The sequence below is a fragment of the Lonchura striata genome, chromosome 6, assembly GCF_046129695.1.
Source record: "Lonchura striata isolate bLonStr1 chromosome 6, bLonStr1.mat, whole genome shotgun sequence".
Taxonomy (NCBI): domain Eukaryota; kingdom Metazoa; phylum Chordata; class Aves; order Passeriformes; family Estrildidae; genus Lonchura; species Lonchura striata.
In genome coordinates, this window is record NC_134608.1 from 40,972,508 (window position 1) to 41,116,686 (window position 144,179).

Below are 144,179 nucleotides of genomic sequence, written 5' to 3' on the forward strand. Positions count from 1 at the left end.
ACTCAACAAAACCAGTCCTACTCGTGACAAAGCCTTCTCTTGGGGGATGTTTCTTTTAAGAGAGTCTCACTGACTCAAAGATGACCAGCTGGTCCTCTAAGAATCAAGACAACCTGCAGCACTCCAGAATGACACATCTAAGTAATGCTTGAGATGGGAGGATCAGCTGAGCCTGCCACACAACATCCAGTAGCTCCGGAGAAGAGGAGCTCGTGTTTTTCTGAATAGCCAGGCAACTTCTTCCAAAGCATTTTCACTCTTTCAGTGCTGATACAGACTATTACACTTGGCCTATTCCCTGTTTCATAGGTTGTTTTTAATTTGGGTTGCTACTATTCATAACCTCTGACATTACAACTGTTTCTCACTCCAATTCATAATCAGCAATAATTTCAGTTCCAACCACCTCCCCCCCAGTATGTTCTAAAAAGACATCAGACAATGTGTAGGAGGGAGAGGTACAGCAAGGAGGGGAAACGTGTTGCCTAGTCATACAGAAGAACAACAAGGGTAGGAACATTACTGACCAAATCCGTCCAAATCTGGGGTTTCCTAAATTGGTACCCAGAAAAGCTAATGGCAGCTACTGCAAATTGTAGGAAGCAAAAGCATCACAATACAGCAACAGAACTAATTAGCATCTTCAGCTATACCATACTATTCTTAGGGAGAGGTTGTGCATTTGTTGTTTGCTTTTAACCTTTTTCCTGTGAGAGGGAAAGAGGGAGGGTTATAGGATGGGGAAAGAAGGTTGTCAGCTGCATCAGAAAACTTTTCTGATGGCCATTTTCTATAATAGTTGATGCAATGCATCCACATGTGATCTCAGTCTCCACTGCATTTTAAAACCTTGTTTGAATATAATCCTATGGTCACACTGGATGCCAATATAGTATTTCAGTGTTTCCTTTTTTTTGTATGGCATCAGTGCAGTCCTGACCAGTATAACTAAGGCATCAACAGTGAATCAAATCCAACCATTTATGGATAGAAATGTCTTGATTCTTTTCCTGTACCATTTTCCCTCAAAAACCCCTGCATGTCAGGAGCTTTAAAGGCTATCAGTGAGGATGCTGAGGATTTTAAGGATGCTATCTGTGAAAAAATGGAGACTTTTTTCCCATTTGTACTTAATTCCTGGATATGCTCTGAAAACAACTGAGAAAACCCCATCTTTTTGGAGAAGAGAGGATTTTGCCATTTACCTATGGTTGTGTCATCCTTAAATCAGACTACTTTGGTGATATGTTAAGCAGAGCAGGCAATGTGAAATGAGTTACCAATTCTCATTATTAGAAACCGTATTGAAGTTTAGTTTGTCAAAGGTATCCCAACAGTCAATGGAAAGGAACAGGCAATTTATCACACTCTACAACAGGGAGGTCAGATCACCCTCTCAAGAAAATTTTTCCTATTTATGAGCCTAGGAAACCACCTTAGCTTATTTTGAAATAATTTAAATGGAAGGAGATGCATGTACTTTCTAAATAGGTACCTTACCCTGTAGAGAATCCCACCTTTGCTCTTAAAAATTCAGTGGCCTTCATTTTAGCATGCTGCCTAACTTGTTTTCTGTTCATAGGATCAGCATAATTAATTTTAATTGACTAACATTTAAACACAGTCAAAACACTGAAACCCACCACTTCTTGGCATTTATCCAGAAGGGTTGAAGGCATGGAGATGAAAGTGTTCCTTCTCCAAGGGCAGAACCCAGCATTCCCCAGCAGATCACCAGGGGGTGAAAAGACACACACTGTTGCTAGCATTAGGCCAAGTCTATGCTCCCAAGTAGATCTTTTTACTTCCCTGCTTCAGCTGTGCACATCCAGGAACTACCTAAATTTCAGAAAATATAGTTAAGAGGGAAGCATAGGCTATTTTATAACTGGCTGTATGGCAGAGAGCCCGTAGTAGCCAAGTAGCAAATGAACATCTGTACATACAAATTTTATGGGACTAAGGCAGTACACGTTTAAGTACTTACCCAAGATTCAGGAGAAAAACTCCATCATCAGACTACTGCAGTTTTCAAGAACCACTTCTAATGGGCAAATTCTCTGAAAATGCAAAGATAGCAAGAACAGCAATGTCCTGCTACCAATTTACAGTATGGCCACACACAAACTTAGTGTTCCTACATTTTGCTTTATGTCTGTGTACAGTGCATCTTGCTGTATTTCTTGAATAAATCAGTAAACACTGCAGAAAGCAAGACATAAGCTGGTGTATTAATTACCAGTTTCACATGCCCACCAATATTGCCTATGAGTATAATCCTTGCTGATCCAGAAAAAGTCTATTTTAATTCCATCTTTGTCAAAGCCATGGATCAGTGCTCCACATATTGATGCTTTTAGGTTCTTGAGCACCAGCCTTGCTCTTCACTTAAATCCCAGCAGCAGTGAGACAGATGCAGTAGAAGAGTTCACCACATGGCAACTACTCAATTTGACCATGTGATACATTAGGAAACCAAGTTGTAAGGTACATGCTCCGTACCAAGCTAAGTTTTTATATACTACATTTTAAAACTAATAAATGAAATGGAAGATTTACCAAATGTATTTAAGTGACTCCCAACTATTTATCAACCACTATAAAAGTAAAGCAGGCCAGAAAACGAAACTGAATAAAAGCAGCTGCTCTGCACATTAATTCAAGGAAAAGCCTTTGCTCTTTTTTCCTACATCAAATGAAAATTCTTTCCATTTACTTGCACCTGCCTTTTTATTTTCCCCTCCCACAGCTCTGTATCAGAAATCTCTGTAATTCATTATCCCAGTCCATGATCCTAGTGGTGGTATTAGACCTTTCATGAAGTGATCTTCCTCTTGGAGTTTCTAAAGAGATACAGCTATGCCTGTCTCCAGCCAACAACTGTTCAGCCTTCCAGTAGCCTTGGGAAGAGCATCAAATCTGACATGCTGTTGACTCTGTTGACAAAAATTTGACAGGTTTGCACACTCTTAATAAAAATCTACCCAACAGTAGCACTTGCTCATACCTCTGCCAGGATTCCTAGATAAATGGAAATTACTTGCAATAAAACAGAGGTAAAATCTGCATTAGAACTGCTCATCTTCAGTCATATATAAAAATATTCAGGGATTCTTTCATGAAGTAGTAAGTTCCAGTATTATAAAAAGTACACTGATACCACAGTTTCTACCACTACCATACTTATTCTTAATTTGCATCAATGAGACAGGAAAAATACTGGAGAAAAACCACCCAGTAACTTCATAAGCATTGTTAGTTCTTTAAAAAGAATAACAAAAAAACACGTTTAACACTAGAAGCTGCAGAGTGGGTTATAGGACAGCTGAGTTAGTTAACTTTTCCTTATTTCCTTCTGCCACAAACAGAATCAGACACAGAGGGGCAAGGAATTTTCCAAGGGTATGCATGAAATCATTGGCTGATCAGGATTGTCAAAGGCTTTCCTGGCTCCCAGCTCAGTTTGCTCCCAAGGAAAGGCTGTAGCTCCTCCAGATGAACCTGGACTCTTGCAAGTGGCGCATGACATACACAGTACAGGAGTTGTTCATAAACAATTTATTTTATTTCAAGTATGTGCCCTTTTTGATTCTGGAGAATAACGTCCTCCACCAACCAAAGACAAAACTGATTTGGAAATCTTCCACCTGACTTTTTTGCTGTTGATATCTTGACACCATGTCCCTCCTCCTCCTTGGCAGCTGAAAGTATGGCTCGGGGTGAGCATAAACTTGCACCTTATTCCAAAATGGCTAGAAATACAGTGAACAAAGAATTAGTAAATCAACCACTCAGGGAGGCAGAGGGCTATGAATATACAGACAAATATAAAACATCTTACTGAGACTTCAACCAATTTTTTTTTTTCTCTGCAAGTATGACTAAAAACTACTTTGACTTTAGGGTCCTGCTGTTACCTCCTCTTGATTCCCCAACAGAAATGAAGAATTCCAAAAATGCTTCATGTTTCTCATGTTTTTTAATAAATATTTAAAAGTCTGTTCCTCTCCTTCCAAAAAAGCAGGTAATATGGTATGGAGTGAACAAGACTGGACAAAGCATGAGTTTCACATGGATGAATTGCTGATTATCTCTTCTTACTATTTGGTATGGTTGTGTGCTTTGCATTTCCAATGGCTTAGATTATAAGACATGAAGCAAGTTATTTTGGATGCTGATGCCAATCTGAGCATTATGGAAAAACTAACAGTGCCTAGGTCCTGTTACAGGTGGTCATGGACTGATGGAAGTTTCTTGGTTTAATATTTACACGGATGTTTTAAAATTATGGTCTCTGAAATATATTTTCCAAAGATGCTGCTCTATTTGACAAAAACAAATAAAAGAACCCTTGATCCAAATCCCAACTCTTTTAACAGTCTTGTTAAAAAATTCAATTCATCAATTTATCTTAGCACACTTAAGAGCAGAATAGAGAATAATGACATTTTTAAAAAAGAGAAAGATGATGATCTCTAAGGAGACCGTCGCTCTTTTTTCAGAAGTAAATGACACTGAATGGTGCGGATTCGGTTCTTTGCTGGGGCAAACTCCGGCTGAAGCTTTAGTGTTGACTCATACCATTTCATGGCCTTTTCAAACTCCTCCTGAGAAGAAAGAAACCAGAGTGCAAAGAGTCATATTCTGATAAACAGTGAACACATTTTCTATGCCTTTCCCATCCCAACCAGTTGTGCAGCATGATGTGCACAAAAGTAACAAAAGTTTGTTACAAAAGTAACAAAACCAATCCTTGCGATTTAGGATTTTTTTTCCTTCTCCCACAAATAACCGATATTTTCTTGGGCTAATGAGTCAGTTCTGCATAATCCATGGAAAGGAGTTGAGTTATTGCTGAGAATTATTGACCAATGTTCTCACGTTTTCTTTTCAATAGTACACCTCTATATTCTTGCTTTGAAAGTAATGTCTAAAACAGATTTCAGTCAGAATTTGAGTAAATCAAAGCTTTAAAATCATGGACAATGCAAAACCATCACATTTTCTGAAAAACTAACATCTTTAGAAACAACCTGAAATTTCTTTTTAAAAGATTACTCAATAGAAAGAGTAAACTTGAACAAAAACCCCCCAAAACTTAAAAAGCATACAATAGCTAGACAATTTCAATTGATAAACTGGAGTCCAGGCTGATAGTTAGAAGCATTCATGTGGAAATAGCATCTACTTTTGTGTAGCTGAAATCTCATTACCTATGCCACCCTGCTTTTTTATTAACTAGGAAAGCATGCCAACATCCGATAGAGTATTAGAGGAAAAATGAGAGGAGAAAAGACCCAAAACATTCTGGGACTTTCAGTCAGTTTTGTAACTTATTTTATTCTCTTAAGTTCCTTGTCTCAGTAACTTTAGTTATGCAGCAGAGATAATATGAATTTCTGTCCCTATCATAAAGACTAAGTAGATCCAGGTGAGTTGTAAATCTTTATTTTTTAAAAAGGTGTATTTTAATAGCGTATATAGACAGTATAAAGAAATTTGAGTTCAACCTGCAAATTATGTTGGGCATTAATAATCCAGATATTGAAAATGAACTTCCCTTGTGTTTGTTCACCACAACTGCGAGTTGCGTTTTACTTATTATTCCAAGCTTAGCTCTTCAAGATAGAGACCAAATTAATCATTAATTTTCCAGAATTATAAAAATATCCTGTATTTAGATGGGTGGACAATCCAAATTACCAATTGTTTGCTACTGTCTTTACAAAGCTTTGCCCACAGCATTCTTAAGCCAGCTTATAAAAATGTTGGCCTTAAAGTACTAAATGGGAATTAGAGGTAAAATAGGTAATAGAAGTTTTTTCTTTGTAAAGGTACTACTTCTTGATGATCATACCTAATTTCTTGACTGTTGCTCCTTCCAAATTATTTGTGAGAATAAGACTTTTACATACATGTAAACAGTGTCCCAAAGACAGCCATACCTGGGCAGCAGCACACTCACCATTGCTACATAGACATTTGCCAGTGTGAAATGATTAACCACGAAGTGCGGCGCAATTTCCACGGCCATGGTGGCCACAATAATGGCATCATTCCAGAGTCTGGCGTTGTGGAAGATGTTTGCTAGGCTTATTAGTGGTACATCCTGGAGGAGAAGAGCAAGCAACAGTTTCTTTCCATTGCAATTGTCTCAGGATCAGCAAGACAAACAGAAGAATCCACCACCAAACTGCACTCATCTGGTTCCTACCCACTTCCCTTTCTTTTGATGTTGAGAATAATGACCAAGACCTATTTTAATACAAATCTGCATTTGAGCCTTTGTGTTTATAAACGGAAAAACCTCACATCCACATTTACTCACAATAGTGACAAACATTACTCTTGAACAGAAAAAACAACTCAACAACTAACTCACTTAAGTGAATGTCCATTTAGTTTTTAGGAGCTCTTAGACTATTTTTCTCCCCAAAGATGAGGTGCACTCTTTAGAGACAAGAGAAGCTGTTTTGTTTGAATACCCTCCTTCAGGTCTTGTATAAAAGGAAAGGGAATATGAACAAAGGGGACAGCAGGGAAGAAATCATGGTCTAACCATTAGTGCAACAGAGGCATCATTTTTTGTCCTGCCTCTGCCACAGAGTTATTCTGATGCTGAGTAATAGCTATAAATAAAATTTTCTCAGCTAGACTCTGATAGTATGTTCTTTATTTACTGGATTTTCAGACTGTTACCTTGTCTGACTGAAAAAACTGTAGAGCCCTGGCAGCCACAACAGACTCTCTGTGAGCTGGGCCTCAAACCTTCAAAGCACAAAATACAGCTTAGTACCAAGGCTTAGGTGCCTTCAACAGGACAATAATAAGTTCTGTATGTATGTGATCCCTGATTCCTTGACTTTCATATGTCAAGGAATACCTGTTCTGGACAAGTTATTCATGTTTGCAAAGCAGATATTATGGAAGTCAGAATTACAAGAGAAGTTCATAGGAAAATTAATTACCTTTTATTTGTATGAGAAAAGCCAAGAGAAAGTAGCCAAAGTGAATAAAAGCAAAGAGGAGGATAAACCAAAATACACAAAATAGCTTTTAATTCAGTGCTAACTCTAAGTAAAAGTTGCTGCTCTATCCTGAAAAACAAGATCCGGAATTTTCTCTGGAGGCAGCTTCAATATGGAGGACAAAAGGCAGAAATTCGGAGAGTCATGCCATCTCAAGCAACATTTTATCATACTTCTAGAAAAAAAGCACTACTTCACTACAATCTTGTCAAACTGTAGTTTGCAATTCATAGTCTGACCCTTACAAATCACACAGCTAAGGACTCCTTTCCTGAGGAACCGATTACATGGAAAGATAGGAAAATAAGGAAAAGCTGGGTGTGTCAGCTCTTGGTTCCAATCTTGCTTTAAATGGATAATGCAAATAAATAGAATTATAGGAAACATACCAAGGATGGGGAGTGGGGATGTACATTTCTTAGTTGAGGCATTTCTGCTATTAATGGCTAAATCCTCCTAATAATATCCTGAAAGTGTGACTTACTTTGTCTTGCAATTTTCTGAGGAAGGTTGAAGACCAAGATGCCAGTGGAGTTTACATTTTTTTAGGCTGCACAATTTGTTGCCCAGGTCAAAAAGAAAAATCTACTATGTTGAGTAAGGAGCCTATACTGCATTTATCAGTTTGCTAGGGGGAGCTTGGTGTTCAAGAGCAGAATTACAATGCTCAGCACAGCACCTGGCAAGGTGAAGGGTACAGAGCCAACTGAAACACTAAAGAGAAGACGGTGTCCAAGTACTGCCTTTTTTTTTTTTTGAGCAAGGAACTGCTGCACAAAGTCAAGGACTAATGTACAACTGAGATTCATAGCCCAAATGCTTAAGATTCAAGCACTTAAGTAATTCCTTTAGATAATCTCCTACCACCCTCTCTAAAAGCACAACCAGAAGACATACTCCCTTCTCTAAAAGCATAACCAGGAAACATACTCCCACATCTTAGGTTAGAAGACTTGTCCAGATGAAGGCTGATGAAGACTAAAAGTCCTAAATAACAGGAGGAAATTCAAGTCTGGGATGCCCAGAGGAGGTGTCACACCCACTGAACTGCAGGAAATTCCACTGAACTTTTTTTGCAGTTATCTTAAGAGACAGTCCATACTATGAAAATCTTGGTGAAAATCTTGGTTTCACCTCAACTAGCTAGTATCTAATATATTACAAACACCTGATATATAGTGTTGGCCTTAACAGTAGTCTGTGAAAGCTCTGCTGTGATAAGCAAAGCATTCTTTCACCTGAGCAGTGGGCACACACACACACACACATGTACACACCTTCATGTGATGGGGTGCATAGTGCAATGCTTGCCGTAAACAATCAATTGCCTTCTTTCCTTGGCCTTTCACCCTCCAGTAAAGAGCTGCCATGCTAGACAGGACCCACGAAGTCTGATTCTGGCAAAAGAAGAACACAAAAAGCTGCCATGTAAACACTGGTAGTGAACACTCTTCCTACTTTTCACTCTTCCAATGTATTTGATATACTGAGGTAGAGGATGTTACTTTAAAAGAGCATTAAACTATTTCAAAGCAGCAAAAAGTTTCTGACAACATATATGCAACAGCAAGGTAAATGAGACTGCCAAATGAAACAAATTCCAAGTGCAACATCATTTCCTTAGGAACAGAACAGCAGTTAAATAGCTTTCAACAACAGCAACAGTTTCAGCAGCCACAACAGCTTCTAACCAGCTCTCTGATGCTGAGCATCTATATGTGCACACACATTACCCAACATGAAGGAAAAAAACTTAGCTAAATGAGCTGATTGGACCTGTAGGCTCCCTGCAGCCACTGGAAAGAGAAAGGATGCCCTGGGATGCAGCTCAGTCCAGAAGCCTGCCAAAGCCCAGCCTCTATCTGGCTGATTCCCAAGCCCTGTGTTACAAAGGAAAATACTGAGAATTCTGTTTCTAATCTCCGTACTAAATATTCAGCTTATTTGGATAGGTCTTGGTGTCTGCAGGGGAAACCAGCACGTAAGTGAAAAAGCTAGTATACCTCTAAAGTGAAAAGAAACTAACTCTTGTAATGTGAGGATAAGAGTAATGTCTTTACTTTCAGCGTATGGACAAAGCTATATTTGTAATAATTTCAAAGTACAGCAAGTACCTCTGACAGCTTTTGGTCCAAGAAGCTAGAGTACCAAACTATTTTAATTGAGCCCTCTTTTCCATAGTAGTTTGGGATATTGTTCCTACTAGTTGTAAATACAGAACAGCAATCCCTGACATTCCTGTCTGCTTTGTGGATCCTGTGAAAATTATGTCCCTAATCCTCTCATCCTAGGGTTCACAGCTGAAGTCCTTTAGCTAGGAAGCTTGGACTGGGGAGAACAGGAAGTGCAGGCTTGCATATGGCACCACACCTCTGCTTGAACCCACCTGACACTTCAGGCCAACACTGCACCAGGCAGAAGCAGCAGGCTGAAATGACAGGAAGCCCCTTTGAGCTGTCTGACAGCAGCATGCCAGGAGTGTTACTGGAGAGGGGAGACATGACTTAACTCCACTCTCCATAAGCTACAGGTCAATGTAGCATAAAGAGAAAGAAGAGGGCTGAGAACTGTTGAAATAGTTTAATAAATCAATAACCAGCAATGCTGCTCACTACAGGGCAGGAAACACTGGGACATCTGACAAGCTTAGGTTTCAGCAGAGAGATACGGAAGACACTTGATGGTATAAGCATAGGATATACCTCAACAAAATACCTGTGAGGGCATTACAGATGCTAAATAGACACAAATCCTTAGTCCAAGTGCTAATACGTTCCTTGAGCAGGATTTCAGACAAAACTATTTTGACACCGGACTGGCCATTATGCCAGTCATGAGCAGTAAGCCCAGACTTCTCATCTTCTCCTTTACACATACCTTTTCCAAAGCTTTGGCTATTCGAGTACCAACTTGTTCTAGTGACTGTGGTGGGTAGTGGTCTTTGCCAAGATTCTGTAGGACCTGTGAAAGAGGACGTAAAAGTGCTTAGATGCTAGAACCTGGTAAGAGATGTCCCTGTGCTTGTTGGCTGCTTTTTTGCCTGGTGTTTTACAAATGCTGTAACCTGCTTCAATCTAAACACCACTGCCTATCCTGAGTTGATACTATCTGTATCACACAGTGCTGTAACTCCATGGCCCTGAATACTAAGAGTATGCTGAGTATGCTGAGTTGGATTTACCTTCACTAATTCATCCACAAAGAGCTATAAATACAGAGACACTAATGGCGTTTTAGGATTTCCCTCAGGGCAGACCGTAGATGGCTGGGAAAACATTCTGGTAAAATTTCATGCTGCACTGTTCTTACAGTTTTATCCAGGCATTCACTCACTGAAAGTCACCTCTGGAGACAAGGCATTGAGCTAAATGCACCTTGAATCTGCCACAGTATGGCCACTTCTGTGTGATGGCCTTTGGCTCTGGCATACCTCTTTCAGCTGACTTTCTCCAGTGTAATGCAGGCTGGCCCGACTAGAGACACCTTGCAGGTGGTCCAAAGTATGCATACTGGCTGGGAGGTTTGGGTTACAAAGGGGCTCCATGGCTGGTTCCTGCAGCTGTGTGGCAAAATCAATGTGTTCTGTAATGCTACAAATGTCATAAAACAAGTCAAATTAGTTAAGAGAACAGAAGAGTCATTAGAAAGCTCTCTAGTGAAAGTAAACTGCCCAGAACCTGGCAGAATCTCATTTGAGTAGCTCAAGAAGCAAGAGAAACTGCATCTTTCATCTGCACTTGCACTTTTCAAGTCTAACTGATTAAATTCCACATGATATTTTCAAACTTAGAAATCCTGGAAGCTCTTCCTAACATAAAATCTTACATACACTGAAGACCATGTTTACATACACTGGAGACCATGTTACTGTCCTGCTTTGTGTAAGTAACTTAGGGCTCATATCCAGGATACTCACTCAATGTTTTTAGCAGAAACAGCAAGCCACGTGCTGGCTACAGTTGTAAGCTCTACCCTGCGGAGTTTCAGGCATTCATCAGGACTTGGCCAGCCAAGGCTACGGTAGTCACGCCTTTTTCCTTGAGAAAGTAAAACAAAAATAGAAGAAACTTTCTGAAAGGAGAAAGACATTCTACTTCAGTACAATGACTCTTAAAATACTTTATGCCAGTGGATACATCCCCTACATTATAAAACTCACTGTCTTGCAGAGATATTTCTTTAAGAACATTCCTGAATCTAAATGGACTGAATGGGACTGACTGGTAGCACGCACAGACAGAACCAGATTGTGCACAAGGCAGATCAGGAGATGAAGTTTCAAACCTGTTTCATTACACTTTTTCCAAAGCTACAGATTAAGAACAATTGCCAATCTCATTTACAGGTAATGTTGCGACTTAAATGTCCTTAAACCAAATTAGTGAGCCATCATTAATGTTCCACAGCTACAGCTAAAAACTAATAAAAGTTGACTGGTCTGTCTGTTGACAGTTCCAGGCAAAAAATACTGCCAATACTGTTCAATGAGTATTGTCCAAGACAGTCAGTGGAAAGCTTCCTGAAACTATTTAACAATTACACTTTAGCTCTCCCATTTTCAGAGAAGCAAAGCAAGGCAGGGAAAGGTTAAATAACTTGCTTTATGTTAACTGACAGATCACTGAGAGAAACATGAACCTGATCTTCACATCTGAACTAAAGCCTACTGAAATCTCTCCCTCCAACTTGGTGGATACTGTATCAAGTCCTAAAAAACTGGCCTGTGTTAAATGTTAGGAAACATTTTCCTCTTCTATCAGAAACATCCAAACTATTTGGAACATAAAAAAAATTCACAACAGCAGTAGATTTCCACAGTGGGAAGCCAAGTTTAACAACATGCCAGTCTATCAAACCAGCTATGTAGACAATATTTCAGTATTTATTTCTAGTTACATGAAACTTTGCCCATCTGGATGCAATGCCTATTTCTCATCCAAGTTACAGTAAACCACTTCATCGTATTTTGCAATGAAGAAGTCTGCAATACCATTTATTTTATAAAATATTGTGATAAAAGGGAAATGAATTTTGAGAAACAAAGGGAAATTTTAAAGGGAAATGATCAGTTCTCATCACCACCACTGTGAACTATCCTATTGCAAGTTCTTACTGACACGAAAAATGAAGGACATAAAGAGGTATGGAAATGCTACAGACATAGTTCAGTAATCTGGGAAAGAGTGAAACCCAAGTCAGATACCATCATTCCTCCATTCTACCAAGAACTTCCCAGATGATCTTCCATTTGTTAAATTTGGATGATTTAGTTCTTGCAAAGAGGATGCCAGCAGACCCTGCCTCACAAGACTGTTGGGAAGATTACTGTACAATCAAGGGATGCTATGTAATAAAGCCTCAAAAGTAAGTCAGGGAAAAGAAAAACACTGAGGAAAGGACAGGTGTGTGCTCACAAATGACTGTCTGTTTTCATGTATTCTTTCCCTCCCCATTTAAATATTTAATTCAATAACTTACATTTGTCAGTTGCTAAAAAAGGCAGTTGTTAAAGATTTAATGTAAAAGCCTTCAAAATGTGAAATCACTTTCCAGGTCATCAAATCATCAAGGACTAAGATGCACTGTAGAACTTTGCTTACACATCAGTCCCACAACATTAAGATTTAAACTTCATTGAAAGGTAAGACAAGAAGTATAGGGGTCAGTTACTTGGGTTTTATTCTTTGGCACCATATTAACAGATTATTCTCCAATTCCTCTCATTCAACTAGCAAAAACTCCATCTGCCTCATCTGTGTTGGTGCAGAACTCTACTCTTCTATAGCTACACTGTTTTGGAAGATAGACTGTAAGTTTTCTCTTATAATATTACTGAACAATTATAGCAGAACACTTGATTTTTATTTACTTAATTTTTATTAGACTGAGCTTTCAGCTCTTTCTCTTTGAGTTGTATGTCTTCTGCTTAGCCAGAAGTCAGTACAAACTCTTATTCTGCATCCTGATAAACTAACTCCTCTGCCCATTCAGTTTATCAGAAGAGATCACTGAAGTCCCCTCTCTCTTTTACAACTTCTACTCACAATATCTACCTCTTTCATTCTCTACTCTCACCACCTCATTCCCAGAAATTTTGGAAATTATCTAGAAATTTTTCAATCAACACATAAAGTTAGGCTGCACTTGATTAAGAAGGTGCTGATGGAAGAGATTTCTTGTTTTTCCATGTACTCATCTAGAAGGAACATTTCACTATGTAGCTTTTTGTAATGATTATTTTTATCAATAAACCAGTGTAACATAAAGCCTGCAAAGGAAATAAACTATAGCAATACAAAAGCTGCAAATGATTGGCTTTCTCTAGAAGTTGCAGGTTACCTATTGGTCCAGGAGAAGGTATCTTTGGTCCACTGATCTCTAGAGCAGTTTGGTAAAAGTTTTCATTTTCTGCATTAGTCCCTTCTTCCACATTTCTCCCAGCTGGCTCCTGAAGACCCAAGCTTTCAACTTTTGGTTTCTTTAAACGTTTGACCTGAAAAGTGATCTACCAAAAGATAGTATTAGCAAGGTTAACAGTAAGAAACACCATGACTTTTTTCAGCTCCAATGCACTACTTGTTTTAGTCCAAAGATGTTACAGATGAGATCTTTGTCTCTCTCTTTTCCTCCCCATCTCAACTCATTCTCAAAGCCTGCTCCCTTTCACTGCATCACACCACGCAAATACAACTTCTGACTTCCAACACAGGAGAAAATCAATTTAACTGCTAGAGAACTGAAAGGCATTTTTCATTATATATTTTACTGGTAACATGATGACAAAAGGGATTTCAGTGTTTTCATGCTAACTGAACTTTTGGTTAAAATCTTATTTTATTTTCAACTATGAGCAAGAAGTTGGTGATGGATTGAAACTACTTGCTCATTTCACACCAGCCATCAAAAACTACATCTTTTAGGCTCATGGGGGAAGTTCATAGATCTGTATCTCCCAGTGCTAAACATCTTGAGCTGTTCTCATCTTTCCCTTGTCCACAACATTTAGTACAAGATTTAACGAAATTAACTCAAACTCACCCATTCAGCTTCATCATCATCACCACAGTCCCCAAAACAGGAGCTAGCAAGTCCATTCTGAGATCCCTTCTTCAGGACCCGGATTCCCTGCAAGTCCATCCGACGACCTTTTACCTCCAGTGCCCCTTCAAAAGCTTCCTGAGGCCAAGAATTTTCAAACTCATCCACCAAAGCCAGCATCTCTTCAGATATCTGATCATCTTCTAAACCCTCCACTCCTTCTGAACCATTGCTTTCTGCAGTGACTGTGTCTAAGAGGGAATACCATAAAAAACTTCAAAAATTATTTTCCCTATGCTTTCACAAATTGTATAAAAGAATAATTTTTTTCTGTGACCCAACTTTTCCATTTGCACAACCCAAGTATCACTGACTACTCACTGCACACTGCAGAAAAAGAGAGCTAGTCAATACAGACCTCCTGACCACAAATAAGCATCCCTCTTGTGCTTGGAGAAGAATGGTGAAAAGAATGAAACGACTTCATGGTTACTTATTACTTTATGGCCAGAGAGAGGCAAATACAGCTTCTCAGTGGAAAACAAGACAGCTCTTCTGAAAAATCTAGAAACATTTTATTTGCCAGAACTGATTTTGTAAGGCTGACTTACTTTCCAGTCTCAAGAAGGAGGGATCCCTTGCTGAACTCTGATTAAGGACTTCTGGATCTTCTGTACCTCCCTCAGAGTGTCCTTCTGTCATTGCTGTAGCTGACTCATAGTGGCCATCAAAGTATTTCTCCTTGCCATAACTACCATCTGGATTTTTCTCATGACAATGGCCTGAAAGAGAGAAATTTAATGGCATACCATGAGAGAAAGCTCCTCCTAGATACAAGTGGAGAAGCTGTATTGTGGAAACTACCATCTTCTAGTTTTCTGTGGATTTTGTATGTTGTTAATCTATGGATTAAAAGAATAATTCTGCAAAGCATGAAAGACTTCATTCAGTGATTAAAAATCTGATCTATTCACTGGCAAGGGAAATAATGTAAAACAGTTACAGAAAACTATCCTATTAGGTATATGCTGTGAACTACTAATGCAAGAAAAATCAGCTACTTTTCAAGGGAAGGTTGCACAGGAGATGAGAAATTACTGTGTGCGGGTACCCACTCCAATGAACACTCCCAAGACATATTTTAGTGACAATGCACCATATGAGGCATTTGCCTGCCACATGAATTTTCACTTAAGACACCAAAGTGGTCAGCATGCTTATGTGCAAGAGAAAAAGGGCCAAGGCAGACTGATCTGGGAATGCCAGACTGACCTTCTATGCCAGCAACAGATAGCATGTTGGTATGACTAGCTCATGAAACAGAAAGACAAAAGCTAAGAGCACTAATCTGTGCAAAAAATTCAGAAGTTTATACAGCTGAAAATTTAACATCTATAATTTTGTGCTCAGGTTACAAGTCCACATTCCACCAAATGCAAAGATCCAGGAATAACATTGGGAAAAAACCAAATGTAGAGTCAGTAATAAGCAGAAACAAAAAAAAAAGCACACATTTGCAACAGTAGCCTTTGAGCATCTTTTAGTGCCACATAAGCATTCAAATACTTTAAAGGGTGGTCACCTGCATCTTTGTAACAGTATTTTTGATAATAACTACATTTTAACTACAGATCCCAGATTTTCATATAGTAATTGCTTTCCAGGGCCAGAGGTGCTTAGGGAATACAGCTAATGACACCATTCTCCACATGTGTGAGAGGCTGGGAACTGCCCTGAACCCCAAGGCGCAGCTACAGGGCTGAGACATAGACTGGGGGCACTTGTCTCATCACACAGGAAACCTGTCCCCACTGAGAAGAACACATTCCATGTTCACAGCTACTGCTCTAAAACCCTTCCTTCCTTTATTTGAATCACTTGTGAGTGAAAACAGTATACATATACAAATTAATTAAGAAGCCCACAACTGAACAGAATAAAAATTAAATGCATTAGATTCTCAGGTACATTCTCCATTCTGCCTTCTCTGAGTGCAAACTGTATTTCTCCATGCACATGGGAAGCATTATGTTTTTCAAGCAGAAGCATAAAATAACAAGAATGTGAATAAAGTAGATCAGTGACCCCTTTTTACTTCACACAATGATCCTATGTTACAAAGGATAATTCCAGGTTTTACGCCTTTATCAGGCCAGTAGGATGAGAGGATGGTTCTAACTCTCATGTAAGGGTAACCTGTTCCACTGCTTCTCTGCAAAGTGAAACTACAGCTTTCAGCTCTCTGCTTCTCCAGCTGGGAACACTCAAGTGTCATCTCTGGAAGAGAAACAAACCAGTATTTTCTCTGTGTGTGAGTGACCAATATCAAACAAATTAAACTAGATTTATAAAGCCTTTGGGAAAACTATTTAGTGTCCTATCTTTCCTGCTGTATGTAAGAAGACAAACATTATTATGAGTAAATATATAAAACAGAAGTAGTTAACTTCATAAACTCTTCTAATACCATCTAGTTATACTCAGACTTTCCTACTCTATCAGTCATTGAGTCTTTCTTCAATCCCCCTCCCACCTCTCCCATTCTGCCAATAAAAAACTAATTTTTAAATTTTTTTATGAAACGAATTGGTTTCATAAAAAAAAAAAAAGGAAAAAAGATAAAACAATCACTTTAATATATGGAGAGCCTCACACTTAGTTATGAGAAATGGTGTACGCAGAACACTTAAGTTGCCCCCACTTGACATCAACCCAGCCTGATTTCAATACAAGTCAGGTGCTTCTCAGAAATGTGATGGCCACAATTCCCTTTGCTGAAGATCCATTCATCATGAGTCTAAAGAATGAAGCAGAGGGGCTAAAACCCAGACAACTATTTTTAATTAAAATTAAAATGCCAAAAAGAATTTTAAAAATTGGAAAGCACAAGCTGAAGGAAAAAAATCGGTGGCACTTAAAATTCTACTTAATGCCAACTCTGTTAATATTAATTTACAAACACTGACAGCTAAAAACATGCTAGATGACTGTGCTGGCTTTCTTGGGATCTGAGAGCTGCTATATATAGAAACCTGGGTGACCTAATTTTTTCAAATTGCTGCTTTCAGTTGTCTGATATTGCTGGAGACAAAAATGCTAGCTGAAAAACCAATGGGAACTGAAGATCTCTAGTGAGTGAACCATGAAGCTGGAGGTACTGAAATACTGCAAGTCAGAACTGCTCAGCTTCTGTCAGCCAGATGCCTGAAATCCACCAGGAAGCCCAGTGTTCCAGCAAGGGAACAACACAGACCCAAACTCCAGGCACATTCTCTGTCTCTAGAACTTCAGGTGCATCACTGCAATACTTGCAGCACTTTTGTTATGTGAAAGACAAAAGTCACCACTGACCTAGAAATGCCCAGCTATTTATTATTAATATTTCATATATATTCTGGCTGTCTAAATCAGCACATGTGAGTTTTAGGTGTAAAGTTCTGACACAATGATATTACAAAACTTGGAAGTCTAAAATTTCTACATTGTACTTGGTAATTTCTGCTTACTCCATCTTATACATTTACTAGAGAAAGATCACTTTCTTGCTCATTTATTTTTTTGAGATCAGCTGTTGTCACTCTTCCCACTGATTCAGTAGAACTAAGAAAGCTCAGAGGGAAGTGGATCAGAGTCTGCCTTACCTTATGCATTATGAGACCTGGTTACTAAATTCCAGACAGTAAAACAAAAATCATAGTGATGACACAAACAAGTGTCTGGGCCTTTATTTAAGTGATGCAAACAACACAAACAGTCTGTACAAGGTTAATGTAGAAATTGGCAGAAAAACCCCACAGACCTGATGCTAATTTACAAAGGAAACCCTCTGCAGAAAAAAGCAAATAAGAACTCTAAATTGAAGCCTCGAGACCTTGGAGACTAAAAGCAGAACCAGTATTGTTTATTAAAGGACTCTATTCCTACATTGTTATAATTTGTAATTTTTTTGGCCAATGTGAACACACTTTTGCAGCATTAGCACAAAGCAAACTTTAAATATAGGAAAAATTTGCTAGATTATCCATCCCATTTAATATTAACCACCTTCATGGTTTTCAGGACCCCTCTCAAATGTCCACTGAAGCTGTGGAAACTACTGCAGTTGGTAGGGCAGAAAAACCCTAGTCAAAAAGTTAGGCTCAAGTGCTTTAGGAATGGGGTGAACTCTTAAGCTGAACTCCCCTTAGCATAAGGAGGGAAGCTCCCAGAGTGTTGACATCTGTCACAGGGAAGGAGAAATATTAGGAGGGAGAAGCAAAGCAGTAACTTAAGTTTAAGAGTTGCTCCATGTATGAATGGGTAACAAACACTTATTCTGAACCATATTTAATGTTGCCACATTTCTCAGAAAAATCACACCTGGAAACCATTATGAACTTTCTTCACTACATACAAACTTTTCTGGTGCTATGTATTGGTTATTTTTTTTTGTCTAAGAGCAAATTTCTGTCAATTTAGGTGACCCCAGATGCTCGGATTGAAAGCCACGCACCTAAGGCAAGGAAAGAAATGTGGGAAGTACAGAAAAGAGGAAAGACGAACAAACAACATCCCCAGAGTATCACATGGAAGTGCTGCACTTTGAGTAAGGTCTTCAAAGTAATCAAACCTCACCATTAAATTAGGCACTGATTGTTCTAAAAATGTAAATTAACTGCCACTGTAGCTGTTTGTTTCTTGTGGTACATCTGGCAGAGAGAATGAGGCCTCATTAAATATTTTCACTGTTTGATTCCTATATACCAACTAAAGACAGATGATTTGGTGTCATCAATAGCATTAGAAATAAAAAGTAAAATTACCTCCAAGTGTCTTTGGTCAGCACAAAATTTTTACTGACATTTAGCTCTTTGTCAGGGCAGAACCTGCAAAAAAAACCTATGACGTTCCTAACTCCACCACCTATGTTCCAGCATCCTAGGTTTATGAAAATTACTGAGTCTTAACTTCTAATGTTATACAGACTATTCCATTAAATTTTTTTGGTACATATTTAGAAATTACAGCGGCAAAATGATGCCTCAGAACTAAAAGTCAAGTCATTTTAAACTGAGGAAACAGTTTTTTTTCCCCTACTATTTGGAATAAACAGACCTGCATTATCTTGTTAACTATTGCAAAAGTCAAGGACTTGCTGTAGTCAGTGACTTGCATTAAGTTAGGCAAAATGCTTGTTATATGGAGATATGTGTCACTTAAATGATCTGCCTCTTTATGGGTAAGCACAGCCAAGATAGAACTGCACTTAATACAGATGTAAGTCAGCCTGAGTTGTCAGAGTAGAGAACAAACTGAAACCAAGCTGCTAACACGAGTTACTAACTCTGTACTTATTTTGTATGAATGCTTAAAACTAGTATTCCCCACAGTGAAATTCAGTAAAGATAGGTCTTTCTTTTCCTTTTTACATCAGGAATGACATATCACTGAGCTCAATGGAAATAAGTTTCAATCCCTGCATGCAGATGAACAGACTTAGCATCAGTGCATCAATAAAGAGTCTTCTCTTTACTTCTGCACTGCTTACACAGATGCAGACACATAAGTAAAATGAGGTGTTATATTACCACTTTACATATGAGAATGAGCAATGACGCTGCTTAGAGGTCACGTGAAAAATTTGGGTGTGCTCACTACTTGAGTGATGTATATTTACAATTAGGCTACAATATATTAATTACAGAAATTAAACTGAAACCCAGCACATTGTCACCCATCACTTTTACAGAACCAGTCTTGTTCAGTGCTTTGTGTCACAGGCAATATAATTTCCCAGAGTTTACAAAAATAATCTAGAATGAGGGACTTCACCTACCAGAACCTTTTGGGGATCTAGAACTACTGGGATCTCAGTCAACAACATTTGGGCTAAATTAACACCTTAAGAACTGAATTACTTTCTGCACCACGGTGACTCTGTTGCAATCTGACATGACCAAACCAGGCAGTGTCACAGGGAAGTGCTGTTTGGGAGACCATCCTCTAGACAACAATAAAAACATAAACTTTGACTTCCATGGCAACATTAACACTGGTGATTAACACACTGCATACTCTAATTACCCTGATCATTCAAGGTGAACATGGTAATTTCCACAGATCTTCTGAGACATTGAGAGCAATCATGTTATTCCAATCACATATAAAAATATATTTGATTAAAAAGCATTTGCTAAGGGAAAATATCCAAGCCACTTATTTTGACATGAGTTTTAAAAGCAGGAGGATGAGCAGTAACTACAGAAGAGACCTATCTTTAGCAGCTATTGCTGCTCTGCTCACCTTAATAATAAATTAACATGGTTTTATTTAGATTTTGCTCTAAAATTAATGAAGTCCTTTTCTTATGATTTTAATAAAAAAAACACATGTTGGTACTTCAAAATGAATCCCACGGTTGAGCTCTGAAAGCAGAAACTGCAGAACACTTAGGACTGAACAGGATTGCCATCAAAAATGTTAGTGAAAGGTCACAGGCTATAACTGCTGAACTGTACAACAGTACTGCAATAAAACTCCAGAAGCAATACTAAAGAAATTTGTTGCTTTCCACACACACAAGCAAGTTGTAAAAAAATACAACTAAAGAATATCCAGTTAATTTTTAGTGAAAAATGATCACCAAATGATAGAGCAGGTAAGTAAAAGGAGAAGAAAACTAGGAAGTTTTAATTAGAATTAGCTGGCTGTGCAATACTGATCTGCGAATGTTTGCTAGGTCTGTATTTAGTTCAAGAGAAATACACAATCACTGTGCTTTCAGCCACAGACGACTCAGCTCCAGAACAGTAACACCAGTGGACCCCCAGTGCCTTTTACAGTTGTAACACACTGGATAAACCACCAAAAAGATCTATCTACTAATCCACATATCACCACAGATTCTGTTCTGGATAACAAGAGACAGATTGCACTAAGTTCCCACTCTTATGAAGCTAAGTATCCATATGGGTACCAGAAAAGAATGAGGAGTGTAGTACCCAAATTCTGAACTAAGCTTTTAATGTCTTTTCTCTCTACACATAAAAACACTGATGGTTAATTTTTAGTTTTTTCCTTTAATATAAATCCTCCTTCAAAAAGTCAGAATTTACAAGACAAAAATAAACATTTTCAAAGGACAGGACAAACTGCTGTTTGAAAAAGTGAAGTATTGAAAACAAATAATGAAAAGCAAAATGAAGTATTTTAAAAGCTGACTTTCCTAAATTCCTCCCTTTGAAAGCAAGCGGCTCTTCTTCGAAGATGATGAGAGGTGTGTTCAAAAAGGAATAGTAAAACAAAACACTACATTAAAAGCTTTCATTTGATGCATAGAAAAAACCAGGATGATAATTTATGCCATGAAAATTTAGACCAAAGCACACAAAATGAAACATACATAAGTTTTTTCATTTTTAGTATTTATTCCAACAACAGTTTTCCAGTTAAGAGGTTTATATGGTAAAACTCTTCTCACTTGTAGGAAGTTTTAAAATCTGATTTGTAGCAAAAAAGCTGCCTCTAAATTGGCTTAGCTATAGCTATAAAGGTTATTTATTTGTCTTATCACAGCAGTTCTGATTAAACCTTTGAAAACATACAAATGCCAACAATACATAACTGGATTTCTTGAACTGGATTTCTTGATCATATTGAGAGAAATATCTCACCAATGCATAACAGACCAGTCCCTGATGAATGGTACAAAAATTCTCCTTATGAAATATAAAGAACTGATAAATAAAACATGGGAAAAATTAAAGAGAAAGACAAACCTATTTAAAATAGAATATAATGCAGTTTAGTAAGGGACATGCACACAAAACATCCTGAAGAATTCAGTAGGCAACTCTATAACAGAGTAGAAAATATCAATCTTCCTCCCAGCATCACAGAGGAGAAAATCAGAGACTGATTACCTAAAGCCTTCATTCTCCACCCACTAAAATAGGAAATTATTTTTTTCATGATGCACATCTAGAAGCAGAAACTTACTCTGTGATGCCAGGAATAGGGCATAAGACACAGAAACATCTAAATATCTATATGCAAAACCCCCCAATCTTGTCAGTGAATAAAATACTAGCAAATGTCTCTTTCAGAAGACCCTGTTTCTACGTATAGAGCAGGAAGGTTAAGTAGTCCTCCAGTCTGAATTTCAGTCTGTGCCTCAAGGGTAATGTTTTTTCTGCTTGTTTGTTTTGGGGAAAGAGATAGGAAACCCAAAAGAAATAAACACATAAAAGTTCTGAAGACAAAGGCTTGTCCTCAGTGACTTCTCCCTGGGCCAGATTTTTTTACTGTAGGGAAGAAATTAGTTACTTATTAATTTCTTAATAAATACCTCCAATATAAGGCTTGCTGTGAATATTAAATGACTAATATTTACATCCTTGTACACAACACAATTCCGAAATCTGTTGATGATTAAGCAAAAGACAATTCTTAGTTTAAATATCACTAGCATAAGCAAAGCCTACCTAGAGTGGCTTTTTTTTTGAGCTTTCTAATCTTTCCTCTTTTCCACATATCTGTTATGCTAAGCATCACATATTTTGTAGAACCTGTTAGAACCTAAGTATCTATGAACTCAAGTCTAAAAAGGACTTTAAGTACAACAGTACCCTTCTACTGGGAAATGGCATCAGATACTTGAACTCTACAAGAGTTAGGAACTCCACTATGGGTTACTGTTAGCTTCCCACTTCTCTGAATGCACGGGGTTGAAACTCCAAAGCCAAGGAAATGCTTTATGTGTAAGGTTTGCACCATATACTGGAATTTAAACAATATAGTACAGGGACCCGATTACATGTTTTTTGTATTCTGAAAAACTATTTTGATAGGCTGTATTTATGTTTATCTGTGTGTCTCTTCACTCTGTTATACTGCTCAGCAAGAGCAGATTCATAGTCAGACTTGATCCATAACAATTTATAGATTTGTTTGGCACAGATACCCAATAACTGCACATTAAAGCAAAGATACTGACACCCAAACAGCATACCAGTGTTAACTGGTCAGGTAGGCCTGTCCCTTACTGATCTAAGAGAGTGCTTACTAATCTTTTAAGTGCTTGACAGTTTGCCTGATGGGGCACATTCTACACAGATCCATTAAAAAGCAGAACTGTTGCTGTAAATAGGATAGAAAAAAAATCCTGGTGTTGATGGTTTTGATGATCAAGATTAGCCTTAAGTAAGGAATGCCTGCAGAAGGTTATGTTTGACAAGAATACTGCCAACCACTCTAAATTAGAATTCAACAAGAAAACTCTCTCCTCACACTGCCAGAACAGTACAAAGCCACAGAATAGTCATTGCAGAAAGACTAACAATTTTTGCAAGAATGTCCCTTCTCCCCAAAATTGTTACATTCAGGAAGTTTCAATCTCTTCCTCTAGGGAAATTCTGAACTGTCCTGGTTTCAGTCTCTAGTAGCCAGAACAGATCATAGATTTAAAGCTTTGAGGACAGTCAGAGCACAACACAAACTCCCATGAACCAGGCAACCAACCTTAAAAGGAAAAAACAAATCAATAAAGCAGACAGATCAGGGGTAGTTAAGTGCCTGGCACTCCATGGCTCAGCGTGCAGTGCTCATTTTAATCTGAGCACATGGCATTGCATGCTGCTTCCAGACAACCTCCACATGACTCATTACAGGCTGAGGCCACACATTACCACTTTACAAGTTCTCAGATTTAGGCCAAGTGAATACAGCCTTCAAGGTCTAGGCCAACTGCTAATGACACTAAACTACACATTGTCACTTTCCCATATGTGCTTCTTTTCTATTCCAAACATGCTTTAACCAACTCACTAGTTCAGTGTGTACAGCTCAACTATGAACATGTTTGTGAAACTACATCTCCCTGCAGATGTAGCTGAGGAATTTCTATTCCTCCTAAAAAGGTTGTTGAACATATGCAGTTGTTGGATCTCCTTAAATAGGTCCAGCTCTAGGTGGTGCATCCAATTAAGGTTCAGTAAGAAATTTTAGCAGCTACATGTAAGTAACTGCCACTGGCAAAGACAGCCTCTCAAACAGAGGGGAAGACACAGTCACAAATTTCTCATTTTCTCTACATTCTTGTCACAGAAAAGCACCACACTGCAGAGAAATGGTAATACATCTGATAACTGAAGGTATCAGCTTTAGGAAACTTAGTTGGAGAGGCAATCTTTTCCCTTTGAGCAATGCCTGATGTTTTTCCTCCTCCTACACGAATATATAGCTATTGCTCAAGTAAAGGAAAGATCCAGGTAACATACGAATAGTCTTTAGCACTGTAAAGGCAGATAAAAATGGGAAATGTCGTATTATATTTAGTTTAATACTGTACTGCTTTTTCCTCATACTGAATGGTTTTGCATCAGTAAACTCTCACTCAATTCTCTTACAGTTCTAAATTCCTTTCCACAGTGCAATTGTCAATTCCTCAGTTACTCCAGCAGCTGAGGCCATGATTCTCTCCTCTTTCTTCTGCTAGCCAATAGCTTTCTAATCTTGGGAAAAGACAGAATGGATATAGAACTCTAAACAGAGCATGATGCAAAGTGAGACTGATGACTATTGGGAGAAGCTGTCAGGTACACTACCATGCAGGAAATAATCAGGCCATGTGTAGGATGCAAGACATACTCTGTGTGATGAAAGAAGACGCAGAACAAACTCACTCATTAGCATATTTAACGCATGCAAAAGAGAATGACATTTGAGCAACACAGATATACTTAAGGAATCATGCATTGTTTACAGAAACCTTTAAGATTCTCAGTGGCTTTCCAGCAAGCAGCAGTTTGGAAGCAATGTGCATAAGCAGTGGGTACACCGCCTTTGGATACTGGTGTAGCTAAAAATGCCATATGTAACATAGTAACACATTCCTTCACTTTTCAATTTAAGAATCTCTTATCTATATATCTTTTATATAGTTTTGACAAGAAAAATACATTGAAAGAAAGACAGGTTCCAATGAGCTTGGCACAGCAGTATTACGGCAAGGTCATTCACTTTCAACTTCCTTCAGCCAATCAAGAGATACTAAATGAAGACTTTTCAGGGACAAGTATGATTTATAAATCAGGCTCCAAGGAGTGAAAAGTACCAAGAAGCTTGCATCTGGTCGACTATCTTCAAGATCACATCAATATTCTTAATATTCTAAGATTACTGCAGCAAAAGTGGACTGTGGGAACGGCTTCTTCCCTTACTGGGCTAGTGGTGCAGAAACAGTAGCACAAACCCAAAATAACTGGGTCACAGAATTCTTACAAAGCACATTCTCACATGCATTTCTCCAAGATCTTCCACTCAGAAGCACATCTGATATTTCCCAACACCGTCACTCCCCAGGGATGCTGGTTTCCACCAGGGCAAAACGCAGACATCATTCACCATACCACCTACCTGCCTGTATTCTGCAAGATGTTTTCACTATACACAAGTACAATTTAACCTTCTCTTACTCCTTTAGCACTAAAGAGCCCAAATATGGGCACCCACCAGATCTTTCAGATGGACGGTCACTGTACGATCTTCAATGACAGAGATGCAGCTTGATTTTCAGATTCCAGGTGGAACTTGCAGGGTGAACAACAGGCACACGAGTGCACTCCTGTGCATGTATGGGGCACCAATAAATAACTTTTTAACTTCAAAGGACAACAATGATCTGTTTAGAACTGCCTCTGTTTGACAAAGAACCCACTTTGTCCATGATACTGCTAAATGACCAAGGCAAATTATTGCCCTGATGTGCTTCTGAGAGCTCTGACAAGCTATTCATGTGCTTCACAGAATTCTGCTTGTTGTTTAAAAACTCTGCTGGTGTTGACTCTTTTGTTCATAAAGATGAACTTTACCATAAGGCAAGAGAGAGAGTAAAAGCAACAGAGAAACAAATGGTCACAGATCCCACCCCTTTTGCAAACTCTAAGATAAATAAGAGTACTAATACATGCAGTATTTTCAATAAGGTTCAGGAGCACTTATGAATTTTGCCTTCCAATATGCAAAACAAGGTGAGAAAAGCTGAATTTTAAACATACAGAAGTACTCAGTTCAGAATCCCATATAATTGGTGTGGGAATCCAGAGCTTCCCTCTGGCTGCCCTGGAAAGCCTTGGACCCTGGCAGGGTGTCAGGAATCCCCCTGGACAGAGCCCCCAGAGACAGTGTCTCTGATCTCTGTCCATGGAAAAGAGTTTTCAATCTTATAGGATGAATTACAAGCTCTGAGTGTTTGATATAAGTACTAATTAAGCGTGGCACAGGTGTAAAAGTAAAATTTTAGGTTTCTGGATTAGGGGTTCAAAGGGGACAAGATGGAGGAAATTGGGTGTGTCTTGTCCTTTTTCTTCTTCTTCATGCCCTCCCTGTTTCACTGTAGTGTTGGCATTTTTCTATTGGTTTAGGTTGGGGACACACTTTTCAACATAGACGATAGATATTGGCACATTATTGTAAATACAGCACAGGGAGTTTCTGGTATTTAATGTTTGTAACATCCCACTGAGGGCAGAGCCCCACACGCTGCCCTGCAGGACAGAGCTGCGGCAGGGCAGCAGAACATGGTAGAGATAAACAGAATAAACAACCTTGAAAACCAGCACAGATGAATTATGGTTTCTTCTTTGGCAACGGGGCAGAAAGACAGAGACTTTCTACAATGTCGGAATCATCAATACCACAGATTCCGACAAATTGGTACAATTTCTGGCTTTTTGCTTCAACTAAAACACAATTAAATTCTGAGCTAAGCTCAATACCCCTTGCTCCAAGAGTAAACATCTTAGGGGATGTTTGTTCCATTAACATTAATGTAACACCATTAACACTGTAAGAGATAAACATTCATTGGACAAACAGATACAGCAGCTTGAGAAGGAGGAAACTACTTTTACAATAAAAATGTCTAAAAGGACCTCATTCTATAGGAAATTTAAAACAAAAATTTAGCTGTCTGTTGCTGGGACTACCAAGTCAGTCATAACTAGTAGGGAATAACGGAGTTAAGTGAAAGGTGCACTTAAAAATGCAAAGTATTTCACATCCCTGTGTTTTAACATGCTATTGAAAAGAAAGTGACGCCATGCTTTTGCTTAATGTTTGTTTATCTCAAATCACTAAAGGGACTAGAGGCGATTGCAGCTGGCAAACTAGTGTCAGAGGTTTGCTTAAACTGTTGATTTAAGGAAGCTATTTAATCTGTCAAAAGCTTACTGTTAAGAGTTTCAAATTGAGATTCTCCTTTCAGGTCAACCTCTCTCATTGGGTCAGTTTGCTTAAAGGTATAAGCTTTTTAACTTACACTTGTAATAATCTAAGGGCTGAGGAATAAAGGGAAATTCATACACATATAATCTGAAACATCTTTCCTGTGTTTTATTTTAAGGGGAAATGGAATAAACCATTATTGGTTATAATAATAACCAATAAATGGAAATGGAATAAACCATTAATGGAACAAACCAAGTTTTGATTTCACATGGCACAGAGTACTGGTACCACAAGAGGGCACTAAAGCCATAGCTAAAGCAGATCCGCATTACAGAACTTACACTGAGGAAAGAAGATGAACTGCTCTCACAAACACTCTACACACAAGGATTCAGGTTTCTTGGTGGCGTGCACATACATTCATAATGAATTCACACTCCCTCGACTTTGTATAGAGCAGCACAAGGCCTTTTGTAAAAGCACTATCCTGCCAAAGATGAAAGACAGTGAGACTTGAAGCTTGAAACAAGGCATGTTTCATGTTTTGAATAGCATTAATATATTAATAAGATTTTGAATTTTGTTCTTGTCTAAAAGAATGTGAAGTGCATGAGCTCATAACCAAGTGGAATTTTGAGTCAGAGATAAATGCTCAGTCTAATAAAAATATTTTGAGTACAAATGATTATTGTTTGCCCAGGCAACAATTCCGTTCACACATAGAAAGGAAAGTCTTATCTAACACCAACTAACAAATCAGTATGTTTCAATGGCCAGCTGACCATCACAATAAAAATACGGTTCTCGTATTCCGTAACCTTTTTAATATGGCTTGGCAACATCTGAATGTTTACATCAGCCAATGAAGTACCACAGGAATAACCCCACAGCTGGATAGTCCTATACAGACCTTAATACCTGATAAAAGCTACTTGCAATATTTTAAGCCATAAAGTGTGCAAGACAAATGTCGGCAATGCACCATTCAGTATCAGACAAAAATGACACTGGCTTTCTCTACGAGCTTAATTAGCAGTCCAAATATTTAATTTCTGTACCTTTGAGAGTGTCCCTGTTTTTCTAAGCTTTTTACACTTGTTAACACACATTTCTTGGTTCTGTTACTGGTGGGTCACACATGGGTGCTGAAGTTATCTGTCAAGCAACACCAAGTTTCATAACCTGCTTCAGGAACTGACTCACCAGTAACCTAACAGTTGATGCAGCAACACTGCCAAGTCACCTCTAGAAGGATCACCATAGAATAATGCTTGAAGAATGGAGTCCTCCAACTGTTTTCTCGGGTATTTGGGAATAAGGCAGTGTGTGGGTTTTTGCTGTATACAGCATCTATATTAGATGCAACTGCCTGAACTCCTGCAGCTGTCTAAAATACCTGTCACAGGTGACAGGGCTGGAATAACTTTGGACACTTCACACATATCCTCCATAAGAAAAAAACCCACTAAAAACTAAAAACTTCTGCAGATTTAGAAATTCTTTTACAATGAAAACAAACATTTATATAAACTTGAATACAGGAGGCAAAAGTTAAAAAAGAAGTAAAAAAAAAAAAGTGTTGGTCTGAGATATTTAATTCTCATTCTCATGTGTATGAAGAGACTTGGGTTGAAATATAAATTATCTATACCAGAAGTAAGTTACTAAAAAACAGGACCAGGCAGCAGTATAGACAGGAAAATAAAAGCAAGCATCAAAAAAATCAGTGTTAGTCTGTCACACTTCCAACGTCCTGTGCTAACAGCAAACGTCCCAACATGCTTGAGAAGATGCCTATTTCACTTATTTGAAATAAACACCAAACACATACTGTAATCAAAAATCAGGCTATGAATTCAGATTTTTGATCCCATATTCCATCTCATGCTAGCATATAACTCCCACTAACCATTTGCTGGATTCTGCCGATGGCTCACGGCAGCAGAGCAAGGAACTCCATGTCTCACTACTGAGCTCAGTTTTCATGAACAGAGGCTTTTGACAGGCGAAGCAAAAACACAGCTACCACATGGGCCTACAACCCAAAGCACAGGAAGCCTACTGCTGTTACTTTCAGAAATACTGAAGGAATGCTCACCAAAACAAAATACTAAACCAGAGAAACATTTGACATTCCAAATTGTTGGTAAATTATTCAGCATAAGATATTGATCTCAAAGGATAAAAATACTTTATGATATGCCACTAAGTGAATAATAACAATCTTTCAACTGTTTTCCTTGGACTGAAGGAGCAACAAAGTTTTAGGATACTTTTAAGTGCAAAATAGGATTTGTGATTGCACATTCTTGAAATCATTCTGGTTTTGGAGACTTTACCTCATTTTCATATAACTGCCAAGGTTCCTCTTGAGTCAGTTGAAGTTTACAGTGGGGGGAAGAAATATTTACCCAAACCTTATGCAAATAAGATAAGTAAATCTACTTTTCAATTTTTATATTTTGAGTTTGGACTTAAACCACAAATCACCATCAAGGCTGAATTAACCAGTACGTTTATTGTAACACTTTGCTCAAGAATGTAAAAAGAATATTTACACTATCAGCTTTATATTTTCAGGCTTCTTGCACTAAAACAAAAGATGACCTAAAGGATATTATAAAGAAAAATAAATAGTATTAAGAAAAGTCCTAGAAAAAGGCAAATCATTTAAATACAGAGTAAAATACTTAAATAATGGAATACTGAAATTTAATGAGCACATTAACATGCTAAGGCATATTCTGCTCCTTCTTGATTTAGTAGCTTCACAAATTCCTTATTGACCAAATCCCTACTCCAATGTACCAGGTGAATATATTCATGCTCACTTTACTAACCAGTGGCCAAGCAGGCAAAAAAAGGCAAGGTAACACTTTTCTCGTAAGCACTTTTGGGATGGGTTTTCCCTCACATTCAAGAAACACAAACTTCCTAAAAAGCATATGCTGTAACAGCTGACCTCAGAATGAACATCCTGGATCAGGAACCATTGCAAACAGAAGCCAAGAATTAACTGAACTACATTGTGACAAGTCGAAGGAAGAAATTAATATAAAACAAAAGATATCATAGATAATTTTGGAGTTCAGATAAGCTGCTTGTTACCGTTTCTGTTCTGTGAACAGACTTTTAAATTGCTTTCTGCTTAACTTCAAAATAAAGTAGCAATGACTAAGGTTTGACTGAAATAACTTTAACCTTGTGAATTAAAGACTTTCAAAATACCTCGATTAAAAGTAAACAAACATTGTTTTGTTTTTCTTTTTAGAAGAGTGTGTCTCTTGTGCAAGTTCCATTATTGCTTACAGTATCTCCTAGGAAATTTCTAAGAAGGGCAATCTGAAGCTAATAGATTGATTGTGAGGTACCAGCATAGGAGCTGACATTATGGATATCAGCAAGAGATCCATCAGCTGGGCTGCTACACCACTCACTACAGCTCACTCAGCCAAACAGCATTCATTTCTCTGCACAGCTGATGGGCTCTCAATCACAGAAAATGCACAAGGCCATGTAAAGTATTATGATTTTAATGGCATAGTCCTGGAATTTCACCTACAATGGCATCATCCATATTTTACTTGGCGATAGGATGGCCTCTAGTCTGTGTTTAGACAGCACAATTCTAGATGCTAAATTAGAGGAGGTTTCTCCATGTCTCTCCACTGGAGAGGGAATTTCAAAAACTCTCAGAGGAAGTCCTAGCAATGCTAAAAATCACAAGCATTTCTCTGGTGAGGTTTACATTTCAAAATAAAGAAAATATTAAATGGAAAGACACCTTAGTAACAATTTGAGACAGGAGGGATTTGAAACTATATTAATAGATTGTCTTCAAGATTGCTCATGAGTATCATATTGGCCATATTCAAGTACAGACATAGTACTGAAAATATTCAGTAGGATTGAATAAAATTAATGAATTAATGAATATATTCTTTTTAAAATCTAAGCAGCCATTAATGACAATAAATCTTTCTGTTGAAAATATTTAGCAGGTTTTTGGGGGAGAGATTCTAAGTCATTCTTAGCTATTTTTGGAGTGTTAAGAGCAATGATTGCAGGTCTCATACAAATAATATAATGCTGACACAAGACTGTCTATTCCTTGACAACTGAACTCTAGAAAATGACAACCAAAGTACTGAACACACTGAAAGGATATGAATGAAAACTAAGCTGTTCTTCATCAAATTCTTCAGCTGACTGCAAAACCTGAAGGGCTGTACAAAGGGGTTGTTGAGCAGCCTAGCAGTAGACATGCACTTCTATAAATACTGAATCCAGCATTCCTGATTTACCAATAAGATACTGGTGGTGCTGTTAAGGTATTACTGACAGTCAAGAAGTAATCTGCACTCAGTGGAAGCCCTCTAGATATTCAAGAGGTCATCCTCAAGCAATTATTTAATGGACTGTAACTTTTCCATTAAAAGCAACATCTCAACCTTGATCCTTAAAGCTAGAAAGCACTGTGAAGCAAAATGGTGGAAACTTGGGAAAAAAATCTTCCACACCAAGGCAAATAGACATTATTTGACTTGTGGTCCACCTTTCAGCAGTTGCTTACCACTGCATACAGAGGAGGTGATGTTGTACAGGAAAGGATAAAACTGCAAACAGCGGATCATCTTCAGGCTGCTTTCACACTCCAAGCACTTGGCTGTCAAATCCAGAGCGTGTCTGAAGGCCTGCAGTGCTCCGCTAATGTTGTTCTGAGCCAGGTACACATTTCCCAGGCTCAGAAAAGTCAGGGGCTGTGAACACAAAAGCAACACACTGCAGCATAAGTACATTCACTGTTTTAAGACTGAAGCCAACTAGGAAATACCCCTGTCAAATTTGGTATTTGTCAAATACCCTCCCAAATTTGGTGGGAAAGAATTTAGAAAACTTCCTAAACAGGCGCTGCCTATTCTTACAATGGAGAACTAAAATCGTGATTCATTGGTGGCAACCAAAAGCTGTTTTGCCATAGGGTTGTGTTAGGAGTTCCATCTTTGCACAGTAAAAAACCAGCTGTTAAATACACACAGACTGAAATGAAACATTCAATACTTACTTATAACCATCAGAAACATAATGCTTTCTGCAGAGAATGCCAAAGGACTAAACTGAAATGTGCAAAGGCAATTTAGAATCATTAAAAGTCCACAAAAAAAAAAAAAATCACTAGTTTTCCAGCAGGACAGGTGCACTGCATTTGCCAAGAGTGTTCAGATTTACCTTAGCAAAGCTAGGTTACTGAAAACACCAGTGTCACACTAGACTGGAGGTACACATTTATGCCCTTCAATTCTTTGTTAAACAATATTTTGTCTACTGCTTTTGGCTCCTCTCCGTAAAATAAATACTTTTTTGAAAAGTAAAGATTATAAACACCTTTTTCACTGATAGAACTCAACACTTTAATACAGCACACAGTAAAGCATTACATTTATTGGTTGACTGAATAGTCTTTCACTTGGACAATGTAATTTGCTGCAATTAACAGTACACTGCTAGACTAATACAGCATTGTAATTTAAGCAGTTGTTTTTCCCACCGAAACAGTTTTTTACATTCATTATCTAAAAATGTGAAGACTGAGAGTAGCTGAAGATTTTTCCAACTCAGCCTGCATTACTATAAAGCATTCAGAAAACTGTTCCATATGAGCAACAGTATTTTTTTTAACAGCTTTTACTGATGGAGCACATCTTTTATTCCCAGTAGTCGTAATTAATTTTAACTTGTATTTACTTTTCCATTATATTGCAGGAAATACCATTCAAGTACAATGCCTCCTGCTAGTTTTTCTGGTACAATATGTATTACAGGACTGAGTACACCTGAAAAAAACACGAGCAGGCATTACTATAATGAGGCAGCATTTGCAATATTTTACAAGAAAACCCCTACTCACACAGCATGGGCCTAAGGATTCCTAGGCTCCTCCCCTCCAAGGCTGTGTTTTCATACGTTCTTATGCACACCATTCCAGCATAGTTCTTTCTGTAATTTCTTTTTGCATTCTTACCTGCCACCCAAATGGACTACATTCCTTTTCAACACTTGAAAATTTGTTTCTGCATGTTACACTGAATAAAACTTACTCTGTTTTCAGCTTTATTATGTGCTAGGTGACTGATGGCCTGCCAGGTTTAAGCACTGTTAATCTAACTAGAGAGGTAGAAGCACAGGAAAGAAGTCACTTAAGCTTCTTACTGTAGTGTCTGTGACGTGAGACCAAAACTATCTGCTAGAAAAAAAAGGTATTCCCTGCTATGATATTCCCTCCCCCTTTCTTTTCACAACTGTTCTGGCCAGGTCAGGAGCTCAAATAGCTTATACAGAAACTGCCTATATGACATAGGTGACAACCTACAGAATGGTTTATCATGTCACTGTTCAGAAATACAAAAACCTGGTCTGAATCTATGGTCAGAAGTAAAGCCACCAAACAACTAGAACACATTTTCCTTTATGTATATAGACAAAACCTAGGGACAAATAAAACTGTACAGATAAAATCAAGTCTCACAGAAAGATGTCAATAAAGATCTTGGTAGCATACACACTACCTTAAGGGTTTTAAGAATGAAGATACAATGCTGACAGCTTGACAGATCTCTGTTTTAGGTTAAAATCTTGCCAAACACCAGGATTAAATTCCCTGGCGGCACTGCTGATAATACAGGTTTTGGGAGGCTAGAAGCCTGTCACTGATTTACAGGAACTTCTCTAGATGTTTATACTCTCAATGGTCAGCATCACCCCTGGTGCAGACAAGATTTTACATAGAAATGAACATCCATTGCAAATCACCAGCTGGAAGATGAACTGCATGTGCAGGTAAACACAAGTAACATGTACTTAGAAAATAATGAGGGAAAACACATTCACTGCTAGGCAAACACAAACTCCATCAACTTACCTCAGAGGCATTTATGGCCAAAGCCTTCAGCAGGAGCCTGCTGGCATCCGAATGAAGACCATAATGAAATAAGAGGTTAGCAAGGTTGACCAGAGGGATGTCCTGATACTCATGTGGAGCCAAATTGTATGCTTTTTGCAAACAGGTGATAGCAAAGGTGCTATTTCCAACTGCACGCCAGTACAATCCAGCTTCATTAAGCACAAGCCATAGAGGATCTTCTGGCTATAGGAGAGTCAGGGAAAAGGATAAAAACACCCACAAAGAGGTGTCTCAGGAGGACAGAAATGCCTGCTCTTTAATAAGAAGCAAACAGAACTCACTCTTGCATACTACATTGTTAACTGGATACAAATTAGATTTTGCTGTGACTGTTAGCAGATTATTCAATCTGCTCCATTCCACTCAAATGGACAATGATTTACAGGCTGAACTGCAATTTAGTAGCAGCTGTTGCTCACACTCTACTCATGTGAATGCTTTGTATCATGAGCAAAAATCCCTTAAAATGTACAAGTGATAATGGTTAGTTCAGTACAGGAAGCAACACTTGTGGGCCGCTTTAGAGACTTAAAATTATACAAACACAGATCAGTGTAAAATTCTAGAATTTGAAAGTCAGGCAGCTATTAAATTACAGGTAGATGTGCTTCCAGGTCTTTTGTCTAACATTACCTTTCCCTGTCAAATCAAGGTTCAGAGTTGTTTTTTCTTAGATTTAGTTATCTGTCTTATGAAAGTTGACAACTGGCATGCATTAGATACTGTTTAAAGATTATAAAATAGTAAGCAGTAAGTGAGGGCAGGTGAAAGAATGGAGGAAGTGCCAAATACACCTTGAATGTTCCTTCCTCCTCTTTAACCTGTAACATAAAGCATAAAGAAGCACTCAAACTAGAGGAGAAATAACAAAATTTAAAAATATTGCCAAGTTGATGGAGGTAGGTAAAACATCCACTTTCAGATGCACTTTGAAATTATTTAGAAGCATGTTCTAGTTTTTAATATTTTCATTATTCTGTATTACCCAGTTCTACAAAACATTTCCAGTATAAAAGCAACACCTGAAATGGATGTTCAGTCCTACCTACATGTCTGAAGCCCAAATGTATGCCTGAGTAGCAAACATGCAGCTAGGATTAAGGAAGCAAAACAGTGATACTGTGCTGAGTTAGTAAGAACATTTTTGTTCCAGGTTTTAAAAAATCCCTCCCACAGAAGGGTTCTAGATGAACTGGAAGATATCAAAATGATACAATATTCTTTGTTTGGAGTACCTTACATAATCTGTGATTTCAAGATTATTAATGAGCCCTGTTTTGCAATGCACATACACAACATTCCAAACTCCTCACTGAATTATTCTCCATTCACAGGTCTCAAGGACCTCCCTAGCTAAATCCACAGAAAGCTATTAGCATTTTGTCTTTCCCACCAACTGTGGCATTCCTGCTCTAAGCAGTTTATCATTAGCAGAACAGGTAAAACACTAGACTGTTCTTACATCAGCAGGCAGAAAAGTTCAGGCTTTTAACATAACAGCAACAGAATACTACAGTTAAAAACAAAATATTCATGCACTCCACAGTAAGACATTAGACATGTATAGGACTGTTCTGAACAACATAATAATAGGAATCAACTCTTACTGCTCATTTTTTCTCCTGGTTAAGACAGATGCACATAGTAAATGGTACTGATTTTAGATTAAAAAAGTATCTGTATATAATACCTTGACAAAACTTCTACAAGTAAGTTAAACTGAGAAATATCAGCTTGACATATCAAAAAGAGTCAACATCGCTCTCAATCCTTCCTGTCATTTGCCTCTCAAAGGCCCCACGCAAGATGGAGGTGGCATTCCACAGGGTTCTATACAGAGGTAGATTCTTTGCCCCAGAGTGCCAATTATCCTGACAGAAGATTGACAGAGGTTGGTTTCCTTGGAGGGACAGCAGGGGGAAAAGCAGAGTAGTGGGAAGGAGGAGGAAAAGCACAAGGCAGGCATGCAGGCAGGGGCAGCAGACCGAGGAGTAGTTCCAAGCTATTTCTACCAGTTAAGCAAATGGCTGCCAGAATTAGTTAATATATTGCTGCTCCATATCCTCACAACAAGAACAAGCAACTACAGGGCTGTTTGATCCACGTTAAGCTAAATTAGATACTTCTCTATGTATTTCTGCTTTTATAAACATGTAAACATGGCTTTTAAATCTAGTTTTGTCTCAGTTACAGGCAGCAAATAAACTCCTTTCTAGTGCGTCAGTGACTACTTTAGAAGTATAAATACAAATCTCAAGTAAGAATCTCATGGGACAGATTGACATACCTTTTTCATGGCATGATCTAGATACACTCCTATCTTCATCAGTGTAATAGTTTCATTGTTGACACGAGACTGCAACATCTGGAAGACAAAGATTTGCTTTTCCCCAAACTACTAAATACATTTTACAGACAAGATCTACACAGGCCATTCAATACTTGCTTCCTTAAATCTTCTCTTCAGCAAAGGGAAGATAAATATATTGTACTAAAAAGATGTGAACATATAACACTTAAAGCAACCAGTCTCCAGAATGCACTATGAAGTTACCAGCTTGGTAGAATGCGTAGCTCTTGGAAATTAATCACATCAAGTGACTGTTAAGATTTAAAAGAAAGATGTGATTTCAAAGAGCAAATTAAATTTCCCATTTTGTGTGCTTTTGGTCAGCATCTGAAGGAAGTCAGACAAGTTAACCCTTTCTTCATTACTATTAGAAAGAATTTGCCCACATTTTACAGAAGTACTAATTACTTTGAAATATCAAAATCTTTCATGATCTGAATAACACTTTTAGAGGCAATAAAAAAGTAGGATTTTAAACCAGAAGAGAACCAACAAGAAAACATCTCTTACTTGTCTTGCTTGATCGTCTGGCATTCTGAATTTCAAATCTAGATTAGTGTCTAGTTCCTTGACCAGTATGTTTAGAGATTCATTATTACGAGCATCAGTAATGGAAGAACAATCTGGTGCCTGTGCTTCTCCATGCTCAACAGTATCTCTTGGGATATTCAGTATTGGCTGGATTCTATCAATAAGGAGAACCAAGACAAATGAACAGCATGTGCTGCATGCCATCATGTAGAAATACAACAATCTGCTAAGCCTCGTACTGCAGACTTCTATGAGACACGAGCTGCAAACATGAAGAATTCAAGGACCCCCTTTCCCTTGAAAAGTAATTTATAAGGTCTTTCCATTTTTTAAGCACAGAATAATAAAAACAATGAATGGTGCAGTAGAGATAACAGAAGGTTCTCATATTATCCTAATAAGGATTCTATGAAGTTTAGGACTAAACAGGTAAGTGATAAAAAAGTTGAATTTTTACACTAGAACTTGATTTCAAAAACATCAAAAGGTAGGCAAATTCTAAGATGAAAACTGTTTTATTTCCAAAGGAAGTTGCTGGATGTTTTTAGATGGGAACCTTGAACACAAGCTGAATACTAGTATTATACTGACTAGGTAGAACAAAGCAGCTTTTTTACTACCACTGTTATAATTTAAGTGACTAGGGTATAACAACGCTGCATTGATCTAGGTAAGTTAGCGACTGCAGTACAGACACACTTATTTTATCCTATATAATAACAAATATTACTGACTCTTCCATTGACTAAAATGATTTTCTATGCCTGTCCCCAAGGAACAAGTTGGAGTTTTCCATTCCAAATCCTTTTTTATTGTTTTCATAGTTTGCTGTCATCATAACTAAAGCTAATAGGATGTATGTAATGTACAAGAGTTAACTGTAGTTATTAAATAGATGCTCACCTCATTCTCTCTCTCAAGGTCTTTTTTTTTGTTAATATAGTTCACAAGACATTCAGACTTGTGCTTAAATCCTTATTCTGTGTTTAATGTGTTCACCCTGGACTAACAGTCGGGGAAGAATCACCATGAAACTGGATCTGGCTGTAATACTTACAGCAAAGACAACAATCAAGGAAAATGCCTTCCTTCTGTGGAAGGGCCAGAGAAAGAGGTTAGAACAGCTCTGTGCTGTTGATTACTAACTGCATCCAGCCTCTTCACAAAGAAAATACTCTTCACTCATAAAATAAAGAGTTACAAATACAGCTTTTAAAAATCAACACTTACCTGAATCCCCTGTTTTCTGGAGGCAAGAAATAAGTTGGCAGTTCTTCTGGGTCAGGAATTCTGGGGAAAGATTTCATGCATTCTGACCGCTGAGGCCAAAGAATATGCTGTTTGTCCTAAGGGGGAAAGGAATTATTTTTAAATATTTTCTCAAAATTTTTAATATTCTAATTATCAAGGTAATAAAAGGGATATTAAAGGAGAGTCTGAAGAAAAAAAAGCAAAACTGATATATTTGTAACTATTATTTCTCCATGTTTTTTAATATCAGCAGTTGAAATTTCTATCTTTACTTAGCTATACTGCTTTATTTGCAGCAGATGTTTACAGAACAACTCCCTCTGTGCTCCAGTAGTTTCAAAGGATGGGAAACTAGACAGATGCTTATATGTTGAAGAGATTTGGAATGCTACATTCTCCAGTGTTGTCACACATCAAAACTGCGGCCCAAATGCTAAGAAGTTTCACACAAACAAGGAAAGGATTCACGTTCATCCCTCCTCTGTGAAAGGGCAAAGCTTATCCTCTTCACTCACTCTGCTGGGTTCCACACTCCACACTGAAACAACAGAACGAGCCACAGGGGAAGACTGCAAGGACTGGCTGTGAACACTTTGGTTTGCATGAAGATCCAGATTCATGGATGTCATACTAGAAGTTGAAGAGTCTTCACCAAACTAGAAACAACAGAAAGACTAATTTTAATAAAGGAGATGGTACATTCCTTGTTGAATTTCTCCATGGTATTTCTCCTCCCCTCTCCACTTATGTAGTTAAGCCTTACTCATGACCTGAAATGTGGGTAGCAGAAAAAAAAAAAAACAACGCATTTAAACCTCTTGATCCACTCAGACCATCAAAGCGTAATATTCATATTGTAAATAAGCCAACAATGAAAACACAAGTGCAAATCAAAGGAAAAATGCTGAAAGGTACCAGATACTTGTAATAGGTGACAAAATCTATTTATCTAGATTGCACAGCTCGAGATCAAGTCAGAACTGCTAAAACTCATGGCTTTCAGAATTATCTCAATAATCTGAATTTATAATTACTATAATAGGGAAACCAATCAAAGACAATAAGAAGACAACAGCAAAATTAAAAATAATTATTCCTATTTTTTTTAACTACTTAATGGAAAACTTTGGAACATACTCCACATTGCAAAATAACTGAAATCATAATCCTTATCTGCAGTTCTAACACAACAGAGGTGTTGCTTAGGTGCATGTCATTCTGGATTTTCAGTATTAGTACACACCCTGCTTCCAAAACTTCTTTGTACTCTTGTACCAAATTTTCTTGGTGCAATCATAGGAAACTAAGGCTTTGGACTAAAATGAAGTTTTTGAGTTCAAGCAATTCTCTTCTCTAGGTAAAATAAAGCCTTTTACAAGAAATCCTCTCTATTTCTACAGTTCACATTCTCTCAGTGTGTATTAGTATCAAAACAAATACACATTAAAATAGCTTGCACTCTGGAAAAGGAAGACTAAGATTTCTCACTATGATTACCACAACCAGAATGTAACCCTTTTGTCAACCCTGAAAACATTGAAACTATATAGCTAATAAAGCAAATGGGATCCAGTTGGAAGCAGTGGTATCAATTCACACACAAACCTGAACATATTCCACATTTTCGAAAATGTCTCCGCGGTGATAACGAACAGGCTGATCCCACTGACAGTGCAAGCTATGCTGCTGGTTGCCCAATCTGCAAATCTGGTGGTTCCCTGCAGAGCAGAAAATATTTTTTTTATACTACAAAAGTGTGGTTTCTTAAAAGACAAAAGACAGCACACAGTCAACCTCTCTGCCCCCAGTTTGGTCCATCCTTTTTATTTACTCCATCAGCACAGAGGAAACTCCAACCTCAAAAGAATCCAAAAAAAAAATCTCTGTTCTAAAATATACTGCAAATACCTTGTTTTAATAAGCAAAACACAAGAGCCACTCAGGGCCATCTTAATATATGAAGAAGTTATATCCTGACACTTATCTGAATATGTGCCATATTTCAATGCTTTAATGAGTATGAACACTAAAAAATTGTACCTAATTGAGCTTCTTTTGCCATCTGTGTCTCATGAATGATGTTCCTCAAGATTTGTTCTTCCTGGATGAGCTTGTACTTGTCTAAAACATCTTGTTGCCTAAGGTAATGGTCATGCTGCTTTTGATATTCCTTTAATTCATTTAATGTTCGCTGAAGTGATCTTGGAAATTAAACAGAGAAGATTTACTTTGAATGCTTTTTAGAATATCACCTTTTCCTACACTCTTGCACATTTTTAACTCTAGGCTTCTTTAAGTTTTCATATGTTTAATTCTATTGTATAATCAAAGAAATACAGAAATTTAAAAACAATTCTTCTTGAAATGTAAGTAACTGCTGCAACAGAACTACAGAAGTCAGATTATATGCATTGCCACCAGGATATTTTAGTTACCTATGTTGGGCTTCCAATTTTTGCTCAAGTTTTTGCTGACACAGGACAGCATGCTTCCTTTTTACAGCTTGCTCAAACCCTGGTTTGGCCTGTAGAGCATGATCATAACACAGGACTGAGTGGTTGTACTCTCCAAGCATCTGAAGAATGACCAAGAGAGAGAATTAGTCATTGTGCAGCAATATTTAATAAACAATACTCAGATTTTAAAGAAGCCATTAACTTAAATTTTAATTTATGATAACAAGCAGCCTGTCATTCCTGACACTCAAACTACTACATCTATTAAAGAAAGGCTGCAGAAGAATTTTACTGGAATTTATTTCCAGGTGCATATAAAAGCCTTTGCTAATAGACAGACTTTTGAATAAAAGTATCTTGACAGAATCTTAAGCATTAAGCATGAGATGCATGTGGAGCACAAGACACACTGTAAAACAGTAAACCATTGTAAGTCAACCCTAAAAGATTAAGTAATATTTAATTTTCTTTAAGTATTGGAAAATAAAGATTGTATTTACTGCGTATATATTTCCTAAAGTGTAATAGCTGGTAAAGAAGTCACTGTAATCCAGAGCTGCATGAACCACAATAGCTGCATCTGCAGAGAAGTGAGCCCGGTGCAAAATATTTGCCAAATTTACCAGTGCAATGTCTTTATTTTGCCTAAAAGAATAAAAGAAAATAAAAAGGGAAAAAATTACAAACTAACATTAAAGGAAGGTAAGACTGTGTAAGAATCACGCACAAGGATACATTAATTTGCCAGTCACACATTAAAACATATCACTTGCTAGAAAAACATCTCAACTATTTATATGCCTAGTATTGCACATAGAGAACCAAGAACAAGTAACACATATTATTCCTTATTATACCATCTTAGAAACCAAAACCTGTTTACTAACTAGGATAACTAGAAAATAATCTGAGAAGAAATCCTTATTAGCAGTTCTTACCTTGAAGAAAAATGAAGGGCACGCATGGCACATTCTACTACTTGGTATGGCTCATTCTTTATTCGCCAGTAAAAAGAAGCCATGTTATAGAGTACCCAGGAAGAAGAGTTCTGCAGTAAAGAGAAACACATGAACTGTACTAACTAGTAACACATGAACTAAAATGTTAATCAGGGCTTTAATTACTATAGGATGAAAAGCTGAGCATCAACTTTAGTGCTCAGCTGCTCTAAGCTATCCTCTTCCACTGGAAAGCTGCCATTTGGCAAAAGTTGTCAATGTTTAGGAACACTTAACTAGCATACTAATGTGTTAAAGAAACAGAATTTCTACATTTCAGGCAGGTAAAAATACAAAATGAGTTGAAATGAGAGGCGACAGTAGTTTAAGCATCAGCATTATAGCTGGAGTTCAATGAAGGCTCCTAGATTTTGCAGGAAGATACTTAATGAAAACATACATATTTCAGTACTGTTGTTTCTTCTTTGCTTTTCAAGTACCTGTATTTTTTGTTTAAAAACTCTTATTACCTTGACAAAGCAACGAATGTGGCTTGCTAGGCAACATAACTACAAAAATCCTTAAAGATGACAGTAACTATGTATTTACTGGCTTTGCTGACACCTTCTCCTGCTTCTACTTGCCCATCAGAAAATGGTCTGTTTGCCTTTTGAAACTGAACTGTAAACCAAAAATACATGTGCAAAACTGGATCTGCCTGTACGAGGTGTAGCTAAACTTGTGAGACATTTCCAGCACTCTTTTTTGTGCATCCAGCAAGATTACAGTTTCATACCTTCATGAGCCCATCATAAATACGATGACCGATTTCCTCTATACTTCTTCCCAGTCTCCGTGATAAGTATGTGAAGATTGGATCTTCTTTAGGCAACAGGGGTGCAGAAAGATTAACCCTTTCTTGAACACCCTGAAATAAAAATTGAATACAGGTATTTGCTAACACTTAAGATAAAGAAATAGAAACAAAAACATGACTCCAGGAAAATGTATGGCTTGGTTATTTTACAATCTTATCTTCCTTTCAAGATCTCTGGGAATTGATAGAACAATTTCACCACTGACAGATAAATAATATGTAATATTGCAGATGGGAAAACACTAGAAGTAGCCAAAAGCAGCCTCCGCTTGTGAGTTCTACAGGGGAAACACTCAGTTCTGGTAGTTACCAATTTCACTAATGACCACTGAAGCACTTAAGTCAGGGTTGTCAGGTTACATTCACACAGTGAAAGTATCCCTACACCTCTCCTCTTTCTTCCTTCCCCAAGCATAGACATGCTCATTTCAAAAATATATCCAGACCCAGGAACAGAGCTAAAAAAACTCCACTTAGTGTTTAGCTGTAAGAAAATCCTTATTTGCTGATGAAAAGACTTGCAATAAAACAAATATAAAGATAAAAGCACTAAAGCTGCATCCGCATCAGAAAATCTGCTCATATAATGCTGTTGACAAAACCAGTTTTCCTACCACTCTTCCACTGTGACATTTTTAAAGCAGCTGAACTTTGTACTAGTAGGGAACAATTATCTCATCTTCTTGGCTAGGGCTTGGCATTCAGATACTAAACAGACATTCAGGTTTGTTAGGAGCTACCAACAAAACTGCAAACAATTTTTTGATTCTGAATCTTCATCCATTTTAATGACCCTGTTCAGCATTCTCCAAATTTCAACTGAGATAACTGACAAGCCAGTAGAAGTCCCAATGAAAGCTACCAATTTGCTAATGAAATGTGTTATGAAAACAACAGACTCCATTTTCCTAAAAAAAGAAAAAAAAATAAAAAATGAGAAACTGTATACTTGATGGAACATGTATAACCTCTGTTACATAGGTACTTTAATCAGGGCCCAACTGTAGTTTTAAAAAAGTGTGAAGCAGTCTTGGAAGATTATAATGCCTTTCAATCTTGAGTGAGAACTGCCAGTAGGAGTTTTCTATTTCTCTTCCAAATGGGGAAAAATACTTGCATTTGCTCACTTACCCGTAAGTGCTGAAAAGCATGAATGCTGTATGGAAGATCTAGAACTTTTGTACAGTCTGGCTGCTGCAGGTCTGGAGGCACTGGTGTCTTTGTGTCTATATAGTCTTCAGGGCTGAGGATGTAATAACATAACACAGCAGACTGCAGATTAAAATACTGCTGAAGCTCCTAAGAGACAGTATGGTAGCTGATATAGAGAGTACACTGATTTAATCATTACAGAAATCCCCTGTTAGGGCACATTAGCCCATTTCTGTTGTATTCCCAGATTTCAATTGTACTGGGATGTCATGACTATAGGATAAAGTAAATAAATTTGTCTGCTTTACGAAAATACCAAAATTTGGATAGCCTCCAAAATGTGTCAGGGTCAACCTAGTGTATCACTGCTATGCTTAATGTTGTATCTGCCAGGCAAATGGCAATGCATGCAGACTCTTCAACTGAAACAAACAAACCAATCCCAAATACAGACTATGAGAAGTCCAAATGAAGGTGTATGACGATAAAATTGATCTTTTCCCACTTGAAGTACTCATGTGAATATGATAAAAAAATCAACTAAAACAAAACAGTCATTCCTGAAGATGAATTACCAATGAAGCTGAATGTTAAGTACACTGGCTGCTCATCCTTCACTTTGTAAAGAGGGACAAAATATGACCAGAAAGTTCAACAGCTTGGTAATCAATAGAATTTCATTCATATTTAAGTCAAGACAGTATCCACTAAAATAAACAACTAGCTCAAAACACTGAAAGCACAATCAAGCAAATTTAACTCCCTTCTACACGACATATTTCACTTTAATTCGTATGTCTGGTTGTATCAGTACAAAGTAACAGTGGTACAATGGGAAGAGAAAGGAAAAGTTTCAGGGCAGGGCTAGCATAGGTATTTTGGGGGAAACAGTTTTTGTATGTTTTTGTATGTTGCACCTACTCACAACTAGCGGCAGACGTTGTTTCAATTTTATTCCACAGTAACACAAAACCTGCCATTTAAAAAGGAAGTCAGCGCTAGTAATTTTTCACTTGTGTTTAGAGGTACTGTTGATTTCTTTTCATTCAGTAAAAATCTTAGAATATAAAGCACGTTATTAAAGCATCTTATTACCGGATATCTTTGCTCTCTAAGGTGATGTATGTGCCATCATACAGATCTAGGTCCCCCAGAGGCACCTTTGCTTTAATGCAGTCTGGATCTTCTTTATTATGCCTTTGTTCCAGCCCTGTGTCTCTGTCCTCATTTTCCTCTATATGAATCTTTTGAGCAACTAACTGTTTCTGTAGGTAAAAAAAAAGGAAATACAAGCATATAACAGCGATGAAAGCAAAAGCTATAATGATTACAATTCACCAGTCCCACTTTTTCCTTAAAACAAAGTTCATTTGAAAAAAATCTAAAAAATTCTCCTTAAATTTTGGGAATACTTCATTATCTTTTATAACATCTGTAAGCCTTTTTTGGATTTAGATGGCATATAAATGCTTTCATTAAAGGTAATGCAACTTGAATGAGCCCTTAGTTCTTCTGTTTGCCTAAAAAGTGGGCTAGTAGCATTCCAAATCCATGGCCATTTAGGAAAAGAAGAAATGGTTGCTAAAAGTTCATCAATTTTTCACATTTGGCCCCCTTTTTTTCCACTGTAAGACCTTGTGGAAATAACATGAGGCATTGCAACAAATCATCATCATCATCTACCAGTCAGCATGCTAAGTACAACTGAACATGAGTACATGTGAATAGTACTGTACATGAATACCTGTGAAATGAGAAAACCTGCATTTTTAATTAAACCCAAACACATTTGATTACATGCTACTGTGAAACAATAGAGGTACATATACTGGTAGCAATTTGTACAAGAATTTTACAAGCTACCACAGGTAACTTGTCCAGAAAGTCATTTGTGTACCACAAGTTGGACATTAGTGATTTCCACACCCACGACCCATGCCCCAAAAAGCTTGCAAGTATTATTCTATCCACAGCTAAAATGTCCATCACCACAGAAAAAAATATACTCTGATGAGAAAGACTGCCTGAATCAGCCAGTCACACCAGGAGCAGTCCTGCTTATTTTCCTTTCTCCTACTTTACCCATTCACCTAAAGCTACCTCTGGTGTTCATCTAGCTTTCCACTTAGTTATCCCAATCTGATAAAACCAAAGCTGGCACAAGAAAGGGGTGCATGGCCAGAAGGGCTGTGAGCTGTTTGCTTACCTAACCCCTATTATATTTAAACTTCAGTTTATGAGTTTGAAGTTCATTAAAGCCCTTTTCAAAAGCGTAGTCTCAGACCCCTTTTTAATAAGTGGGTTGCAGAAAAACAGATGATTTGCTTTGTGTTCTTCTGAAATACAGCACAACAGAATCTAGTAACTTTATCTAAAAATGTTAAGATTTATGGCTAACAACAGGGAATGATACAACTGGAGACCAGTTAGGCAAACTTGAGGCAAAATATTCTTGAGATTTAAAAAAAATTCTCATCCTTTCATTGTAGGAGAACTTTGACAATAAGAAATTATTTTTAAAACTAAAATTATCTATACAAAACTATCTAAAACTATTACTAAAGTATTACTATAAAGTATATGAAAAAAAAAAATCTGTATTTTCAGAATTAGTTAGTACTTAAATGTTATGCTTTACCTCCAGTTCTTTGAGGTAGTTAACTGTTGTTTCTTGTCTCATTAGTATTACCAAATCATGTGGGTTTCTCAAGTTCATTGGTGAATCCACCTGCAAGACATTTTAACAGTCCATCATGTAAGATATTAATCTAATTACAGTGATTTTAAAATAAGGTAATTATGTTCATTCAATCACACTTTGTCTGTTCAGAGGTTTTCTGTCCAGTCAACAATCATAATATGTCCATTATGAAAATCCATACCTTAAACAACGTAATTTCAGAGTCAAATTCAACTCATGCTTTAACTTTAAACCTATTTGAATTAAATCAGGCACAGAAGTCCTAAGCATAAGAGGCAAATAAATTTCCACAACAAACATTACTAACTAAGAGTACTTGCTGCTGAAATACCTAATATCTTAAAATGCAATCAAAGAAACTTATATTGTTTTGTTACTTTAAAATTCCTCCAACCACATCCCTCAAAAGGCATAGAGTAGTTCAGCTTCAACTCCTCTGTGAAACTAATTTAACACACTGGCCTACCATTAGCATCTACTGCCTGCAGGATTAATGTGCAAAGGAACAAAATCAAGAGGGAAGCAGGGGAAGACTGAAAACTCTGTTACAGAAGACCATGCTACAGCTTCCATAGCTATGCACAGGAGTTCCCAGCTCCATGAAGATGGACATTAGAAGCAGGTCACAGATAGAACAGTTACACATCAGCCCCTAGCCAGGCTATGGCACTTCACCCTACGGCTTTTCAGCCCAGCCCTGTCCTCAGGCCAAACTCTGCTGTCTTGCTGGGTGGGGAAAGTCCCTACAGTGGAGAAGACGGTGAAGCAGCAGCTGAGCTGATGCAAAGGCTCACTTCCAGGCTTGCAGCCCTGTTCCCTCCCATGTGTCAGTGTGAGAGCAGTACACTTGGCTGCACACCAGCTGCGGTGATCACCAGGATCTCTGGGAAACTAACCCAAACTCAGGAGCAGAACAGAATGTAACTCACTCCTGGTTGTTTTGTCTGAACTAGTAAACTAAATTGATTTATGAAGGATTCAATGAACATGAGAACAGAAACAAGGAAATAGGAATATATGATGACAGGATTAACAGACAAGGTGACAAGGACAGCAACATCTCACACTTTTAATGTGACTTTTAGATGGTCTACATCAGGATGTTTTTCCTGGATCTGCTCAGTTTCCATTCAAGCTTTCAGGATACAGAACCAGCTGTTGCATGACGATGTGAGCACTTACCCATTTGTTAGCACTGATACCTCTAAATGGGCTGTCCACTGCCATGACATCTGTGCAAATTTGGTGACATTACAATTAAATGGAAAAGTCTGCCATACATACAGGTGCAGAAGATCCTCCTGGGCTACAGTTCTTCCTTTTTTGTCACCTTTCCAAATAGCTTGGACAAATTTCTGTTACACTCTCTTCCTGCAGAGAACTCCATCTCCAGCATATTTTCTGGTCATCCTAATGTGCCCTGTCAATGGCCTATACCTGAGGCTGTACTCTCTTGGTTGTGAGTCAAATAAGAAGCTCAAATCTACTTCCTTTGGACTACTGACTGTGAAGTCTACATTTGTTGCAAGATTCTTGACTGAGTAAGGACCTTGTCCTCTGAGATATAAACACTTGTTCCTTTTACTAAACCCCAAAATGGTTTTGGCTAAATTTGGCTTAGTATTCTTTTCCAAAGCAAAAGCTTCTTTTAGTATGAAGCCATTTTGATGAGTGGCTGCCTATACAGTCCAAACAGTTATATAAAAAACTAATTTTCTTCCTTAGCAAATTAATTCTTTTATATCACCGGATGAATAGAAAATAATAGGTGCTACTGACACTAATCCATTTTCACACTGTGAATTTGGAGATTCTGGATTCAACTGTTGCAAATAAAGGATGATCAAGTATTCACCATGATGGCAGACAAGAACAGAAAATACAATTTCAAAAAAATGTAATGATTTTGTTAGTTGAAGTCTACAGCATTTTATTCATGGCCATAGTTCCTATTTCCTCCTATGGGCCCCACCTCACTTTGAATTGGCTGCACACAAAGACGGAGTTATGCACTGAATGTAGCACTGGTTTATGCCTCACTTGCTGAAGAAACTACTACAGTATGTGCAAATGAATGAGAGATTAATTTGCAAAGAAAATAAGTTTCACTGTGTTTAAAGCACTTCATCACCCATTCCAAAATAGCACTGCTCATCTGACATCTAAAGGCCACTTGCATGATTCTACACAGTCACTGAGGGAAAAGTCAACTATCAGCTCCACTTTCAGTGATGAACAGCATCTGGGCATTTTTGGAGAAAGTTATGCAGGCATCACCAATTAGAAAACCTTAGTCTGAAAGATGAAGGATCTTGGCTTACCATCTATTCAGAAATGGAATGATATTCAGGGTCGCCTTCTGTTTTTAACTTTTGGTAAGACAGTCTCATGAGAGGTCTGAATTTAGTATTGGAAAATTTGGAGATTTGGAGTGGGACTAGCAGCCTAGTGTGTGTGGGTTGACAGGAAAGCAATGCAGTAAGCACCACACTCCCATCAACTATCATCGTGCAGCAGAAACCAAAGTTTCAATAATCAAACAGCAATATCACTGAATTAATTCATAGTTATGGCAATCTACCAGAAACTCATTCCAGTGAAGGATATTTTTCTTTAGTCTTCAGATTTTCCCTTCCACATCTGACTCAGTTGGTCACCAGCAAATGAGTACTTTTTAATAACAGCAGAATCCTTCAGCCCAGTAGAAAGTTAACCTTAGCAGTGTGTAAACACAAAGCTCCTAACACAGAATTTTAGTAGCTGCACTGGGTTTGCATGGCAAGGGGTGCCTTCTGTGAGAAGCTGCCAGAAGCTTCCCCAACACTGAAGACTTCAGCTGGCTCCAAGACAGATTTGCTGCTGGCCAAGGCTGAGCCCATCAGTGACTGTGGTAGTGCTGCTGTTGTAACACATTTAAGAAGGGAAAAGAAGTTATTGTGGCCAAAAAAAGCGTGAGAATATGCAATATAAACAGCTCTGTAGATACCAAAGTCAGTGGAGAAGGTGCTCCAGGTGCCAGAGCAGAGATTTCCCAGCAGCCTGTTGTGAACAGCACGATGAAGCAGGCTGTCCCCTGCAGCCCATCAGGGAGCAGAGATCCACGTGCAGCCTAGGGGGGACCTCACACCACAGCAGGTGGATACCCAAAGGAGGTTGTGAACCTCTGGGAAGCCCACACTGGAGCAGGATTTTTGGCAGGACCTGTGGCCCTTCCCAGGGACCCACATCGGAGCAGCCTGTTCCTGAAGGATAGCAGCTTGTGGGAGAAACCCTGAGCTGGAACAGTTTGTGACAGCCCACGAGAAGGAACTGGAGTTGTTCATGCAGGACTTTCTCCTATGGAAAGGACATCACACTGGAGCACAGTAAGGAATTCTTCCTTGGAGGAAGCTGTGGTAAAATCACTCTGTGGTGAACTGACTACAACACCCATTCTTCATCCTCCTGTACCACCCGGGGGAAGGAGGTAGGGAATCAGGAATAAGGTTAAGTCCAGAAAGAAGAAGATGGGTTGGGGAAAGGTATTTTTAAGATTTGCTTGTATTTCTCATTACCCTACGCTGATCTGATGTGTAACAAATTAGCTGATTTCCTCAAGCTGAGTCTGTTCTGCCTGTGGTGGTAACTGCTGAGTGATCTCTCCCTGTCCTTATCCAAACTCTTGAGCTTTCTCTTGTATTTTCTCTCCCATGTGCAGCTGAGGAGTGATAAAGCAGCTTTGGTGGGCCCCTGGTAAGCTCTTCATCACCCCCTTCTCCGTAGTGACAGACAGATGGCTTTTGAACTGAAACTTATTCATCTCAGATCCAGTCAGCAACACTGTGAAGACTTACAGTTCATTATCCAGGTTTTTACAACACCCATCCCTACATCAAACACATTTTCTTCACAGTGCCAGCCATTTCTACAGTAGGAAAAAGACAAAGCTGACGTACTGAGCTATGAAGAGCACCACTACTGTATTTGCTATTGAGGGCAGTAGTGACACCTCATGAAGAATACAGTGAGTAAGCTGCAAACAAAGGTTTACATCTGCATAACTTGCACAGCACAGATATGAGTAGCAGCAGTTATAAATATAAGTGGGAAGCAGGATGTGCTGAAATCAGGAGGACACGCTTGAAGCCCTGCAGGGCTTGTCACATGGATGCTCACACTTCCCTCATGCTGCTTGTGCTCAAGTTCCACCTGGCATCTTCCTGCTTTCCTGTGCAGCCAAACCAAGAAAATTATACCCTGAATAAAACCACAAAATAGCTCACAATTTTCTGCTGCATATTGAGATTCAAAGAGAAGGCAACAAACCCCAAAGATTTGGAAAAGCACTCAGAGTTTCACTCACCTGTCAAATAATTCTTTATTCAGAAATACCATAGTCCAAATAAAAGATACATGATGGATATCTAGAGATGCTCTGGATTATGCCCCTTCCTTCCCACAACAAGACTCTAGGCAGCTTTCAGAGGATACTGGTTACACTCAGACTCATGTCATGCTTGTGCTCTTATAAACCCTTGCCACCTTCACCCCTCCATGCAAAGTCTATTGTGCCTTGTCATCTGATTCGGGACTCAGACAAGTAAAAAATATACAGATATTGTGACTTGGATCATGTTTTTCAAAATGTAAGCAACTCTCTATAAGGCTCCTCTGGGATGAAACAGAACAGATGCCAACCTACACAGCAAACACAGCCTCATGGTGTGGAGAGTTGAGACTCCTGCACCAGAACAGATGCTTTGTCCAACTTACTCATTTTTAACTCAAAGTGTTAAAATGTTGATGGTAAAGCACCACATTCATTTACTCTTCCTCCAAAGTGCTGAAACAGTGACATGCAAGATGAAGTGCTCGAAATGCAAGAATTTGACTTCAATTCCAACACAGTAAACAGGGAAAAAAAGTTGCACTGAAAAGCTTTCTTTGAACCTTTGACAGCTACTGTAGTTACACTGCAGAAAGCCTGCCAGTAAAACACTTTTAGAATAAGTGTTCTCTGTTCAACTTTGCCCAAAGGTGAAAGTTTCTTTATAAAGCACAGTTCGAATTTATTCCCTGTCACAAAGTACACCAAGAGCCTGATTCAGCAAGAAATACACAGAATTTGTGTAATGAAAAAAGACACTGAGATGAATCAAACCCTGAAGTTTTAGAGTCTCCTATGTTACCTCCATATATCAAAGTCTCTCAGCAATTAAACTTGCAAGTTTTGCCAAACCTTCCAGCATATTTTTCCCAACAATCCAGTTACATTGCACCAGGAAGTAATTTTTTTTTAAATAAAGGTCGATAAATGCCTCAGTCAAATATTTTTAAGTAAAGACTTTTTTTAAAGTACTGTGGAAACCCCACAGTTAACTGAGGCACAGGCACACCAAAATCAGAACAGCTGTTAGTGCCTCTGCACATCCTAAAAGCATTATACTACATGCAGAAGGCAGATTATTAGAGAAAGAAGCTGAAAACACATGGTATCAAATGATGGCATACAGAAAAATGGGCTCCCCATATTTGTTTTTTAGGCAGTGGATGTTTTGTCACTGTACAAAATAAAGGCAATTCCCCCTCCAACAGGCTGGAATGTCCTGCAGTCTTGAGGGGGAGCCAAGGATCTGAAAACTGGTGCTTGTCTTTTGGTATATTCTCGCTGTCTTGAGATACTTTACACTCCAACATGACTCTACATGGCATTTCTGAGGAAGCCATGAAAAAAATCTGTACAGGTTTCAGTGCAAGATAAACTACAAAACTGGAAAATAAATTCTTTGACTCATCCAAATGATGAATAGGCAGTGTCAGAAGATACTTGTTCCAAGACTGTCGCTACAAAATTCACACAGAAAAATGATGTTGAAATGAGTTTTTATAAGTATTGAGCCATTTAAAAGCTTACGGCTGCAGAATCTGTTAGCAAACAGCACTAGATATTTTGCTATTATTACTAGCTGTGCTACAGGGAAAACACAAATTCTAAACTCTTGTAGCACTTCAGAAATAAAACCTAACAAAGTTGCAGTACAACTGAATAGCTCTGCTCAACTGAGATCACACAAGCTATGAATATCCTAGGTAACAGATCCAAATACACCAAAAGGAAACAAGACTTTACTTGGAACACTCCAGTGTGTGTCCAATGTGTTGGCAGTCATATTTAAGGGTACAAATTCCCAATCAGTATATTCCAGGTAAGCCTTATATTCTTCAGTAGCCATATGCTCAGCTGAATCAAAACAAGAGATGGAGAGATCATTTCAGATTATATCTGTAATGAGCAAGTACTTTTTTTCATAAAAGCAGACTGTTTCTTGATAGTCTGCTCACCGCCAAATCCTAAAAATTTCAAGTGTTCTAATATTGAAAACACAGATAGCAAGACTAATTATTAGACTTACAAGATACCTAAAAAAGATGAAACCTGATCAGTAACTTCGTCAGCAAATGAACAACATGAAAACCCATTTTTCTGTTAAACTTTGAGGGAAATTACTTTATCCAGCAGTGTATTTTTAAAGCATGCAGTAACAGCGGATTTCAGAGTCTTGCTGACTTTGCTCTTTTGGGCTTTGGTGGGGTCTTCATACCAACATGTGCTTGGGCCAATTCCAAGGCTACCCTTGAGCTGTGAAGTTCACAATACAGGGAAGGCATTCCAGGCACAAAGTGTAACTCTCACCACAGAATAGCCAGTTTTAAACAGTGGATTCATTTCATCTTTTCAGATTGTCCAACCCATATTTTAAAGGTGACCAAAAACAGTAAATCAAATCGTGGGGATCCTAAGAGAAACAGGACCTGGGAACACACAGTGTCCAGAGGACAAAGGCTGTATGAAAACCAGAGCTGAGGAATGAGCAGGACATGCCAACACATGGTCAGAGCCACTGCTAGAGCACTCTGGCCTTACAGCCTGAACCGCCTCGGCATGTATTACCATGCTCAGCTAAATCCAGACATCTTTGCACTAAAGCTTTTCTGTCAGCAGTCAAAATCTGGGCATAAGATTACCTGCTGGAGTGTGGCAGCTGTGAGGGGCACAGCCCCCAACAGCTGCAGCTCAGCAGCCTTTGGGATCTGCCTCTTAGCTCGTCCACCTCAGATGCAAATCTCTGACTGCTGAGGTGAGAGCAGTGGAAGCTACTTCTCTACCACTGCTCCACTGAATGAAACATTTGCATTTCTGATGCCACATATGGGCTATCACAAGGCCTATTTTTATAAGTTCAGATCTAGTCATAATGTTCACAGTGATACAAACATACATAGGCTGTGCTCCCCTGGGAGCATGCAGTGCTGGTCAAATGCCTACCTGGGACAAGGACATTAACCAACTCAGCCATTCACAAAACATTCAGGTTCAAAAACTTCTTATACACTTAGGTAAAGACAGAAAATTTAAAGAGATTTTTTTTAAACTACTATTTTTCATAGCACATGAAAGCCTATGGTGCTCTGGTGGCCAAGAGAGGTTTTAAACCAGAACAAGTTTTCCTTTTCTTGAGGAAAACCTTACATATGCCTCAGAACTATTCTGCTTCAGCTCATGACCCTATGGATAGGATAACATCTAATAAACTACAAAACATTCAAATCAACCAGCCCAGATGTCTTTGCACACCCTCATAAGGAGGGACTGACAACTGTTTTGGGAAAAGCATGACTCCACCTTACACACCTCAGTAGAAATGAACAATTTTTTTGGTGTATGAGTGTGTAGGGTTTTTTGTTTTCATTGTTGGTTTTTTGTCTTTTTTATTTGGCTGCACTAGAATTTCAGCTTTCCTTAGGTTTGGATGGCTGCTTTTCCTGTATTCTTGAGCACATGAACCACTGTCTGTTACCATACATGTGCACTCAGATGCCAGACAGAGTAATGCATTAACTAACTCTAAAGCCATCCATGAATCAGCTTGCCTTGCTGCTGCTTGAGGTGCACTCACACTCAAGTCTGCAGCCAAATGAACAACTGGTAGGTACTGTCTCTCCTCTCTACTGCACTAAGCCAGAGTGAAGCACACTACAGCACTGCAGGAAGTTCAGATGTCACAGGCATTGAGCAGCTGGTAGTCTTAGTTCCAAATAAGTTAGCCAGTATTACTCTTTGTCTCTCCAGGTCACCTCTCACAGAACTTCAAAACACGTGACAACACATTAAAATGAAAACAACTTTCTGCCAACTCTTGCCAGGGGCTCTTTGCTCCTGACAACACTCTCCCAATCCTGCTTTGGATCATCTGCCTGGAAAGTTTCTGTGCTTCATTTAGTTTAATTATTCTGACCTAGCTTCTTCAGCATTTACAGCAGTCCACAAAAAGGCAGCCCTTGAGTCCCCACTAGCTTGCTCAGTTTTCATCACCTCCATCAAGGCATCTCTAGAAAGACCCCACCTCTGCTCTCATCTGTCAGGTTGCTCAGCCATGGTAGCAGCTGGTCCTCATCGTTAAAGCCATGAATGATGTATCCTGCACTGAATTTAATCTGACAAGTGTCTGTCCTCTCTTTATGCTGTTTCTCTCTTCTCTTGAAGTACACTAGTATTTCTGCAGAGAGACTAGCTTCCCTACTGGCAGACAAGCACTGTCTAAAATCAGTTATATATTAGCCTGAACTTTATACTGTGAGTTGTGAAATGGCTTATAAACATGTGCACTGAGCAGATATAATCTCATTAAAGAGAGATGATTACTTAGTCTCTGGTTTTGCAAGATCACACACTTGAAGGTAGACTCAGACTAAAAGAAGAACATGAACTGATCCAGAGAATGATGCCTTTGATCTCAAAACCAGCTACTACAGCAACAGATACAACTTGATGGCTTTTTTTTTTTTTGATGGCTGAGATACTGAAATGTTATATGCGCTGCTAGTAATTTGTTTTGTCATTTAGAAATGCTCACTAGAAGCTTGAAAAACAGTGCCTACTTAGCAAGTACTCCTGTTTACTAGATGAGATTTTGCTGATATATGGAAAATTGTTCAGTCTGTGTTAATTTTGCCACTGCTGCCAGGTTTTTCTACCACTAGGAAATCAAGTCTGAGCCAGGGTACACCTGTGGTCTTGTGTCACAGAAAAGTGAATCTCACGTTAATGCTTGAATATAGTCTCATATTAAATGCTTGCATCCTTGCTGCACTCCAAGGAGAAACAGCTAAGAGATTTTAGGTCAATAACGTATAACAATCTCACCTTTCTTCCCTCAAACACATTCTAGCAACTATATTTTGTATTTAGGTCAGGATCTGCGATTCCTGCTGTCAGCTCCTCATCCACAGGTTCTACACTTGGTAACAAGGAAAACAAAGCTCACAGCAGCAAACTCAAAGCAACAAGGAAGTCAGTTGTCTCTGGCCCTCATCTGCATTTCCACTGATAGTGGCTCATTTAGCAGTAGGAATGTCTGGGTCTTGCTACCAATGAAGTTTTCCCTACCTCTTTATTATATAGGCTTTATTCAGATAAACTGAAGTAGACTATGTGAAGACCAAGCCTGTACCTCTCTAAAAAGCTGGTAATCTTTGAAGATGCATTTCAGACTTTAAGAATGCTAGTATTTCCAAAATTAAATAATATAAAAGCTGATTAATATCACCACTCTTTGCCACCAGCAGCCACTTCTAGTCAGAGACTGCTGTGCTGGAGGCATTGCAATGAACAGAGCAAGGTCCAACAGTGGCTGACCACCAGCAACATCCCTCAGGGATCAATACCAATTGTTACTAACACAACTCTTTACTACTGACGGTGACAAAAATGAACCATAAGCTGTGTCATCTGCAATGGCCATTGCAGGGCTGCAGCAAGACAAAGTGGTGGAGAATGGGCTGGCAGGGACCTGTCTCATGAAGTCAATAACAGCAGCCACAAGCCCATGGGATGAAATAGCCCCATGCAACAGGAAAGGCTGGGGCTGAATGAAAAACAACTTTCCAGAAATGGCATTTGGGCTCTGGTGGGGAGAACACTGGTGTGAAGCAGCTGCGAGCCCTCACAGCTGAGGCAGCCAACTGCACCCTGGGCTGCAGCAGCAAGGCTGGAGGCCACTGGGCAAGGGGCATGATCAGCCCCTCCACCAGGCACCATGTGAAGGCCCCTGTCCCCACTCTGAGGGCCAGCAAAGCCCACTTGAGCTGGTGAGGGCCCTGGAGCACATAACATGCAGAGGTTTCCACTGCCAATGAATCACAGAGTCTCTCAAGTCAGAATGGACCCATTAGTTCTCATGATACGTAACAACTTAACGAAGAATACTCTGAAAAACTAAAGCAGAGGAATGCTCTGCAGTGAAGTTGGAGGCCTTTGTCCTGTTAATAAGTTGTTTGTATTAGGTGGAGAGCTTAAATATTTTAGAATATTGTGATTCTGCCAATTAACTGATAAATCCCTTATGGATCCTCCAAGTGCTGCTGGGCTCTTGCCTGAACTCGGACAGATTTGGTGCTGTGACCACTTCCCTGGGGAGCCTGTTCCAGTGACTGACCAACCTGTTGGTTGAAGAACCTTTTCCTAATGTCCAGTCTGAACTTGCCCTGGTACAGCTTCATTCCATTCCCTCATGTTCTCTCACCAGTCACCAGAGAGAGGAGATCAGCACCTGCCCCTCCACTGCTCTGCTTGAGGAAGTTGTAGGCTTGGATGAGGTTTCCTCAGAACTAGGCTAAAGGAGCTCAGTGACCTTAGCTGCTTCTTGTAAGTCTTACCCTTGAGAGCTTCCATCCTCCTGGTTGCTCTCCTCTGGGAGGGCACACAGTCTAAGAGTTTAATGTCCTTATCCTGAGGCTCCCAAAACTGCATGCAACACCCAAGGTGTGAATGCACCAGTGCAGTGGAGAGTGGAACAACAATTCCTGCCTGTTGCTGGACAGGTGGAGACTGTCACTGTCCTGTTAACTACAGGACCACTGCGACATTTTGGCACTTCAAACAACATTGGAGTTCACAAAAAAACTTGTCCAGTGATTCCCCAAGACACAAGAAAGTGGAAAAAATGAAATTCGGAAGCGCCATGCAGAGTTTGCCATAGCAATAACCACAAATTTAAATATTATTTTCATGAGAGCCAGGAACATGACAGCAACAGATGACAAAATACACCTAATTACAAAAAACTCACTGGACAATTTGCAGCACAACATTCCAAGTATTGAAGAATCTGGCTTCTCATAGTCCAAGTAATAACATATTTATAATGGGAATTTCCTTGCTGGAGATGGCTGAATTAATTTTGACCATGCAAGTAAGAGAAGCTGTTCCACAGATACTATTTTCTCACCTCACCTACAGGCTTTGAGAACTTGACAGAGGGAACACACGAATACTCCCTGCTTACAAAGCATTTGTAATAGAAAAGACTAATGCATAGCAATGGTATAGTGGAAGCTTCTACCTGTACCTTCAGTTAGCTGACATAATGAAATTCCATTCCTTAAAATAAGTAATGAATTTAGCTAATAGGATTTTCAAGCCATTCTATCTAATTGGATTTTTTCCAGGTCACAGCTGCCTTTCATGCAATAATCAAAGTCAACACCTGGCCCAAATTTTATAGTATACACAGATGCTTCCAGACCATTATCATATACTTGCACTATTTCCCCCTATGTTAAGTGAGAAAAAGAGATAAGATAGCACTGGAAGTGGTGTCATTAATTGATTTATTATTAATGAGGGTGTTACAGTGCCTGGATCCACCCAGACAGCCGAAGTGCCCAAAAACCATAAAGTCAGCAGGAGTTTCCTGCAGAGAAAAGTCTGCTCCACCTGTCTGAGGACCTCAATGCATTTTGCCATGAAAACCCGACTAAAAATCCTCACAAACGGAAGCTGATAATGGACATTCATGTCCCCAATCTTTTGTACAGCGATCAGCTCTTCCACTCCAGAGGAAGACCTGACACAAACAGACCTGACACAAAAGTAAATTTCTAGTACTGCTCCCTTTACAACAAAGAGGAAAGCACACAACTAAGAAAAGGCTATGAGATACATATCGACTCTTTCAAGACGCTTAGTAAATGTGAGGCACAGCCCACTATCAAAATAAGGCATTCTGACTAAACCTCCAGGGCGTGCGTGCGCTCCTGCCCGAGCACACGCGCCACCGCTTCTTTCCTACTTCCAGCAGGAAGGAAAAGCGGCCGGGTCGGGTGCGGCTGGATGTGAAAAATCGCAAACTCACTGACATCTCTCCCCGGCGGGCAGCCCGGGGGTGCCGGGCCGGCCCCGCTGGGTCCCGGTTTTGGGCCGGGCCGCGGTGCCGCTGCTTCCCCACCAGAGCGGGACCCGGCCTCATGCCGGAGCCTCCCCGGGAGCGGCTCCCGGCAGGAGCCGCCGCTGCTCCGAACAGAGCTCCAGCCGAAATCCATCCTCGCCTCACCCCGACCCACCGAGCGCCCCTCCCCGCTGCCTCGCCCCGGGGCTCCGGCGGGTTCGAGCCACGTTTCACAAGCGACGCCAGCTCGCTGCGGGAGCCCCCCGTGCCGGGGCCGCGGAGCGACCGGCAGCGCCGCCGGCTGCTGCAGCGGCTACGAGAAGAGGCTACGAGAAGAGGCAGGGCCGAGCAGCGCCGTGCCCCGCAGCTCGGGGCACACCTGGGCTACGGGCGAGCGACGGCGCGGGCAGGGGCTCTCCGTGCCTCCGCAGCCGGGTGCGCAGCGCCCCGCGTCCCTCGGGCCGCTCACCTGCTGCTGGATCTTCCCGTCCTCGGTGACCACCCAGTGGGTGGTGGCAGCGGCGGGCCGCGTCCCCGAGGCCAGCAGCGAGCACAGGCCCAGGGCCCAGCCGGAGAAGACCCACACCCGCCCCAGCCCGCCCCGCCCGGACGCTCCAGCCGCCGCCATCTTCCCCAATCCCGGCCTGCTCGCACCCTCCGGAAGCGGAACGGCCGCCGCCGCCATTTTGGGAGCGGGCGGTGCCGCGCGCTCGGCCCGGTGCGGCCGCGCCGGGGGCGGGCCCGGCTCGGTGCCCGGCTCGGTGCCGGAGCCGCCGGCCGGAGCGCTGTCGGTGCCGGAGCAGCCCCGGGCCGAGGGGCGGCACGGCAGCGGGGCGCGGCCCTGGAGCGCCGTTAGAGCACCGCGCACCGGCTGCTCCGCGCGGGGAGCCGGGCCCGCCCAACGGCGCCTTCCGCAGCCCCGGCAGCCGCCGGTAACGGCCGCGCTGCTGGCCCGAGCTCCCGGCCGGCCGTAAATGCTAACAAGCGCCCTGTGGCGACACGCCGAACGCTTCCATTTAAAGGAGGTCATTTTTGTCCCGGGCACTGGAACGTTTGCCACGACAGCTCGAGGGAGCGACTTTGTGCCCAGCGCAACGCCAGCCGTACCGGCAACAATGCACACACAGTTAATGCCAGCCTTCCCAGAGCTGGATAAAGGGAGCTCTGAAGGCCCTTCTAATGCTTTTCAGTTACACAGCAAAACCCGAACTTTTCTTGTCCTGTTCTGGTTGACAGTAAATACCAACCCAGCAGTGGGAGGAAGCCTGTTTCCCCAGTACAGAGAGAAATCTAAAAGCTGCCATGTTCAAATGTTCCGTTCAATCTTTCTGCAGTCCCACTTTGGGAACAACAAACTTCCCAGCGCCTATTAAACAGCATTGGTTTGCAACTCAAACTCATTAAGTGGAAATAAAACAAGTTTACAACATGATGTGCCAGTGGTTTAACAGATTTGGTTTCAATCAGCCTAGAGGAAATATTGCACAAATACAGTTCCTTACTGCTGCCAGTTTTCAACTCAGGTGTATTAGGTTCCACAAAAAACCCTAGGCTGCCCTTCCAAGTGGCTCTTGCTTTATTATAAATGCCAGGAAAATCCACAAATGTCAGAGATTTATATCCAAAAAGGAGGCAGAGGAGTCCTGTAACTTTATTCCAGTAAGAGGAGAGAGTCCACTGAGGCACAGCTGTGGAGTTTTGGGATTTTGGAGGGCGCAGTCTCCTTTTATCCTAAACTGGCTGCATGTTGCCCTCTTCCTTTCCCCACTGGCTGAGGCACCAGGAAGGTGCAGCCTTCCCAAACTGCCTTCCACATATTCCTCCCTTGAGCCTGCCATTTTATCCCAAAACTCAAAAACTCAGGCTTGTACAGACCCTTGTCTGTTTCAGGAGCCAGGCTGTCCGGGCTCTGCAACAAACCTGCTGCCCAAAGTTAGGAGAGACATCGGGACCCATTTCACACCTTCATCCATCACATTGTTTGTAGACATTAGCTTTCCTCTCCTAAGGTACTAACAAACTGTATCACACTGTCAGGTCCAGGAGTTTGAGTAAGACCAATGACTGACTCCTTTTCACCGAATTTCCAGATAAGATGTAAACATGCAACTTTTGCTGATATATTTAAATTCTCCCTCAAAATTCTGCATTTGAATTACTTAAAACTTGAAACAGCTAATGCAGTCTTATTATGATCCATTCTTTAGTGGTAAACAGCTTTCTGCATCTACAGCAACCTAAGGAGTAACTGAACTACAACAAAAAGGTACCACAGAACTTCTTTTACTAAGGTGACAAAATACTGAAGAGTAACTGTGAAACAATGAGCCAAACAAAATTACAAAATGAATTTATTCCAAAGCTGTAAGGGAACATTTACAATTCAACAAGATGGTAAACAGATGTTTCCACAAGAACTCACTATGTTAAAATTATATAGGAAACTGGGGAAAATAGCGACTTCTGAGGCCACAAGAGCTTTGCACATCACCTCTGAAATACAGGAGTCACACAAAGAAAACTCACTCAAAATTCAGTGAGAATAGAAGCTGCTAGTACCTAGTTACTAGTCTAAATACAAGCTGTGTTTAGGCTTTAGGGATTACATTATTAAATCCCCTCAAAATACCAATTATAGCTACAAGTGCAAAATGTCTTTTCTTTTTCCTTTTTCTTCCTCCCAATAGAAGCTTATTACATATCTAGTGCCTATTTTCAGAGTGACATTTTGACCTCACAAATTTCTCCTTCAAAGCTTTTAGCCAAGTTTCATGGTTTTAATGCAAAATCAGAGTTTAGCAGCTGGCATGTAATGAGAAATCCAAAGTCAGCTCACATGTCCTGGAATGTCCAAAGTTTCCTACCTACTGTTCCAGAGTTAAGCAAAAACAGACTTTGAATTTAGCATCCTCAACAATATTTCTAACTTTGACATAATTTTGGTATTCTGGCCTTCTGATTGTAGTGATAAATATTAAAGAGTGTTAATGAAAACACCTGAATCAGATTCACAAGCAAATACAAATGGAACTAGGGTGGGGAGACATCACCTTCTGTGGATATCGCTGGGCAAAAAAAAAGGAGGATAAGAAATATTATTCACTCTTCTAAAGCCTAAGGTATTTTACATCAACATGCTCTGGAACACTTAATTAAAATTCTTCTCCTGTTTTGACTTCTTTTTACTATATCCTGATTCTTTTACAATGTTGAATGACCTGAGAAGTTAAAATTTTGAGTGGTGAGAATTTAAAAAAAAGCATTGTGCTCTTACATTGTATTTTCTGGGTGCACACCAGTAAATAAAAATCTCAAGTTGCTATGAAAAAAAATAGCATGGAATTGTTAACTTTTCCCCTGAATCAAACTACGTAGCTGGAATTTTTCAATGTTACCCAAAATACAATTTTATTTATATATTTTTAAATGCAACTATTGGTTAAAAAAAAAGAACCAAAACACACACACACAAAAAAATCACAAAACAAGAAAAACCAACCAACCAGCCCACCCTCAAGTGCCAACTAATCCAAAAATCTGCATAAAACAGAAAAGAGCCAGAAACACCTATGGTCTAGCTCCAGTCTAGGAAGCTTAATCACTGCATCAGTCTTTAATCATTCCTGAAATAATTCGTCATTTATTGTTTTGGTTTTCTATGCTATTCATTTACTGAGATTTTACGGCGTAACTATGTGCACATATTAATATTAAACATTAAAAATAAATTTTCAAAACATCACTTTTGCATTACAATGCACGGAGAAGAGTAAGATGTGCAAACCAAAAAACACCACGTTCTCCACATCTCTAAGTAATGAGATTGCTTCATGCTACAAGCAGAACAGATTTCCAGCCATGTTGCAAACTTTAAAAAACCAACATATATTTCATTCAATTCAATTAAAGAAAGTAAATCAAAGCAAATTTAACAATGGTACTCTTCTCCACATATTGCAAAATATGGCTACAGATGAGGAAAGGATTACTTCAGCTGCTAAGCTTATCTAACACATTATCTCTGTTGTCATGCCTTTCCTGTCCATTACTTAATACATAAACTCAATTATATATTTCTGTTATGCTGTAGCTGACTTTTAGGTTAATATACAAACTGTCAAGATCCAGCTTTTGATGAAACATCTATGCTCTTTTCCAATTTTGAATCTTGAAGACACTTCAAAAGTAAGAACCCAAAACTGCTGACTGTAAGCATCCAAAAATACAGTTGTAATTTCACTATGGACAAGTTGTAGTCCGTTAGAAAAGTAGATCATACATACAAAGATATAAAGAACATTTAATCAGTCCCAATGGAAGGCAGTCCTTGAAGAAAACAATGCTCCAAGCAAACTTGCTGAGTAGCACTTTCACTTTAGCCCTTCAGGGGCATGGAAGATTTAGCAGTCTTCTCAGTAGATTCTTCCTCGGCTGCGATTGCCACGTCCTCCCCAGCCTCTTCCTCGTCCACCCCGGAAACCACCTCTTTGTTCTGAAACAAAGAGTTGAAACTTTTCAGGCAGGTTTTATGTTGTATACAGATCCAAACTGAATAGTGGGATCTGGACGTCTCTGAGGCTATGCCTGCTTATGGACCACGAGATTGCTGAGTTATTTTCTGATGGAAAACGGACCCCACTAATTTTAAAAGGAGGTCAGGAGAATGAGTCCATCCAAATTAAGTGCAGCCTTTCTGCATACTAATACTGTGATACATAACAGTCCCTGTAATTTAGGACTATATTTGGGCCAATCCATCACCACAGAATTGAAAACTGGCTGCCTAGCTCTTCCTCCTGTTCAATAACACAATATTAACCTTGAGGTGTCAGTCTGACTTGCTACTAGTGATTTTATACAATTACGGAAAACCAGAACTTTGTCTTTCTACCTGTCCTTCCCTATCCTAAAGTTATCACCAGCATATTATTCTTTTTTCTGGGGCTGATATCGTCATTCATTTACAAATCATAACTAGAGATGAAGAGATACCACACAAAGTATTTGCATACTGTAGAAAATTTTTCATTTCTCTTTGTTAAGAACATATCTGATCACAGCCAAAAAATCCCCAACAATACAAACTCTAATAAGTTTATATAGTTTATCTGGATTTGTTTGAAGATGTACCAAACCCTCATTCCCCTTTCATGATTTTTCTTCATGTACAGTCTTAAAATACAGTTTCTATTAATCTACAGAGAGAACTGCATGCTGGTTTTAAAGGCCATAGAAATCAGAAGCTGACTGATGAGGCTGAAGCATCTCACTAACAAGAAACAGCAGCAAGCAATAAAACATTTTTAGTTGAAAGCTTCCCAATCTTTAGACTTGCAGGATTACAAGCTTATCTTGAAAGACACAGGTGTGTCACCTGAAGTCCAGAATAAGAAATTTTCAGATGGTGTTATCTCTTCTCTTTGCTTTATGTATCTGCCAAAGCTTTATAATAGTTTTTCAACCCATGGGTGTGGGTGACAATTTGTCATAGCAAGACTCTTTACTTGCCAGAGGTAGGACCAATGGGCCTACAGGAAAGACAGGAATGAGCTGCTGCCATTGCTGGTCCTACTCATTCAGTCTGCAGCCGCTCTTGAGCTTCACCCAAAAATATGACTTGCAGAAAGGCAGATTCAGTGTGCCTGGGAGCATGAGGACGTAACTGTGTGCATGCACAGTGAACCCGGCGATTCCCAGAGCTTCCCGATCAGGTCTGCAACATCAGCAGTGGCTGTATTAGGAATGCAGCACAGGTCCAGTCGTATGACAGGAGGTGACCCAGCACTGCCATTTGCTGCAACTGGCCTGTTCAATGGGAAACTGGTGCACTGTGTGTCATAACAGGGAACACAACTGTTCAATTACTAACTCTAGGTATTAAAACACTGTTAAAACTAACTTGCAAATTACCTAAGTCATAGGCTGGTAACATTCAAACACTGCAATACATCAACAGCTAGGAACATCACAAACAAAAATTCATGAGAGTAGAATTTGATCTTCCATGAATGTGATATTTATTTGCCGCACCCCAAGACACAACTGTCACTAGACAAAGTTTTTCCAAGCTGCCTAACTTACCGTAAGAAAAACTACCCAGGTTACTGCTGTATTTTCCACTGGGAGGATTATATATTTGCCTGGCATCCCTTTTTGGTCCTGCTGAAGCTTTCTTTGGGGGTGAACTTGAGGTTGTATCTTCACTTGCTCTCTTTTGACTGACAGAATAAAACAAAAACATATCATTACACCCCTATGGTGACAAGTACAGTAATAGTAGCTCAGCAACAAAGATTAGCCACTGGAAGACAGCAGCAGCCAATGATGATGCCCTGGACAACAGTATCTCAAAAGAGCCTTCAGCTGATTGTCTTTAGTATCCCTAAAGCAAGACTAAAAGCATCACTCCATAGCCACAGCATGGGTGTTATTTTTGATGTGAAACTTTTAGCTCACATGCTGTCTGTATTGTACAGACACAGCCTGGGAGATTAATTTTTACTTTTTACAAAATGAACTCCACTGTTTTCTTTTATTGTATGAAGAACTCTTACCTTGCATCTGCCTTCTGTACTGGTTTCCAGGACAATGTAACTGTACTTTTGTAAGAAGGAGGAATGTGGAAGAGATCCTATGGATACAGAATTGGACAGTTAAATTTATGTCGACTGCACTTCAAAATTTTAGCTATTTATTGAGACTCCAAAATAACCACTACTCTCCAATAATTTTAAATCCTTTAGTCCCATGGCAGAAAGAGAAGGCAGTAGAATACTGCCTTATCTGGCTGCTTTTACTAGGAAATTCAAGTAGGATTTATCTTAGCACAATAGTGTCTTACACTGAGCAAATACAGAATTATAGACTAGTTTGGGTTGGAAGGGATGTTTAAATACCATATACTTCAATGACCCTGCAATGAGCAGGGACATCTTCCACTAGATGAGGTTGCTCAGACCATCTAATCCAGCTTTGGATGTTTCAAGGAATGGGGCATCTACACAGAAAGCCCAGGCTTTCTCTCCTTTCCTGTGCACATCAAGCATCTTACAATGAACTATAGTGACTCCTGCTGGAAGACATCTGATATCCCTATGATGGTACAAGATAGGCTTCTCAATATGGTGGGCCAAGTTTTTGGTTTATTGTGGGAAGTGAGAATGAAGGAAGAGAGGAAAATGGGCTTAGAAGAAATCAGAATGGTTTCATGGGCTCCAGATGAAAGTCTTTCTTGCAGCCCATCTCTTCTAGGTGTTTTGGAGAAACAGGTTCTGTACAGGAGCTTGCTTTGCCTCCTCCCTCCTTTATATCTCCTTGCACCTCTGTGAACTAATCTGTACTCCCCACTGACACTACAGGAAAGGGAAATGACAAGAAAATCCAGAGACCCCTAAAGAAGCAAGGTGGCCTTTTCCTGGGGACAACTAGTGCTGCAAGAAAGTGTGTCCACATACCCAAGACAATTAGCAGCAAAAGCTAAGCTGCTAGCACAATCAGCAAGATCCACCTCTCTTCAGAAAAAGTAAAGCAGCACGAACTTTGAGCTGGCTACCACCAACACAGTAATACATAACAACTTGGTTTGAATCTACTCTTTTCTTCTGCATAGCTTACTCTGCAGTGGGAATTTAGTAATTCATAATGTAAGGACTTACCTTGATTAAAACATTAATGTTATTGGTTATTTTCAAGGCAACCACTTTAATCTTGTTCTGTAAAAAAAACAGACAACAATGAGCATCTAGCAGCTTGATGCCAACTGCATTACATGAAGTTATAACATCAAACTCACTGCTCTTCCTAGTTAATTTCTATAAGTAACAGTGATAGTAAAAGGTGTGTACACTTCCAAGTTTTTATGATAGCTGCTTTTAAGATTCTTGTAGTTCCACACTAACTAGTTGCTTTTAATGTTCCAGTGTAGTCCCACTGTGGTTTTTTTTTTTTTTGCTCAACATATGAAAATTTCCCCTTCCAAACAAAGCACAGAGCACAATTAAACCAAACAGATGTGGCTGCAGCAAGCAGCTGAAAGTTGAAACTAGAACATCTTCACTTGCAAAATGTAGCATAAGGTGACATGCACTTGCAATAATGTTAGCTCTATTATTCCCTTAATCTACTTGCACACTTAAAACTGCAGCCTGTTAATATGTGCCAATGGTTCTTTCAGTAGGGTCAATTAGAAAAATCTGAATTCCCAAACAATTCTTACCTCCTCTGTTTTCAAAGCTTCTCCTGTTTTTCCTTGAAGTGCCAGACGAAGCTGTCGAATATACACCTGCAGCCCTCGAGCAAAATACTGTAGCCTAAAACATTTAAAAGCAATACCTTAGTAAAATTTACATAGTCCTGTAGAAATAAAAGCATAAGCAAAGGGAAGCTGTAGTCTTGTTTCTTCCTCTTAAGGAAAAATGCTCAAAGTAAGTCTCTGATCAATCTGATTTAGCATCCAGACAATTCACATTTAAAGTCAGAGAATTAGAAAGGTTAGAAGAGACCTACAGGATCAGCTAATCCAACTAATTAGCTGTATTAGCTAATCCAGCTAATCACACCTAAACCATACCCCCAAGTGCCACATCCAGATGCCTCATGAACACTTTGAGACAGTGATTCCACTACCTCCCTGGGCAACTTACTCCAGTGCCCAACCAGTCTTCTAGTAAAATTTTTGTCTCTAGTATCTAATGTGACCCTTTCCTGGTAGAACATAAGGCCATTTCCTTGTCCTTTCAGTTGAGACATGGCAGAAGCGACCAACTCCTACCTCACTACAACCTCCAGTCAGGCAGTTGTAGAGGGCAATGAGGTCCCAGCTGAGCCTCTTTTTCTCCAGACTAAACAGATCCTATTGCCTCAGCCACTCTTCATGAGACTTGTGCTCCAGACCCTCCCCCAGGTCCACTGCCCTTCTCTGGACACACTCCAGCGCCTCAATGTACTTTTTGAAGTGACAGTCCCGAGACCACATATAGCATTCAAGGTGAGGCATCACCAGTGCCCAGTACAGCAGGACAATCACTGTCCTGGTCCTGCTGCCCACATCTGTATCATTCTTCATACACGTCTGGATGCCATTAGCCTTCTTAGCTACCTGGGCACACTGTTGGCTCATACCCAGCTGGCTGTCAACCAGCACCTCCAAGCCCCTTTCTGCTGATCTACTCTCAAGCCACTCTGGCCCAAAGCTGCAGTGCTACATGGGCTTGTTGTGACCCAACTACAAGACCCAGCATTCCACCTTATTAGATCTCATGCAGTTGTCCTCAGCTCATCGATTCAGCCTGTCCAAAACCCTCTGCAGATCTTCCTACCTTTGAGCTAATCAAAACTCCCACTCAATTTGGTGTTGCCCACAAACTTACTGAGAATGCAGCCAATCTCCTCATTCAAGTAATTGATAAAAATGTTGAATAGGGCAGGCCCCAGTCCTGAGTCCTGGGGAACCCCACTAAAACTTTTTAACAAATACCTTGTACCAGAACATTAACACTTACCTGATTTTGAAGTCTTTCAATTTCTCTGCATTCAGCTTGGCTGTGAGGAAGTCTGGAAGTTTGCGACCTAGCTGATGGAAGCTATACAATAAACACTCCACATAACTGAATTGCAACTTGGGCTCTTCATTGCCAGCATTCTCCCCATTTTCTGCTTCCTCTGGTGGGAGTGGCATATACTCCTGAAGAACAGAAAGGAAAACAAATGCATGAGACACTTTTATGCTGTCTGATTGATCTTTCACAGTGTTTGTATTGGATGGTTTATCTGTGCTAACAATTTAAGAAGTATCCACCATCTCTATACTAATGGATGAAGTACTGAATAAAGTCCTGTGCAAGCTGTTTACCTACACTTCTGTGACTCGACTCAGAGGAAATACTATGGTGGCACAACTACCACAGGAAGCAATAATGTACTGCACCAATGCTTCTGAAATAGTGATGAATTTGCTTAGAATTGTCAGTGCAGATACAGTCTTTAATAGTATCAGCATGAGTCTCTCATGACTATGAAAATTAAAAAGAAGAAACACACTTGAGTTTACTGGATTAAAAACATTATTCAGGTAACAGCTCTGTATCTACAAAGGCTTTAAATTGCAAAATTATGTTCAACCTTCTATCAGTGAACTGGAACATCTCTGAAATAGCCACTTCAGAAAAAGGATAAAGAGATGAATACATAATAATAACTTGTTTTGGTGAAAACTTAATTTCTTAGTGTTTTACATGAATAAAAATTGAATTAGTCTTACCAGCAATTTATCAAACAGCTTCTTCAAATTTGATTCAAGCTTTTCCATATCACCACAAAATGAACTCATTTCAGCGAGAAGCTTCAAAACCTAAACGTAAGGATAGCCAGGTTTTTGTGTGCTAACTGAAAGTACACAAGCTAACATTCAACCTAAAATCAATTATCACATCACTACGGCTAGCACAGTAGAGGCTAGCTATTACAACTAAACCCCTCCCAAAACAGCAGGAAGGAATTCGAGGAAGAACATGACTAATTTGTTTGTCCTGTCTGTAAAGAGAAACACAGGTTTGTGTGTCTAATCCCAACAAGCATTAGTCAACAAGTAAACAAAACTTAATCTCCCACATCTGCAGCACAGCTCACCTTCAAGTGAGAGCCAGAGATCTAACTGAAGCCATAGCACTGATTAATGTAAACAAAATTACACACATTAAGCCACTCCCTTAGGAGGCTAAATTAGCCCAAACTATGCAACCATCATTTCAATAAATGCTATGTGCTTAAAAAAAAATGAGAGTAATATAAAAATTATTACATTGATCTACTTATTCTACCTTGCTTCAAAAGCTTGGGACAGATGACACATGCTTTAAAAGGCAATGCTCACTCATGCCTCAATAGAGCAAACGTTTTTTCTAGTGCAGCTACTTTTCTTACAAGCCAAGAAATGAGAACTACTGGAGGAAAGACCTTATGATTTTTAAAATACCTGTCTTTATCTAGGATGGTTATTTTTCACTATTTGGAAGACATTTTAGTTTTGGCTTACCTCTAACTGGATATCAAGACCCTCCACTAGAGTAGTCAAAGAGCTGAGGTTTGGCAGAACATGCTCACAGAAATAAGTAACAAATTTTGTGGAATGAACATTTTTCTGGAAAAAAAAACAACCCACAAACGAACCATCACACATTATTCATGTTATTACTGAGTCTCAAGGGGCTAAATGCTGTTCTCCCATCACCCCTCCACCATTATAAATGCCTGCCTCACAGCTGTACCCTAAAGCTTTATTAAACTTCCCTCTTATTTCTAAGACAGACCTCCTTGCAGGTAGCCTAAATTCAGAGGATGTCCACAACAGCAGCTGTGTAAGCAGACTGCTTACAACCCAAGAATAGGCCCTTAAGCTCTGCAATTGCTGGTCACTAGACTTGACATAACCAAATTCATGCAAAATAATGTGAGAATCTTGTCGTAATTCACTGTAACATCTTAAATTTGAAAAGAGAAGAGAATAACACAAGGTATCTTTGTATTTGTATTCCTCAATAGTCCTCATGCAAAGCAAACAAATACGTACTGAGAACAATGGTACTGCCTGCCGGGTGCACTGCAGAAGTCTGTCCACACAGTCTGTATCTGATGGATTGAACGTTTGTTCCAGGTCAGCCTGTTCAGCTACCAGCTCCACCAGTTGCTGCCTCCCACTGACTGTCTGCAAGCTTTTTAATCCAGACAATATTTTCATGAACAGAACAAACTCCTCGCCTGTCACATCTTCCAGAACCTTAACAGAAAAACAGAAAGCATATTTTTGTGGTGACAATTTGTAAACCTCCAAGTCAAACCTACTGGATTTGAAAAGGTAAAGTATGCAAATATTTAGCATTTAATTTACCATTTAGTTATTTAAAAACAGAAGTTTGAAGTAACATATGAAAACATTCAACATAATTGAATGCACCTACAAATCAAAGTAACTGTCATCAAGTTGTGCACAGGAAACAGTTTTTTAAACTCTAAATTGAGAACCAACTCCTATCTAACAAAAATCTAATGCTTCAGGCAGAATAAATATTAAACAAGTATCTACTCATTATCGGTTGTTTTAAAACTTTGCATCTTTCTCAGCTTAGGGAATGCACAGAAATCTCCTAAGATTCCACAAAGATAAATGCCAAGTCCTGCACCTGGGATGAACTAACTTCCCTGCATCAGCACTGGTAGGGGACTGACTGGCTGGGGAACTGCTCTGCTGAGAAGACTGAGGGTTCTGGGTGACAGCAGGCTAAACACAAGTGACAGTACCATACCTTGGGTGAAAAGCAGTGTTCTGGGCTAAGGACAAGAGCACAGACTAAAGAAAACAAAAAGGACAGAGAATTGGCTGGGTCCAACAGGTCCTTGGCTGGGCCATCATCTGACCAAATGTGGAATACTGCACCTAGTGTTGGGCTCTCCTGTATGAGGAAGTGCTTGATAAGCTTTAGGAAGGCAAATCAACAAGGTTATCTGTGTCTAGAGCACATGAGCTGTGAGGAAAACCTAAAGCAATCAGGCTTTTCCAGCCTAAAAAAAGAGAGCTGCGTGGGTGGGGCAAACAAACTTATCTTCCAACAATTCAGAGCAAGACATCACCCATAGCAGCCAGGTTCTTTGATGAGGTGGATATGATCAGAATGAAACAATAACTCAAAGTTAAAAGGGGAGGTTTCAACTCGATAGAGGGGAAAAAAAAGATCTCTTGAGGACAATTGAACATTGAAGCTGGTTGCTCAGAAAGTATAGGAACTGTCCTTCATTAGAGGTTTTCAAAACCCAACTAGAAAAAGCATGAGGAAGTCTGATCAGAATTCAGCTGAGCATAATTCACTGAGCTGATCAATCTCTCAAAGACCCTTTCCAATGTGAACAATTAGGTGCAATTCTAATCAAACTCACTCTTACAAAATTAGAAGAGACATGATTTTAACATTACCACAAAAAAATGCTGCAAACTTTGGAGTGTATCAGAATAGGTTAACTACAAGACCAGATTTGTAAAATGCTCAAACAGACCTCCAAAGCAACATCAATGATAAGGGATGGTTGAACAATACTTGAGTTTGAACTGGAATCAGATGCTCACCTTCTTTGATTCAGCCAATATGAACTCCTCCACCTCCTTTGTCATCACTTCCTCTGGTAAGGTTTTCAGTTTTGTAGAAAGGAACTTAATGGCTCTCTCTCTCACAATATCCTCTCCCTGAAGAATCTGACTGAATAAACCTCCCAAAGTCCCTGAATGGAAAATAAATTGGATAACAACAATTATTTTAGAAGTTATGACCTGGACCTTTTACACAGAAGGAAGAAGTTCCTCCTTTTAAGATTCCACAACACATTTTAAAATAACTGCCATACTATTTTTTTAAATTACAATTTTCATATATCTTGACATAAAAATTCACACTCTTTTATTAGTCTGTGTAATTCAGATACACAATTATAAAGTTCAGTACTGTTTACAAAACCAAACAATTAGTGTGTGTCTCACTTTTGCACTGTACTAAGAAGATAAAAATTGAGTCCTGTTCTCATACTACTACAGACTGAAAAGTATTAATAAAAGCCATGTATATAAAAATGTGTCTTTTACCTTTAGCATCCATCTTAAATATACTGAGCAAGGCATTGTTCACCAAATTGAATTCTGCAGAATCATCTGGAGAGAGAAAAAAATTAATATCTGTACACTTGAAATGGAAAGGTAAGAGCAGAAAACCAAAATGGCTAATACTGTATGAGAAGTATTCTGTCCTCAGCATTTACCTATAAACAACATAACCTATATTTTTAAAAACTATGAGACTGAGGAAGTTCAAAACCATGATTATGGAAGCTGGAAGCAAAAAAAAAAAAAATAAAGCTATTTATCACTTTAGTCTCCCTGTCAAAACTAAACCTTAAAACTTGCTAGGACTGAAAACTTTAAGGGAAGTTATTAATCTATATGTTTAGTTATTTTAATAAACTAACTTTCACTTAATTTTTGTAAAATACCTTTTTATTTTTAAACTCTTAATTAATTTACAGTATTTACAGTATTATATGTGGCAGGAACTTTTTCTCTCTTAAACTAAATGGAGAAACACAGAAATCTCAAAAAACCCAACCCAAAATCTATCTTCTTGAGAAGCCCAGAGTCTTAACCATGCAGTTTTAATGGAAGTTTGAACACCTAATATTTAGTACTTTATAACTTACTGAGATTAAATGTATATTAAATCCTGAATTTACCCCCAAAATATTTATTTTGCACCAAAAATACAACTGTATAGAACAAAATGCCCTCAGGCTGTTTCAGGTTCTAGAAACTGGATCAGAAATTCAGTAACTCTTTTTCAGAAACAAATTTGCTGCAGTCCATAACTGGAAGGTTACCCCCCTTGCCTTTTTCTACAGATGCTTTCAGAGAACTTGAATAAAAAAAAATTATTTTATTTAAAACAAGGATTTTTTGTTTCAATTAGAATAATTAGTGCCCTTTCAGCCTAACTGTACAGCAAATATAAAACAGGAGAAAACACAAGAAGGACATGAATAGCGCTGGGATAAATTATGAATCAATGAAAAATGTTTTACAGAATCAAAACTGTATCCATATTTAGGTGTGCCATGAGGAGATCAGCCAGAGTGTGTCTCTTACCTGACTGCAGAAGCTGGGTCAGTATGTCTGCTACCCGAGGAAGATTATCTCCAGTGGCAAACTGAGGCAATTCCTTGATTGCTTGTCGACGGATCTGTCAAAATTGTCAATAATGTAGAAATTTAAAAAATTTTAAAATTTCAGGAATTACACAACACCCCAAATCCCCCTATTTTGACATGATTATGAAGAAAAAAAAATTTTTTTCTTAGAGCTAGGCAGCACTGGAGAAAAATCAAATTCAAACAGCACTTTTGTTCACAAAATCATTCATAGGATCGACAGTATAAAGGCTGGAATATGTGTTAAGGAGTTTTATTTGCTGACAGTTCTACAGTTGTGCAAATGGCAGGGATAAACTCTAGGGTTGGTTCCCAACACTGAAAAAAATCCTTGCATGATCTGTCCAAATGCCTTAAGACCTGATAAACAGAGACACTTCTTCAAAGGTACAGCTGCTACCAGCACCAAAGAACCAGCATGAAGCATCTCAAGAAGCACAACAGTCAGAATCACATCCCCGTGGTTCTCAGGTGCAAACAAGATTCTGTGTCCCAGCAATATTTATCCATCAGAATCAGTTACCACAAAGTGCCTTTTGATAGGAAACCACGTGAATGCTAGTCAAACTCTAAGTTTCTTTCTACAGAGCTATTCCTTTGATCAGTGGTGGGAGCTAAAAAAGATAAATGAAAACTGATGCATCCTCCTAAACCATTACACAATGAATTAAATACAAGAATACAATTAAATTTATGTTTCCCAAAGACCAACCCTTCTCTCCCAAAAGACACAGACCATTAAACAAAAAGACAAAATAGAAATTTAAAGTATCAACTTGCTACAAGGCTCTTATTCTTACAGAAACATCTTCATCCTCACAGAGGTCCAACTGGGCATTGATAGCTGAGTCAGCTAGCTCAGGAAAATGTTTGAAGAACTTAGGAATAAACTGGGCTGCAAGTCTCTTCTCCTTGGCACCTCCTTTCACACCATCCAGGATCACCTGGTAGGCATCCTTATGCTGAAAAAACAAAACCAGAATACATAAATGGAAAAATCCTGGGTTATTCTCAAAACAAGGAAAGCATTTTTTCTCCCATTCTCTGAAACTATTTAAGTGAACCATATTATACAAGCTTCTTACAAAGGAATATAGTTTTCTCTTAGACTGATACAGCCATGCCAATTTGGTAATATCTGCCTTTGTTGCCTGGCTTTTACTGTTATTCTGGCTCCTGTCCGTTCAAGCGTGTACTGCTCCAGCTGCCAGCCCTAAGGGTAACACCTCTTGCACACTGTGATTAGATTAGTACAAGGAATTCCATGATCCCTGCCACTGAACTTGGCCAGTTTTTCAAGGAATTTCTGCCTTTTGTATGCTCGTGTATTGTCTTTGAAGTAGATCTTACCTTTCCCTGTAACTGTCCCACTGCAGTGGATCATGAATTCTAATTAACATACATGGTGCTAAAGTATCTTTGGTATCTATTCAGGTAGTTAACTTCACCTAGAATCTCTCATATCTATTCAGGTAGTTAACCTGGGATGAAATACAGCACTTGAAGAAAAGGAAACTAGATTAAAAAAAAAAATCCAGAAACCTCCAGTTTTAAATATAGAAATATATATTCCAAATACAGGAATAAACACTTCCACAACAGTAAAATTTTCTCTAGCTGCTCCAACTAGAATCACACAGGTGCTTCTGATTCTGTGACTGCAGGAACGAAACTTTAAAATTATTTGAAGTCTTTGCTGTGGTTAGCTGTGTGTTTGTGAAATAGAAGTCAGCATTATTAGGATACTAGTGGAAATCAGGAACTTTTAAGATTAATTTTCCTCATGGTTGTGAAAAAGAATGCTTAAAACAGCTTATTCTACTTTGAACACCAACCCTGACAGCACAGGACACTTTCTTTGCTTTATTTACATTAAATTTCCCAGAGCTACAAAGATCTATGTATCACCACTAATCCACATGAAAGTTGTCCCATAGCAAACACAGACACTGATTTACACAGCCATACACTGCATTAATGCCCTCTAAAGCAAGCTGCACTTTAAAATTTAGTGCCCATGCTCCTGAAGCACTCCCTACAGCTTGTTGTTAGCTGTGTTGCCAGACTCTGAACTGGAGTGGGATACAGATCTGGATGAAAAATAAGCAGTGAAAGAATCAGTTGCCTTTCAGCTGAACCACATCATCACCAAGTTCACCCTGTAGCTGGGCCAATGCAGTGGACTCAGCAGCAAAGGCAGGAATGAGCCAGCACAAACTAGCAATGAAAACGCACACCAGTACAGACATGGGTTCTCAGGCTGCATGTTAAGAGCAAGTTCTATTGTAACTTAATACATATAAAAAAGCATTCACGCAGCAATGGAACAGAGTAGCCCGTGTTCCCTGCATTTGTGTTCCTGCATGCTAATTACTCCTACCATGTAGGGAAAATACAGTTCAGGAGTCTGTTTTATCTGTACCTGGCAGCATGGAATGCTGTAGAAAAGCCACAGGCAACTACAAACACAGTGTGATCCTTCTGTTTTGTGCATTCCCTTCCCTTCTGTAACAAAGGAATGTCCTAAGCTGGAGACAGCGTCCAGACCTTTGGTTTCAATTCCTCTTAATTGACCAGTCATCCATTAACTTCTCTAGGTTAGTTCTTGAGTCAATTAATACTCTGCAGTGCCCTGTGCCAAGTTTCACAATGCATTATGAAGAAATGTTTATCTTCCTCTTTATTTTCAGCCAGCTTCCTAGTAGTTTTTTTCAACTTCTCACCTTCATTCCACTTGTGGACACCTCATCTCTGAGCCCCTTTCTCAGCTGAAATTGTTTTACAAGCTCAGTACTTCTCTTGATGCCATAACTTGTGGTAGTCCCCATGCCCAAGCTCAATGTTTCTTTATTTGAGACACGGTGACCGTGACGTTTTGCAGTAAGAGATCATGTTCATGATGTTTTTAAGAGATAATAAAGCACTAAGTGAGATAAAACTGATGAACAAGGAACTCATGGCTTCTCAGAATGCAGAAACTGGAGCCACCAAGCAAGATTATGAAATGAAAAATTCAAAGGGGTAGCTCTGTCACAAAGGTTAACAAAACAATGAACTGTTTTAGCACAGAACCTTTATAAGCCAGAAGCACACTCAGCTCAACAAAGCGTCAGGAAAGTTCACTGAGAAATAACCTCACAAGCTATGCTTGTTACAGAGATATTTCCTCTGCCTCTGGGAACCCAAAAACTGGAGAGGGGCAAAGCTGGGAGAGTGTTTTAGGAATCCCCACTCTATATTTACTCTCAGAACTTCTTACACAACTACCCTGTCACAGGCTGCATTCCTTAACCATGCTGGAGTTTGCTCTTCCTAAGATGGCCATTCCTTCCTCAGAGAAGATACTCACAAGAATCAAAGTGAGATGAACTGTGCATTTCTGAAGTGGCAAGATAACAGCACGTTTTACTCTGCATCTCTCCCTGCAGCTCCCTACATTTTATTCGCACTTTCTTTTTGGCTCTGAAGTGATGTTTTTGTTGGACTGCCTGCCAGGAGTCTTTGTTTCACTAGGGCATAACTACACAAGCAAAGTGAACGGACCTGAATTAAAACAAAAAAAAAACAAAACACCTTCAACATCCCCCTGTCCACAACCAATAACCAAAATATTTGTTCTCTTAAGGAACTTTCTAAGTGACATTGTATAGCAGTGTTGTCGTTTAGTTTAAAATCCATGGTTAGATATAGATATAGCAAAACTACTTTCCTACTTATTGACATTAGGGCCATAAGGAAAAAAAAAAAGTATATTCTGCTTTTTCAGGGGGCCATTTGGGAAAATGAGGGACTAATGCAATTCCAAAACTAATTGCAACTAGCCATAATATTTTCTGTTGGTAATATTCCAAGTCATCTTCTTCTCTTGAATTATTCAGTAATGGTATAAACAAATGGCAGATTTTGCCAAGATTTTACAGAAAAAAAATCTTCAGTGGGAGGGTCGACCTTACGTTCTTGCCTCAAGGAAGGAAAAAACCAAAGGGCTACGGGCAGCTTTCAAACCATAGCAGACTTCACTTTCCCTCAGCAAGCTTTTTAGCAAGACAGCCTTCCAGACGCCCTCCAGATCTGCAAGCGCGCTGCGTCTGCAAGTGCGGTGTCAAAGACTTCAAGGCCCGAATTCGCCAGGCGAAACTTCCCGCCCCCTTGGAAAAAACAGCCTGACTCTAGCCAAGAACCGGTTAATATACGAGAGGCCGCATGTAAAGGAGAGCTGCCGACAGGACGCGGGTGCTGCAAAAGCGACGGGAGCTCCTGCTCTCCTTGCGGATCCGCGGCCGCGCTGCTCGTTCCGCCCAGCCCGCGCCGCCGCCAGCCCGAGCACAGCCCCGGGGGCTGGCCGGCATGCGGCGAGCGAGGAGCCCCTCCGGCGGCACCCGGCCCGCCCGCCCCGCCTCGGCCCGCAACTCCCCGCGGCGGCGCTACGCAAGCCCGAGGCCTAGCGAGGCCTTGCAGGCCGCAGCCTCACTGCACCTGGCCCGCCGTCTCCGTGGCGTCCGCCAGGATGCCGTAGTTGCGGTAGAGCTCCTCCACGGTGGGCATGGCGCCGCGGGGAAGGGGCAGAGCCGCCAAAACACCGAACCCGCCACTGAGGCCGCCGCCGCTCCGGCCGCCGCTCCCGCCCGCGCCGCGCGTCAGCACCAGCGAGGCGCCCGTCCCGAGCGGCCGCGCGCCGCCGCCTGCGCGCCGCCGCCTGGCGGTGGGCGGGGGCACTGCACCGCCCAGGGCACCGCACCGCCGGGGGCGCCGCGGCCTCTGCTTGGGTGTCAGTGCGCTTCGGCCTCCTGCAAATTGCACAGGCGCTTAAATCAAAGAGGATTCCCCTGGTGTGAATCTGAGGCTGAGCTACGCAAAGCACTGGACCTTTCTTGAATATCCTTCCCAGCAGCGTGAAGGTTGCTGTTGGAGGCATTTGAAGCTTCACCCTGCCTCCAGAGTCCGTGCAGCAGGGATGTACAGCAGCATCAATCATTTATCTTCTTCCTCTTTTTCTCTTTTATTCAGGGTTTTAGCCATGGCAGTAGTGACAGCATCAGTCATCTTTCTCCCCTCCCTTGAACTGAGACGCAGTGCCTTTACCTGTCCACCCGTGGGTTCGTGTCATTCCTGCACACTGAGAGTGTGGGAGCTTGTGGCTGCTGTCAGATCCAAGAGAGCTCTAACCACATCCTGCCCCTCTGTGTTCTTGTGGCCATCATAGTTACCCGAAGTAATCTTACAAGACTGTGCTGGGTAATCTTAGGGAACAAACTGTAACATGAGAGAAGAAATATTTTTAATGTAACAAAAGAGCTACATGCTTAGGAGAACCTGGAGAACTTCCTCGGGCAGCCTGGTGGATATTAAGAGATGTCAATCTCTTGTCCTCCACCAGTTTCCAGGCAGCATTGCATCTGAATGCAGAGTTTAAAATTCACCATTAAGCATCTTTATCAGCACTACCATGGCGAACTTCTACAACTTGTCCAGAAAGGAGGAAAGACGAGCATCTCATTAAACTGCCTTTTACTCTCCCCTGCTGAAGTGTTTATATAGATGGAGCTGCCTTATTATCTCATTTTCTTGGTTTTTATTTGTCAAGAATGCTCTATCAAACTGTGATTACATTCCATAGTAAGCATGGATAAATATGTAGCATTTATGCATTGTTGCATGTATGACAGTTGTGGAGAAAAAGAAGTGGGCATGAATGAAAATGGTTGTGAGAGGGGCTGTGTACCTTTGGGGAAAGACCGGCTCTGCATTCTGTAGCAGGGGTGCTTCAGACACTGGAGAGTGATGGGAGGTAAACTCCAATGTTGGACTTTGGCTGCATGGCAGGGAGATTAACTGGCAGGGTGGGATGGTAAGCAACATAAAATACTATGATAGCATTATGTATTTTGTTACAACTAACTATTTTAATCACATTTTTATAACATCTATTTTAGGCCTTGGAATTATACTTTTCTACCTTCTGTGGCAATTATACATTCAACTGTTCTCATTGTCTTTGTAACAGAGAACACACAAAATGAAAAGGGGTATTCAGAGCCACATTAAAAAAATTGTTTTCTCTGAGGTTTGTTCTGTTTCCATTCTTTGATCCTGGAATTTTATTTCCTCAGTTACTTCCTTGTTTCTTGACATCATTAATTTAATTTTTTTCTCTCTTGACAACAATCTTCTAGTCTTTAGTTTTCACCTATTTATGAAATATATATAACAATTACTATAATGAACCTCTTTAAAATTAATCACCATTAGTTTTTAGCTATTATATGAAAGGAAAATAAATGAAAAGCTGATGGTGTTACAAGTTTTGAAGAAATTGTTTGAATTTTTTTTCAAAGTTAGTAATGGATCTCTTTGTTAAAGTTGTGATATGTTTGAAAAAATATTTTTAGGAACACAAAACCTTGAAATGCACATTTGAGAATGACACACAGTTTTTTCAGACTCTGCAGTGCAAGTCTCATAGTTTCATAAAACAGGGCTAATCTGGCCATCAGTCAGGATTTTTCTCTTTTTTCTTCTCAATCGCTGTAAACCCAAGCATGTGATGATAACCCTGTGGTAAATTTGATAATGAAGTGGTGTCATTGTACATTTTACTCCATTGCTGTGTACTGTCCATAAATCAAGTACTCTGGAATCACTGCAGGTTCTCCAGAGGAAAAAGAATTTACTTGTGAAATTAATGAAGTTTTCTGTTTTCCTCAGAGGAAAAAAGTTATTATTCCTATCCCACAAGTTCTCTGGTTTTTGGTGAAGGACCAGCCTCAGACAAAACCATAGATGGGGCAAGAAAAGACTTCTATTATGACAGAAGGAGAAGACATGGTTAATGAAAACTTCACACTGGAACAGTGGTCTAATCCCATGAACCAAACCTGGAAGGTTACTGTGAATAATAAAGTGACGGAAATAGAGTCCATTTGTTGGCTTGTGCTGGATGAGGAATTGCTCCAGAATTCTTCTAATCTCACTTTTTGGAATTGGACTTGAGTCACTAACAGAGGTTTTACATGTGAAGGGGTACAGCAATTACCCTCCATCCATCTAAAAAAAATCTGTGGAGAGTTTTTCAGAAAGGGGTATCCAGATATCACAGGGGAGTACAATGAATGCATAACTGTTCGCAGATGTAGAGCCTTTTATTGGCACACACTAAAGGTATCCTGCGTGCCTATAAGCACCTAGCTGCGGCGATCGCCGCGGCCGCAGCGCGGGCGCGCTGCCCGGCGGTGCCAGCAGGCGGCGCTCGGGCCCCGCGGAGGAGCGGCGCTGCCGGCAGCGGGAGGGCGCCGGCCCTCGGGGCGCTGCCGCCCTGCGGCGCTCGGACCGCGCGGCCCTCTGGAAACGCCTAGTCTGTCCCAAGACACACCTCCAAATTCAGCCGGGAAAAGCGATTTGAGAAATAGAGCCGGGCTTTCCTTTCCCCCTGTATTCTTTTTTCAGGGTGCTGCCTTTATACACATAATGCTGCTTGTACCCTTCTTACTTCTTACCCTGCCACAGTGTGTAGGAAATGTAGAACATCCTTTTAAATGGTTTGTGAATGTGTTAGTAATGCTCCTCTCTTCTACAGTTCAGAAGCACCCACAGCCCCCACGAAGCGTGTGCCGTGCGCATTAACTGTGCTCAATCAGTGCTCTGGTTTGCAGACCAAAATGCTGCATGTCTTTCCACATGGGCAAGGCTCCTAAAGATTGAAAACCCAGCCCTCTACAGATCTTTGATTGTTTTGTTTGTGTGGAACATTCATACAGCAATATTAAAGACAAAACATCTTGAAGAATAAGAAAATGGGACTGTGAAATATATTTGGCAAGAAGACTTAAAAGCAGACATAGCATAGATTTAAAAGCAATTCATAGCATGAATTGTTTAGCTCAAAGAGCATCTGTGAAAGGGGGACAGATAACTGGTTTATACTGAGTTTATGCTACTTTCTTTGAAAAGTTCCACATGTATACAGTGATGGCTAGGAAATATTAATAGAGTACTCCAAATTAATTGGGTACTCCATGCTTCATTGGAAAGACATAAAATAATTGGGATGTTACTTTTCTACAGGCTAAAGTTTGGATGCATTGTGGCTCTCTGCTATGATGGTCAGCATTGACTTGCCATGCCATGATTCCTACCTTCTGGGACATTCCAATGTGAGTCTGTTGCTTCTCAGGGCTCACTCAGAACATGTTTAATCTCTGATTTTTGCCCCCAAGCTTTTACATTTTTACGCTGCCAGTTCATGGTTCCCCATAACATCCTTCTCTTCAAACTGGAGAGTGAATGATGGATTTGATGGATGGACTGTTAGATCCACGGATCATCCTTGGATGATTGCCTCCAGAGGGTAGTGGTCAATGGCTCAAAGTGATGAGTGGTGTTCCTCAGGGGTCTGTATTAGGATGAGTCTAATTTATTATCTTCATTAATGGCATAGAAGATGGGATCAAGAGCACCCTCAGCAGATGACATCAAGCTGAGTGGTGCAATTGACACACATGAAGGGCAGGATGCCATCCAAATGGAGCTGGACAAGCTTGAGATGTGGGAATATCATGAGGTTTAATAAGACCAAGTGCAAGGTGCTGCACTTAGATCGTGGCAATCCACAGTATCAACACAGGCTGGGGGATGAACAGATCAAGAGCAGCCCTGCTGAGAAGACCTTGGGGGTTCTGGAGGATAGGAAGATGGACATGACCCACCCATGTGCACTTGCAGCCCAGAAAGCCAAACATGTCCTGGGCTGCATCCAAAGCAGCGTGGTCAGCAGGGTGAGGGAGGGGATTCTGCTCCTCTGCTCTGCTCTGGTGAGACCTTACCTGGGGTCCTCAGTACAGGAAGGACATCTACCTATTGGAGTGAGTCCAGAGGAGAGTTACCAAGTTGGTCAGAACTTTGTTTCTCGTGAGGGAAGACTGAGAGAGCTGTGATTGTTCAGCATGGAAATGAAAAGTCTTTGGGGTGAGATAATTGCACCCTTAGAGTACTTGAAGGGAACTTACAGGAAAGATGGGCAAGAGTTTACTAGAGTGTGTAGTGACAAGGCAAGGGTGAACAGAGTTCAAATTGAAAGAGTATATAGATTAGATATTAGGAAAAAATCTTTAACTGTGAAGATGGTCAGGTACTGGAACAGGTTGCTCAGAGATGTTGATCCCTCATCCTTGGAGGTGTTCAAGGCCAGGCTGGATGGGGCTCTGAGCAACCTGGTCTGCTTAAAGATGTCCCTGACCATGGCAGGGGTTTGGAATTGGGTGATCTTCAAGGTCACCCAACCCATTCTATGAGTATATGAAATTCCCCAGCATTTGCCTCTTGCTTGATGAATTCAGCCATGGATGCTGACCCAGCTCCCACAGTGAGCAACTTGACATCCTGTACCTTCCACTGCTCCTGAGGCTGCTGCTGGTGAGACAGCTGTTGCCACTGCTTCTGAAAACACGTGAGAGCTGCTCTGCAGCACAGTGACAGATTGGAAGTGCTAAAGCCACATGGCATCAAGCTGTGAAAACTTTCCCACAGCTTCTGTGTATTTGCAATGGCATTTGCAATGGCATGGAGCACTGTTTTCATCTGTTCTGGCTGATAAGAGTATGAAAATGACAGTGGCTATGCAGAAGGAGCTAGATGGTGACAAAAGAGACAGAAGAATTTTGAGGACTGAGATTTGTTTTTAGTTGGTTCTGGCAGTGTTATCGAGACGTACTTCAGAAAAATCCCGGCAGTGTGGATGAAATACTTGGAATACTTGGAATATATGCTCAAGTAGTACTTAAAAATGGTCCATGCCACCTGGATGACACACTGGGCTGTAGCAAGCTGTGTAAACATGGCTATGGAAAACACAGTCTGCAGCACTTGCTGTGGTCCAAGTCAGAGTTGAAATAGGATCTCTAAGCAGATGATTCTTTTCGACTTGGAACTTGGCTAGATTAGAATGAAATAGTATTCCTCCAGCACTTTGAGCCATTCTAATGTGAAAAATCATCCTAAGTAGATGCAGACCTTTGTTATAATGGAAAAAAAAAATTGATGGCAAATTGAATCTCTAATTACTCTGAGAAAAGAAGAAAAATATTCTTTTTCCTTTTCCCATTTCTTGAACTAGAGAAATTAGACTGCCAAAGAGTTTTTTTTTTCTGGCATAGCTCTAAGACTTCTGTTGTCATGGGGATGTCAATTAATGGTGTTGTTTTTTATGTTCTTAACCTAGCTGTGCCAACTAAGCTTTTGCATGCAGACCAGGTCTTACACCAATCTGAAAACTCATAATAATAGGAACTGGGCTTTTTGTTTAACAAATTATCTTTTGAAGACTTTACTGTATGCCTTCTTGTTTTTTTTTTTTTCTCCTCAATAGCATACTTCATTAAGTAAATGAATGTATGGATATGTATTGCATACATACAAATTGGGAGATGCTATAAACACAGGTTTTGTTAATGCACCACACAGATATAAGTAATCTGAACTTTAGTGGCATGTCTGGCTGTGTGCAGGTCCTGCAGGTGTGTGTTGTAAGGTGCTGGCTGTTCCTGTGCTTTGTATGATCTGCAAACACGCTCATATAACATAATGCACAAATATGTGCATATGCACAATGTCTGGCATCATGCGTGTGTCAAATATATAGGCGTGTGTGTAGTGCATGCCTGAGGGCATGATTACATATTTTGTTGGGTAAATATAAAATGTTTTACACTTTGTATAGTCAAATTTGTCTGGGAGTCTATAGAATTCAATGAAAAGATTTTAGAGTGTGCAGTGTGATGCATACATGAGACTTAAAGCCTGGAAAGCATCTTTTTGAGCATGTTTATATTGCATAGGCAATTCTACCTTCCCATGAAAAATATTTTAAAATTATTTATATTTTCAATTGAGCTCCGTGTCTACCATGATTGCTAAAAAAGCTGAAAAGGAATAGCTATTACAACAGTTTCCTAGATGTTTTGCACTGGAGCTCTTCAGCTGTCTTCCCTACCTCAAGAATCTGTTTCTTGGAGCACATGAATATTCTGTGCTGAGTAGAAACCCTTGCTGTCTGCCAGCAAAATGTTGGTAGTGCCCTTTGTTGGCTTCCCTGGGGAGTTCATGCAAATCACTTTGAAATACAACAAACAATAAGATCCCTACATGCATTTAAACAAGACCAAATTAGAAAAATCCTTCACACCGAAAACATAATTTTCAATTAGTATCTATTCAGTGGGAATGGGAATGAGGTAGGTGAGAGCTGGCATGTGAGATAAACTGGATTTGTTAACATGCCTTGAAAACACTTGCAGGCTAGCATGTCTTTTTTCCCTTGTGAATACCTTGCTGTAATTTGCTGACATTTCCATAGTCTCTCTGCTCTTGTACTTCAGATAGAAATGAACTGTGCCCAGCAGGAGGTAGACTTGAGACAACGACCAGCCTGCTGTGTTTATGCATCATGTGGAGAGCTGAGTGTTGCTGCACAGGCTCAAAGCTGGGGAAGGAACAAGTATTTTCTCTTATGGCAACCTTATTTTCTCTTATGGCAACATGCTCAGCTTGTAAACCTGGGGGAAGAAGATGAAGGAAGGAGAGGGATGTTAAGAGTGATGGTGTTTTTTTATCCAAGTAACCAGGGTGTGATGGTGCCCTGCACTCCTGGAGATGGCTGAACAGCCGCATGCCCATGGGAAGCACTGAATTAATTCCTTGCTGTTTTCTGCTTATGTGCATGGCTCTTGCTTTACCTTTTAAACTGTCTTTATCTCAACCCATGTGTTTTTTCACTTTTACCCTTCTGGTTCTCTCCCCCATCCCATGGTGGGCAGTGAGTGAGCAGGTGTGTGGGGCTTGGTTGCTAGCTGTGATTAAACCACAGAAGTTCTCACTGTGGTTAAACCACAGAAATTCTCGCTGTAGTTTCTCTCATCTCTTTTCCCAGGCTCTGAAGCCAGAGTTGTTTATTATGTACATCTTGTTATTCTCTGACAAATTGTCCCTTGACTCTATAAACTGGCCATTTTCTTCTCTCTCAACATCCCATCTGTAATATATTCCAAATGAGGACCAACACCTTATTCAGTGCCTCTTTCATTTCTGCATCGTTTAGACAATCCCAAGCAAAGAGTTTTCTAGTATAATTATATCCTTTCATGATGGAAATCTGTAGTTGCAATACAATTTTACATATACTATGGAAAGCTGAGTATAATATATAGTAAGAGTGAAAACCAAATTCACTCTAGAATGATGTTGATGACATCATATAATATCACGACAGTTTGGAAGAGGCATAGGCTTGGCCTCAATTTGTGTTTTTTTAAATGGTGTTAAACAGTGACTAGTGAAGCCATGCGAGCAGAGTTTGTGGACAGTCTAAACTTTCTCTCTTACCAACTCACTGCTCTTTCCATTGTGAATTTGTGACAACAGAAGACCACTGAAACACCTTTTCAGCTTTGACCTGGTATTGCCCAAACCAACTATTTTTCAGCCCAACCTGAACAAACTAGGTAATAAGATCCTCTGCAGCTATGTATTCCGTCCTGCTTTGTTTGATGCAGCACTGATAACTGTCTCCTGTAGGGGACAAGCAGGGAACATCCTGTTTCCTTTTAGCTTAAGAGACAGTCTGGACTTTTTCTTCTGGCATGGGTATAAATTCCTTGATTATTTACTGCTTATAATTTGGCTAATAATACAGTCTGCAGCAGGAAGAGCTCTGAAAGAGAGACCTATGATTCCCCTATTAAGATACAGACAGAAATATCAGCCACTGTCAAGGAAACAGCAAAAGGTTGACCTTCTGGACATGCACTCTTTAGAAGTTTGCAATATGAACTGTTTCCTCATTAGTCTTATTGGTCCCAGTGAGGCATTCCAACTACTCCCTTTCTCTTGCCATTGAATTTGTCCCTTTGGTCAGCCAACTCAACTAGCAATGGATTATTTATATGAAACTTACCAAGGAGCAAGACAAAATTAAATGCCTAAATCACAAATGGAACAGAGACAAGTTTCTTGGAAACACCAGTTGTATTCTCAGAACTCTCCATGTCATAGATAAGTACTCTGACATCCCATGCAAAAGAGAAATTAGGTTGGGCTGTTCTCTCCTCGGGATTTATTTAGCCAGTCCCTGAGTCAACAGGCAACCCACTCAAATGTTATCTTGAATATATGTCAAGTGATAGATAAAGAGGAATTTTGGTTATTCAAGATCCATGGGCACTTTTTGATGATGCTGGTGCTCAAATCAAAACTCAGATCTCAAAGTACCTCTTTATATATGAAGAGGTATGTGAATCTCTTGAACGAGATATTCATATATGACCCTTTCCCACTTGCTCACCAGAAAATGTTGGAGTAGAGCTGAATTAACCCAAACTTTTTGATTCATCCCTATTAAAAGCCTATATAACTTTAGTCACATTTTTAATTGTAAAAAGGCTGTGAGTTTTTCTGTGCTCTTGTGAACAGCTGCAGCGTTCTCCCATGTGTTTCCTGTGTTTTATTGGCAAGTCACAGGAGTGATGAAAGGGATTAGATGATATTGTTGCCTGTGATAGCAGAGGACCAGACTCAATGACCCAGGCAGACTCTGCCAATACTATGTCCCTATTTTCCTGTAGACGACGTAAATGATATTAGGACTGCTGGCATGAAAGCCACAATGCTAATCTTCTTTATTATTGCTTTATCCATTTTGAGCTAGTATATCCAAATCACAGTGCTTGATTTTCTGTTATCTTGCTGCTTATGCTGTCATAAAAACTAACCCATAAAGGATGTCAGAACTCATCTGAATCAGACTGGAAAGGCTTGAAGTTCATTTTACACAGATGTAAAATGATTACCCAAGCAGGGGGAGATCAGCCCCCCACATATATTTTGATATACCAAAACTCCAAAGCCATTCTTGTACTGTTGGTCTGTGAACATTTTTTCAATGACTTAACCCTTCAAAGTATAGACATGTCTGTGCAAACAGAGGATTAGGATGTTCCAGGCAGAGGATTATGAATGCAGGAGAACTTTCATGCAATGAAAGGCTTCTTTGCTAGAGAATTACCATTATACATAAACATGTAGTTCTGAGACCAAATGAACTAATGAAGTCTGATTTTCTATGGGTTTGTATATTGTGGTTGGATTTCCCAGTATCCTGTAATGTACACACAGCAGGTGAGGCATTTCAGACAAGTTTCTTCATCAGAACTCTAATGCTGAGTGAAGATGATCAGTACTCAAAAACCTTCATTTCCTCAGACATAAAAAATGCCAGGTAAGAGCAAGACTTTACTTCCCAGCACTGTCACTAGGGCACACTAACCACCAGAAAGAAGCTGGAGCCTTTCCTCACATCTGTCCATTTATATGACCTGGTAAATGCACAACTCATGGATTTAGGAAGAAATGTGCTGCTCTGCAGCCCATCTGTGTGATGGACCACATCCAGTTCTGCAGCTGTTTATCTGTGAGAAGCTAATAATTCAGAGGCAGGGCTGCACATACTTTCTGGGAGATGCTGGCTGCTCCTACAAGAGCCTCTGCCTGCTTTCTGTCACCCTGGAACTCATTACAGCATAAGCATTTTTTTTTTTTTGTAATGACAAGCATATAAAAAAGCACCTATGCCCCACTCAAACATGTGAATCTTCAGCTTGGCTCTAAATAAATCTGCAGCTCTTTTATTTTATTAAAGCCTCAAAGTGGACATTTTGTTGGCCTCTGTGAGGTAAGGAAAATTAGATTGCTTTGCACTGCATAGCTCTTTTATTATAATAAATGCATTGAGGATTGAGCTCTTTAATTAATATCTGGAAAAGAAGGGAAAGGACCTACTACTGAAACCCTTGGGCCATCTCAAGGAGAGGGTGAGAGTTAAAATTAGCTGGAGAAAAAGAAATAAAGCAGCTTTCTGAAAAGAATCCTCCTTGATACTCACTTTATGTCCAAATACCATGGGAAACAGAATGTTTTCTTAATGGAGGAAACATTCCAGGACCATCACAGAAAGCAAATCATGGTGTCATTTGAGTCATCACATTTTATCTTTCCTGAGTCACTTTCTCTGAAGGTTCCAAAAGCAACTGAGTAATGAAAGTTTGGCCTTCTGCCCTCTGGAAATCTATGTGTAAAAGTTGTGGTTTCCTTTTCTACCTGGCAAAGTGCAGCACTGGAAAATGACAGCACAAGGTACACAGCAAGGAGGTCAAGAGCTTTTGAAAACAGCATTCCTCTACCCTCTCCCCTTCTGTCTGTGGTGTGCATGCAGTTTTGCCAGTTTTTGTATTTTCAAATTTAGGGAAAAAACCTGCCTTTTTCTTGCTGGACAACCAGAAGGTTGGACTAGAAACTTTCACAGTTTTAAAACTGTTCTGCCAGGCTGGGTGGCCAGGACTGAAATGTATTACAGACATAACCCACACAGCTCAAACACACAAAAAATTGGGAAGATTAAATACCTCCCAATGGAAACTTTGACAGGCAATATATCTGTCATAAATATTGAATTTTCATGTAAAATAAAAGTGCAACAAAAGAAAGAACAAAGCTAGTCTTTTGAAAAATACAACAAATCATGTTTTATTCTTGAAAGAATGTCAAGATCATGTGAGTGGTAAGTACAAAATGAACTCTACAGTCTCTTTGGCAGCTCTTGCTCATTCTGCCTCCTAACTTGCCAACTTAAATATTTAACATTTAAGAGATCCATTTTTTCACTGGACTGGAAGAATCCACTTAGAATCATAGAATGATATGGGCCTTAAAGATCATCTTTTTCCACCCCTGCCACCATGGGCAGGGACATCTCCTGCCAGACCAGATTGCTCAAGGTCTTATTCAACCTGGCTTTGAACACTGCCAGGGTTGAGGCATCCACAACCTCCCTGGGTTACCAGTTCCAGTGTTTCACCACTCTCACAGTAAGAATTTCTTCCTCACATCTAGCCTAATTTCCCCTCTTTCAATTTGTACCCATTACTCCTTGTCCTAGCATTACATTTCCTGATGAATAGTCCCTCCTCAGCTTCCCTGTAGGCTCCCTTCAGATAGTGGAAGGTTGCTGTGAGGTCTGCACACAACCTTTTATTTTCCAGGCTGAATAGCTCCAACTTCCTCAGCCTGTCTTCATAGGGGAGATGCTCCAGACCTCTTACCAACTTCCTGGTGTCCTCTGGAATTGCTCCAACATTTCCATTTCCATCTTATGCTGGTGATATTAGAACTGGATGCAGCACTCCAGGTGGAGTCTCACAAGTGTGGCAGGGGGATAATCCCCTCCCCTCCTTTGACCTGCTGGTCATGCTCCTTTGGATGCAGCCCAGGACTGGTTTGGCTTTCTGGGCTGTGAGTGCTGGCTCATGGTGGGTTTTTCATCAACTGTAGGCCCCCAGTGTTTTGCAGGGCTGCTCTCAAGCACTTCTCCACCCAGCCTGTAGATGTTTCTGGGATTACTGCTATCCATGTGTAGCTCCTTGCACTTTGCTTTGTTGAACTTCATGACATTTGCCTCAGCCTACCTCTCAAGTGAGTCAAGGTCCCTTCTTCATCACTGACTCCAGAAAGTCTCCCCCTTGGTTCAAGAGATATTTTGCTTACCATCCACAGTGGTTCAACTCCGGTGACTTGGATGGTACTGCAAAAAGTGGCTTTTAATTTTTGTATATGTTTCATTTTTAACTTATGCCATTATGACAAATCAGCTATACTGATTCTGGATTTGGTGCCAACCAAGTTGGCATTAGTGGGGGTCAATGCAGAAGACAGCATTGGGCAATGCAGACACAATTCAGTCCTTCTCATTCTTACACCCATGAGCTCTGAAGGAGTTGTTTCAGCTTGGCTGCATTTAAGATAGAATCAACCAAAAATGTTTAAGTTACCAGGTCGGGTGAAATGTAAAAGGGCTGTGGTCCAGCCCCAGGAATTTAATTCAGATGAGCTATAACAAGGAATCACTCACCCTTGGGAAGTTAGGCTTGTGGCTGCACTGTGGACAGTTGATTAAAAAGGCACAACAGCTCCTACTTGTGTTTTCTTCCAAACTTGTTCTAGAAAGGCATAAGGAGAGGCTGGATACACAGGACTGACTTGAAGTAGCATCCTTTGGTAATTAAGATCTGACTGGCTGAATGACTTTGACGAATCTCTGAAGCACTGAACTGAAAAAACAGGAGCAGTTTCTCTTTCGGCATGCTAATACAAGCTTCTGCTATGAGCAGCTCCAAGGAACCATGCAAATACAAATGAAGTCAGAAGATGAATTTATGAAACAAATACCAAGTTTGTCTTTCATTCTCTTTACTTTGATCTCTGCTACCAATTAAAAGATAAAAAAATTTACAGCACATATAAGTCCAATTAGATCTTGTAATGAAATCCTCAAGTACTACTGAGGTGGAACTTGCAATAATTAGTTTTGATACATAAATAAATTTTCCAAATACAATTTTGTTCTTTTAAGATCATGTTCCAGTTTGAGTTCATAGTGTTTTATGATTTCACTGACGTGTGAAAAGTGGCTTCCAATGTTTCTGTTCCCTTGGTTCTTACAGCCTCTACGAGAATGCATTAAAAATAACTAGAAATAATGACAAATCTAATAAGTAATTATTCTAGTGGCAATGCTATGAACTGGAATTCTAACTTTAGGAATAGGTGAAAAATATTCATAGTCCCTTAGTTTCATACCCTCATCCATCCAGAGGAGGGCAAAGAAGCTGGATTATCATAGCACAGAAGCCTTAACATAGATTTTACAAGTGAACAGTCAAAGTCATGGCTAAGATGATGTACTTGAAGTTATGATGAGTTATGTAAGCAGCTAATAATTTCACAGACTGCAGTAAAGATTGTCTCCTTGGTGAGGTTATTTTAATAAAACCCCACATATCTGTCCCACATCCCCTTTTTTGGAAAAGATATAATGAATTTATGCAGGTAGAGCTCAAGCCATGCAAAGGTAGAACTTTTTCACTTGCTACTTTACTACACTCCTCTAAGACTTGTTTTTATTTAAACAAAGTAAGATACAGTGTCATAATTTACACTAGGACAATACACAGGAAGGATATTTTTCTGGCAAAAAAATGTTACAAAAAGTGAAGATCATGAAAGTCCCCTTTTCCATACTGCACATTTCTGAGTTGATGTAGACCTAAATGTACAGTGAGTTTTTGGGGCATTACCCTATACTTTCAGAGGGTCAGAGCCTGTCCCCTTTTTGCTGAAAGTTTATGTTGTTCAGGTGCTTAAACCAATGCTTTGAAGGAGCAATAAGGGTGTTGTAAAAATAAATACATGAATATTTATAAGAAACATATGGAAATTGAGATAAATGTTGATTTAGTTACTCTTAAACAGCAGTGTTTTCAGGTGTTTGTGCCATGGCACTGGGAGCCGAGTAACTGCACACAAAAGATAGGCAGATGCTAATTACCATCGCTCATGCCCGGCTTATCGCCAGCAGCCGTAGACATGCAGATGACAGGGGCTTTCTGAATCTTGCAGGATGCAAGGCACAGTGATGCAGCTGCTACCAGGTCTGCCTCTTCCATAATGCTCTAAGCCCAGCCTATTGACTTTTCACCTCAAAAGACTCTTCTCTGGACTCCAGTCTCAGCTGCCTTATCAGTGTACTCCTCATGCTGTTGCTTTCTTCTGACTCTCTCTGGCCAAATAATCATAACTCTGTCAAAATCATTTAATGCTACGTCCTTGCAGCACATCTTAGGGTTTATTTTGCTGCCATAGAAGGAAACTTAGGTAAGGCTTGGGCATATACATTTCAGACCTAAATCGGTGCAGACAGTAGAAGGGGGAAAGGACAGGCTTGTTATCCCACAATAGAGTCTGTGGTCAAAAGAAACCTTCTGAGAAGAATATGTCAAGCTGCAAGGGGCTGGGAGTTGGTGGGCATGGTAGAATAATGTGTCTTATACTCCCTGATAGCTTCTGATGATTAAAACACCTTCATGCTCCAAATACCTCAGAAGCCCATGCAAGGACTTTTCACCCAATTTGTTCTTTATAGATATTTAAAGTTAACATAGGCAGACCATGCCACCTCTACCCAGCTACAATGCTTATTCTCATAGGAATATTTTCAGCATCACAAATTGTGGATCCAGCCTGATATATACTGCCTACTTTAGCAATCTTGCTAAAAATCTCACAGTCCTTCTATTTTTGACATCTGGATTACATAATTTTCTATGGCTTTCAGTGGGGAGGCACAGACTGGCTTCATTCCATCTAGTCTGGGATGTTTAAGTCAAGCACTTCACTGGGGATCAAGGTATAAAGATATCTGTAATCAAGGGAAAGAAAGCAATGCACCTTCATATAATTACTCAGGTATAGCTAGTGAGAGGCTGTCTTGTAGTAACATCCCTTAGATTAGCAGAACATGACAACTAACTGAAGTAACACCTGTAGTCTGGAAGCCTTATAGTTGCCTTATAGTTGCTCGGTATCCCAAATTAACAAAAAAGCACATGTCTGAAATGCAGTGGGTTTGAATGATGTACATTGTTCATGTACTTCTTCCAAAGTACAGCTGGAGCCAAGCCAAGTTACAATGTTGTTTCAGTACCTTACAAATAACTGTCAGTGAACTCCCAGCTCAAAATACAGCTTATGGCAACACGGCAGCAAAAGTCTGCTTTTCTCTCTGCTAGCAGACAACAGGGATTTTTCATCCCATGACTGTTTAAGCAGTGAAGGTATCAGCCTTCACTGGGTACTCTGTCTTGCAATTTGCAATATGTTCATGAAAAAAAAAAGATAAAACTTGCTTGTTATGAATCTCATAAATTGTGATCATAATAAAATGTCTTTTATAAGACAAGTCAATCAAAATCTTATTTCTTAGATGGCAAAATAAATGTCTGAGTATCAAGGATACTAAACACCACAAAAAAACATGTGCTATGGACATGCTACAGACTACCACTTACAAGAATAAGAAAGTTTAATTATCTCAAGAATCATGGGGAATCTGAATATTCATTGCATATCATCCTCACTGAATCATTTTAATTTAGCAAACAATAGGTGAAATGTCTTTTTCAAAACACCTGCCAGGAGCTAGGCAACAGAGCAATACAAGGTGTCTGGTCTCAGTGTTTATTAGAAAGTCTGTGAAATAAGCCAGTGTGTGGAAGCACACAGAAGCAGCCCATCAGCATCTACTCAGTCCATGCACAGCCCTGGCTGTGGGGAGATTGTGATTGCCCAGCTTCCAAACCAAAGCAGGGCATTCCTCAGCTTGAAAGAGGAGGTACACACCAGTGGTGGCATTTCCAGTGTTCTCAAAGAGGAAAAGGGAACTGGATGATAATATTTCAGAGCAGAAATATTTTTTTACACTTTTAAAAAAAATTCAGACCTGTAGTGGCACACAGCTTCCCTGAGTTTATTTCTCCCTAGGCAGACCCTTAGAGAATGATATGGGTGACAGAAAGGAACAACTCTACAATGGCAAAACTTCCAGTTCATGCTCCATTTCCTCATGTCCTTGGCAGGGTGCTGTGGACTCTGTTCTGGAGAGGAGCTGGGTGTCACACCTCCACCCAACAACAATGTGCTGTAGTGTCTTGTCCCCTTGGTCAAAGAATGAGTGAATTTAAACAGGAATAGAGATGCTAATAGGCAGAGAAAATAAGGCTTTCTTCTTTACACAGAGCTCTCCCTTGTCCTTAGTCTCAAAGATTTCCTCAAACCTGCAAACATGCTTTTAATTGAAAAGTTTAAACCATCAATCATATAAAAGAGCTTGCCACATTCTGCACTGCTTTCCACCTGCTTATGAGGAAAAAAATAGAAAGTATCAGAGGAGCATATGAATTGAATTGTACTGAAAATTTACTCAGTCAATCTTTCGGGACCAATTTTTGTCTCTCAAAACTGATTTCACTGCACTATTTGTCTTGGTAATATAACCAGAAGTGTTTTCTCCCTTCTGGGAATTGAAATACCTCTTGCTCTAACCTGGCCAGCTTCTGAAAATATTGGGGCTCTATTACCTACCAAGAAAAGTCCAAGCCATTAAAACCTTTCTATTCTCCACTGTGGCCCACTTTCAGGTACCCTCTGTTCTGAACAGAAGAGACAGCTGTTGGGCTCAATAAAGTATTCCTTCAGACATGCCCAGTCAAGTGCATGCCCTACTGTTCAGCAGTGAAAAGAAAATATTGTGATAGACCATGAAATAGTAGCCTTTACACAGCACTTAAATATTACTGATGTTTTACTCTGTCTCTGAAGAAAAACTAATTTTCTTGTAGATAAAGCCTTCAATAAGAAACGTCATTCTGAAGCTGCAGATTTTTGATGTAGATGCTGAGAATGAGGCATTAGAAATAGAAATACAGAAAGGTTTGAATTGGAAGGGATCTTGAAGATTACCTAGTTCCAACCTCCTGGACATTGTAAGGGACACCTTCTACTAGACCAGGTTTATCAGGGCCCTATCCATCCTGCCCTTGAACACTTTGAGGGATGAGCATTTGCAGCTGCTCTGGGCAACCTGTTCCAATGTCTTATCAGCCTCACAGTGAAGAATTTCTTTCTTAGAACTAATCTAAACCTGCTCTCTTTTAGTTTAAAGCCACCCCTGCCTTGCCCTATCACTACCTGACATTGTAATGGCACTCAAAAATTGCCTCTGGCTTTTTTTAGGCTTCCTTCTGGTACTGGAAAGCAAGTTAAAGCCTGGTGTGCAGGGAGGTGATACTGCAGTTAGCTCTCAGCTATCGGTATTTTTGCAAAGACATACCTCTAACATGTTTGTATTGATCTTTGAAGTACAAAAAAACCCTTTTGACAAGAACCAGTCTTTTTTCCTGTCTTAAATATTCCCCACAAAGGATCTGTTCCCAAACATCCTTGGTATCATTTCTTGCCTTTTCTTGATCCTTCTTTCAAGTCTTATTCTAGAAGATTGATTTGGCTGTAGTGTGCATGGGAAATCCTCACAAGTCCACTCTACACAAGCCTCTAGTCCAAGCAATTTCTCACCTGCCGCTACTGTGATATATGGGAACAATATATATTGACTGGTGGCTGGACATGAAACTGTGCAAGGCTTCTTTTATTGAGAACCAATTCCCTGCTTGCTCCATTTTCCTGTTATGAGCTCCAGAAGCAGAGATTAATGACAGCTGTTCCACTTGTTTAAACAGCTGATGTCTCAGGCCTAGATCCCACCTGGGGCTCCTGTCTGGACAATAACAACATGCCATTTCTGAGCTAAGCAAAAAAAAAACACTGTAAAAACCAGCAAAGTTTTAGCTTTCCACTTGGCAAAGAAAATAATTTCTTCAGGAGCAGAAAACCAGTTGAAGGACAGAAAATGAGGACCACTCTGGGCATCCACAGAATTTTTACTATAGCCTATTACTACTGAATTTTCATAGGCACAGACTGCAAAATGCAGACATTGCTGGGGTGAGATGCAGCTGTTGGTTATGAAGAGATACAATTGCCATAACTGTATGATGGATGTGTTCATGGTAAATTAAATGTAGAAGGTGACAGGGTCAATAATAATAAATGTGTAGATACAGAGGAAGAAGCTGGAAGAATATAACAAGAAAGAAGAATCGGAAAAAGCATATGGAGCTATTTAGGGCCCCCTATAGCAAGTGTTTTTGACAGAGAATAAAGAGGATATAGACAACAGACCAGCAAAGCTTGACCATGGATTAAAACTAGAGCTTTAAAGAGTTGTGACCTAGGAAAAAACTTGGCATTTCTAGTTCCACACCAAAAGTCCTGGATGAAGATATATATAGCCCAAAAAAAAAAAAAAAAAGTAGGCTGCTTTGTTTCTTCCTTGGCTACAAAAGAAAGAGGCTGGCAATATTAATGAAACATAGAAAACTGTGTTGCTGCTTCATGTGCTACAGTTATTCCTTGTCTAGGGAACTTTGGATTCCAAGGTTCTGGTACAAAAAGAAAATTATTGGAAAAAGTGGCCAAGAATAATAGCTAGATAAAAGGACTACTTGAAATACTCCTACAGGTGAGTATTAATGGTTCATTGCTTTCTATGTATTCAAAAGTTCTGTAGTCAGGTAATTTTTTATTTTTTTAAAATATAACACATATACATGTTTTTTAAGTGCAAAATTTCACAAGTAACTCTCAGGTGCAATCAGAGAAATAAGAAATAGGCATCATGCAGCCATCAAGCTTTCCAATTATATTTTTGTTCCTCATTCCACATGAAAAATACCAGCTGAGCCTTGAACTCAACATACCATTGTTAGATCATGTAGCTGCCCTTAACTTGCAGAGATGGGGGAGTTTGGAGAGTGTGATTTGGCTGCCATTTATTTGACTAAGAAACAAATAGGGAAAGGAAATGCTCAACCCTCCACCCCTGTCATCACCACTTTGTCTATCTCCATCTGTCATCCACCCAGGCTCTTGGTGATTAAATTTATAAGCATTTTCAGACACATTGAGTGAGTACTGCTGAATCAGGAGAATCACAGCCTGGTCTCAGCAATGAGTTAATATTTTAAGCCTTATGTTAGTTAAAGGACTTTTACAGCTCCTTGCTAAAAACCCAGCTGTTATTTTCAGAGAACTTGAGCCAGAGGAGAGCTATTAAATCCCAGTTTCTGCACTCTGAGACTTTGGGGAGGAAGGATGAAGAAAATTTGATTTATCTGTAATGACCTGGTTTGTCTCCTTTTCCTTTTTTGGACAAAGAAAAGCTACTAAACCTCACCAATGCAGTCAGAAGGCTGGCCTGGCCTGGCATAGCCACTCTGTTCAAAAGGACAAACAAAAGAGTCTGGAGGGGGCTTACTCTGCAAGGTGCTTTGGCCTCAGTGAGCTGCAGAGCATCCTGGCTGAGCTGCTGGTGCCACGATGGAACCAGATGCTCTTGTCTGCTGACATGATTGTGCTACTCTGCAGTGATGGTCCAAAATGACAGAGTGCTTGGTATTGACAACTTGATAAAGGCTGCCATTGCCTGGGCTGCCTGGGAGGTAAATAGAGATGAGAATTTCTGCCTGGAAATTTTGTAGATTTTATTGATATGTCAAAGAAAACCCTGGCTTTTGAGTTTACTTCGTATTGTTGCTCTGGGCTTTTGTGTTACTATCAGGCTTCCCTGTGCATCCTGATGAATCAAAGAGGTTGCTATGTAAAAATCAAATAATGCATCCTCAAAGGCTGAAATTTTGAGATGTCAGATAAAGGATTTTAAGGAGAGAAGATGGTGGCAAGCTGCATAAACCCCACATTTCTACTGAGAAGCAGCTTGACAGCAATTTCAGCCAAAGGAATCCTGGCTCTCAAGTTAGGACTATATGAAATAAAGCTCCATTGATCCCTCCTGAACTGTCTCACTAAATCTAGTTTGACTCTTCAAATAGCATTCTTCAAATAGCTCCTGATAAAATGAAGACTCAACCTCCAATGTAAGTCTTTAGCCACTCCTTTCCTTTTGCAAACAACACATAAATGTCAGACTGGTTTTACTGACCTCAATAAATGCTTGCAGGCAAGCAGGGATGCTCCCAGACACTGCCAATAGGAGGCCATTAAGATTGATGTTATGTTTCCACAGACTCTGTCAGCTGAGAGAACCTTTGTAGTTTTACAGTCTGGTGGTAAGCCTGAGTCTGATGTTGTTCAGGCAAGAGAAGCATGGGGGGAAAAACCATGTGATTGTCTTTTGTCTTCCTCCGTTCCATGTCTGGTAAGAGCTGAGCAGCACTTGACAGGCAGCTCCCATACAGTCAGGTGGGATGGTGATTGGAAAAAAAGCAGAGTGAAAGGGAGAAGCTGCAGAGATATTGTTCTGCTTCCTACTCAGTACCAGCCAGTAGAGTTTGCTCATTGTGTGGGTGAAAATACATTATGCCTGAGGATGGATTTTAGGAGCAGGAGTGATCCTTTGCATTCCAGACTGCTCTGTCTGCTTTCTTTAGAGTCCTGAGGGACAAATTTATCTCTAACATGAGTAAATGGATTTTCACAAGAGCCGAATAAACTCCATTCTCTTTTGTAAGAAGAATAAGGATGTTTTCAGAAGCTAGGAAAAAAAAATTATATGATAGTTCTGAAATCAAGCTCACACGTGGGTATATTGTTTCTGAGTGGCAGATACAAGTGTCTTTCCCCTGCTCTCTCCAACTGCTTCATCCTGAGGATGCTTGAGGTGTGCAGCTCCCAAATATTACAGGAATGCTCCTCTGGTAGGCAATGGGGTGGCAGAAGAGCACGCACACACTGACCAAGGAAGGGCTGTGCTACAGGACATTTGGCTGCTGTGCAACTGAAAATACTCACAGGCATTTAAGAGACAATTAGGTTCTGCAGCGAGGAATCCAATGCATCGTGGCCGTGTTTCTTCCAATGTTAAAGATAGAACATTGTAACATTTATTACTTGTTCAATTTCCTGGCGCTCACTTTCAAAGCCAACACAGGAGAACTTTGCTATGTTACTATGTTTCTAGCATTGCCCTCTCATTTTGGATTTTCTATTTTCTTTTACACAGATTAACAGAGGGAAGATTGAGCAGAAGGTGAGAAAACAGGATGCTGGCTCACATTTATTTGTGAAAAGGAGTCTGACTTCAGCTGGAGAACAATGACTCCCGTAACAGGATAGCATATGAATGTTGATGCTTCAGAAGCCTCAGATTATTTTTAGTTTTCCATCTCAAGGACAGGAATCCCATGGTGCAGGTGAAATCTCTCTCTGAAGTTGCGAGACCACACAAAACAGCCACACACATTTATAACGAAGGAATTTTGGCCAGAGCTAAATAAAGTTGGATTCTGCTCTCAGTTACAGCAGCAAAAACTGAATAGGAGTTCTGATGCCAGTGACATAATTTTGGACTTGTTCCTAACACTGAACAAATCTCCAGTCCTCAGTCTTCCCTTCTTTATGTTCACAGGAACTTTCTACTGAGAGTATGCATTAGTTTGTACTTCTCTTTTAATCTTTCTTTCAGCATGTAAAATCCCAGGCTCAAAGTAGAATTTGGAAGTAGTAGTCAAGAAACAGATGGACCCAAAGGAGATGTAGAACGCAAAGGATGATTTTGTCTATACAGATCTCAGCATACAAATGTTAGTGAACTTGATAAATATCTTTTCCAAGTTTATTTTAAAGGCTTCCAGTACTCTGAGGAAAGCTGGCTTTGGTCATTCCTTCCTTCTTACATTGTATTCCATTGTCATCCTTTGAAATACTTCACTGTTTCACGGGAGCTTTTCTCAGTCTAAGACCTTGTCTTTGCATCTTTGAGCAGAGTACTGACAAAGCAGAAACAATTGCCACTTCTTCTTTTGGTACCAGAGTGAAACTTTCCAAGCAACTGCATTTGCTACCCAGACTGTGGGTTTGACAGTCCTGAGGAGTGAAGTTTCCTGTGGAGCAGAGTTATGTGTTGAAAAGCAGCGACTCTTCAGAAATCTGGAAAGAAAGCTTACCCAGAGAGACTTTCACTTGCTGCATCTCATCTTGCAGGGAACTCCATCTATTCAGTATTTTATCCTTTCTCAATGGATTTTTTTGTCATTTCAATGAACAGCTACTTTGGAGGAAGCACTTCTTTATGTTTTAATCTAGTTTAAGTCAATTCCCTGATCACAATATACCAATGATATAATATTGTGTATGCTCATTGCAGGTTGTTTTCAAAGAGTTCTAATATTTCGTGAATCTTCTGTTTCAGCCATATCTTTTTTTCTATTATTTTTCTTCATACCTTATTCCCCTTGGTTCTCCATCATACCAAAATGCCATATTTAAATCTCTTTTGCATTGTCCCTTTCTCTAATAGTGCCCTGACAAGTTCTGTTGTCAAATCCCATATTCATTTTCGGTTTATTTTAAACTCTCTGTAGATTTTGAACTTCAACATTTCTGGCCCTAATTAAATGACTTTAATAAAGCCATCCACATATTAAAATGTGATAAATTATTTATCTTGGGAGAATTATACAGCTGCAGCACTTCCTCTTTTTCTCCAGACATAGACTTAAGCCAACAATCCCAAGAGGGCTACAGCCCTCTGACAGCCATAATATAAATGCACATTCTGGGGAATGTGAATGGATGGAGTTTTGCGAGCACAATACTTGTAGGGAATATTTTTGAGATTTTGGGATATATCTGTATTTTAATTTATATCATTGTCCTGCATTCTCTTCTAAGAGACGGGCAATAAAGCACAATTTTATTTATCTCCCATAGGTTTTTTTCCAGGTAAGTGATAATATCCAGAGATAAAATTCACCAGATGAAATCAAGGGAATCATAAGGAAATGTCTGGTTAAGCAATCTGATTTTGTGTAACAGGGAAGTTGTATGTTATATGTGAAGAAACTGTAAAGAGATTTAAAGATAGAACACTACTTTATACAGGACTGAAAGCTACTCTGACAGTAGTAGGGAAACAGGAAAGAGGTATCAATTTTAATTTAGGAGATGCATGTGAATGGAAAGGTAAGAGAGTTTCCAGTGGTGAGATCAGGAAGATGTCAAGTATTGGAAGGAGAATTAAGGTTAATGAAAAGCACCATCTGTCCTTTTGTATGTTGGTTTATTTGAAACACATATTTGCACTTATATATTGGTCTATGTTTTCCTCAGCTTTTCCAAGGTAAAATATTTTTCAACTGAAGTTGGAACAGAATTATATTATTTTAAAAAATACCCCTTTTTAGCTGAAAAAAGGAGAAAGTTTCTGTAAATATTGTCACTGAAAACAGTATGGATATATTTTCCCAACAGAAAAAAAATGGTTTGAAATCCAGAAATAATTAAACCTTCTCAAGGAATGAGAAAGAGTGCCTTAGCTATACAAGGGAAGAAAGAAATTGGAGCACGAGGAGTAGGACCTTAGTCTGGCCATAGTTGTATAGTCCTCTTGCTGACTGCAACCAAGCGTTCAGAAGTCCTTGTCCTTCTGCAGTAAGAGGACAGAGGTCACTTTGTTACATTGCTAATAACTGGAGACTTAGCTGTAGTTCACTTGGGAGAAGCTTTTGGTTTTGAACCAAAAGCCTGTCTGAGTATTCTTCAATTACAAAGGGGTTAATCTGCCTGCCCAGTGGATTGGTACACCTAAGGACAGACCACAGCACTTGTGGTTTGCAATGCCAAGTTCAATACTGGCATGCATAAAGTATTAGTACCAGGCAGCTGCTTGCTGATGTGGCTAATTGTCTGACTAACAAATTGTCTGCTAACAGCAAAGCACAGAAATCAGAAGAGATGGAAGGATCCCAGTGGCAAAGTAATAATTTATCCAAACCAGTCAGCTGGGTCTACGTGAAGAATCAAGATCATAAATCATATTTCAATTTGTTGTGTCTCCTTCAAAAACTGCTCTATTTTAATATATAAGTGTCTGTATAAAATATGTGATACATTTTGAAATCAGCTTTGCTTTGCTTTTCATTGCCATTTATTACATCTGAACAATATATTTCTGATTCTAGTTCAATGAAAATCTCAGGTGTGTCAGCCTAAATAGAGAAATTTAGCCTAAACAAAGGAATAAAAATAAAATTGTGCTGGAAAACAAGGTGTTAATATTGTCCACCTGCTGACAAGCTCTTGCCATGGGTGAAAAAAGATTTTCCCTCATTCCCTTCAGTTCTGATTAACCTCAGTTTGTCTGGAGTGTCTCTATTCACTTTAAAAATTGAGAGGCAATATCTACAAAATCCAAGGTGTTCAGAGCCTGGGGATTGAAGCTAAGTGTGTTGTTCCAGAAAGCAACCAAGGAGCATGGAGGTCCCTATCAGTATTTTCTTCCCTTGCCCTTTACCTGTCTTCTTAATGTTTAACCAAAGTTTCAGGATTAAAAAAAAAAATAATCAAGCATGATATTTCTGAAGCAAACTGACTGGAAGATTCGTAATGCCACAAATTCAGGCCCAAAACATATAATTTAGATTCTTATGAAGCTTTTTTTCAACAAATTCTATAAATCATCTGATGGGTCAAAATCTTCAGAACTTAAATATTCTTGCTTGTTCCTTGCTTTTCTTCTTAATAGAATGATTTTTTTTTTTAATTTCCCCTTGCTGACCTTCATTCCTCTATCTGCTTCTATAAGTTTTGCAGGAGTTGTGATTTGTTTTATGAACTGCCTTTGTCTGGGCTGCTTCTGTCTTGAGTGCATTTTGTTTTGGCTTGCTGTGTTGCTTAAACCATTCCTTGTTCTTTGATGATATTAACAAATCGAGCTGCCTCACTGGATTGACTTTTGTCCTCATTTATTTCAGAAAGCCTTTTGGATTGAAATCTCCAAGCACATCAGAACTGCCACTGTAAATCAAGTTGACAGTCAATTACAAGATGGACTATGTATTTGAACAAGGCCAGCTTTGAAAGCCCAGCTATTTCTAAGACACTCACAGACCTGCAAATGCTCTTTGTTTGCAGGAGAGAGGGATGTCCACTACATGTGAATGGCTGGTACTGGGGTGTGCTGTAAAAAATCAGCAGCACTTCAAGAGAATGCAGAGGAGTTTAGTCAAAACAATAAGAAAAATGTCATCTGCCTCCCAAGAAATAAATCTTAGTTGGTGGGATACTATTTTTTATGAAGCTTTATTGTAACATCAGAATGCATTAACACTTCTACTGCTGACAGAGCAGACAGGCTGGGACGTACCAAGGTGTTTCAGAAACAGCTGGGCACATTGGAGTATATAGGAAACTGGTGATCCATGAAGAGATGCACAATAATGCACCTTACACCACTTTTAGTTCTAGTAGAAAAATATTGCAGCAAGACAGTTTGAGATATGGGTATATCTGTCTGTGAGTAAACTCCAGTTAGCACTTGGCATAGTTTAATTCCTCTCCATTTGGCAATTCATCTGGTGCTCTCCCTTCTGTTGCATTTCTTGGAATAAAGTTGAAGGGGCTGTCTTCAAGTGTACGAAAAAGGGGGGGTTTAGGCTGCACAATGACCATGTTCCTAATGCATAAGAAATGAGAGGAGTTCTGTTAGATTTACCATTCTGTTATGATCAACAAAAATATGCAGAAATGTGGAAACAGCACTGACTGGATAATCCTGCAGAAAGCATACCATGGTACTTGGTATGGACTTTCCTCATGAGAGCTGCTTCACTGGGGTGGTGTGTATAACTCTGTATAACCTTGTATTGAAAAAGGTCTGACAAAAGCAAGGAAAACAACTCTTCTGTGAGGACGCAGTCAGTCTAGCCCAGGCATGGCAGGACATAAGAAATGAATACACTGTGTGAGTCTTTCTGTCAGTTTTCCAGTTTATGGTGCCAGTAAATCTGCTGCCTTGATTTGAACAATAATAAGAATATACAATAAGCTAAAGAAAGAATGGTTTTGTGAGCTGGCAGAGGAAAGAGAAGATTAATTTTTTAGAAGTGTGACTCTTGAAGCAGTTGAAGAATATCTTCCTGCCTTGGGAATCAACATATATTCTATCACTCAAAGACCTGGACTAGAAATAAAGACAGAAGTCACAACACACATGCTATGCTTATGTTACAAGCAGTCCTCTCTCCCTTGCCTGCAGGAACTTTCACAGCACAAGGCAAAGCACAGGAAATATAGTTGTGAAGAGTGTACCAGGATTAGCAGGGAACAGGCCTGTCCCCATCTGCTTCTATGGCCCCTGCTGCTCTCCAGGAACATCCTGTCCCTCTATTGGCTTAGTCTGGGGCAGAACAAAAGGAAAAAAACATGACGGTGTTCAAACTTGATAAACTATGGATGCAGATAGTGAAATGGCCAAGTGCTGCTCTTCAGGTGCTCTACCACTGGTCTGTCTACCCTCTCCAGGCTGGTATGAGAGAGATTAATTGAGATTACTGTCTCCCAACAACTCTTTAAAAGCTCTCTTCACCATCTTGGCAAGCCTATGACTGAAGATGCTCTTCCCTTTCTGTGACAGTTGGACCCCATCAGTTCTCTCAGTGGACCAGGTTTCCCAGAGCAATTCCCATGGTCTCAGCAGGCAAACATCTCAGTAGGCTGTTGCATCAGTCCTGTAACCCTTTGTTGAATTTCCAGACCTGACTGACCCTTTCAAACTCCTTTCCTTTGATTGGTAGAATTGATGAAAAACCTACCTGTACTCCAGAGTCCCTTACCATCACTCCCAGAGCTCTGTAATCCTTAACACACCTCAAACTTCTCCTGTATCACTGTAGCTGTATCACTGGCACCCACAAGAAGCAAAAGCAGTGGGTAATAGTCTGGACTGTACAAAGCTCCATAGTTTCTCAGTGACAACCCTGACAGGAGCCTCTGCATCACACCTCTCTAGAGAGTGTGTCAGGTCAGCAAATGGCTGCCTATGTCTCTCAGAGAACAGTGGCTGACTTCTTCCACCCATTCCTTTTTCTTAGTTGTGCTGGTTGTTACATGGGGAGAAGATTGTGCTGCCATAGTCAGCTCCAGTCTCTTCTGATGTCTTTCCTTGTCTGTCTGCTGAGCCATCAAATGATTCTGCAAAAGCACTTTGTGCTTCAGGGAAAATATTTTCCTCCTACAGGTCCTTGCTGTTCCAAACTTCCATTCTTGGACATTATTGGCTACCGTCCCTTCTGTGTATGCCTGTGAAGGAGTTTTTGGTTGTGGGCTGTGAGTCCACTGCAGATTGTGCTTGGAACCAGCTATCCAGTTCCTTCTCAACCTTCCTGATGCTCTCACTGCCTCCTGCAGCTCAGCCACTTGCCATACAAAGTAGGGGACAGAGTGTTTCTCCTGCCTCCATATTCTTGGCTGCTGGCAGCTTTGTCTGTTGATGACATTATCACCAAAACTGCAGAAAAACAAAAACTCTTCAACAACATTTTTTAGTGATAGAGAATTAAGACTTTATTCTGGCTAGGATGTTGTTTTGGCCAGGATGTGCAACAGAAATCACTTCGTCTATACATTGCCTGGGTTGTGCAGAAAAAGTAATTCCATCACACATGGTCTTTACGAGATTTTTCACATACTTATTTAGTCAAAACCCAGAGAAATTAACTGGTTCAGTGTTCATTGGTCCCAAGTTACACAGGAATTAGTACTTGTTTTCCTATTGGTTGTCAACCCCTTTAGCTTCGATGTTGATTAGGTTCTAATTCTTCATTCCCTTATCTTTCTTTTCCAGGTGTCTTCATGCTGGGCTAATGTTTGAAGTTGATGTTCATTAATGGTCATTACCAGTCATATGGATTTTGTTTATCCCACAGTGGTCTGGGGCAATTAATGCTCACCAGTCCTTTAGCACTTGCTCTGACATTCTTTTTCTGGTCCTTTTATATACCCACATTCCATTCCCATGTCATTTATACCAACATGAATATTTCCAGTGTTAATAATTCCATAACAGGTTTCTTGGATGAATGGCAAAATCAGTCACTTTAAGAGTATACAGTAACAAAGGGTGAAATTTATTCTTTTCCAGAGATCCACCACAAGCTTTAGGTACCACTCAAGTCCCATTATCATGGCAAAAGAACTCGCTGAGACTTAAGCATAGAGAAAAGTGAGATTCATTCAATAGCCCGACTTTGGCTGTCAGATCTCAGCCTGGAGGAGGGAGAGCTACAGTAACTCCCAAGTATGACTAAGAAGTGAGGGAAAAAAGAGCTTTCACATGTAGCTGACAGCGCTCCTGGTGCTGTGGCATGGCCATGAGAAGACTGCTGCAAAGTGTGTTGTCAGGCAGGATATGAGGATGGTCCTTTTGTGCTTGCTGCCAACTTCTGAGCTATTTGAAACCTCCTTTTGAACCACTTCTGCATTATTCCCTTTACTTAACTGCATTGCCAGTTTTAATGAATATCACCTAATGTCATGCTGGAGAGGAGAAGTCCAAGACAACAGTATGTTTGCAAATTTGAGCTAAAGTTTCAGTCAGTTCCTAACATGGACTTCTTAGGTGTCCAAATATTGTGTTAGTTAAACTTCCTTAAACAAAGAGCTATTTACAGGTACCGAGAACTTAAAATAGGCCAGTGTAAAACAGCACCTTATACTGGCATTTAATTTTTCAGAAGTTTAAATTATCTATACACTCAGAGTTTTGAAAGACCTTTTTTAAAAGGAATAATGAAGATACATGTCCAGATTTCTTTTCCTGTTCTTGGTTATTTTCTCTACATCCCACTTTATTTTCTACATTAGTAATAATAAAAAACAAATCCAGCATCCTTTCAAATCATTACATTTTTGATCAATCTTCATGGAACAGTGACCTCAAATTCATACTAAGTTATTTTTCCTTCCTTGTATTTGTGTAAGGTACCTTGTTTCATGGAAGAAGTGGCTGTGCTGGGAAAGCAGTGGTGCTGTCTATGATGTTGGAATAGGGGACCAGGCAATAAATCCCATGGAAAGAAGGTAGAATCAAAAATCTATCCCCTGCACTGCAGGAGAATGCATCTTTTGGACAAAAGATGAAATGTAGGTATTTTTCCATGATCTTTTGATCTTTATCTGTTCTTGAAGAGATATTCCAATACTGCTGCCACTATTTTGACACAGGCATTTTTCTTTGCATGGTCAGCAAGTAGAAAAAGATTGTGATCCTTGACAGTCTATCTCCTATGCCCACACTGTCTTTCAAACATGTCAAACTCAGGACCTAGTACAAATTATTTTCAAATCTACAATTAAGTATTAAATTGATTTTTAATCTTCTAGTCTTTACCAGTCTCATCTGAATTTGCCATAAATCAAATGGATTATTTGGTTTTAGACAAGGCTTACCATTTGGAATGAACAACTGTACACTTGGTCAACTCAAGGCTTCTTTTAATACTCTTTTAATACAGCACCACCATTTAGATACTCTTTGTAGGACTTAAGCAATAAAGAGACATTGAATTCAATTTCTGAACAAGAAGAATCCTACTCTAAATAATTACACAGAAGTTGTGAACTGTGTGTCCTTCAATCTATTCCACTAATTTTCACCTAGTGATAAATGGATATGGGAATCCATTTACTCCTGAGGGTTCTCTGTCTTGCTCTCTTTCATGACTGTTAACTTCATCTGAAATACCTGAATGGAAGTATAGGGAAGGAAGAAGAAAAATGCAAAACAAAAAAAATCCCATTCTGCCTTTAAACTGACAGACAATTTCTTAATGAAGTTGTTCTCTATCTATGTAATTATTCAATTTCAGAAGTATGGGAATATAAAAAATTTCGGTTGTAGTGTTCAGCTTACATGATTAATAAAAGACCTGGGTGGGTTTTTTTGTGGGTTGGTTTGGACTTGTGTTTTTTAATTTTTAAAATTTTGTACAAAGCCATTTTAGCTAAAAGAAGGTATGGTATGCTTGAACATTAGATATTCCTTGAAGGAATTGGCTGGTCTAAAGATCAGGAAATGAATGATATTTTTTCATGTGGCAGGATGACTTTTTAATGTATATTTTAGATAATTCAGCTGTTTGTGATAATATTGTATTTCCTTCTTCAGGCTTTATATTAAATGGATAAACATTTCTGGGCAAGCAAATTCTTCTCCAGTTCCAAAGATTTTTCTCCTTGTTCTTTATGGCAATGTATTTCAATTAAAAGAGCTCTTATGACTCTGCTTTTATTTTTTTTTCCTGGCTTTTATTGTGAATGATTTTCCCTGTGGAGGTAGCAGCACAAATCCTCTCTGCCTCATACTGGAAAAGGACATAAGACCTTGAGCTCCATGTATGGAGGCAGGGGATCTTAAATTTGCTCTCCCAATCACAAAACCAGGAACATCTGAACTTTATCAACTGAGTCTACTGAACATTGCAGTTGCTTGTGCAAAGTAGCTTTACACCAGTGTACATTCATTGCTCAATATGTGATTTCTTAGATATGGAAGACAGATGTGGAAGATATGTAGATATAGAAAGTCATGTCCCAAAAGGATGGACACAAAATATTTGTGTTTCTAAACCAGTTCATCTTTTCTGCAGCACTGCTTTTAAGATTCAGGCACTTACAGTGACAAATAGTGAAGGCACCAGTTGTTCTGTGTATGAACTAGTAAAGAATGTGAAGTGTTGGGTTGGCATCATCTGGAGAGGCAAAAGAGACCTGCACTAAATCTATATTTACAGAGTTCACTTTGCACAAAAGCTGTGAACCACTTGCCTTACAAGTGCTTTTTATGGAGATCCTGAGCAACAGAAATCTCACCTATATGACATTGGAGCATGGGACTGAGGTCTCTGCATGCCCACTAAGTAGGTTGTTACACATAGGTAGGGCAGTAACTCTGCCTGGAGATACAAGTTTTGTCCTGAAAGCAGTGTGAAGAGCTTAGCAAGAAACACTCTACAAGTTATAGGTAATTGTCCCTGGATCTGGGCTGGACTGAAGTGCCTGGGGAGCTCTTTGCATGAGTGTCTCTGATGTATGATGTAGTACAGTCATGATTGAAAGCTGTTGCAGGAATGAACAAAATCTTCCACTCAGTGCTCAGAGAAAATTTGATCTACTAGAGACACAGTCTGCTTGTGGTGTTCCTGATCATTCCTTCTGAATTTCTAAACTGCTATATTGCAGTTCTTACTCATGGGCATGATAAGTTAGGTGCTACCTGTATATAGAGACCAAAGACTGTGATGAGCAGGAGACTGTAGAGATGGGGATCTGTGCTGTCATCTGGGGCCCTGAACCTTCATGCAGCCTGGAAGATCTTCAACCCTAGTGCAGGTAGGGAGCTAAGGAGACAAAAAAGGGTGCTTTTGCTGTGCTACATACCTGGCATACATAAAATACCACATAAATTATAATCTCCTTTGAAAGGATAGATGCTGACAGCCTGTACTAAAGAAAATGATTTACCTATCTGAGTTGATAACAGTAAATGTCTTGCAGAGAGCTGAGATGTACAGCTCTGGGTCTAAAGATACTGCTGGTAATAGAGGGATGAAAATGCATGAGGTATGTTAATTGAGCAATAAATGAAATGTATGATTAAATGAAGAGCTAACCTTTCTAAGGTAGTCCTTAATGTGTGTTACTTTGCATTATGACTTTGGGCTTTTCTACACTAGAAAAATAAGCTGAAGTAAGGTCATGTTGGGTTCAGTTAACTCTGACCTAAAGATGACTGCTTTGCTGGTACAGTTGTGCTGCAATGTTTTATGTCTCAAATGAGCAAGTCATGGGGTAGCCTTGACTCCCTGCAGACTCAGAATGATCACAGAAACAGTGTTTTCTACCACCTGTGCTTCTGCCTTACCCACTGCCTGTGCATGCCATTGCAATCTGTCCATTGTGACAGGCATCAGGCACTTGGGTGAAGTACCTGATTGTAAGAACAACAGCAGGTGATTAATTCACACTCTTCTTCTTCCCAGAAGAACTGGGGCATGGTTAGGAAGAATGTAGGGAAATCCCCAGTCTGTTTCACTCTGCTGATGGTCAGAAATATTGTGAACATTAACAGCTGTAAAGCTATTCATATGTCCAAAATCTACAGTACTGAAGAACAGGGGATTGGCTGAGAACATTGTTTCCCTTGTTGATGATGATCTGATATTACGGGTATCATGAATGTGTTTTTGGCAGACAGTTGTCTCATGGCTTTCTGAATCTACCTTTAATTGCTTTCCATCTCTGCAAGGAATTTTTGCCATTTGCTGTTTGGACTTAATTAGAGTAATGCAATACTTTTAAATGGACCACTTACAGCATGTCATGTTATTCCTAGTCTGGAAGGAATTTTTTTCCTTCTGCTAGGGAGGCCCTCTGAAATTCTATGGATCATCTGTTCTTCCCCATGCCTGAATGAGTAACTGCCGAGATCCCCTGAATATTGCTGGTACAAGTTCAGGCTGCTCTGCTCTTCTCTGATCAGCTATCTATAGGTACTGTTGTACCTGTTCCTACAGAGCCCACCTTTTGCCATTTGCCTTAGTGCATGGGTAACTCAGTAAATTCCATACCCATATTTGGACACTGCAGCTCATCTTATGTTTGGCATCTCTTGCTCTTCATAAATGTATGTGCTCACACGCTCCACATTCTGTGATAAGACTGAGAAGGATTAAAGTAACTCAATCTGCAAATCCAGTTGTGATGCTGAGGAAGAGCCAAGCCAGATAAACATAGCAGCCTCCATGGCTCTGTGATATGAAGCAGACACCCTTTGTAGTAGGTTTAAAAAGACATTGGCAGGGAGGTGGCAGAGCCACAGCTTCATGCAGATAAATACTCATATCTTGCAACTCTACAATGGCTTGGACATGATCTCCCTCCTTCACAAATCACAATTACATTCACTCTGCCATGCCTCTGCCATGTTCCAGATCCTGGTATCCCTTATAGGCTTGCCAGGAGTGGACACACTTGGAAGCAGCTGGGCAGCCTAGGGGAGTTCAGAGCACCAGGAATGTGGTGAATGCAGAGTTCACCAACTTCTGACTGCTGTGTCTCAGATTTAAGATGCACCAAGAACAGTCAGGGAAGCTCAGATGGGAGAAAAAGGAGATCATACTGAAGGCAGTAAAAATTATTTGGGAGCTGTCCTTTGAGTATATATGAGGACTTTAATTTACAGCCAGTAAGTGGAGCTAAAGCTCCATGAGAGGTTATTTCTTTAAAAAATTGGTTAAAAATTGCTGATGGAACTTTTTTCTCCCCATTTCCTTGTATTTATTTAGTCCTTTTGTTGCACATAAACAGTCACACTGCTGGGAGCTCACGGTGTGAGCTCTTAACTTTTCTATTTCATTCCTTGAGTCATAGACAGAACACAGAATCTTTGCTGCATTGACTGTGCAGTTAGCTCTTTCCCATGTTGTTTGTTTTGCAATAGTTCTTCTCCTTGTTAGTTTCACACACAAATTTCCCCTGTCTGTTAAACACAAAATAATTGTATTTGTGTATATGTGAGTAGTCATGTTTGCAAGAGGACATTCATACTATTCTTAATCTAATTAAATTAATTTCCTCAGGGGCAATATTGTGTCCAAGCTTTTGGGGAAAGCTGTCCTTTGGCTACATTGTTAGTCAGTATTGCAGTTCATGTACAATATCTAATGTTTGTATCTAGAGTTTTGAATTGCATTACTTTAGTGCCTCTGCACTTCCTCCCATAATTAGAAACAGTTTGCAATTGCACTTATTGGTCTCCATTTTCACCTGGTCTGGATCACTTTATGCTTTTTGTCACCCTGTCTCCTGCTTATAAATATTAGCTCCTCATTTGAAATATTTAGGCAGGAAAATACCTAGACTTATGTGTACCTTTAAATATTTGATCTGTACAATAGATTCCAATGTGACTAGTTATAAAACCAAAATTAGGGATGTGATTGAGTGCTTCCTTGGATCAAGGTTATTAATACTTCACCTTGACTTATATGACTAAGAACCCAGTTCAACAGTGGACAGCCAGAGACTCAGGCAGTTCTGTGCTGCTTATTTTTTCCAAATCCACTAGCAATAATACAACTACAAGTCCTTTGTTGAATAAATGCAGACCTTTTTTTTTTTTTTTCCTAACCTGGGCTATTGCTTGAAGCCATAAAATGTATTTTATTGAGCTCAGTTCAATCTCTACTGATTTTGACAAACTCTTATTTCACTACTCACATGGTTGGCCATTTAGCTTGAGTTCTTGGCCTGTGTTTTGGGAAAACAGTGATCACAGAACAGCCCATATTTATCATGTGTATTTGCAGCAATTCACATCTGACATTAGCAGACTCATAGTATATTGGATCTGCTTTTTAGTTTATTAAATCTGTAAAATGAGCGCCTGCTATCCTGCAAAGTTTCAGTGTGATCCTTTAAGCATATTTTGGTGACACAGGATGGAAAGGAGAGGTCTGTGGAGTTTTGAAGAAGAGAATTTCTGGCACTTAGCTTTCCCTTGAAGTTGAGTAATTCACCAGTCGTTGCAGACATTCTGGATCTTTTATTCTGGGTCCCTTTCCATGGACAGTGGGAAGATATTTCAAAATCATTACATGAACACACTCACCCTTGCTTATATCCCTAAAATCTCTCTGATATGAACATTTTTGGTATTACCGTAACACTAGAGCAAGCACCACAGCTGTTTGAGATGTGAGGGAATGGAAAAGAGGACTGGCATTACTGGGTGAGGTTCTGCCAAAGGCATTTTTACATGAGAATATTTTTCTGCCCATAAAAATGCTGTATTAAATCAAGTGAGAGCCTGCCTATCCTTGCTGTGTGCTCCATCCACAGCTGTGCCTGTACTGACGTAGACGAAGGATGTGTGGGGGCATCTATTCCTTTGCCATTCACTGGACAAGGCCCCACAGTGACAACTGGACAAGCTCAGTGGAGATGGCAGCAGTTTCAGGAATACCTTGCCAGAGTCAACAGAAGAATAGAAATAGTTTTAGAAGGCCTTTGTTTGATGAGGCTGTCTGAAGAAATAGCCTTTTAGGATAATCAAGTCCAATTATGATGTGTTTTAGAAATGCTGAAGTGATAGTATAAAAGCAGTTGGATCTGAAATCTTTGTAGGCTGATTAGAAAGCATAATTTTATTTTCAGAATTAAAATTATTTTTCTTTCTTTCTTTCTTTCTTTCTTTCTTTCTTTCTTTCTTTCTTTCTTTCTTTCTTTCTTTCTTTCTTTCTTTCTTTTCTCATCTATTTCTCTTCTTTCTTTTCTTTCTTTTCTTTCTTTCTTTCTCATCTATTTCTGGAGACTGGGGTAACCAAAATTATTTAGGGGTTAGTTTTAATGAAAGGATGGAATTACGTCAGATATGACACTCTTTAGAAGTTTGCTTTATTTTCCTGACAGAGGTTTAAAGTCATGTCTATACTTTTAATTCTTCTGCCTTCCTGATATGCTTCATTTTCTCCTGGAAATTTCTAATGCAAGCACTGGCTATGAACAATTGCTTTAAAATATGTTTTGACTTGTTCAGTACACCACTCAAGCCCTCAAACAAAACCTTTTTTTTTCCTTAGGCCAGTTTTATCTTCTTGAAAATGACTGTAAATTTAAGATTTTTCCAATGAGAAAAGATGATTGGGGCATCATCTGATTGTCATTTCCATCACAGTTTTGTGCACTGAAAGCACTTGAAATACTCTGCCAGCTCTGAATTGGCACTTCTATTGTCTTTAACAACTGTTTGGGCAGGCATCAAAACTACTTCTTAAACTGCTGCTCCCATACCATGAACCTTTCTCCCTTTTCAGTCCATTTCACCTAAATCCAAGAAAAGGGCTGATTGCTACAAAGCATGAGACAAATGCAACATGCACTCGTAACAAGTGAGCATCTGTAGATAGTGGCAGGCACAATGTCACCAGCCTCCAATGACTGGCGTTCCTTCTGCCAAGATGAGCCACTCACAGCCAAAGTTACTTGCTACCTGACAAGCCTGGGTTGTGCTTTTGCAAATGCTGAGCCTACAGCAGATCATTTGTTCTCAGCCTGATCTTGGACACTAGCAGCCTAGGACTGGGGAATTACAACACCCTTACACTCACCCAGTGAGAAGATAATATACAGTAGCAGAGTTAAGAAGCTGCTAGGATCTGGTAGAGCCTGGTCAGAAGAGCTGGCCATAACATGATGGTTCTGAGGATGAGGCCAAGGCATGAGGATTTCTATCTCTTACCTGCAGCAGCCTGAAAGGCAGCTCAACATCTAGGCCCACACTACACTACTGGCTGGAAAAAAGCTGCTTATAATAAATTACAATTTTGAACAGACAACCTCTTATTATTTTTAACATGCAGTCAATACAATACAAAACTCATTACCTGGCCAGGCAATGTAGTACCTTTTTCCTCTGTGAATAAATGCCCTGGACTAAATTGCCCCAGTACATGCAGAGGCATAATTATTACCTGCTATTTCTGTGGTAAGAATTTGTAGACTCCTAAGACTCCAGGCCATTTTCTGCTCGCTGCTCTATGAACACGATGGCACACCACAGAGATGGTACAAAGGAAAACCTAGGGAATGGAGGACAGGAAGAACAGGAAGCTCTGATCCTACCCAGCAGCAGCATTCAGTGTGTGTACCCTCCAAGCTGAATTTCAGTCAAACAAGGTTTTATCAACATTATCCTGTGCTTGAAGAGGCACCTCTTCAAGCAGGACAAGAGAGTAATGATTTTATGGATTGGGTCTAGGTCCTATGGAGCAGACTGACATGCTTGAGGGATCATCATTCTCACAGGAGATCTGGCCTTGCCTCCATGAAATCAGTGAGAACTTGCTTTTCAGCTCACTCTCTTGGTTAGCAGCTTTTGAGAAAAGCTTCACACAAAACAGGAATAACATTAAGACTGTGAATTCCCCTAACCAAAACCCAGTAAATATTGTATTAATAAAGGTTATGTTTTTATACTAGCTCAGGTGCCTAGGTAGCACTCAGGCCCAAACTAGTGGATTTGCACACTGTGTTGTGTTTGCTCACCTTTTCACTCTAGGTCATTGTACCATCTGGGCAATATAAGTAGGACAGCATGGATAATGGGGTTTTAAACCTGCACAAGAAACATTGATGTGACCAAACTTGCCCTTGAAATCTTAGCTGTCCTTTTATGTCTCACAGTATGGGCTTTGATGATGCAGTGGTGGTACCTTTCTGTACAGAGCCTCATTCACAGCACAGCATGGGCCCTGCTTGTGGACTGAGTCAGGCTTACACAGGACGTGAAATCATTGCATGTGAGATGCCTTTGTTGTGTGTTGGAGATGTTAAACAATGTGCAGCCAATAAGACAAGGACTGTCAGGAAAAAAGCAAATTCTTGTGAGCTGGCAGCTGCCTGATATATTACAGACATAGATGTTATGCTTGCTTCTCTATTTCTTTATCTATTGTGAAAAAAAATCCTTGTAGGAGATTTCTATTAGGAAGTTGGCAAGTCATTTAAAGCTTTTTTTAAAACACAGCATGTGTGTGTTTCTCATTTTCTGGGTGCCTAGCTTCTAGCTTATTTTGGCCTCAAGCCATTGAACATGTTGAGGATAGAGACCAAGACTAAGAATTTAATTTCACATCCTCTGGGAAGCTCATGTACAGAGCTGAAGACTGGTAGGTGCATTTGCTATAACCCCTGTAGCTGAACTAATGTGCTGTAGCTTTCTTCACTAGCTGGATTTTCCTACGAAGCACTGTGAGAGCTTGACATTGAAAGCTGAGGAACCCAATTTATGCACAGCATTGACCAAGTGGGCTTTTATATCAGTAGTCTTGGGTGCCTGCACCAGAACTGCCAGCTCCGTGGGCTGTACACTGCCAGTTGGCCCAACGTGCTTGAATTCAACTTCAAGCACCTGTTTTTCATCCATGAGCTTTGGCTGAATGCAGAGAAAAGAAACAGAGCTGCTCCTCTGATTATCACTGACAATGAATGCGTAGTCTAAACTCTCCTTGAAGCACTTGAGCAAATGAAGAAACTTGATGGATATTTCCAAAAAGATACTGCACTACTCTTTTGAGATATATCCAGCTTTTCTTTATCTTTGGAGAGAAGAGGAAGAAACCTCACAACCCACTTCAGTGTGAGTGCATGGGGGAGGAACCAATCTCAATCATATACAATGTTTTTGCATTTAGGTGAAATTAAATGTGAATTATACATAAATGCTTCTGAATTACATGGGATATTTGCCACAGGCATGATTAAAGTGCTGTAGCCAACTTTTCAGTTATCTACTCAAATACACTTTAGCAAGAGGGCAAGTACCATTCACTTCCCTGGACAGTAAATATTCCTATGGTTAATTTCTCTTCATCCCCAGGACTAAGCACCTTTGTGTAGAGTAGTGAATGTGCCTTCTATAATCTTTGATACTGCCAGCAAAAAGATGGGTTTTATTTGCATGGTCTTTCACTTGAGATTTTGATCACAACCAGCATCTGCGTGCTTCTCTGTGAATCATTGTCACTCCATTCTGTTCGGAGGCCAATATTTCAAGGCCATAACTGCTGATTCCACTCTATTTTTTTCTTTATAAGCAGCTGAAGCACCTCTTTTGCTGGTTTTTGAAACATAATCTGAACTATTGGTTTTGACTATTAGGAGCAGAAGCAGCTGGTACACAGAGAGTTCTCATGTTGTCTACCCCAAAGTTGAAGTCAATATCAAGTTTACTTAAATTGGAAAGAGAAGTGGAGCCAAAATGCACAATTACTTTTGATGTTTTATTGTTTTTTCCCCTCTGAATTGCTGTGGAACACAAAGGAAAAAAACAATGAAGGAAAGGGTTTTTTCTGTAAGGGGCAGGGCAGGGGGAAATCCTGACTCTACTATGGTAAGAGCTCCCAGTTGAGATAGATAGTGCTGCTGTGGTGGCACCAAGCTTTATCTTGGCTTCTTCTTTAACATGAAAGTGAGTCTGGACCTGTCTTTGAAATTTTATGTTCTGCATTTGGCCACAACTGGTTGGCACCTAGTCCAGTGCTGCATCCTGCAGATGCTCATAGCTCTGACTTACTTGTCCATCTCTGGTTCAAAGAAGACCATTGAAAGCAATAGTCAGCCTGTTCAATTTTCTGCAGTTCTGTCAAAAATATGGGAGTTTTAGGGTGCATCATATTGGGGAAGCAGAAGGGCACTAAATATTTAATACCAAAACATTAAATATTATCATAAAAGTAATTTAATATAAGTGGCTTTCAGCAAATCCTTATCCATATTTCATGACTGAAGTGGGTGTTTGGCTTCTAATGTTTGCATGCAATTAATTTTAATGGGTGCAGCACATTACTTCCAATCCTTTGTCCCTCAGAGACCCTGGCCCTATCAAGAAAAGAAAATAGCAGGACATCAAATGTCAGTGACACTGAGGGTGATGTAGTGTCCTGTGTGTAAATCTGAAAATGACAAGTTAATAGGCTATTGATAGTTCCTGAAGTGTATCGAGACTAATTATTCTGTGTATCTGGAGGTAAATGAGAAATGGCAGGAACTCCATAAGGTAAAGATATCTAAAAATATGAATACGCGTTAACAACACATAAAGCTTCATTTTCTCAAGTGTTTGTAAAATATGAGTCTCTTTAAATAGGTAGTAGTCTTCCCACCAATTTGATAGCATTTAGAAGAGGTCTTCAGTGAAGTTTGGATGAGTATCAGGGACGTCATAATCAATTTTTCTTGGGTGAGGTCAAAGAAAAGTTCTCTCATCCTCCAAAGACCTTCATGCCCACCTAGATCTCCTGTGAAGGGCAAGGCTGCACAACAAAGCAGGCTTTATGTTTTGCAAATGATTTAAAGTGCAGAAATTGCTGGATGTTCACAAATGTCCCTCCAGATTTCATGAAGATGTGTAAGGTGTCTGATGACCTCTGAAATAGCAGCAGAGATTTTTAAAGCTAAACAAAATATGTCTCAGACCATTAAACTGGACAGAAGAGAGGTCTGGCACATTTGATTCCAGAAGGAATTTCTGAAATAGTAAAAGTGAAAAAAATAGGTGGTGCAAAACACATTCTAGCACTAAAACTGATTTCATTGTAGGCTTCTGGGGATGAAATTCTCCAGCTTTAATTAGCATCAAACTTAACTGTCTTCTATTTCAAACTTGAATATTAATTAGTGATGCCCTTGGGGTAATCAACCCTTGTGGATCTCTGAGAAAAATGAACTGATTAGTAGATTGACCTTGAGAGTTCCAATGGAAGATGATGAAAATACAGATTGTTCAACTGTGCTGCACTGTAAGCTTAACTTAGTGTAAACTAGTGACTTGGGAAGCCCAAAGGAGGAAGGAGGAACACTTAATGAGGAGGTTAGTTACAAAGGATGCCATTCATTTTTTCACTTAAAAATGCAAACTCTTATTGCTTTGCATTCAAGTCATGAATGGAAGTTCATCTTGAAATACTTGCAGAAGAATCTGACTTTAATTGTATGAACCCTTAAAAAAGTTCTCAGAAACATATCTCAGTCATTTCAAGTTTAATTTCTGCTGCTCACAGCAAGCAGTTAACATTTTCAGGAACTGGAAATTTTGGAAAAAATGGAGAGAGACCTAGTGAAATACACCACCATATTTGGAGCTGGGAAAATCTGCCTCTAGCTCCCTCTTCATGCTATGGATTCTTTGAGAGGGTCTTCTCCCTTTGTCAATAGTATGCAAGCCTGGACAAATAAAATGTGTCTGCTTGCCTTTTCTGAGTAGGAATAAAGAATAAAAATCTCCATTGCCCATGATACCTTGTGATCTGTTGATCTGAGATGCTCAGAATGCAAAGAAAAACTTCAAAAAATTTCTATCCCTTCTTAGCCTTTTGTATTAAATTTTGCTGCTTCTCCTTCCTAAAGCCTCTTTCTTATATAACAGTTTATCCTCAAATAACTGTGTTATGCCATTTCCAACTTTCTTGTCCTCCAAGTACATCTTAAAAAATGGAATAGCTCCTCTCTCTTTGTTGTGCCTTTCAACATCCTGAAGCCTCAGCTAAGAATTCCACTGCATGGGCACATGACCCAAAGTTGCCATTCAAATGTGCTTTTCAGTTTTGATTTCCCAAAAGTGATCAGAAGATGTGAAAGTGTCATTATTGCAAAGCCGTAGGTTTGTATTTCAAAGCACATTTGAAGCTAGATAAGCTGCAAAAAGTACTTTAGGCAATGAAAGAATCTCAGGCTTACACGTTAAAATAGAAAAGATAAGTGAAGATGTGCTCTTGGCACATAGTTAGGTGGTCCAGATTTTTTTTTTTATTGTTATTGTGGGGTAAAATCAGATAACGTGACGATGTGCATTCCCTAATATAAATTTTTAATACAGGATATATAGTGATACTGAAGGGTAGATAAGAGAATTCTAACCTCTATAAAACTCATTGATGTCATCTTACCCCTAAGAACAAGTCAAACAAAAGGCATCTATTTATAGCACTTTGAGAAAATTTGATGCCAGTTGAAGGTGGTAGCTTGATATCCTTGAGGACTCAGACTCTTAGTTTGTCAGTTCAGGTATAGTGGAACTTGAAGCAGTCAGAGGAAGTAGCCTGCCAGGGTGTCTAAAAAGCCCCTGCTGAAGGATATGGGCGATTCATACCATCTTCCTTCTTTCAGAAGAAATCTCCAATGTAAGTGCCATCACAGGAATTGTATAGTGTCAGCTTGTTGTTATTCAGTGAAAATATATGTTCCGGCTGAGGCTTGTTGACAATAAGAACAGCAATGTCTGCTGCTGAATGAACTAGAAGTCAAACCTCAGAGAAGACCACACGATGGTTTGATTATGGTGTAGCACAAAGAACCTGGAATAGTTTTAGATAGATGCAGGAGGTGGATCAGGAATCAGAAGGTAAGGTGATGAAGAGGGGCCATGGCATAGGCCACACCCCATTAATGCCTGACTTTGCAAAGGCATAGAGGCCCAGACAGTGGGAGCTGGGCTGTAAGTGGTGGCTGCTGTAGAGGATAAGAGTGAATGATTCCCCACCAATGGTCTGTGGTTCATCAGTTCAGATACAAAATCTTGCCTAGTTGGGACTCTTCCATGTGTGTTTTGTTCTAGCTCTCCTTGGACCAAGTTTCTGGGACCACTGTTTTTTCTGTGAGTGCTGCATCAGAAAGAGTGATCCTAATTCAGCAAAGATTGCCTGGGTAAAGTGTAAATTAGCCAAATTTGACACCTCTGTTGCTATAGCTAAGCTATTTTTGGTACCTAAGGTAGTTTTTTTTTCAGCCAGCTAAGAATTTGTATGATACATTGAATTCTGCAGAGTACAAGTATACCTGCCATATAATTATAACTAGATTTAGAATATCAGCATGCATTGAACATTCTGGGATGGTGATTTTATTCCTTTGTACCCCTGAATGTCTGCCAAATTTAAACTTAATGTTAGACCATTCCATTACATAGTGTTAACAAAATCAGAAATAATCTAAATAAGCTGAGTGAGAAACTGTAATTAACATTATGTAGACTGAATTTTAAATTTTCTTTCCTTCTCAGTGTTATACATCTTACTCCTTTGCTTCTAAGTGTTTTCAGAAAGTAGTTGCATTTTTTTTTTGGTGTGACATTAATAGAGGGAGTCCAAACCCACTGGAATACCTCACAGAAGCACTGAAGGTCTATTGGCTTATAAAGAAACACAACACTTTTGGCCCCAGATGTCCTGACTGCTAAAGCTGGCAGCACTCAGAGAGGGATGTGGTGCCTGGAGCATGGGAAGCAGCTGTGAAGAGATGAGTAGAACAGTGTGGGGTGGCTGTGGACTAAAAAGCCAAGTTGTGGAGGAGTGCAGTTCTGCTAATCGATTGACTACTGTGTGTCTGAGTAAAATTTCAGGAAGAAATGCCTAGAAACAGCAGAGAAATGTGAAATGATTTAATTCCTGCTAACATCTAACAGCTAACATTGCTGTGTCTCCTTATTTCAACCACCATTTTATAATTTATTAATTCAGAAATAGATCTGTGTTTTGCTAGAAATCTGGAGCAAGTAAGGTGGAAGCCCAAATGACTTTCTCATAAAGTGTTGGTTCCTTTAAATCCTTCATGGCAAAGGTCCAGATTACTACATATTATGGCAGTAGCTACTGTGAAATTTGCTTGTGGTTAGCTGGTTAGCTGTAGTTAAACCATCTGTTTCAAGAATGCTGACAAGCATTTACATTTACAATGGATTTATAAAATTTGGACCTTGGTCTAAGAAGCATCAAAGAGGAGAGGGCCTAGGAAATTCTGCAGCAGGTGCCCAGCAGCAGGCTGGGCTCAATGATGAGGCAAGGGTAGGGCCTCACTGCCATCGTGCAATAAGTGGTAGGGTCAGAGACTGCAGGCTTTTCCATGGCAGCCTGTGGATCAACACTTCCTTCTGTGCACCCAGTGCAGAACTCTAATTTCATACCAGCTGTTTTTATGGTCCAGAACTATCTTCCATCCTGTTGCTCTTAAAAGCCATAGTGTCTATTAGGATATTGGACCTCTGCCTGGTCTGGTCTTTCTAAAATTTCCTCTTAATCTAAAACTTTGACCCTTAGGATCTCAATATCCTTCAGCTTGTTGTGTTTTATTTGTTTATTTATTTGTTTGGTTAGGGGATTTAAAAATTAAAAAAAAATCAATTAAAAAAAAAAAGTAGGACATAGGGGAAAAAAATCTACCTTTGATCAGAAGTATTGTCAATGCTGGACAACGGCTAATTTTTGATTACTCTGTTGGGAATTATTTAAGGCAGTGGTGGTATTCCACTTAAGAGCGATGCATTAGGAAAAATGCATCTAACCATCATGTTCCAACCGCAAAAATAAGTCCTAATATGCTGCAAGACTCCTGCATTTAAAACAGCATTCAGGACAACACAGGTAGGCAGACTGGCTGCTTTTGTACTGTATTCTGTCAGGTTAGCAATTAGTTAATTGTTGCTGCTAATTACAATGTTCATTAAGCAATCCCAGGTGGCAGGTTTACCCTTCCTATCCATATCACTGAAACATTCTGAATAGGATTTCATGCACAAGTGGAGGTAATGGCACTTTCTGTCTCTCTTGCACACAGACATGGTAACGTGAGTGATATTCAACCTCCCATGTCATGTACTTCAGCTTCATCTGGGATTACTACCTGGCCTCATTTCAAAGAGAAGAATGGCATTGTTCTGTAACAGAAATGCTGCTCTGTTTTGGTTGTTAACTTCTACATGCTTTGCCCAGTAAAATAAAGATGTTTGGTTTCATGAGAATTATACCATTAATAATGCATGTGACTTACAAAGGAACAGTGATTTACATGGCCAGAGTGCTGTACAAACAGTAATTCATAATAATTTGTATAGCCATAATCTCAGAAATAAGAGCCAGGAAGGATGCATTAGGCTCTTTCCATACTGCTTTCAGTTGTACTACTTGTTCAAAGCAAATCAGCTGAGTTCCATGATGTTGCTGGGGTACCCCACTGACTCCTGCTTCTCTAGACACCAATTAACATTTCTGGAGTTCTAGGATTATGGTGCACTCTCGTCTCATCTTCTCCCCAAGAAAGCAAAATACATCAGGCTTTTTCTCCAAGATTCTGCTTTGTACTTTTACCTAATCTATAACTTTGCTCATATTTCAGGTAAAACTCCCCTGCTTTCTCTATGCTTTTATCTCTTCAGGTCTTTTTTTCTCATCTCTTCTGCTTTAACTTCAAGGTAATGCAGTACATTGGTTTGAAGCACTGGCTGTAACAGGTAATGTGGATTGTATTTCTGACTGAGTTATTTTGAGATGAAAGAAAGAAATAAGGTGTCCCTACTTCAGAGTCCCAGATCATTGAAAGTTGCAATTGTCAGCTAAAAGACACTGTGTACATACAGAGTACTGCTGTAGGCACTCATACAGCTCCTCTATATGGCTCTCTCTATATTTGATTTTCTTCTGTTAGAATGATTTGTGTAATTCTCTAGATGTTCTTCAGTCTGTAAAGCTTTTTGTGATGCATTAACCTGAGTGATGCTACATGAACTTTATGATGATGATTCCAATAAAATTGTGGTAATGCACTACATGATCCAGCCTGTGGGACACAAACACTACTTTTCATTTCCTTTCTGATGCATAGATCATGTGTGTTTTCCAAGCACTCTGTGCACCTTTCTCTCTTTCTGAAGCCCATATTTCTTATCTCAGTGAAATATCCATGCCATAATGGTGAACACTGTGCAGACAATTTTCCTTTTTTATACATTGCAGAAGACACTTTTAACAAAACCTCTCAGATGGTGCAAAAAGCTATTCTATTTGAAGGTGTTATACAAATGTCAAATGTATCATATGAATGCTTATATAGGTAATTTTGGAAATGTAACCAAAATGCAATCCTACATAAAATTAGGAGGATAATCAAAACCTGAAGTGTCTTTTCTCTTTCATTCCTTAAACAATGGTTTTGCTCTTTTTCTGGGTTTTATAAAAACTGCAGGAAAGCCCTTGAGAAAAATCTCATCAGGACAAGATGCTAATTCCTTCAAATTTTAATATTTTCTTCATGAAGCATTGACTAGAACAGTTAATTTAGGGTTTCAGTGGACTCCCCGGACCATTACAGAGAGCTCTACACGTAGGCAGCTGAAAGTAATTGCTGCATAGAATAATATTTTGCCTTAGTGTGTGGTTCAGCTCCAAGGAATCAAACATTTTGAGTTGAGCTGGTGGATAGTCCAGGCCCTGCTCTGTGCTGAGCTCTGAATCACATGAGGCACTAAAAGTTCACAGTGCATTGACTTCAAGAGGAGACCCTGAGGTCTGGCCAGGACATCTTGTCTTGATGAAAGGACAGTTTTTCTGGCCAGTGTTTCAAAGTCCTTTCCTCCTTGTTGCAGTTTTCCTTTTAACTGTATTTTTTCTCCCTTCCCTTAGTGTTTCAGATGTGTTTTCATTTATCTTTCAGCAGATTTTTAATTATCCTGGTGCCATACTGAGATGTGGCTGAGATGAAGACCCTAGCTGGTTTTGACTCACATCTGCAGATCTTGTAGGTATAATCTCTATGGTAACTGACCCATGTTGGGTAGAAGGAAAAAATGCCAAGAACTAAAGGTTAATTGCTGTTTTGTTTATACATGTTTTGTGCAACTCCAGTGTTGCAAATTAGATATCCAATTAGAATATGGATATTAACAGATTGAGCTTCTTTTTTGTTTCTTGGATACCTGCAGAATTACTTGAAATACTTTAGAAATAATGATTTCTTTTCATACAATCTTGTGCAAGGAGGGATTGTATCCCAGACAACTCTTTTTTAAAAGGGGAGTAGGAAGGTACTTGCCACTGCAGAGGGAAACCTTTTTCTTCATATAATAGAAAAGACCTACCTGTCATTCTTCCCCTGTCCAGAAGAAGAATAGCTTTGTGCAGTCATTGTTCTAGCAGGACACCTAGAGAAAAAGCACAAGAAAAAGCAACTAACTAAACAAATCAACAGATGAAATTTCTTTCATGTCACCCATGACAAGCTAATGTTCTGTACAATGCTTTGGCAATCCTTTTGCTTTTCAAAGCGTACACAGTGGTCCCCAAATAAAATAGCTCAAAAGTACTGTCAAAGTGTCTGGTTTCTCTTTCAGGGGATTTCCTAGGTTCATTTAAGAAAAAAAAAAAACAATTTAAAACATTAATTCAATTTAATAAATGAAAGGCTTGCTGTCTAATTTTATCTCCTTACAGTATTTTCTGTCTCTGTGAAAAGGCTTAAAAAGTACACTGGGGGTTAACTGTGTCATTTGAATGAATACTGTTTTGAAAAAAAGTCTTCTTACTTTTCATGGGCAAATGTTATAGACTTCATTCCTAGTGACAGGTGTATATGTGGTGAAATATTTACTCTGATTTACTAAAATACTGAGACAACTGGTAATTATGGATTATAGTCAGTTTAAAGATGGGATTGCCTAATACGGATTATCATTTTAATTTCTCAAGTGTGTGCTTTTGGGTTGTTCTGCTCATGAAAAATACTCTTTCTTCTTTTTTAGTATGTCCATCTTTTTATGAGGCTGTTTGAGACCAATATTTTTGACTTTCCATGAATCCAGTAAAACCCGCTTAGAAAATCTTTTATCTTTTTTGCACTTACACATACCAAAGCGATTCTCACAGGGCACACAATTGTTATCCTTCTACACAAGCATGGAAATTTCTAGTAACTTCTCATTATTTTATTTATTCTGTAGGAAGAAATGTTTCTGCATAACCTTTTTTACAATTAAAATTCTTCCAACAGTCCTTAATGAACTCTGGGGAGGTCTCTCTTCTCCTAGATCTTAGCAGAGTGAATTAATCTGTGTTCAAACAAAATTAGAGATGTAATTACTATAACCTTTAAGAGAATAATTATGTTCCTAACACAATCATCCATGTTTTGGGGACCATATTGCAAAGTCTTCTGGACCCTGTTGTGGACTGACTTCTTTTCCTCATACTCCCTAACCGAATAGAAACATTAGACTTTTGAGTCCCTTGAGTGCAAACCAGTGACCTGTGGTTTCACAGTGTAACATTTGTATTTCTGGCTTTGTTTTTCTTAATGCTTTGGGCATTTCAACTCAGAACCTGTGAATGACATTTTGAGTGTAGGAAATCTGCTTAAATTGAATGAAGAAAAGGTTTCTAGGGATGGTCAGGTACATTTCTAAAAAGTAAAATATTTGCCATTTCTTTATGTCAGTAAAATGAGAAATATTATGATACATCAGATGCTTGTCCTTCACTATACATTTGTGAAAAAGTGTGGTAAAATGTCCTGGAGGTCTAGATGTATTATCCTTCTGTATTTCTAAATTAAATCTGCTCATCTGGCAAATACAAAAAATGCTTAGGTTTAAAACTAAGTCCTAAATCTTTAAGGCTGCTGCTTGCCTGCATGCTACTAACCAGAAAACTTTACTCAACTTTTTGAGTAAAGCTGTATTATCGATGATCTATATGCTAGCTTCCTCACAAACCTTTAAGTCCTGCATGACAGTCAAAAATAAAGAGAAAGAAATTATTTTAGTCTGCAGAATAAGAAAAATGCTACGTATTGATGTTAGAAAGGTAGAAACTGAACGGAAATGATGTCTAACTTGATTTGTGTACAGTGAATATGCATCATAGTGCTTAAATAATTGTGGGAAATGCTATCAGAATAAAAATTAAAGTCTGAAAAATGCAACGTGGAATAAGTTTTAGCAACACCCTTATATTCTTTCTATTCTTTATATCTTACTGTGCTGGTATCCAGCGTTTACTCAAATAAATATATACAGGAGGAATAGTTTTGATTTTTAGAAACAGTTCAATCTTATCTACATGGTTTTAACAAACACATAAAGTACATATGTACCTGCAATCAGAAGATATCACATGGGTAAAATGCTTGAGTACTGCGTTATGAGGACAAGATGCTACATCACAAGCAGTAATATAAATTTGAACACAGAGGTATCAAGCAGACAAATAATAAGATATGAGACACAAAATTAATGTTGCTAACAGGTACCTAGTAGCTATCCCTTGGCACTCTGTGCTGTCTGATCCACCGGCTGGAGAGTCATTTGGCTTCCTGAATTAAGATCCACACAGAACCTGGACTGTCCTACAAGGGAAGCCTGTATGGTTTCAGAAACACTGAACACAATTTCACAATTTGTTTTCATCCCATCAGCTATTTAACTGGATTAAAGAAATATACATTAGTAGGAAGACTCACATCCATGTTTGCTGTCCTTCTAGGATCTATACCAATCCTGTTAAAGTCAGAAGGAGTTTGATGGGTTACTCTACTAATCAGGCAACAGGTTGAAGTTCCTTTTGAAGACAGCAGAAGGAGAATATCTAAACTTTTGAAGAAAAATATAACTGCTTGACTAAATTCTAGTAGTAATTATTACAGGCTACCACTCAGTGTCTTGAGCAGTCATGTAACTTGTAATTTAAGAGTTGCAGAACCTCATAGCAAGATGAAGCTATTTATGCAGTTGGATGTGTCTTTGAAGATCTTTTGGGATGAAAGACATTATAAAAACTAAAGTTGAAAATGAAAATGTCCAGTGGGACCACAGTAAAGAATGAAATTAAATGTCTTTTCATAAATAGACTTTCTTGAGTAAAGTAGGTAGTTTCACCTCTGTACCTTATCACTAGTTGCTAACTAAACACCCACTCCTGCCCACTGTTATGTAAGGTGCATATCAGGCTGACTACTTGCTTAAAGGTCTGAACACAGATCAAAGAGAAAGGCAGGCTTTTCTGTACACACTGGCTGTTTCTCTCTTGTGGAGGAAATGTCTAGCATGTTTTGAGTGTGACAGCTGCCTTCCACAAATAAATATCCACTGACAAATGCTAAAGAAATTAGCCATATGAGCCTGTTCAACTTTATTAATAGATGCAGGGAAGAGCCTTAAAGTTATTGTAAAGATGAAAGAGGAGTGTGTTATGTATCCTGGTCACAAAGTCTCTGAGCTGGTGGTTTATATTATTGAAGCATTCTGTACAGAAACATAAATTTTCATAATTTAATAAAGAAATTATTTTGTTGCTAGGGCATATCCTATAAAGTGGAGTCAAGTACATACCTCCTAACTTCTGTGACTTGAAAATAAAGACAGACCAGGATACTAAGATAGAAGATATCTGTTTCCCTCTGTGCTTTCTTCCAGATTTTTCTTGATGTTATGGCTCTGTTTTTATCTTATGATGAAATCTGTCTTTGCCCCAAAGTATATCAGTAGTCATGCATTTCCATGGTTCTTTAAGGCTATGAACACAAGTGTTTATTATTAAGACATGAAGTAGTAAAGTGTCAGGATGATGATGTATTAGAGTCAAGTGAGACTCAGGGACATAATGGAGCCATGAAGTGATGGTTCCCAAAGTTTTCCTTAGGCTTATCAGAAAATCTTGTATGACAAAAGTGGGGGCAGAACTGTCCATACCAGGAATTTTGGTTGCCCAACTAAGGAGGGGGACAAGAGATACCCAGTCACCCATAGAGAACCTTGGAACATTATTTGCCTGAATCATAGAACAAGAGGAACGATACCACTGCTACTGGACTTTAAAAAAATCTACAGTAATTACCATCTTGAATTATGGTCAGGATAGAGGTTGGTAGGTGACTAAAGTCAATCATCTTGTGATCCTATAAACAGTGGTCCTAAGTTAGGTCTGTTGAGTTCTTCTGGACCACAGATGGCTGTGCCAGCATCTCTCTCTGAGTGGGATGCCTCTAAGAGCTTGCAAACTCTCAGTTTTGCAATACTCAGTGCTACCCAGAAGCTGATGATGGGGTCTGAGCAGACACCCCACTCCTTGAGACTCAACCCTTGAATATTGAGAAATTCAAAGACATTCTTCAACATGAGTGCTTCTCTGAACTTGAGGGGGACTTTTTACCGGTATGCCTTTGCACATTTATATATGGACATCTTTGTATCTTTGTGTGTGAATCAATTTAGGCACCCTGTAGAACATATCCTGTGTCTGTTGCTGTCTTGAACTACAGTTAAATCCCTGTTGTAAGTGTAGTAAATCCTACTGAATAATTTTGTAAATGTTAAAGTAAATTATAAAGTGCTGCTAAATCCTTTAAATATATGCAATTGTCCAAGCCTAAGACTAGGATTGGACCTAGCTACACCTAATCTTGAACAGGAGTTTGGAAAGAAAGGAGGCCAACTCTGAACCTTGTGCCTCATTGGGAGGGTCTTCCTTACACTTACTCTTTGCATCCTTACCCTTTAGCATCTATAGTTTCTGTGTAAACCATTCAAAATTGTCTGTGATTTTTCCTTTGTGTATTTCATCCATGTTGTATCAATAGAGTGAATCTTGACATCAGACTTTGTCACACTTTCTTAAATTTGTGTTAAACCTGCCTTTGTTAATATCTTTGATGATGATTCTCTAACTGACCTAAACCACTCATTCCTGATAGTCATAATTTTCCCAATTATTTTTATTTTCCTGCTCTTGATAGCAAGAATATGCTGTGTGTGTCTGGCTGCCCTCATTATATTTACTGTCCCACGTTATGACAGAATTCAGGATGAGAAGAATAATGTTCTATCTCTATTGATTGATACTGTCAATTTCTTTGGCTATAGATCTTTGCCACATGCTGTCAATATGCAGCCTGATAGTAGCAGCAGAATTGCATACGAATATGTAATATGAGAAAAATTCTTGAGCTTTTCAAGACCTGACTGAGCACAACCCTGCTCTGAGCAGTTGGTTGGACTAGAGAGCTCCAGAGATCTCTTCCAACCTGAACTACCATAGCAGTCTATATTTCTAAGACACAGATTCACAATTCGCAGGAGTTAGTAAGCTTTTCTTCAGAAACTATCCACATGTATGCTTAAGTCTGAAGTGAATGTGAGGTACTTTAAAAAAAATGTTTACCCTTTACTGTATTACTAACCATAGGTCTGCATCACAACCTGCCATGTACCAGCTGCTTCATTTTCTCATGTCCTTTACTGTAAAATTGGGCGGAATGGCTAAGGCAAATTCAGGAAACAGGGACAACAAAGCTCACATTTTAAGAACGTGGCATTTGCAACAGGAAACATCACTGCAATCACAAGGAAATTGAAGGAGGTTTCACTGATAGCTTTGTAAATTCAGCAGTTTGACAGGCAATCACCTGCAGTGAAAATATAATCTGCCAGGAGGTATGTGAGTGACAGCCCCTGTTTCACAGTGAAACCTCAGACCATAGGGAAAGACTTATGCTTGGGTCTAGACTACGGTTGATGGCATAAGATGAAGGGCCTCTTGGAAAAGGCTTCATCATCACAGTTTTCTCATATAATATGAGTCATTCTGCTTAACTTTGGTGCTGGGTAACCCCAAATGCTTCTTAGTTTGGAAGAGGCTGACACAGCACCTGGTGCCCTAATAAGATTTCTTTACAGGGAAGATGGAGAAGGGACTGGTATAGACATAGGTGATTTACTTCTCACAAGGTGCTGTGGTTTCTTGCATAAATACAACCACATAAGCATTTGTCCGGCAATAAAACATTTTCTGCTGTAAGTGCACATGTTGGTAGTGGCAGGTCTGGGTACTTCAGCCATTTTGTAATTTATTAAGAGTTGTCAGAACAGACATTTAAAAATACTGGTCTGTTCATCACTGTGAAGTATTTACAGTGAGATTTTCATGTGAAAATCATTCTTGATCCATTCGCTGGTATTTACCATCCCTTTGATGTTTAGGTCAAATACAAAATTATTGTTTCTTCAGAGAACCAAGTGTGAAAGTCAGACATCTCCCCTACATCCCTCTCCTGCAGAGCTGGGCACAGGTGTAAATAGGGCCATAGACTAAGGAGGTTATCCTTGTGCACTTTGCTTGACTGCTTAAAGCTGGTAGTAGCCCTAATCCATGCCTGTAACTCTTAAAAAGTATGGTGATAGAAAGAAATGGCAGTTTGTTTAATAGCAATGATATTGCTGTTAATATTGACAATAATGATAATGATGGTGATTATAACATCAACACCACCAACAACAATAACAATAATATAATAATGCTTGTTTATTTTGCATATCTTTTATAAATGCCTTCTTAGCTGCAGCTCAAATCAGCAAGTCAGGACTCAAGGAATGAAGTCCATTTGCTGTTTTGAACAGGCTTTGCCTGGCAGAATGTTCCAGTCAGGGAAGATCAGCCTGCCTAAGAAGGAAATGTCTATATGAGATATATTTTGTCTTTTAAATTGTAGATAGCCAGGTATTTGTTCTTCACTGATTGGCTTTTGAAGCTTTTCTTTCAGCTGTTTTTTTTTGAGGAGGTGTTGTCTTGATGTTCATAACTCAGCTGGTGAACTGCTTAGGTTGTTCATAACAACCATTCCTTAGAGTAATCACCACAGAGAACTAGCAATCTCCTTTGCCTGACTGGTCAGCTGAGTTATTTGATGGGGTTACTATTTTCTATGAATTGTCAAGAACAACAAATTTTTATGCATCTGCAGCTTTTCACAAATTTTCATTCATGAAAAAATTTCCTATATTTGGAAAAATATAATCTTCTAACAAAGCAAACAAAATACAGCTATTCAATTCTTCTCAGAAGTGAAGCTGAAAAGATGATCAGAGAAACTCACTTGTCCTCACAGCTCACTTATATTTTGCATTTGCAGGACTGAACATGTAGGGAGAGGACTGTGACAGAAAAGAGACAGAAAAATTATGGAGAGATGCTCTGTAAGGGAGGCATATGCACTGGGGGGACTGAGGAATACAGGGAGATGAATATGTGCTTTGATGGTAGAGGAAGATGTTACCTACACTGTGATGCTCTCTGTGGCATGGCCTGATCTGGCCCCCAGTGTGCACTGCACCTCTCTGCCAGCAGGGACCATGGGTCCCCTCCACCTCACTCACAGCCCCTTGTTTTCTTGCAGAAGAAGATCCATTGTCTGGACACAGAGATCATATAGCAACCTATTCCAAAATGTCAATGCAAGCATTAGGATGAAGAAATAAGGGAATAGAGCAGGTACTGAAAAATCTGCAATCTAGGGACATAATTGACTATTTGTCCAAATACACTGAAGTGGCCAGCTATGAAGTGCTACAACACAGTGACAGAAAGAGCCAGCTGAGGTACTAATAGCATGCTGAATGTACCCATGACAGCTAAAGAGAGGGTAAGTGCTGGAAGGAGGAATGTCACAATTGTAAGCATGTGGGAGACAGCGAGACAAATGTCAAAAGAGTTTTGGCAGTGGTAGTCAAATATTCAGTGTGGGCAGTGGAAGCATTAGTGTGCCTTACGTTACCTTTGTGCTAAATGTGCCGGGCTTGGCACTTTCTGGCCATAAAGGAAATTCTGTACGTACAGAAACAGATGGATAGATAAGCTTCCAGCTGCAGAGCATTCATCTAAGGGAAAATATGGAAGGAATGTAAATTCATAAGCAGATCAAATAAGACTATAGAAGATTTCTAGTCATGGAATCCTTTGGATTGCAAGGTGGATCTCATGGGTCTCTTTCCATACACAAAAATTCTTGATCTGAGTCTTTATTTTTATCCTTGTATATAGATATGTTTTCCTGAAGAATCTTCATTTTGGTTTTCATAATAGGGGCAAGTATTGGTGCTAATTGATTCAAGTCATTTTGCACTAAAAGACATTGAACTAGGGCAGACTTTACTTTCACTTGGGCTTTTGTCCATCGTGTTTTCTTCCTACACACATTTAAGCAGGGAAACTACAGAACTGAGGCAGCACCATGTAGCATGTGATCACCTGCTGGGTTCTCTTTATAGAAAGAAGAGTAACCTCTGTATAACCTATAGTCTCAGGTAAATGTGTGCCTGGCAAAATCCAACATGGATTGTTCGAAAGAAGGGGGTGTTTATTCTATCATTGAGCCATGAACAATGTATATCTGGATTACTATTTTGCCCCTTGTATTCCCTAGCTCCACCTTTGTGGTAGTAGCAGACCCTCAGCTTTATGTGTGATACAATGCAATAATATGAATGTTTGCAATGTTTGGAATAGAGTGCCATCAAGATACAAAGATATAACCCTGACTTTTTACTCTGACATCACTGTATCTAAATGGAGTGGCATTAGACCACCTTGAGGGTGGACAAAACCAGATAAGCAATGAGGTCTCCATTGCTTGCTTTATTCTCTGCTGCAAGCTCCTTTGTTGCTCTCCCTATAAATCACCTTTGTTCATGAGAGCTGTGTGCATAAGGAAGCACCTGCTCTCCTCTCTCACCATTTGAAAGCAGCTCTTTTATGCAATGCCATTGCTCTGAGATGGTACCATCTTTCCATTGCTTTGAAATTTCATAGAAAAACCCTCTACTGTTTTTCTTAGTGGGTGCCTTTTTTCATTATGAGGCTAACAGAGACTCTGTTAATAGGACAAATTCAAAATTAAACAAACAAATATTCATGACAAAGAGTTTTAAAGTTTTCACAATGAAGTGTAAGTGAGTTTGGTCAGAGAGAGAAGTACAACTGGTATGTATTGACTTGCTGGATTGGTGCATATTTAGCCACATCAACACCCAGCAAATATCACTAATTTTTTTAGCTTTTATTTTTTTTTTTTCCTTGAACAATAATAAATGCAAATGCTTATATTTGGAACATAGGGTGACATTCAGACAGCTGCATTTGTATGATTGCATTCTGCTAAAGAATTTAGTTCATTTTTAAACATAAGGGTTGTTTTAGAACATATCAACTCAATGTATTGCAAATCTAGTACTGTGATATAAATATTATACATATATATGTACGGACATATGCAGCCACTGGGGCTAGGTCCTCAACCTCTGCCTCCACCTTTCCAATTCAATTTATCTGAGCTAGGAAATAGTTCTAGTAGAGTGAACTTTGCTGGTTTTCCATTCAGTCTGGAGGTTTATTCAGACTGACTCTGTAGCTTTATCTCCCTGAGATAGCACATTTCAAAAAAAGGCTTGTGCATGTGTTAAAATGATGGTTTCTTCATTGCAGCAGTTCTAGGCAGCATGTGAGGTTTGAGAGGAACAGACCATCCCTGCTCCCTGGCTCTCATTTCAGGCTGTCTCTGGTAGGAACTGATTCACTAAAGAGTGTGATGCCCAAGATGGCATCATCAGTAAACTGCTTGCATGCAACGCATTAACAGGTTTAGTATGTAGGGTCTGCATATGCCTGGTACTTTTCATCCTATCCAAATTCAAGTGTGTATAAAAATGTGAAGCAACTCACTAGATTTAAATCACTCTGCATGGTCAAGGCCTTAAGTACCTTAATTAGTTTTACACAGAAAGCCATACACAATGATTTATTATACATAGGGGAATAAAGAGTTCTTATGCTTCAATTTTCACAGGGGATAAAGATGCATAATTGAGTCTGGGTGGCTTAAACACAGTGCAATAAAAGAGAGCATTCCTTGTCATTCTTGCTTTTAACTTTATCCAAGACAAATAGCATTTAAGTGTGCTATTATGTTATGACTGTTTGGTACCATCTGAAATTATTTTTATGGGCACTCACATCCCTTAATGTAAAGCAAAATTGTACCATACTTATCTGGGTCAGCTTTTGAGTCAAGAACTGAATGTACACAGAGACTGGATTTCCTTCTGGTGTCTCAAGTAAGACCTGCTGTGCACAGGATGTGACAGTATGTGAAGGAATCCTATTTTGCTGCTGGTACGTCTTAGAGGCTTTCTGCTTGAATGCTGGTACATTTTACTTTTATTTAATAATAAATCCAATTTCAGAAGACTTTTTTTTTCTTTGTATAGCCCTTGGATTCCTGTGATGATGATGACAATAAATGGCTCATGAAATAAAGGGACATTTACACACCTGTAGGTGATGAAGTTAGGGGGAATTTTGAGCTCCCTTTCTAGTTAACAGGTAATTTCATCTTAGTGCAGCCTATGATGATAACCCATTGCCACATTTGCTCACGAGATTTTGCCTCATTGTTTTCTCACACATTGTGAGAGAAAAAAGTAAAAGCTATCAGCCATTTATACAGAAATGGATTGGCTTTTTTGAAAATCAGATGAAGAACATATAGAATATGAATCTGTGTTTCCCTATCTGGATTTTCATGACTTGAATACTTCTTAAATTGTGCTGAGCTGAGTGTAGCCAGATGATGAGTAGAGCCATATGAACAATGCTTCCATCAGCTGTTTGAAGCAGATAAGCCCATGAATAATTCAGCACAGGAGAGTGCCTGGCTCTTCTCTGGTAGCTTCACAATAGGTCACAAGTGACTAAACTCAGAAGAGGATGTGTCCTCAGTATAATTAGTCTTTCTTTAACACTACTACTGAATTAGCACTTCTGTTTTATTGTACCCTGAAGGTAAAATGGTTATTAGGTTACAGAACAAGCAAATTATTGCTAAATGCCTTGGGCAGATTACTCAAGAGCTTCTGACTATCACTTTATTAACTACAACTTATGTCATCAGAAAATATTAAGCTTGCAAAATAGGGGAAAAATACAAATATTACTGTAAAAATCAAAAAACAGGCTACAGGGGTGAGAAAGGAAATTAGAATTAAGCAGTTGTCCATCAGCCATTGTTCCCTATATCATAGTTGTTCAAATCGTTTATGCAAGATTTCTGTTTTATTATGAGATTATTAAAAAAATACAATTTGAATATTTAGCTTGAATATAATTTTAAAAATTTGTAATCCCTCCTCCTTCCCCCCATTCCGAGGCTGCAAAAAGGTTCTTCCATTTGCACTAAGCTTGTTCTTTATAGAATCCTAAGGTGAGGCAACGAGGGGACTATTTTGCTGGACCAATTTCATAGCTAAATTACCCTCTCTAACCTGGCTTAGAAATTTTAGAAGGAGCTTTTGTTGCTTGATTAGTTCTTCCTGATAGTACCTTCCAGGTACAGGGCTCTGAACAGCAGTGCCTTGGCTGGAATCATTACATGCAGGCTTTTGGGAGCCTTCCAGGAGCTCCATCTTAAGGATTCTTATGATGCTGTCTCAGGGGATTATTTTACAACTGCTTTTACTGATCTGATATAGTTCAGATACCTCAGCAGCTGTGTCAGGGTAACTTAGTGGCTCAATGGGATGCCAGGCTAAGGAGGAGAATGAGCAGCACTTCTTGGAAGTGCAATTGGAGCCAAAGCTATCACCTTGGGAAATTTGAGTCTATGTCACTTTGGCACATAGATTTTTGGCCTGAACTCTCACAGGTATCTCTCCTGGGCATTTAAGTCTGCCTGCAAGTTCTCTGAGCTACTTTTACAACATACTCTCTCTCTTTTTCCTCTTCCAGCAGTTGGAAGGGGGTGAGCAGAGTACTGATGTGGGGGGTGGAGGTGCAACAGACTGACCCAGGTGCAAAAGTGGCAGGTTGGAGCCTGCAGACAGTGCAGCAGCAGCCTGTCCCAGATGGATGGACCCACCTGCTTGGATGACTGCAGTAGCAAGTTCAATCGCAGGTGCCTGTCTCTCTGAAGCTTTGTCTTTGGTAGCCCTACACATGTAACACCAATCAGAGTGAGAAAGTGCTAAAAACTGATGAGCATGGATGAAATTTTCTGTTCATTTTTAGAATAATCAAGAGTAAGCATCCTCATTTCTGGTGTTGTACTACACCTTTGTGAAGATGTATGGATGTATTTAACAGGTGTGCATTTTAATATCAATTGTGTCCACAAATATAAATCACAGAAAAAAGACATGAAGGGGTATATTAAGTCATGATCAAGGATTCAGCAGGAAGCAATTTCCTACAATAATTTTATGTCAGAAATAAACAATGTTTAAACTTTTGGAGGTACATAAGTACTTCTCAAAACTTGAGGATTCATAAATGAAATATAATAGTAAAATATGCTGGGAAGAATCTCAGGAGCAAATTTGCCAATAGCTGTATTGCACATTTTGACATGTGGCAATTAATTACCAGAAAAAAAGGAAGCTATTTTGTGACATTTTAGAGCTCTTAAGTAGACAGAGAAATCTATGTAAAGTATCAAGAATTTCAGAATAAATGCACAGATTTTAAATGCACATTGGGGTCTTCTCTCATTTTATATGGATGTTACAGTGAGCTCATGGGCACTCTATTTCCCCTTCCCCGGGACCCTGTGACTTTGATCAAGATAACCCTGGATCCCTCCTTCCTGCCCTAACGGGGTTGGCGGAGAGCCAGGGAAGCCCACCCTGTCCAAAGTCTATATAGACCCCTGACATTTCCTGTTCATCCTCTTTTGCCCCGCTCTCCACATTGACATCACAGAATAAAGAGAGCTGAACCAACGTATATCAGGGTAAGAGCCTCTTTTGGAAATCTTTGCCATCTCCTAATATTCCTCCCCTCACAGCCTCGGACCTCTGGGCTAGCCTGATATTCAGGGGGCTGTGCGAGGTGGGGAACGTCATATGGGGGTTTATTTACAGGCATCAGCCTGAGAAGGGCCTTGCTGCTGCTAAGATCAATAAATTGGTAAGGAATGAGCTGCATAAAGCTGAACCAATGTCAACCCAGTAGGGGAGCAATCAGGGAGATTGCAGATAGCTCAGGCCTTGCACATGTCAGGCAGGCTTACAGTATATTTAAACAATGCTCTTGTTCCCTTGAAGCACTGCACATCCCACAGAACCAGGTTTTTAGCTGGGCATAATTGGAATCACATTATTTTTGTTAGTGTATCTAAAAAAGTTTGTTTTCATTTCTCTAACCAGTTAAACTGCCCTTTAAGCAGTATGAGCTCATACACTAACCATGACATTCTGTGGTGTGGAATATCCCTCTGATCTGTTTAGGTCACCTGTCCCAGCTGTGCTCTCTCACCATTTCTTTTACCGACCTCCTCACTGGCAGAGCATGAGACAAGGAACAAAAGTCTATGACTTTGGTAAAAACATGACTTAGCAAAAATTAAATCATCAGTGTGTTATCAACCCCATTCTGCTTCCAAATCTAAAATACAGCACTGTAACATCTACTGTAACTCTACCCTAACTGAAACCAGGATTGAAGCTAAAGTGCTGCTATTTCTCTGCAATTAAACTTTTTTCCCCCTACTATGCAGCAGCTTCTGTTTATAGGAAAAGATGAAATGAAACCCTTTTGGATATTTGTTTGACAGCTCAGTGTTAAAGGTACTCTGCTAACCATTTCCTAGGCAGAGGTGATGACAGCATTGGATTTTTTCTCCCTTCAATAGCTGGGAGTTAATGACCTGCAAAGATTTATGAATAGAATCATGTTAATGTGATCTAGTTAAGTCAAACTCTGAAGGAAGGTAAGGTTGAGAAAGGCTTATGTTTGGATTTTGGGATCTCCTTTTGTGTATTATACCACCATATTCCATAGTAATGGAATATAGTAAGACTGATGTTCCATATGGTGCTTTGCATGATGGCATTTTCTTTTGTGAGATCAGGAACCCAGGGCCCAGGAAAAATTAATGGAAACTCCCAATATAAAAACAAATTAAAAATGATGAATTTGAATGAGGCTGCTATGAAGCAAAATCAATCAAAAAGTCAAATTTCAGTATTCATTAGTTTGTATCAGAGCAACAGAACTGCTTTGGGAAAGGTAAAAGGGTTACAGCTGTTGCCATGCCAGTGGCCTCCATGCTGAGACTCGCCAACAGATCCCTGCCTTCCTACCAAAGGGCTGGTGGAAGGGGAAGGACACTGGCCCCTGTCTCTTAGGTTAGCCTGGGATTAAAAAAAAGGTGTTATGAAAAAATAATTGGATACCACTTGGGTGACATTAGGCAGTGTAACTTCCAGTATTAATTGAGTTTTCATACTGTGCCCAATAAAGTTTTAGCAGACTGAAGCATGGCATATTTGTGGATGCAGCAGGTTTTCTATTTGTGTAGCACTAGTATGTGCATATTATTTCATAGAATTGAGAGTGTAGAGAACTGCATTTAAATTCCATCTGATCCCTCAAGGGCTGCAAAACCTTACAGCTGTGGACAGTAACTAAAGATGAAGATGAAGCCAAAAAGAGATTTTGATGTAGCAAATGGTAACAAATTAGACAGAATACACATTTGATAACTGATTTTTGTCTTGAAACATGTTGAGGGATGTGCAGATAAAATTTCAGGGTTAAATTAAGACCTTAGTAATGGATATGGCTCAAAACCAAAAAATACATTTTAAGTGGGTGTCCAGAGAAACAGAATCTGACTTAAAACCAAGTCTGAACATGATTTCCTATTGAGACTGAACTAGAGATATTTCTCTTTTATCCCTTAAACTCCCTGAATAGAACAAGGACCTTGCAAACAGTGTAATATGTTAACAAAGGTAAGTTGTACAGTACTAGTTGTAGGTTTCCATGGCAGTACCTACTAAAACTCTGTGATTTACTGGCACTGAAGCTGACAATAATGAGACAAAGAGAAACCTGTCTTTCTTATTGCTCCTCTAAGGAAAAAAAAAAATAGAATTCCATGTTAACCATACCCAATGCAAGTTTTTCTTTAGAGGTCACACAATAAATTTTCTGCAAAGGTTGTATGTTTCTAGATATCATCCAGGATGTCATGTTTTCAAATTTTCTTGGAATCATTGGCAAGTACTCATATTATTGTGAATGCCTAAACTCTGTAATCCATAACAGATTTTAAAACATACGATCACTGTTTACTTAGCAGTAGCATAAGGTTTCCTAGGGCAGGAATTCCAGTTCCCATTTATGATCAGAGGTTTGTAAATATCATACATGTCTAAAAATTCATTATTTCTTTACTGATTAGGATTATGGTTGAATTTATTCTTTTACATAGTGGTTAATTAAGATAGAAGAGAAGACAGAAGAAAGAGAGAAAGAAATTTCAGTTTGGCTATCCAAGGTCTAGATTAAATTCAATGACATTTTGGTGCTTTTTGGAGATATTTAAAAGCCATGAAATGCAGTTGATGTAGATCAGCAAAGTAAGAGATTTCTCACACAGCTCCGAGTTGTAAGAAGATGTGAAATTTGTTTTCCATAATTTTTACTATTTTTGACCTTGAAGTGAAATTAAACATCCTTGTGAGCTGTCTTGAAAACCCTGGATTTGGCAAAATCACAAAGCCATTCTTTCTTGCTGTGATTTTACATTGCTTGTTTTCTCTTCAGCAGAAAATCAACTGAGCAAAACAGACAGAATATAGAAAAGAATAAAACTTCCTGATGCTTAACCAGACTCACTTAGCAATCACATTCTGAGTGGAAATTCTGCTTGGTCGACTGTGTTTTAAGTTACCCATGCTGGGTTTTAAGTTACCCATGTTTTATGTTTTCTGATGTCTTCCTGTTCCATAGCAGTGGCATTATTTATTAATATTATTTATGGATTAAATATTGCAACCTGAATTCAGCTGTGTTGCCTTTAACCAAAAAGTCTGTTTCAGCTGGTGCATTGCATGGCTATTAGAGAAGACAAAATAATGGTATTCAAAATATAATTTTTGTGCTATAAAGTACTTTGATTTCTACATATTAATACTATATGAAGGGTTGCATATTACCCACATTTCTACATACTAAAATTCCATAACAGTGGATATTATTGTTGTTTTTGTAATTATTATTGTAATTATTTTTTTTTCCTAGGAAGTGATTTTACTGCTCTGGATCAATCTTAAAACCAACATAATCCACGAAGCACTTAACAGTTCATTAACTCACTAGTGATGCTGAGCTGTTATTAGAAGTTTTTTATGAGGGCTATTCAGGTCTGATGGGCAAAAGGTTTAATGGGCAAAGGATCAGACTCGCTCCTGAATTCACTGAAAGAGCTCCCAATCCAAAGGAAGATGCAATAGATAGCTGGCTGTGAGTGTTGCCAGGATGATATTTCATTCTGAAGTAAAAGCTGTCAGCCTGTTATTCATGTTGATGCCTTGTCTGTAGTGTTTGCTTAGTATTGAAATATCAGGTTTTAGCCACTTACTGATTTCAATGCAGTGATAGGACATATCATCTATTTTGTCTTGCATGATAATTTGAGCTTCCTGTTTCAGAGGGGAGTATAATATTGGGGCTGATACATAGTAACAACTGGGTATGTAGTTATTACAAGAACAAATTATAGTTATTAATGAATGGCTAACTTAAGCTGCATCCTGAGTTGGAAAGACCCACAAAAACCATCAAAATCCAACTCCTGTTCTTGCACAGAACAGTCCCAAGAGTGCCTGAGAGTTGTCCAAACTCTTCTTGAATTCAGGTTTGGTGCTGTGACCACTTCCCTGTGGAGCCTGTTCCAGTGCTCAACTATGATCTGGATGACTTTTTCCTGATATCCAACCTAAACCTCCCCTGCCTCACTTTCATGCCCTGTCCTCGAGTCCTGCCACTGGTCAAGAGAGTGAAGAGATTGGTACCTGCCACTCTGCTTCCCCTTGTGAGGATTTTGTAGATTACAATATTTCCCCTCAGCCTCCTCTTGTCCAGGCTGAACAAGCCAAGTCACCTTTGTCACTCCTCAGCATTCCCCAGTCTGTCCCAACATCCAGGGTTGTCCCAACACAGGTGCAGAATCTGGCACTGGTCTGTGTTAAACTTCCTATGAGAAAGTTGAGGAAAACTGGCCCTAGAAAAGAGCCCTGAAGAATCCCACTGGTGATGGTCACCAGCCTGATATAAAGCCATTTATTATAACACTTTGCACCCAAACCATGAGCCAATTGCTCACCTGTTGTATCATGTGTCTACCTATTTTTTTCTAATGTTTACCTAATATTTAGAATCCACTGTATCTTTTAATGTCTCTCATATGAATAAAATTATAACCATTGTTATGCATCCTGTGCAAGGTTAGTAAGGACAACTAGAGAACACTGCTTGAAATATTCATGCTTTTTATGAGATATTGTCATATATATTTCTAGGTTTGGACTCTTAAAGTAGATTCCTTCCCAAATCATTCTTTTATTAAAAAAATAAGAATGTGAGGATAGAATATACAAATTCAGGCTGACAGGCACAAAATATTTTACTTAGGTTTTATGCCTCAAAATTTGTCAGATATTTGTTTAAGAAAATTGCATTCTCTAGAAAGAAAAATATTCTGCTAAATATTCCACTACTTGCCTCATGATGGCTAACTTATAGGCAACAGATTATTTTTTTAGCAGACATTATTAGGAACTACTGTATGAGCTGTATGTACAAAATGAGCTTTTTTTTTCATATTAAATAGAGTAGGTTTTCACTGGTATAGTTTTGTGAAACAGGGAAGTTCTGCAGTACTTGTTTTTTTTTAGTCAGAAAAAGAAAGAGGAAAAAGTCTGCCTGGCTTGCAGCAGATTGCTTATGTTCTTGAGTGACAAAGTAAAATGACATCTGGCAGGAATTTCAAAAAACTGGGCAAGTCCCGTGCCTCAGAAATGTGTGATTTATGTGGGGAAGCAAAGAATGAGGGATCTGTGTGCAGTATCATGTTTCACAGGAAGTATACAATGAAAACCCAGGATGCTTGCACTCATTAAAGAGCTCATACTGCTTTTCACAGGACAGAAATTATTTCTCCAAATTCTGTAGTTCATAAAAAATGTATCTTAATTATGAAACTGATGGAAGATGATCTTATTACCATCTACTACTGACCATGCCCTCCTACACTGACAGAGCAGACACCTGTCAGAGAGGTTTCTGTTACAGGTTATTGTTAAATATTTTTAAACAGTCACTCTGTTGCACTCCTATAAATACATATTTTGTAAAATTCTAGTGGCATTTCATGACAGTCATTCCATGACTCATTATTCTGAAGGGAAGTAAGCATAAAATGCTTGTCAGTGGACCAAAATTAACTACAATTAAAATATGGATAAGGAAATATCCATGGAATAGCTGAATAAAAAAAGCTATCCAAATCATTTTAACTCCAGCACATAAGTAAACTACTACCTGTTTGGGTCGTGAAGAAAATTGTTTCAGAGGCATCTTATTTCAAAATTGTGTCTAGTTGTAAAGAACTAGACTACTTACATTTTCCCTGCTAGTAGTTTTTCAAGTTTATACTATCTTCCCTGTCTGCACTATAAAAGTTTTCTTGCCTCATGCAAATATGCCTATGTGAATAGCATACAGCTGCTCAAGAGAGGTGCTAAGAGTTCCTGATGCAAAGGCATTTTGCTATTTTTAGTGCTATTATTCTGATGGGAAAAAAACAGCAAAATATTTGTTAGTAGGCCAACAATTTCTGTCACTAAAACATGTCTTATAAGAAAGAAATGCCTTATAAAGCCATTGGAAGCATTTCTTCAAACATCTGAAGACTCAGAATACTGATCCCATACTCTTGGCAAAATAGCTTTCACTGTGGTCTGCTTTATACTTATATATACTTAAGTATTTTGGATGCAAGGACTTTAACATCCTTAATGTTCTGTTCCTGTACCCATGAAAGTCACTATTTCCTTTACCTCCAGTTGCATTGAAACAGTATCTGACAGGTTAAATCTTGTAATCAAAATACAGGCAGGTTGTCATAATTTAGGCTGTTTTTCACAGTGGACAAGCTTGACCAATGAAATGTCAAGAAAAGAGAGGGGACAGAGATGTAAACAAATGCAAAGATTCTTACCTCTTTTCCTTGGCTCTAAACATTAGGCTGCACAGTCTGTAATTTTTTTGCTTACTTTTTTACTTTACTTTTTTTACTTTAAAAGATTTCTTTACTTGTAGACTCCAAGCATTTTGAAACTGTCTCACACAGGTGTGCCCAGGATGCTTAGGCTGCAAATGTTCCAGGTAACACCTGGCTTCATTGGAACAAATTTTTTTTTCTGTGTGAAATAGCTAAATTTGTTTCCTCAACAAGCAGATTTACCGGCAAATAGATTAGACATAGCTTTCACTCCTAATCAGTGACATGACAGCTTCTTAAGCAGACTCCTGTTCACCTATTTGCCATTTTGTTTGAAGGAACTTGCCAATCACTATTAAGGTGTCTTAATGAGTTAAACTTGAAAAATCAGCTGCTGTGCTGCAGATGTCCATCCATCAATTTGTTCCTGCACTTTCCATCAGGAATGCTTGAATGTATGGTTATTTATCTGCTAGGGCAGTAAAACTGTCCCAACTTCTCATATATCCTGATGGGCATTTAAGAGACCATAATTTAGAATTATAGAGCTATAATTTCATCTTTCTTCATTATTTCATAAGCAGACCCTAACTTGATGTTATATATTCTTCCTTGTTTTTAGATCGCATATCCTTTCTGTTATACCCATCTATCTGTGTTGTTCTGGCCAATGATAATAAGAGATATTTTATTCAGAAAAATAATTTATTTCAGTAGCTAAAGACAAAGTAAAATTATAACCTATATTTTACACTGGATAATCTGTATAGCCATGGAGTGAAGCGAAAATGTAATGAATTGGAAAAAAAATGAAATGTGAAATAGTGAATAAAGTTTCAAGTGGAAGGACCTCTTAAGTAGACAGCAGGGAATTCACTACTCAGACAAGATTTTTTTCCTGTTTAAGTAATTTATAACATCTGTCCCTGGTGTTCACTGAAGACTACAGTTGTACCTGCCTAAATGGCACTAATAATGTGTCTCACTAATTGTTGTCATGAAACTTAGCAAAATCTAAATCTTGGATAATTCTACTTTTCTCTCAACTATATTGAAGTAGAATAGTGGGCAAACACCCCCCCCCCCCCCCCCCCAATAGATCAAAGTTGTACAGTGTCATTAGAAAATAGTCTAAAAAGAAGTGAAAATGATACACAGAAGTTCATTATCTTAACTTGCATTCCCTATGGTTAATTTGTAAATATGTCAATTATTTTCTGTAAAGCTCAGTTAAGTATATCATGTGCATGATT

General features: G+C 39.4%; 2 protein-coding genes across 3 annotated transcripts; both read right to left on the reverse strand.

The window, feature by feature from the left end:
* Nucleotides 1–3,543: 3,543 nt before the first annotated feature.
* Nucleotides 3,544–59,380, reverse strand: TTC17 (tetratricopeptide repeat domain 17). Of its 2 annotated transcripts, none has more exons than XM_021533219.3 (25): nt 59,165–59,380; nt 46,427–46,516; nt 44,884–45,053; nt 43,768–43,879; nt 42,556–42,687; nt 41,760–41,869; nt 41,322–41,466; nt 40,801–40,940; nt 40,406–40,566; nt 39,971–40,083; nt 38,881–39,021; nt 38,345–38,460; nt 37,094–37,268; nt 36,521–36,598; nt 34,192–34,416; nt 31,846–32,032; nt 14,678–14,848; nt 14,067–14,317; nt 13,368–13,533; nt 10,945–11,065; nt 10,459–10,618; nt 9,906–9,989; nt 8,306–8,425; nt 5,966–6,109; nt 3,544–4,607 (listed from the first exon to the last, which is right to left on the reverse strand). In XM_021533219.3, exons 1-25 carry the CDS (start codon nt 59,378–59,380, stop codon nt 4,476–4,478), a joined length of 3,660 nt encoding a protein of 1,219 aa, XP_021388894.2. In that variant the 3' UTR covers nt 3,544–4,475. The 2 variants fall into 2 exon arrangements, with proteins under 2 accessions (XP_021388894.2, XP_021388896.1); XM_021533221.3 differs by having other exon boundaries at nt 13,368–13,521; nt 59,165–59,350.
* Nucleotides 59,381–61,033: 1,653 nt separating this feature from the next.
* Nucleotides 61,034–78,095, reverse strand: API5 (apoptosis inhibitor 5). The gene is made up of 14 exons (XM_021533218.3): nt 77,908–78,095; nt 74,232–74,393; nt 73,370–73,463; nt 72,320–72,385; nt 71,810–71,961; nt 70,262–70,468; nt 69,728–69,832; nt 68,954–69,043; nt 68,196–68,377; nt 66,911–67,004; nt 66,351–66,407; nt 65,250–65,326; nt 64,777–64,913; nt 61,034–63,187 (listed from the first exon to the last, which is right to left on the reverse strand). Exons 1-14 carry the CDS (start codon nt 77,974–77,976, stop codon nt 63,108–63,110), a joined length of 1,572 nt encoding a protein of 523 aa, XP_021388893.1. The 5' UTR covers nt 77,977–78,095; the 3' UTR covers nt 61,034–63,107.
* Nucleotides 78,096–144,179: the final 66,084 nt, after the last annotated feature.

What these genes read in the sequence shown, in the direction of transcription:
- TTC17 (XM_021533219.3), bottom strand. Translation starts at nt 59,380, where the DNA reads ATGGCGGCGGCGGCCGTTCCGCTTCCGGAGGGTGCGAGCAGGCCGGGA. An exon ending in AAATTGGAAGCCCAACATAG is followed by an intron (nt 40,567 to 40,800) that starts GTAACTAAAATA and finishes TTAATTTCCAAG; the next exon opens with ATCACTTCAGCGAACATTAA. An exon ending in CACCTCCTCTGTATGCAGTG is followed by an intron (nt 14,849 to 31,845) that starts GTAAGCAACTGC and finishes TCTCTCTTTCAG; the next exon opens with GCCATTGTCATGAGAAAAAT.
- API5 (XM_021533218.3), bottom strand. Translation starts at nt 77,976, where the DNA reads ATGCCCACCGTGGAGGAGCTCTACCGCAACTACGGCATCCTGGCGGAC. An exon ending in AGGCAGTACCATTGTTCTCA is followed by an intron (nt 69,833 to 70,261) that starts GTACGTATTTGT and finishes TTTTTTTTCCAG; the next exon opens with AAAAATGTTCATTCCACAAA. An exon ending in AAGCTTTGAAAACAGAGGAG is followed by an intron (nt 66,408 to 66,910) that starts GTAAGAATTGTT and finishes TTTTTTTTACAG; the next exon opens with AACAAGATTAAAGTGGTTGC.